This window comes from Oncorhynchus mykiss, chromosome 17 (assembly GCF_013265735.2).
Source record: "Oncorhynchus mykiss isolate Arlee chromosome 17, USDA_OmykA_1.1, whole genome shotgun sequence".
Lineage (NCBI taxonomy): Eukaryota > Metazoa > Chordata > Actinopteri > Salmoniformes > Salmonidae > Oncorhynchus > Oncorhynchus mykiss.
The window spans coordinates 4,783,872-4,928,050 of record NC_048581.1 but is presented as its reverse complement, the minus strand read 5'-3'; the positions used below and the strand labels follow the sequence as shown (position 1 = coordinate 4,928,050).

Below are 144,179 nucleotides of genomic sequence, written 5' to 3'. Positions count from 1 at the left end.
TCTGAATTAATAACTGCTATAGTCTACCCCCATCTGAATGGTTATGGGTCTGAATTAATAACTGCTATAGTCAACCACCATCTGAATGGTTATGGGTCTGAATTAATAACTGCTATAGTCTACCACCATCTGAATGGTTATGGGTCTGAATGGTTATGGGTCTGAATTAATAACTGCTATAGTCTACCACCATCTGAATGGTTATGGGTCTGAATGGTTATGGGTCTGAATGGTTATAGGTCTGAAATAATAACTGCTATAGTCTACCACCATCTGAATGGTTATGGGTCTGAATTAATAACTGCTATAGTCTACGACCATCTGAATGGTTATGGGTCTGAATTAATAACTGCTATAGTCTACCCCCATCTGAATGGTTATGGGTCTGAATTAATAACTGTTATAGTCTACCACCATCTGAATGGTTATGGGTCTGAATTAATAACTGCTATAGTCTACCACCATCTGAATGGTTATGGGTCTGAATTAATAACTGCTATAGTCTACCCCCATCTGAATGGTTATGGGTCTGAATGGTTATGGGTCTGAATTAATAACTGCTATAGTCTACCACCATCTGAATGGTTATGGGTCTGAATTAATAACTGCTATAGTCTACCACCATCTGAATGGTTATGGGTCTGAATTAATAACTGCTATAGCCTACCACCATCTGAATGGTTATGGGTCTGAATTAATAACTGCTATAGCCTACCACCATCTGAATGGTTATGGGTCTGAATGGTTATGGGTCTGAATTAATAACTGCTATAGTCTACCACCACCTGAATGGTTATGGGTCTGAATGGTTATGGGTCTGAATTAATAACTGCTATAGTCTACCACCATCTGAATGTTTATGGGTCTGAATTAATAGCTGCTATAGTCTACCACCATCTGAATGGTTATGGGTCTGAATTAATAACTGCTATAGTCTACCACCATCTGAATGGTTATGGGTCTGAATGGTTATGGGTCTGAATGGTTATGGGTCTGAATTAATAACTGCTATAGTCTACCACCATCTGAATGGTTATGGGTCTGAATGGTTATGGGTCTGAATGGTTATGGGTCTGAATGGTTCTGGGTCTGAATGGTTATGGGTCCTAATTAATAACGGCTATAGTCTACCACCATTGCGCGTTCACTCTTCTTTCAAACTACCCGTGATTTCTACCCGTGATTCTACCCGTGATTTCTACCAGTATTTTCTAACCGTGATTTCTATTCACTGCTGTATTTAACATTCAGCAAACAAGAGCATCCCTCTTCGATTAGTCTATTTGTATAGGAAATGCAACAACAACAACAATATCCAGCAAGCTATTCTTGTCTATCTTTTTCTGAATGGGAATCCAAGCGCTAAGGAACGTAATTGACTGGTTTCTCTTAGTTATTTATCCCGGGAAAAGGGAGTGGTTTTGTGCGTTAATCTCGGTAACTGGTTTATGGCCATTCAACCCTAATAATGAAGCAGCACTCTCTCTACCTCTCTCTCTCTCTCTCGCTACCTCTCTCTCTACCTCTCTCTCTACCTCTCTCTCTCTACCTCTCTATCTCTCTCTCTCTCTACCTCTCTCTCTCTGCCTCTCTACCTCTCTCTCTACCTCTCTCTCTACCTCTCTCTCTCTACCTCTCTACCTCTCTCTCTCGCTCTACCTCTCTCTCTATATATCTCTATCTATCTCTCTCTCCTCTAGATGTTTGGTATCATGAAGCAGCACTCTTCTACCCTGCTGAGTGGAATGAAGAAGCAGGCAGATAAAGACCAGACCATTGAAGTGAAGGAGTGAGTCCTGACCTCTTACCTCTGACATTTCACCTTACACCTCTGAGTCTTTATTGTAATACACATACATACAGTGGCAAGAAAAAGTATGTGAACTCTTTGGAATTACCTGTATTTCTGCATAAATGGTCATCGAATTTGATCTGATCTTCATCTAAGTCACGACAATTCTGTTGTTGATTTACTTCTGTGTTTTGGGTCGTTGTCCTGTTGCATCACCCAACTTCTGTTGACCTTCAATTGGCGGACAGATAGCCTTCCATTCTCCTGCAAAATGTCTTGATAAACTTGGGAATACATTTTTCCGTTGATGACAGCAAGCTGTCTAGGCCCTGAGGCATCAAAGCGGCCCTGAGGCATCAAAGCAGCCCCAAACCATGATGCTCCACCAGACTTTACAGTTGGAAAGAGGTTTTTATGTTGGTGTGCTGTGCCTTTTTTTCCTCCACACATAGTGTTGTGTGTTCCTTCCAATCAACTAAACTTTCTGTCCACAAAATTTTTTGCCGTGGAATTTGTCTTACCGTGGACTGATGAACATCAAGGCTTTTAGAGATACTTTTGTAACCCTTTCCAGCTTTATGCAAGTCAATAATTCTTAATCTTAGGTCTTCTGAGATCTCTTTTGTTCGAGCCATGGTTCACATAAGGCAATGCTTCTTGTGAATAGCAAACTTACATTTTGTGTGTTTTTTATAAGGCAGGGCAGCTCAAAACTACATCCCCAATCTCGTCTCATTGATTGGATTCCAGGTTAGCTGACTCCTGACTCCAATTTGTTTTTCGAGAAGTCATTAACCTAGGGGGGTTCACATACTTTTGAATGTTTAAATTATGTATTCAAAATAGACAAGAAAAATACAATAATTTGTGTTATTAGTTTAAGTTTGTCTATTGTTGTGACTTAGATGAAGATCAGATCAAATTTTATAACTCATTTATGCAGAAATCCAGGTAATTCCAAAGGGTTCACATACTTTGTCTTGCCAATGTAGTTGTGTGGTCAGTAGATGTGTGGTCAGTAGATTTGTGGTCAATAGTTGAGTGGTTGTGGTCAGTAGTTGTGTGGTCAGTAGATGTGTGTTCAGTAGATTTGGGGTCAGTAGTTGTGGTGAATAGTTGTGTGGTTGTGGTCAGTAGTTTTGTGGTTAGTAGTTGTGGTTGGTAGTTGTGGTCAGTAACTGTGTGGTTGTGGTCAATAATTGTGTGGTTGTGGTCAACAGTTGTGTGGCTGTGGTCAGTAGTTGTGTGGTCAGTAACTGTGTGGTTGTGGTCAGTAGTTGTGTGGTTGTGGTCAGTAGTTGTGTGGTCAGTAGTTGTGTAGTCAGTAAATGTGTGATTGTGGTCAGTTGTGTGGTCAGTAGTTGTGTGATTGTGGTCAGTTGTTGTGTGGTCAGTAGTTGTGTGATTGTGGTCAGTAGTTGTGTGATTGTGGTCAGTAGTTGTGTGGTTGTGGTCAGTAACTGTGTGATTGTGGTCAGGAGTTGTGTGGCTGTGGTCAGTAACTGTGTGGTTGTGGTCAATAGTTGTGTGGTTGTGGTCAGTAGTTCTGTGGTCAGTAACTGTTTGGTTGTGGTTAGTAGTTGTGGTCAGTAACTGTGTGGTTGTGGAAAATAGTTGTGTGGTTGTGGTCAGTAGTTGTGTGATTGTGGTCAATAGTTGTGTGGTCTGTAGTTGTGTGGTTGTGGTCAGTAGTTGTGTTGTCAGTAGTTGTGTGGTTGTGTTCAGAGGTTGTGGTCAGTAGTTGTGTTGTGGTCAGTAGTTGGGTGGTCAGTAGTTGTGGTCAGTAGTTGTGGTCAGTAGTTGTGGTCAGTAGTTGGGTGGTCAGTAGTTGTGGTCAGTAGTTATGTTGTTGTGGTCAGTAGTTGGGTGGTCAGTAGTTGTGGTTAGTAGGTGTGATCAGTAGTTGGGTGGTCAGTAGTTGTGTGGTTGTGGTCAGTAGTTGTGTTGGGTGGTCAGTAGTTGTGTGGTTGTGGTCAGTAGTTGTGTTGTTGTGGTCAGTAGTTGGGTGGTCAGTAGGTGTGATCAGTAGTTGTGTGGTGAGTAGTTGTGTGGTTGTGGTCAGTAGTTGTGTGGTTGTGGTCAGTAGTTAGGTGGTCAGTAGTTGGGTGGTCAGTAAGTTGTGTAATAGGTTCTTTGGGCCCTACAGTATGGAAGTGTTCACCAGCACTGCTTTCAGTGTGGACATTATTGTCAGTAATTGTGTGATCAGTAGTTGTGTGGTCAGTAGTTGTGTGGTTGGTGGTCAGTAGTTGTGGTTGTGTTGCAGGTTCTTTGGGCCCTACAGTATGGATGTGGTCACCAGCACAGCTTTCAGTGTGGACATTGACTCTCTGAACAACCCTTCAGACCCCTTTGTCTCCAACGTCAAGAAGATGCTCAAGTTCGACCTGTTCAACCCACTGTTCCTCCTAGTCGGTGAGACCACACACACACGCATGCGCAGACACACATGGACGCAAAGTTTACTTTTTAATCCTATAAAGTTGTATACCTCTGTATGAGAAGGGTATAAAGTCTGACCCTGGGAATTATAGGCCTGTATCTATCCTCTATGCAACATCAAAATCGTGCAGGGAATTGTACATGAGCAAATGTATGAATATGTTAAACCTGTTTGGGAAAGGGGGCAGTATTGTCTCCTCCGGATGAGAAGCGTGCCCAAAGTAAACTGCCTGATACTCAGGCCCAGAAGCTAGAATATGCATATAATTGGTAGATTTAGATAGAAAACACTCTAAAGTTTCTAAAACTGTTAAATGATATGGCAGGCAAAGCCTCGAGGACAAACCATCCCCCCAAAAAGATATTCAGTTTACCACTATTTTCAATGTCTAGTACTATAATTATTAGCCCAAGTCCTCCCAGATTGCAGTTCCTAGGGCTTCCACTAGATGTCAACATTCTTTAGAAAAAGTTTCAGGCTGGTTTTTGGAAGAAGGACACAGAAGTCGTAGTTTTTCCAATGTGGATGTAGTGTTTCCAAGCGTTTGGAAGAAAGCGCGTTCTTTCTTATTTATCGGCCGGTAATGAACATACTATTCTCCCTGTCTTAAATTGTATTATTTATTTGCGTATTAGGGTACCTAAGCTTTTGATTTTAAATGTTGTTTGACTTGTTTGTAAAAGTTTATTAGTAACGTTTGGGATTCATTTCGAATGCGTTTTGATGGAGGGAAACTGGATGGATTATTGACTGAGGCCCGCCAGCTAAACTGAGTTTTTATGGATATAAAGAAGGACATTTGTGATGTAACTGGGGCCTATTGGAGTGCCAACAGAAGAAGATCATCAAAGGTAAGGCATTTTTTATATATCGCTATTTCTGACTTTCGTGTCGCTCTGTTTGAAATGTGTTTTCATGGATATAAAGAAGGACATTATCTAACAAAAGGACCATTTGTGATGTAACTGGGACCTTTTGGAGTGCCAACAGAAGAAGATCATCAAAGGTAAGGCATTTTTTTATATCGCTATTTCTGACTTTCGTGTCGCTCTGGTTGAAAAATGTTTTTCATGTGTTGGTATGCAGGGCGCTGTCCTCAGATAATTGCATGGTTTGCTTTTGCCGTAAAGCCTTCTGGAAATCTGACACGGCGGCTGGATTAGAAGTTAAGCTTTATTTTGATGTATTACACTTGTGATTTTATGAAAGTTAAATAATTATAGTAATTTAATTTGAATTTGGCGCTCTGCAATTTCAGCGGATGTTGTCGAGGTGCTAGCGGCACGGCACGCCTTTCCCAAACAGGTTCTAATGTATGATTTTCAGTCGTGTTTTAGAAAAACACTGATTAATGTCTACTTTACTTGACTGACTTCATCAGGAAAGAGATTGATGAGGGAAATCTGTGTGGAATGGTACTGCTTGACCGACAGAAGGCCTTTGAAACAGTTAACCACTGTCTCCTAATCTCCAAACTGGAGGCACTGGGATTGAGCAGTATCCCTCTAGGCTGGGTAAAGTCCTATTTATCAGGAAGGGAGCAAGTAGTAGAGGTTAATGATTCACTGTCTCAGGCAAAACCAATGAGTTGTGGTGTTCCGCAGGGGAGCGTGCTTGGGCCTCTGCTGTTTTTATTGTATATTAATGATATGAAAGATGCTTGTTCTTGCCGTCTTTTTCTTTATGCGGATGACTACACTTCTGGTGACTCACAAAAGTAAAACTATGTTGGAGAGCGTACTTAGCACAGAGCTTACTAACATTAGAAAATGGCTTGGAAATATTAAGCTATATCTGTACTTAGGGAAAACCTGAAGCAATTATTTTTGTATCCAGACCTAAATTGAGTAGGTCCTCTAAAATCAGAGTGGAGTTAGGGGGGTGAGGTGCTGACTACTCAAACCTCTGTTAGCTACTTGGGATGTATCCTTGATGGAAGCTTGGGAAGTGTGAGCATGGCCAATAAGGTGCTAGGGAAGGTTAATGCCAGGACTAAGTTTTTGGCTAGAAAGTCCAAACTGCTTGATAAGGACTCCATGAAAGTGCTAGCTACTGCTCTCATTCAATGCCATTTTGACTATGCTAGTACTTCCTGGTTTGTGGGCTTACCTACATTTATGAAGGGGAAGCTCCAGATAGCCCAGAATAAGCTGATCAGGGTAGTGTTGAATGTGAGTCCACATACACACTTAGGCAGGAGCTGGTTTCAGGAACTAAACTGGCTGCCTGTGGAGGCTAGGGTTTCCCAGATTAGACTAGGTTTGGTTTACAGAAGTATTTATGGTCCTGGGCCCAGATATCTACTGTGCCTTGTGAAAGTATTCGGCCCCCTTGAACTTTGCGACCTTTTGCCACATTTCAGGCTTCAAACATAAAGATATAAAACTGTATTTTTTTGTGAAGAATCAACAACAAGTGGGACACAATCATGAAGTGGAACGACATTTATTGGATATTTCAAACTTTTTTAACTAATCAAAAACTGAAAAATTGGGCGTGCAAAATTATTCAGCCCCCTTAAGTTAATACTTTGTAGCGCCACCTTTTGCTGCGATTACAGCTGTAAGTCGCTTGGGGTATGTCTCTATCAGTTTTGCACATCGAGAGACTGAAATGTTTTCCCATTCCTCCTTGCAAAACAGCTCGAGCTCAGTGAGGTTGGATGGAGAGCATTTGTGAACAGCAGTTTTCAGTTCTTTCCACAGATTCTCGATTGGATTCAGGTCTGGACTTTGACTTGGCCACTCTAACACCTGGATATGTTTATTTTTGAACCATTCCATTGTAGATTTTGCTTTATGTTTTTGATCATTGTCTTGTTGGAAGACAAATCTCCGTCCCAGTCTCAGGTCTTTTGCAGACTCCATCAGGTTTTCTTCCAGAATGGTCCTGTATTTGGCTCCATCCATCTTCCCATCAATTTTAACCGACTTCCCTGTCCCTGCTGAAGAAAAGCAGGCCCAAACCATGATGCTGCCACCACCATGTTTGACAGTGGGGATGGTGTGTTCAGGGTGATGAGCTGTGTTGCTTTTATGCCAAACATAACGTTTTGCATTGTTGCCAAAAAGTTCAATTTTGGTTTCATCTGACCAGAGCACCTTCTTCCACATGTTTGGTGTGTCTCCCAGGTGGCTTGTGGCAAACTTTAAACGACACTTTTTATGGATATCTTTAAGAAATGGCTTTCTTCTTGCCACTCTTCCATAAAGGCCAGATTTGTGCAATATACGACTGATTGTTGTCCTATGGACAGAGTCTCCCACCTCAGCTGTAGATCTCTGCAGTTCATCCAGAGTGATCATGGGCCTCTTGGCTGCATCTCTGATCAGTCTTCTCCTTGTATGAGCTGAAAGTTTAGAGGGACGGCCAGGTCTTGGTAGATTTGCAGTGGTCTGATACTCCTTCCATTTCAATATTATCGCTTGCACAGTGCTCCTTGGGATGTTTAAAGCTTGGGAAATCTTTTTGTATCCAAATCCGGCTTTAAACTTCTTCACAACAGTATCTCGGACCTGCCTGGTGTGTTCCTTGTTCTTCATGATGCTCTCTGCGCTTTTAACGGACCTCTGAGACTATCACAGTGCAGGTGCATTTATACGGAGACTTGATTACACACAGGTGGATTGTATTTATCATCATTAGTCATTTAGGTCAACATTAGATCATTCAGAGATCCTCACTGAACTTCTGGAGAGAGTTTGCTGCACTGAAAGTAAAGGGGCCGAATAATTTTGCACGCCCAATTTTTCAGTTTTTGATTTGTTAAAAAAGTTTGAAATATCCAATAAATGTCGTTCCACTTCATGATTGTGTCCCACTTGTTGTTGATTCTTCACAAAAAAAGACAGTTTTATATCTTTATGTTTGAAGCCTGAAATGTGGCAAAAGGTCGCAATGTTCAAGGGGGCCGAATACTTTCGCAAGGCACTTTAAGTGACTATTTTCCTCGTGGATGCACAATAGATCAGGTGTTGCTGATGTGTGCTTATACAGGTTCAGGAGTAATGCTGGGAAAGGTACTTTCTTGTATACTGGAGCCTCAGAATGGAATGAGTTGCTTCTGCCTATAAATACAACGTCCTCTTTGGACAGCTTTATAAACAAAGTAAAAATATGTTTGATGTCCTCTGTGCCCATAGGAATAACACCTATGATGTAACTGGAATGATGAGATAGATGTTCTTCTCTGTTTTTGATGAGACAGATGTTCTTCTTCTCTGTTTTTGATGAGATAGATGTTCTTCTTCTCTGTTTTTGATGAGATAGATGTTCTTCTTCTCTGTTTTTGTTTGATTATTTCACAGCCATACCGTGTTGGATCTTGTCTAGTCATCTTGTCTGAAGAGGAACACAATGGAAATAAGTCCCAGACTTTATAGTGTGTTATCCTCCATGATTTAACAATGGAAATAAGTCCCAGACTTTATAGTGTGTTATCCTCCATGATTTAACAATGGAAATAAGTCCTAGAATGTATTGTTTGTTATCCTCCATGATCTAACAATGGAAATAAGTCACAGAATGAATTGTCTGTTATCCTCCATGATTTTACTCATGTGCATGTATGGCTTTTTCAAGTTTTATGTGTGCTTGTTTTTTTAAATGGTCGGATTAATAAACTAAACTAAAACTTTCTGTAAAACGTTCCTCTCCTCCTCTCCCGCCCTCCCCTCCATTCCCCTCCTCTCTTCTTCCCTCCACTCCTCCTCCTTCCCTCCTCTCCTTCTCCAGCTTTGTTTCCCTTCACTGGTCCTATTTTGGAGAAGATGAAGTTTTCTTTCTTCCCGACTGCGGTGACAGACTTCTTTTACGCCTCGCTGGCTAAGATCAAATCTGGACGTGACACTGGGAACTCAACTGTAAACATGTTTTATATATTATATTTGATTATGTTGATATTTTCATCTATACATTTATATTTGTGTTGGAATATTCTGTATTTATTTATTAAGATTAGGAAAACCTACGTAACTAGTAATGGACATCAATATGAAACGTCCATATCGATATGTTGTTGGAATTTAAAAATACTATTATTGGAACCCTAATATCTACATTCATATTAGAATCTGTTTGTGTTGGTTGTGATTGGACCAGATCCATTAGAATCTGTTTGTGTTGGTTGTGATTGGACAGATTTGACCTCATGTCTTTCTGCTTCCAGAATCGGGTGGATTTCTTACAGCTGATGATCGACTCTCAGAAAGGCAGTGACACAAAGACAGGAGAGGAACAGACTAAAGGTACCTGCCGAACAAACACCTGGAAGCTATTGTTACAAACACACACCCGTAATCTACTGTTACAAACACACACCTGTTACAAACACACACCTGTAATCTACTGTTACAAACACACTTTCCTGTAAACTACTGTTACAAACAAACACCTGTAATCTACTGTTACAAACACACACCTGTAAACTATTGTTACAAACACACACCTGTAATCTACTGTTACAAACACACACCTGTAAACTACTGTTACAAACACACACCTGTTACAAACACACACCTGTAAACTACTGTTACAAACACACACCTGTTACAAACATACACCTGTAAACTACTGTTACAAACACACACCTGTAAACTACTGTTACAAACACACACCTGTAAACTACTGTTACAAACACACACCTGTAATCTACTGTTACAAACACACACCTGTAAACTATTGTTACAAACACACACCTGTTACAAACATACACCTGTAAACTACTGTTACAAACACACACCTGTTACAAACATACACCTGTAAACTACTGATACACACACCTGGAATCTCTCTCTCTCTCCTTTCCTCTCTCTCTCTCCTTTCCTCTCTCTCTCTCCTTTCCTCTCTCTCTCTCCTTTCCTCTCTCTCTCTCTCTCTCTCTCTCTCTCTCTCTCTCTCCTTTCCTCTCTCTCTCTCCTTTCCTCTCTCTCTCTCCTTTCCTCTCTCTCTCTCGCTCTCTCTCTCTCTCTCTCCTTTCCTCTCTCTCTCTCCTTTCCTCTCTCTCTCTCCCTCCACAGGACTGACTGATCATGAGATCTTGTCTCAGGCCATGATCTTCATCTTCGCCGGCTACGAGACCAGCAGCAGTACTATGAGTTTCCTGGCCTATAACTTGGCAACCAACCACCATGTCATGACCAAACTGCAGGAGGAGATAGATACTGTGTTCCCCAACAAGGTAACCCCCACACCATGACCAAACTGCAGGAGGAGGTAGATACTGTGTTCTCCAACAAGGTAACCCCCACACCATGACCAAACTGCAGGAGGAGATAGATACTGTGTTCTCCAACAAGGTAACCCCCACACCATGACCAAACTGCAGGAGGAGATAGATAGTGTGGGTGCCAGATGTGGTGAGGTACTGATGTGTGTGTAACCCCGGTGTCAGATGGGGTGAGGTACTGATGTGTGTGTATCCCCGGTGTCAGATGGGGTGAGGTACTGATGTGTGTGTATCCCCGGTGTCATATGGGGTGAGTTACTGATGTGTGTGTAACCCCGGTGCAGGCTCCAATCCAGTACGAAGCTCTGATGCAGATGGACTATTTGGACTGTGTGTTGAACGAGTCTCTGAGACTGTACCCCATCGCCCCGCGACTAGAGAGGGTCGCCAAGAAGACGGTGGAGATCAACGGCATCGTCATCCCCAAAGACTGCATTGTCCTGGTTCCCACGTGGACCCTCCATCGTGACCCAGAGATCTGGTCTGACCCTGAGGAGTTCAAACCAGAGCGGTACTGGACCGCACCGTAACCACAGCACAACCATAACACAACCTTAATACAACCACAGTACAACAATAACACAACCACAAATCAACTACGATACAATGTGTAATGTGTCTGCCCTCCCCCTGTCCAGGTTCAGTAAGGAGAACAAGGAGTCTATTGATCCGTACACATACATGCCATTTGGGGCGGGGCCCAGGAACTGTATCGGGATGCGCTTCGCCCTGATCATGATCAAACTGGCCATGGTCGAGATCCTCCAGAGTTTCACTTTCTCCGTCTGTGACGAGACCGAGGTGAGACGCTCACCTGAGCAGACAGAATATGACATCATCAAACATCAGGATCTGTTTCAGCATGGTCAGCACCTGTTTTAACATGGTCAGCACCTGTTTTAACATGGTCACCACCTGTTTTAGCATGGTCACCACCTGTTTTAACATGGTCACCACCTGTTTTAACATGGTCACCACCTGTTTTAACATGGTCACCACCTGTTTTAACATGGTCACCACCTGTTTTAACATGGTCACCACCTGTTTTACATGGTCACCACCTGTTTTACATGGTCACCAGCTGTTGTAACATGGTCACCACCTGTTTTAACATGGTCACCACCTGTTTAACATGGTCAGCACCTGTTTTAACATGGTCACCACCTGTTTTAACATGGACCTGTTTTAACATGGTCACCACCTGTTTAACATGGTCACCACCTGTTTTAACATGGTCACCAGCTGTTTTAACATGGTCGCCACCTGTTTTAACATGGTCGCCACCTGTTTTACATGGTCACCAGCTGTTTTAACATGGTCACCACCTGTTTTAACATGGTCACCACCTGTTTTACATGGTCACCAGCTGTTTTAACATGGTCGCCACCTGTTTTAACATGGTCACCACCTGGTTTAACATGGACCTGTTTTAACATGGTCACGACCTGTTTTAACATGGTCACCACCTGTTTTAACATGGTCACCAACTGTTTGTACATGGTCACCACCTGTTTTAACATGGTCATCAACTGTTTTAACATGGTCAGCACCTGTTTTAACATGCACCTGTTTTAACATGGTCGGCATCTGTTTTAACATGGTCACCACCTGTTTTAACATGGTCACCACCTGTTTTACATGGTCACCTGATTTAACATGGTCACCACCTGTTTTAACATGGACCTGTTTTACACAGTCACCACCTGTTTCAACATGGTCACCACCTGTTTTAACATGGTCACCACCTGTTTTAAAATGGTCAGCACCTGTTTTAACATGGTCAGCACCTGTTTTAACATGGTCACCACCTGTTTAACATGGCCACCTCCTGTTTAAACATGGTCACCACCTGTTTAACATAATCATTAATGTTTTTACATGGTCACCACCTGTTTTAATATGGACCTGTTTTAACATGGACCTGTTTTAACATGGTCACCACCTGTTTTAACATGGTCACCACCGGTTTTAACATGGTCACCACCTGTTTTAACATGGACCTATTTGAAAATGTCCAGCACCTGTTTTAAGATGGACCTGTTTTAACATGGTCAGCACCTATTTGAAAATGTTCAGCACCTGTTTTAAGATGGACTTGTTTTAACATGGTCAGCACCTATTTGAAAATGTTCAGCACCTGTTTTAACATGTTCACCACCTGTTTAACATGGTCACCACCTGTTTTACATGGTCACCACCTGTTTTACATGGTCACCACCTGTTTAACATGGTCACCACCTATGTTAACATGGTCACCACCTGTTTTAACATGGACCTGTTTTACATGGTCACCACCGGTTTTAACATGGTCACCACCGGTTTTAAGATGGACCTGTTTTAACATGGTCAGCACCTGTTTTAACATGGTCACCACCTGTTTTAACATGGTCACCACCTGTTTTAACATGGTCACCTCCTGTTTTAAAATGGTCAGCACCTGTTTTAAAATGGTCAGCACCTGTTTTAACATGGTCAGCACCTGTTTTAACATGGTCACCACATGTTTTACATGGTCACCACCTGTTTTAACATGGTCACCACCTGTTTTAAAATGGTCACCACCTGTTTTAAAATGGTCAGCACCTGTTTTAAAATGGTCAGCACCTGTTTTAACATGGGTCGCCAACTGTTTTAATATGGTCATCACCTGTTTTAACATGGTCACCATCTGTTTAACATGGTCAGCACCTGTTTTAACATTGTCAGCACCTGTTTTAACATGGACCTGTTTTAACATGGTCACCACCTGTTTTAACATGGTCAGCTCCTGTTTTAACATGGTCACCACATGTTTTACATGGTCACCACCTGTTTTAACATGGTCACCACCTGTTTTAACATGGTCAGCACCTGTTCTAACAATGTAACCACCTTTTCTAACATGGTCAGCAACTGTTTTAACATCATCAGCACCTGTTTTAACATGGTCACCTCCTGTTTTAACATGGACCTATTTTAACATGGTCACCACCTGTTTTAACATGGTCAGCACCTGTTCTAACAATGTAACCACCTTTTCTAACATGGTCAGCAACTGTTTTAACATCATCAGCACCTGTTTTAACATGGTCACCTCCTGTTTTAACATGGACCTATTTTAACATGGTCACCACCTGTTTTAACATGGTCAGCACCTGTTCTAACAATGTAACCACCTTTTCTAACATGGTCAGCAACTGTTTTAACATCATCAGCACCTGTTTTAACATGGTCACCTCCTGTTTTAACATGGACCTATTTTAACATGGTCACCACCTGTTTTAACATGGTCACCACCTGTTTTAACATGGTCAGCACCTGTTTTACATGGTCACCACCTGTGTTAACATGGTCACCACCTGTTTTAACATGGTCAGCACCTGTTTTAACATGGTCAGCACCTGTTTAACATGGTCACAACCTGTTTTAACAGGGTCACCACCTGTTTTAACATGGTCACCACCTATTTTAACATGGTCACCACCTGTTTTAACATGGTCACCACCTGTTTTAACATGGTCAGCACCTGTTTTACATGGTCACCACCTGTGTTAACATGGTCACCACCTGTTTTAACATGGTCACCACCTGTTTTAACATGGTCACCACCTGTTTTAACATGGTCACCACCTGTTTAACATGGTCACCTCCTGTTTTACATGGTCACCTCCTGTTTTAACATGGTCACCTCCTGTTTTAACATGGTCACCTCCTGTTTTAACATGGTCACCACCTGTTTTAACATGGTCACCACCTGTTTAACATGGTCAGCACCTGTTTAACATGGTCACCACCTGTTTTAACATGGTCAGCGCCTGGTTTAACATGGTCTGTTATTCTCTATAGATCCTGTTGGAGATGGACAACCAGGGTTATGTTCTGTTATTTTAATCTCTATAGATCCCTCTGGAGATGGACAACCAGGGTCTGCTGATGCCAAAACGACCAATCAAACTGAGGCTGGAGGCCCGTAGAAACACCCCTAGCAACACCACCGCTACCACTCTGAAGAGTCCAACAACGTGACCAAATGCAGGAGCACCCTACCCTGGAGTACCTCTCTCTCTCTCTCTCTCTCTCTCTCTCTCTCTTCCCTCTCTCTCTCTCTCTCTCTTCCCCCTCTCCCCCCCCCCCCCCCCCCCCCCCCACACAAAAGGGCTTTACTACAGACAGAAAAACTCCTCCGCAAGCCCCCTCACCCCGCTAATGAAAATTTCTGGTATCTTTTATTTCAGCTCATGAAACATTTTTGTTCAACAGCCTCCGTTGGACGTGCTGCCAAATTTTCTATCTATCTATCTATCTATCTATCTATCTATCTATCTATCTATCTATCTGTCTGTCGATCGGCTACTGAATAATCAGTCCTTATCCTGACCCTGCTATGGGCTACTGAATATTCAGTCCTTATCCTAACCCTGCTATGGGCTACTGAATATTCAGTCCTTATCCTAACCCTGCTATGGGCTACTGAATATTCAGTCCTTATCCTAACCCTGCTATGGGCTACTGAATATTCAGTCCTTATCCTAACCCTGCTATGGGCTACTGAATATTCAGTCCTTATCCTAACCCTGCTATGGGCTACTGAATATTCAGTCCTTATCCTAACCCTGCTATGGGCTACTGAATATTCAGTCCTTATCCTAACCCTGCTATGGGCTACTGAATATTCAGTCCTTATCCTGACCCTGCTATAGGTTACTGAATATTCAGTCCTTATCCTAACCCTGCTATGGGCTACTGAATATTCAGTCCTTATCCTAACCCTGCTATGGGCTACTGAATATTCAGTCCTTATCCTAACCCTGCTATGGGCTACTGAATATTCAGTCCTTATCCTGACCCTGCTATGGGCTACTAAATATTCAGTCCTTATCCTAACCCTGCTATAGGCTACTAAATATTCAGTCCTTATCCTAACCCTGCTATGGGCTACTGAATATTCAGTCCTTATCCTGACCCTGCTATGGGCTACTGAATATTCAGTCCTTATCCTAACCCTGCTATGGGCTACTGAATATTCAGTCCTTATCCTAACCCTGCTATGGGCTACTGAATATTCAGTCCTTATCCTAACCCTGCTATGGGCTACTGAATATTCAGTCCTTATCCTGACCCTGCTATGGGCTACTGAATATTCAGTCCTTATCCTAACCCTGCTATGGGCTACTGAATATTCAGTCCTTATCCTAACCCTGCTATGGGCTACTGAATATTCAGTCCTTATCCTAACCCTGCTATGGGCTACTGAATATTCAGTCCTTATCCTAACCCTGCTATGGGCTACTGAATATTCAGTCCTTATCCTAACCCTGCTATGGGCTACTGAATATTCAGTCCTTATCCTAACCCTGCTATGGGTTACTGAATATTCAGTCCTTATCCTAACCCTGCTATGGGCTACTGAATATTCAGTCCTTATCCTAACCCTGCTATGGGCTACTGAATATTCAGTCCTTATCCTAACCCTGCTATGGGCTACTGAATATTCAGTCCTTATCCTAACCCTGCTATGGGCTACTGAATATTCAGGGTGGGATTCAATAGGCTACTTGATATAATATAATATGATTAAAAAATGGTCATTGAAGCCTGGTCTCAGTCTCATGCTTGGTTTGAGTAGGACTCAGAAATCCATTTCCACCAGATAAAAGAGAGATAGTAATACTATGGATGCATTAGAGGTACATGTCTTGTTAAAGTTAGACACCAGGGGGTATTAAATCCATGGCATGATGTCATGTCTGGATCCTGCACCCTACTGGCTGGTGGCTGGAGTTCTCCTAGAATGTAGAACTCTAGCTGGTGTTCTCTAGAACTGTACTCTCATTCTGTTCCTCTGGGTGTTCTGCTGTCCAGTCATTCCAAAATAGAATCTTTACTGTCTGTTGAGATGATCCCTGCAGCTGCTTGGTTTTAACTTTAATCATCACAGACCAATAAAATCCTCACACCAATGAACAAGGTTGTCTGTGTATTCATTAACATTCATAAGACAAAACTTAAGACACAAACACACACAAATATACATGAGAACAATCAATATAGATTGATTTGTGTTATTTATCAAGACATACTGTATTTATAATTTCATTCAGCTAGGCCTAATTGTAGTGTTACGACTTGGTCATCCACACACGTTTCTTTTCAGATCCCTGTGTGGCCGTTGGATGTAAATACACAGCCCAGGTCCCATTACAAACTATTAATCCACTTTCCACATTTTACAGCTCTTGTACTTTCTGCATTTATAAACACAGTGCAGATTATCTCAGGTCGCAAAGTTCAACTCTTTCACACAGAGCAAAGTTCACCACCTCCACATAGAGCAGAGTTCACCTCCTTCACAAAGAGCAAAGTTCACCTCCTTCACACAGAGCAAAGTTCACCTCCTTCACACATAGCAAAGTTCACCTCCTTCACACAGAGCAAAGTTCACCACCTCCACATAGAGCAGAGTTCACCTCCTTCACACAGAGCAAAGTTCACCTCCTTCACATAGAGCAAAGTTCACCTCCTTCACACAGAGCAAAGTTCACCTCCTTCACACAGAGCAAAGTTCACCTCCTTCACATAGAGCAAAGTTCACCTCCTTCACACAGAGCAAAGTTCACCTCCTTCACACAGAGTGAAGTTCACCTTCATATTCCGATACTAAACAAACAGTGATCAGCTCAAATTAAAAACCATTTCTCGTTCTGACCCAGAACCAATGCCATGTGTCACGTACATGCCATCCGGTTCCTGGATCCGAGTATTAGCCCTCTCCCTTCCAAGGGCAGAGTCTGTTCAGTACCTTTTGAGGAAAGAAAGGAATCAGAAAAACATTTTGAATCAGAGATAATTTTGCAGCTCATTGGAACACCAGGATCACATCTTACATCATACTCCTAGTGCCACCTAGTTTAATACATTTTAATGTGATCTATGGCCTTATTTAGGATCCTTGGAGATGGAGAGACATACCTGAGTTTATCCCAGTAGAAACTCTCATTTTGCTCTGTGCTTCCTTTTAGTTCTTAAACGTTAAACTGTTTTCCGTAATGAATCTGCCCCTGCTCTCTCTGTGAATCATTCACCATCCCTCCCTGCTTCACTTTCACCTCTCACACAGTCTCCCTCCTATCTCCTTATTGCGTGTGTGTTGAACAACATTTTTACAACAATAGTAGAATCGGCTGTTCGGGTTCAAAATAAAAGTTGCCCATTGAAACGGATATAAATTGTGGAATCGTGCCACGATTGGACAATATAATCAGTCCCTCCAGGTGTCCAAGATCGCACAATTCAATGCCAAATCAACCAATCAGCGCATATTATGCGAGAGCTCACAATTTTGACCAATCCCCTCACTTTTAGTGCATAAAAGGGTCCAATCAAAAGCAGCTTTTGACCAATTCCTGTTCCACTGTTACCGTGGAAAAATGGCCCAATTGTGTTTTTTGTATTCTGCTTAAAGTAAAACTTTTTATTGTTTTTATATGAAATGAACGTGGTTAAATATATATGTTTTTTTATAAGAAACTTGTGGAATTTCCCACAGATTTCAATTCTAAAGAGTTTACACAAATATTAGCATCATGGCTCTTATTGCAGGACTTTAACTGTGGGAAATCACCTCACAATTCAGCCTATAGTGCCAATTGAACATTCATATTTTAATGTATAGCATTACTTATGGAATTGTGTAGTGATTTCTCAAGGTTAAAGTCCTGAAAAATCCTGCAATAAGAGCTACAACGCTATTATTGTGTAAATTTCATGGACCCAAGATCCAGAGGTAACGCTGTACAGTGAAATAGAAGTCTGCCCCAATGCAATTCTAATACAGCCACAATGGGACTTCAACTATGTTTGTGTGTTAAATTAACTACTTATTGTCTTTTGTTTAATTCATATAACAACATTCCAACCCTGTTCAGCAGTATCTAATCCAACTATGGCTTTATTACCTGATTTGTATCTGTTTGCATCAGTTTCAGTATGGGACTCTTATTTTGAAGTCGAACCGCAAATTCCATTGTGGCTCATCATTATTCTAGCAAGCATCACACATCACACGGGGTAAAAGAGTAACTTCCAACCTGCACGGTCACAAACAGAGAACGGAGAAGAGCAACGGCTCATCCTTATTCTAGCTAGCATCACACAGGTGCTTTTCCGACGGGATACAATAATCGCTTGTAACTTGCACTGTCTCAAACAGAGCCCGGAGAAGAGCAACGGTCGTTAGTCGAGATCTGCCACGTCACAGAAGAACCACACTAGAACTTGAACAGAAAAAACAACTCAAAACCTGTCAGAGAAGTGAACTCGAACGAACCTGAGAGAAAACGGAGCCTTTGTTTTCAGAAGCAGCAGGGAGCCGAACCGGAGGAAAGATGATGAGTTTTCTACCATACTTCTCCGCTGAGACCTGGACCCTCCTGGCCCTCCTCATCACCCTCATTGTAGTGTAAGGACTTACATCAAATCAAATGTTATCACATTTATCGTAGTTAAAAGGTGTAGACTAACAGTGAAATGCTTAGTTAGGGGTCCTTTTCCAACAATGCAAGATAAGATATATATTGTATAATTCTCAAGAACATACTGATAGTTAACGTGTGCGTGTGTGTGCGTGTGTGCGTGTGTGCGCGTGTGCGTGTGCGTGTGCGTGTGTGTGTGTGTGTGTGTGTGTGTGTGTGTGTGTGTGTGTGTGTGTATGTGTACAGGTACGGGTACTGGCCCTATGGTGTATTCACTAAGATGGGTATCCCTGGTCCCAAACCCCTACCTTACTTTGGAACAATGTTGGAGTATAGAAAGGTTAGTACCCATTCAGAATAAATATCTCTCTCATATTTTAAACAACAGTGTTATTTCCCCCCATGTAAAACAATGCATTGAGAAGGAAAAAGAGGACTAGCCGGTTGTTTTAACAATAGATAAATACTAGGTAATATGAGACTTGATCAGTCTAGAAGTTGTGTTATTGACCCTAGGGACCATATAAAATAACAAACCCTCCTCAACTCTCACCTGTTTCAGGTGTGTTCTCTATTCAGGTGTAGGACACACCTACGTGACCTCCTAGGGTATGAATCAGCTGTTTTCTCTCTCTCTCTCTCTCTCTCTCTTTCTCTGTCTCTCCCTCTCCCTCTCTCTCTCTCTCTCTGTCTCTCTCTCTTCCTCTCTCTCTCTCTCTCTCTCTGTCTCTCTCTCTTCCTCCATCTCTCTCTCTCTCTCTCTCTCTCTCTCTCTCTCTCTCTCTCTCTTCCTCCATCTCTCTCTCTCTCTCTCTCTTCCTCTCATTCACTCTCTCCCTCTCCCTCTCTCTCTCTCTCTGTCTCTCTGCAGGGCTTCACTAACTTTGACACAGAGTGCTTTCAGAAGTACGGGAGAATCTGGGGGTGAGTTCAGTTGGCTGTACCGTACTAGGATGACTTACAACTGTACTATGCTTTTTCAATTCATCACCTTCATCACCTCCTTTCTATTCATTCAGTTACTAGTTTTACCTGTCCAACATTACCCCAAACTCAGTACCGTAATCTGATTACAATTCATCACCTGCTGGAGCTGTCATGTGATCGTGAGGAATGATAGAAATAATATCAACAACAACCCGACTAATGTTTTCTTTGTAGTTTTATAAGAGGTGGTTAAATGTGTCGGTTTCCATGGTTACTTTCTAAATGTAATCCGTTACTAGTTTTACCTGTCCAACGTTACCCCAAACTCAGTAACGTAATCTGATTACATTCAGTTACTAGTTTACCTGTCCAACATAACCCCAAACTCAGTAACGTAATCTGATTACATTCAGTTACTAGTTTACCTGTCCAACATTACCCCAAACTCAGTAACGTAATCTGATTACATTCAGTTACTAGTTTACCTGTCCAACATAACCCCAAACTCAGTAACGTAATCTGATTACATTCAGTTACTAGTTTACCTGTCCAACATTACCCCAAACTCAGTACCGTAATCTGATTACATTCAGTTACTAGGTTTACCTGTCCAACATTACAATGTCATTGAGAAAACAAAGAAGTGTCAAAGATATTTTTTTCTCACAAAGGATCTATGATGGGAGGCAGCCTGTTCTGTGTATCATGTCGGTGTATATATATAGTGGTTTAAGCCAGGTGTGTTTCTCCTCTATGAAGGATCTATGATGGGAGGCAGCCTGCTCTGTGTATCATGGACAAAAGCATGATCAAGACCATCCTGATTAAAGAGTGTTACAACATCTTCACCAACCGCAGGGTGAGACACACACACACACACACACACACACACACACACACACACACACACACACACACACACACACACACACACACACACACACATCCCCTAATAATAATCTGAATAATTATAATCCTAACATTATGACTGATATTATTTATTCATTATTTGTGGCATTCATTATTCATACATTTTAAAGTAGTGTGAATATTATGTAAATACGGTTATCATTATTCAATCATATAATTAACACGTGTTATCATTATAACTGTCCTCCATGTTTTAGAACTTACGTCTGAACGGCGAGATGTTTGATTCGTTGTTCGTTGCCGAGGACGATGCATGGAGACGGATCCGCAGTGTCCTCTCACCTTCCTTTACCTCTGGACGACTGAAAGAGGTAGAACCATCCCTCCATCTCTACCTTTCTGCTTTATCAACTTGTTATAAATGCTTTATAGCTTGTTAAAAACGCTTTATTAACTCATTATAACTTGTTATAAACTCTTTAGTGCTTGTTATAAACCCATTATAACTTGTTATAAACTCTTTAGTGCTTGTTATAAACTCTTTAGTGCTTGTTATAAACCCATTATAACTTGTTATAAACTCTTTAGTGCTTGTTATAAACTCTTTAGTGCTTGTTATAAACCCATTATAGCTTGTTATAAACTGTTTACTAAGTCTTTATAGCTTGTTATAAACTCAAACCTAAATCAAATCAAATTGTATTAGTCACAAACACATATTTAGCAGTTATGGGTGTAGTGAAATGTTTCTGTTCCTGGCTCCAACAGTGCAGTAATATCAAACAAGACACAACGATACACACAAGTCTATAAGTAAAATAATGGAATTAAGAAATATATAATTATTAGGATGAGCAACGTCGAAGTCTGCAGTATAAAATTATATATATAAGTATATATTTTTAAAATTGATTTTACCTTTATTTAACTAGGCAAGTTAGTTATGAACAAATTCTTATTTACAATGACGGTGTAGGAACAGTGGGTTAACTGTCTTGTTTTTAGAGGCAGAACAACTGATTTGTACCTTGTCAGCTCGGGGATTCGATCTAGCAACCTTCCGGTTACTAGTCCAACGTCCTAACCACTAGGTTGCCTGCCTCCCCTAATGTGATGTATAGACATTATGGACATTATGTTGATAGAATATATAGCAAATCTGTAGAATACATGGATAGAATTGTATACAGTTGAAGTTGGAAGTTTACATGCACTTAGGTTGGAGTCATGAACATCTCTGGGGGACGTGGGATGGTAGGAGTCCCAGCTGACCAACATCCAGTGAAATTCTCTGTTTTTTTCACCTGCCATATCAGTTATTCTATACTCACAGACATTATGTTTTGGAAACTTTAGCGTGTATTCTATCCAAATCTACCAATTATATGCTTCTGTGCCTGAGTAACAGGCAGTTTACTTTGGCCTCGCTTTGCATGCGGATGTCAAAATACTGCCCCCCAGTGAAGTTAAAACTAGTTTTTCAACCAATCTACAAATTTCTTGTTCACAGACTATAGTTTTCTCAAGTCGGTTAGGACATCTACTTTGTGCATGACACAAGTAATTTTTCCAACAATTGTTTACAGACAGATTATTTCACTTGTAATTCACTGTACCACAATTCCAGTGGGTCAGAACTTCACATTCACTAAGTTGACTGTGCCTTGAAACAGAAAATTCCAGAAAATGATGTCATGTTAATTAAACGTGTTAAACTTAAACACGCAGCCGTCATACCGCTCAGGATGGAGACACGTTCTGTCTCCTAGAGATGATCACAATTTGGTGCAAATCAAGCCTAGAACAACAGCAAAGGACCTTGTGAAGATGCCGGAGGAAACAGGTGCAAAAGTATCTATATCCACAGTAAAAGGTGTGTAAAAATCGACATAACCTGAAAGGCCGCTCAGCAAGGAAGAAGCAACTGCTCCAAAACGGCCATAAAAATGCCAGACCATGGTTTGAAACTGCACATGGGGACAAAGGTTGTACTTTTAGAGAAATATCCTCTGGTCTGATTAAACAAAAATAGAACTGTTTGGCCATAATGACCATCATTATGTTTGAAGGAAAAAGGGGGAGGCTTGCAAGCTGAAGAACACCATCCCAACTGTGAAGCATGGGGGTGGCAGTATCATGTTGTGGGGGTGCTTTGCTGCATGAGGGACTGGTGCACTTCACAAAATCGATGGCACCATGAGGAACAAACATTATGTGGATATATTGAAGCAACATCTCAAGACATCAATCAGAAAGTTAATGCTTGCTATTCCAAATGGACCATGACCCCAAGCATACTTCCATAGTTTCTGACCCACTGGGAATGTATGAAAAAAATAAAAGATGAAATAAAATCATTCTCTCTACTATTATTGTGACATTTCACATTCTTAAAATAAAGTGGTGATCCTAACTGACTGAAGACAGGGAATTTTTACTTGGATTAAATGTCAGGAATTGTGAAAAACTGAGTTTAAATGTATATACAGCAATAACTAGCCTTGAATAGAAACTATATACAGTGCATTCGGAAAGTATTCACTCTCTCTCTCTCTCTCTCTCTGTCTCAAATCTTGCTGCTGTGATGGCATGATGTATTTCATACAGTAGATCAAAATCGTGCTTGTTTTCAAATTATTTGTGTATCTGTGTAATCTAAGGGAAATATGTGTCTTTAATATGGTCATATATTGTGCAGGAGTCTAGGAAGTGCAGCTCGGTATCCACCTCATTTTGTGGGCAGTGAGCACATAGCCTGTCTTCTCTTGAGAGCCAGGTCTGCCTACGACGGCCTTTCTCAATAGCAAGGCTATGCTCACTGAGTCTGTACATAGTCAAAGCCATCCTTAAGTTTGGGGCAGTCACAGTGGTCAGGTATTATGCCACTGTGTAGTCTCTGTTTAGGGCCAAATAGCATTCTAGTTTGCTCTGTTTTATATTAATTCTTTCCATCTCTCTCTCTCTCTCTCTCTACCTCTTTCTCCACCTCTCTATCTCCACCTCTCTCTCTCTCTCTCTCTCTCTACCTCTCTACCTCTACCTCTCTCTACCTCTCTCCCTCTCTACCTCTCTCTCTACCTCCACCCTCTCTCTCTCTTTCTCTCTCTCTCTCTCCCACTCTCTCTCTCTCTCTCTCTCTCTCTCCCCCTCTCTCTCTCTCTCTCCTCTAGATGTTTGGTATCATGAAGCAGCACTCTGCTAACCTGCTGAATGGAATGAAGAAGCAAGCAGATAAAGACCAGACCATCGAAGTGAAGGAGTGAGTCCTGATTCCTAACCTCTGGCTTTTCACCTTACAACTCAGAGTCTTGATTATAACACACACACACACACACACACACACACACACACACACACACACACACACACACACACACACACACACACACACACACACACACACACCTCTGGTTATTCACCTTGTGCCACTTGAGATCCTGGTTCGAGTCCAGGCTCTGTCGTAGCCGCAAGCCATGAGACTGCTGAACAATTAATCAAATTGCCACCCAAACTGTTTACATATTTCTTACTTCAGTTTATTTAGTAAATATTTTCTTAACTCTAGTTCTTGAACTGCATTCTTGGTTAACTTAAGGGCTTGTAAGCATTTCACAGTTGTATCCGGCGGTGACAAATACATTTGATTTCATTTAGTTGTGTGATCAGTAGTTGTGTGATCAGTAGTTGTGTGGTCAGTAGTTGTGTAGTTGTGTGGTCAGTAGTTGTGTGGTCAGTAGATGTGGTTGGTAGTTGTGTGGTCTGTAGTTGTGGTCAGTAGTTTTGTGGTCAATAGTTGTGGTCAATAGTTGTGATCAGTAGTTGTGATCAGTAGTTGTGTGGTCAGTAGTTGTGTGGTCAGTAGTTGTGTAGTCAGTAGTTGTGTGGTCAGTAGGTGTGGTCAGTAGTTGTGTAGTCAGTAGTTGTGTAGTCAGTAGTTGTGTGGTCAGTAGGTGTGGTCATTATGTGTGTGGTTAGTAGGTGTGGCCGGTACATGTGGTCAGTAGTTGGTGGTGACTAGTTGTGGTCTCTAGTTGTGGTCAGTAGTTGGGTGGTCAGTAGTTGGGTGGTCACTAGTTGTGTAATCAGTAGTTTTGTGGTCGGTAGTTTTGTGGTTGTGGTCAGTAGTTGTGGTCCATAGTTGTGGTTGTGGTCAGTAGTTGTGTGGTCAGTAGTTGTGTAATTGTGGTTGTGTGGTCAGTAGTTGTGTGGTCAGTAGTTGTGTAATCAGTAGTTGTGTGGTCAGTAGTTGTGTGGTCAGTAGTTGTGTGGTCAGTAGTTGTGTGGTCAGTAGTTGTGTGGTCAGTAGTTGTATGGTCAGTAGTTGTGTGGTTGTTGTCAGTAGTTGTGTGGTCAGTGGTTGTGTGGTCAGTAGTTGTGTGGTCAGTAGTTGTATGGTCAGTAGTTGTGTGGTCAGTAGTTGGGTGGTCAGTAGTTGTGTGGTTGTGGTCAGTAGTTGGGTGGTCAGTAGTTGGGTGGTCAGTAGTTGTGTGGTCAGTAGTTGTGTGGTCAGTAGTTGTGTGGTCAGTGGTTGTGTTGTCAGTAGTTGGGTGGTCAGTAGTTGGGTGGTCAGTAGTTGTGTGGTCAGTAGTTGTGTGGTCAGTGGTTGTGTTGTCAGTAGTTGTGTGGTCAGTAGTTGTGTGGTCAGTGGTTGTGTGGTCAGTAGTTGTGTGGTCAGTGGTTGTGTTGTCAGTAGTTGTGTGGTCAGTAGTTGTGTGGTCAGTGGTTGTGTGGTCAGTAGTTGTGTGGTCAGTAGTTGTGTGGTCAGTGGTTGTGTGGTCAGTGGTTGTGTGGTCAGTAGTTGTGTGGTCAGTGGTTGTGTGGTCACTAGTTGTATGGTCAGTAGTTGTGTGGTCAGTGGTTGTGTGGTCACTAGTTGTATGGTCAGTAGTTGTGTGGTCAGTAGTTGGGTGGTCAGTAGTTGTGTGGTTGTGGTCAGTAGTTGGGTGGTCAGTAGTTGGGTGGTCAGTAGTTGGGTGGTCAGTAGTTGTGTGGTCAGTAGTTGTGTGGTCAGTAGTTGTGTGGTCAGTGGTTGTGTTGTCAGTAGTTGGGTGGTCAGTAGTTGGGTGGTCAGTAGTTGTGTGGTCAGTAGTTGTGTGGTCAGTGGTTGTGTTGTCAGTAGTTGTGTGGTCAGTAGTTGTGTGGTCAGTGGTTGTGGGGTCAGTAGTTGTGTGGTCAGTAGTTGTGTGGTCAGTGGTTGTGTGGTTAGTGGTTGTGTGGTCAGTAGTTGTGTGGTCAGTGGTTGTGTGGTTAGTGGTTGTGTGGTCAGTAGTTGTGTGGTAGTGGTTGTGTGGTCACTAGTTGTATGGTCAGTAGTTGTGTGGTCAGTGGTTGTGTGGTCACTAGTTGTGTGGTCAGTAGTTGTGTAATTCTGGTTGTGTTGCAGGTTCTTTGGGCCCTACAGTATGGATGTGGTCATTGTGTGTGTGGTTAGTAGGTGTGGCCGGTACATGTGGTCAGTAGTTGGTGGTGACTAGTTGTGGTCTCTAGTTGTGGTCTCTAGTTGTGGTCAGTATTTGTGTGGTCAGTAGTTGTGTGGTTGGTGGTCAGTAGTTGTGTGGTCAGTAGTTGTATGGTCAGTATTTGTGTGGTCAGTAGTTGTGTGGTCAGTAGTTGTATGGTTGGTGGTCAGTAGTTGTGGTTGTGTTGCAGGTTCTTTGGGCCCTACAGTATGGACGTGGTCACCAGCACAGCCTTCAGTGTGGACATTGACTCTCTGAACAACCCTTCAGACCCCTTCGTCTCCAACGTCAAGAAGATGCTCAAGTTTGACCTGTTCAACCCACTGTTCCTACTAGTCTGTGAGACTGTATACGTACATACACACACAGACACAAAGTTGTAATTTTTAATCACATGAAGATGTTTACCTTTCTATAAAACTTTCCTCTCTACCTCTCCTCATCTCCTCTCCCATCATCCTCTCCTCTCCTCTCCTCTCCTCCTCTCTTCTCCTCTCCCATCCTCTTCTCCTCTTCTCCTCTCCTCTCCCGACCTCTACTCCCCTCCTGTTCTCCTCTCTGGTCCTACACTCCTCTCCTCTTCTCCTCTCCCCTCCTCCTCTCCTCTTCTCCTCTCCTGTCCTCTCCTCCTCCCCTCCTCTCCTCTTCTCCTCCCCTCCTCTCCTTCTCCAGTTTTGTTTCCCTTCACTGGTCCTATCTTGGAGAAGATGAAGTTTTCTTTCGTCCCGTCTGCGGTGACAGACTTCTTTTACGCCTCGCTGGCTAAGATCAAATCTGGACGTGACACTGGGAACTCAACTGTAAACATGTTTTATATTTATATTTGATTATGTTGATATTTTCATCTCTACATTTATATTTGTATTGGAATATTCTGTATTTATTTATTAAGATTAGGAAAACCTACGTAACTAGTAATGGACATCAATATGAAACGTCCATATGGATATCTTGTTGGAATTTAAAAAGACTACTATTGGGACCCAAATATCTACATTCATATTAGAATCTGTTTGTGTTGGTTGTGATTGGACGAGATCCATTAGAATCTGTTTGTGTTGGTTGTGATTGGTCCAGATACAGTGGAATCTGTTTGTGTTGGATGTGATTGGACGAATTTGACCTAATTTCATTCTGTTCTCAGAGTCGGGTGGATTTCTTACAGCTGATGATCGACTCTCAGAAAGGCAACGACACAAAGACAGGAGGGGAACAGACTAAAGGTACCTGCCGAACAAACACCTGTAAACTACTGTTACAAACACACACCTGTATAATAATGTAACAAACACACACCTGTTACAAACACACACCTGTAAACTACTGTTAAACACACACCTGTAAACTACTGTTACAAACACACACCTGTATAATAATGTAACAAACACACACCTGTAAACTGCTGTTACAAACACACACCTGTTACAAACACACACCTGTAATCTACTGTTACAAACACACACCTGTAATCTACTGTTACAAACACACACCTGTTACAAACACACACCTGTAAACTACTGTTACAAACACACACCTGTAAACTACTGTTACAAACACACACCTGTAAACTACTAATACAAACACACACCTGTAATCTACTGTTACAAACACACACCTGTAATCTACTGTTACAAACACACACTTGTTACAAACACACACCTGTAATCTACTGTTACAAACACACACCTGTAATCTACTGTTACAAACACACACCTGTTACAAACACACACCTGTAAACTACTGTTACAAAAACACACCTGTAAACTGCTGTTACAAACACACACCTGTTACAAACACACACCTGTTACAAACACACACCTGTAGACTACTGTTACAAACACACACCTGTTACAAACACACACCTGTAAACTACTGTTACAAACACACACCTGTTAACTACTGTTACAAACACACACCTGTAATCTACTGTTACAAACACACACCTGTTACAAACACACACCTGTAAACTACTGTTACAAACACACACCTGTAAACTACTGTTACAAACACAAACCTGTAAACTACTAATACAAACACACACCTGTAATCTACTGTTACAAACACACACCTGTAATCTACTGTTACAAACACACACCTGTTACAAACACACACCTGTTAACTACTGTTACAAACACACACCTGATACAAACACACACCTGATACAAACACACACCTGTAAACTACTGTTACAAACACACACCTGTAATCTACAGTTACAAACACACACATGTTACCAACACACACCTTTATACTGTTGTTACAAACACACACCTGTATACTACTGTTACAAACACACACCTCTTTCAAACACACAGCTGTTACAAACACACACCTGTAAACTACTGTTAGAAACTATTCTCTTGTTCCCTCTCGTTCTTTCTCTCTCTCTCTCTCTCTCTCTCTCTCTCTCTCTCTCTCTCTCTCTCTCTCTCTCTCTCTCCCTCTCTCCCTCCCTCCACAGGACTGACTGATCATGAGATCTTGTCTCAGGCCATGATCTTCATCTTCGCGGGCTACGAGACCAGCAGCAGTTCTATGAGTTTCCTGGCCTATAACCTGGCAACCAATCCCCACACCATGACCAAACTGCAGGAGGAGATAGATACTGTGTTCCCCAACAAGGTAACCGCCACACCATGACCAAACTGCAGGAGGAGATAGATACTGTGTTCCCCAACAAGGTAACCCCCACACCATGACCAAACTGCAGGAGGAGGTAGATACTGTGTTCTCCAACAAGGTAACCCCCACACCATGACCAAACTGCAGGAGGAAATAGATACTGTGTTCCATAACAAGGTAACCCCCACACCATGACCAAACTGCAGGAGGAAATAGATACTATGTTCCCCAACAAGGTAACCCCCACACCATGACCAAACTGCAGGAGGAGATAGATACTGTGTTCCCCAACAAGGTAACCCCCACACCATGACCAAACTGCAGGATGAGATAGATACTGTGTGGGTGCCAGATGTGTTGAGGTACTGATTTGTGTGTAACCCCGGTGTCAGATGGGGTGAGGTACTGATGTGTGTGTATTTCCGGTGTCAGATGGGGTGAGGTACCCTATGTGTGTGTATCCCCGGTGTCAGATGGGGTGAGGTACTGATGTGTGTGTATCCCCGGTGTCAGATGGGGTGAGGTACTGATTTGTATGTAACCACGGTGCAGGCTTCAATCCAGTACGAAGCTCTGATGCAGATGGACTATTAGGACTGTGTGTTGAACGAGTCTCTGAGACTGTACCCCGTCGCCCCGCGACTGGAGAGGGTCGCCAAGAAGACGGTGGAGATTAACGGCATCATCATCCCCAAAGACTGCATTGTCCTGGTTCCCACGTGGACCCTCCACCGTGACCCAGAGATCTGGTCTGACCCTGAGGAGTTCAAACCAGAGAGGTACTGGAACGCACCGTAACCACAATCCAACCACAACACAACCTTAATACCACCATAACACAACCATAACATAACCATAACACAACCACAATACAAAAACAAGATCATTAATACATTTTGCTACAACTTAACTACAGTGCATCATCATATCATCATACAATGTGAAATGTTTCTGAACCACAACCACAAATCAACTACAATACAATGTGTAATGTGTCTGCCCTCCCCCTGTCCAGGTTCAGTAAGGAGAACAAGGAGTCTATTGATCCGTACACGTACATGCCGTTTGGTGCGGGGCCCAGGAACTGTATCGGGATGCGCTTCGCCCTGATCATGATCAAACTGGCCATGGTCGAGATCCTCCAGAGTTTCACTTTCTCCGTCTGCGACGAGACCGAGGTGAGACGCTCCCCTGAGCAGACAGAATATGACATCATCAAACATCAGGATCTGTTTCAGCATGGTCAGCACCTGTTTTACCATGGTCAGCACCTGTTTTAACATGGTCACCACCTGTTTTAACATGGTCAGCACCTGTTTTAACATGGTCACCGCCTGTTTAACATACTCAAAACCTGTTTTAACATGGTCAGCACCTGTCAGTTCTTTTTTAACACGGTCACCGCCTGTTTTAACATGGACCTGTTTTAACATGGTCACCGCCTGTTTTAACATGGTCACCACCCCTTTTAACATGGTCATAAACTGGTTTAACATGGTCAGCGCCTGTTTTAACATGGTCACCAACTGTTTTAACATGGACCTGTTTTAACATGGTCACCACCTCTTTTAATATGGCCACCACCTGTTTAACATGCTCACAACCTCTTTTAATATGGCCACCACCTGTTTAACATGGTCATAGCCTGTTTAAACATGGCCACCACCTGTTTTAACCTGGTCAGCACCTGTTTTAACATGGACCTGTTTAAACATGGTTACCTCCTGTTTTAACATGAACACCACCTGTTTTAACATGGACCTGTTTAAACATGGTTACCTCCTGTTTTAACATGAACACCACCTGTTTTAACATGGACCTGTTTAAACATGGTTACCTCCTGTTTTAACATGAACACCACCTGTTTTAACATGGACCTGTTTAAACATGGTTACCTCCTGTTTTAACATGAACACCACCTGTTTTAACATGGACCTGTTTAAACATGGTTACCTCCTGTTTTAACATGAACACCACCTGTTTTAACATGGACCTGTTTAAACATGGTTACCTCCTGTTTTAACCTGGTCAGCACCTGTTTTAACATGGACCTGTTTAAACATGGTTACCTCCTGTTTTAACATGAACACCACCTGTTTTAACATGGACCTGTTTAAACATGGCCACCACCTGTTTTAACCTGGTCAGCACCTGTTTTAACATGGACCTGTTTAAACATGGTTACCTCCTGTTTTAACATGAACACCACCTGTTTTAACATGGTCAAAACATGTTTTAACATGGTCACTGCTTGTTTAACATGGTCACAACCTGTTTAACATGGTCACAACCTGTTTTAACATGGTCACTGCTTGTTTAAAATGAACACCACCTGTTTTAACATGTTCACAACCTGTTTTAACATGGTCAGCACCTGGTTTTACATGGTCTGTTATTCTCTATAGATCCTGTTGGAGATGGACAACCAGGGTTATGTTCTGTTCTGTTTTTCTCTATAGATCCCATTGGAGATGGACAAGCAGGGTTTGCTGATGCCAAAACGACCAATCAAACTGAGGCTGGAGTCCCGTAGCAACACCTTTAGCAATACCACCACCACCTCTCTGACAAGTCCAACAACATGACCGAATGCAGTAGCACCCCCTCTCTCTCTCTCTCTCTCTCTCCCCACACACAAAAGGGCTTTACTACAGACAGAAATACTTCTCCGCATGCCCCCTCACCCCGCTAATGATCCTGAGCTGGTGTGGTTACATGTGGTCTGCCGTTGTGAGGCCGGTTGGACGTGCTGCCAAATTTTCAATCTATCTATCTATCTATCTATCTATCTATCTATCTATCTATCTGTCGATCGGCTACTGAATATTCAGTCCTTATCCTGACCCTGCTATAGGCTACTGAATATTCAGGCTGGGATTCAATAGGCTACTTAATATAATATGATAATAAGAACTGCATTCATGATAAATGTTACATATGTCAGATCAATCAGAAATGACCTGTAAAATGGCACATAACTGACAAAGCGCTGGGATTGAAGCCTGGTCTCAGTCTCATGCTTGGTTTGAGTAGGACTCAGTAACCCATTTCCACCAGATAAAAGAGAGATAGTAATACTATGGATGCAATAGAGGTACATGTCTTGTTAAAGGTAGACACCAGGGGTATTAAATCCATGGCATGATGTCATGTCTGGATCCTGCACACTACTGGCTGGTGGCTGGAATTCTCCTAGAATGTAGAACTCTAGCTGGTGTTCTCTAGAACTGTACTCTCATTCTGTTCCTCTGGGTGTTCTGCTGTCCAGTCATTCCAAAATAGAATCTTTACTGTCTGTTGAGATGATCCCTGCAGCTGCTTGGTTTTAACTTTAATCATCACAAACCAATAACAAACCAATAAAATCATCACACTAATGAACAAGGTCATCCTTGTATTTATTAACATTCATAAGACAAAACTTAAGACACAAACACACAAATATACATGAGAACAATCAATATAGATTGATTTGTGTTATTTATCAAGACATACTGTATTTATAATTTCATTCAGCTAGGCCTAATTGTGGTGTTACGACTTGGTCATCCACACACGTTTCTTTTCAGATCCCAATTACCGCCCCTGTGTGGCCGTCGGATGTAAATACACAGCTCAGGTCCCGTTACAAACTATTAATCCACTGTCCACATTTTCCAGCTCTTGTAAATAAGAAAAACATTTTGATTCAGAGATAATCTTGCAGCTCATTGGAACACCAGGATCGCATCTTACATCATACTCGTAGTGCCACCTAGTTTAATACATTTTAATGTGATCTATGGCATTATTTAGGATCCTTAAGACCAACTTCTCCTATACTAAATAACACTAATTATTAGAATAACAGTGTGGTTTCACATGAAACTATTTTGGAAATAGTTTGCCTTTTAAACGGAAGCAAACGTAACGAAACATGGAGAGACAAACCTGAATTTATCCCAGTAGAAACTCTAATTTTGCTCTGTTGCTTCCTTTTAGTTCTTAAACGTTAAACTGTTTCTCTAATGAATCTGCCCCTGCTCTCTCTGTGAATCATTCACCATCCCTCCCTGCTTCACTTTCACCTCTCACACAGTCTCCCTCTAATCTCCTTATTGTGTGTGTGTCGTGAACAACATTTGCCTGAGCAACAATAGTAGAATCGGTGGATCGGTTTTCAAAATAAAAGTTACCCATTGAATCGGATGCAAATGGAAATAAATTGTGGAATCATGCAACAATCATTTGACACCAAATAAAATCTGTTAAAATTGCTCTGTGGATGTTTAGTATTCAGGAATGCAAAATACCTTCAACATGAAGCCTTATGGATCTTGGGTTCATGACATATCGTACCAGCCTTATGGGTCTGGGTACATGACATATCATACCAGCCTTTTGGGTCTTGGGTTAATAACATATCGTACCAGCCTTATGGATCCTGGTTTCATGACATATCGTACCAGCCTTATGGGTCTGGGTTCATGACATATCGTACCAGCCTTATGGGTCTGGGTACATGACATATCATACCAGCCTTATGGGTCTTGGGTTAATAACATATCGTACCAGCCTTATGGATCCTGGGTTCATGACATATCGTACCAGCCTTATGGGTCTGGGTTCATGACATATCGTACCAGCCTTATGGGTCTGGGTTCATGACATATCGTACCAGCCTTATGGGTCTGGGTTCATGACATATCGTACCAGCCTTTTGGGTCTTGGGTTCATAACATATCGTACCAGCCTTATGGATCCTGGGTTCATGACATATCGTACCAGCCTTATGGGTCTGGGTTCATGACATATCGTACCAGCCTTATGGATCTTGGGTTCATGACATATCGTACCAGTCTTATGGATCTTGGGTTCATGACATATCGTACCAGCTTTATGGATCCTGGGTTCATGACATATCATACCAGTCTTATGGATCCTGGGTTCATGACATATCGTACCAGCATTATGGGTCTTGGGTTCATGACATATCGTACCAGCATTATGGGTCTTGGGTTCATGACATATCGTACCAGCCATATGGATCTTGGTTTCATGACAGGGGGTACAGCCTTATGGATCTTGGGTTCATGACATATCGTACCAGCATTATGGATCTTGTGTTCATGACATATCGTACCAGCCTTATGGGTCTGGGTTCATGACATATCGTACCAGCATTATGGATCTGGGTTCATGACATATCGTACCAGCATTATGGATCTTGTGTTCATGACATATCGTACCAGCCTTATGGATCTTGTGTTCATGACATATCGTACCAGCCTTATGGGTCCTGGGTTCATGACATATCGTACCAGCCTTATGGGTCTTGGGTTAATGACATATCGTACCAGCCTTATGGGTCTTGGGTTCATGACATATCGTACCAGCCTTATGGATCCTGGGTTCATGACATATCGTACCAGCCTTATGGTTCTTGGGTTAATGACATATCGTACCAGCCTTATGGGTCTTGGGTTCATGACATATCGTACCAGTCTTATGGATCCTGGGTTCATGACATATCGTACCAGCCTTATGGGTCTTGGGTTAATGACATATCGTACCAGCCTTATGGATCTTGGGTTCATGACATATCGTACCAGCCTTATGGGTCTGGGTTCATGACATATCGTACCAGCCTTATGGGTCTTGGGTTCATGACATATCGTACCAGCCTTATGGATCTTGGGTTCATGACATATCGTACCAGCCTTATGGGTCTGGGTTCATGACATATCGTACCAGCCTTATGGGTCTTGGGTTCATGACATATCGTACCAGCCTTATGGGTCTTGGGTTCATGACATATCGTACCAGCCTTATGGGTCTTGGGTTCATGACATATCGTACCAGCCTTATGGGTCTTGGGTTCATGACATATCGTACCAGCCTTATGGGTCTTGGGTTCAGAAAGTATCGTACCAGCCTTATGGATCTTGGGTTAATGACGTATCGTACCAGCCTTATAGGTCTTGGTTTCATGACATATCGTACCAGCCTTATGGGTCTGTGTTCATGACATATCGTACCAGCCTTATGGATCTTGGGTTCATGACAAGGGGTTCCAGCCTTATGCATCTTGGGTTCATGACATTGTGTACCAGCCTTATGGATCCTGGGCTGTAGATGACCTGGAGCCAGTGGGCCTGGCGACTAATATGCAGCGAGGGCCAGCCGACTGGAGCATACAGGTCGCAGTGGTGGGTGGTATAATGTGCTTTAGTAACAATAAGGATGGCACTTTGAAAAACTGCATCCAGTTTGCTGAGCAGAGTATTGGAAGATACTTTAGCCTTACGGAACTTGGGTTCATGACACATCGTACTAGCCTTATGGATCTTGGGTTCATGACATGGGGTACATTCTTACGGATCTTGGGTTTATGACATGGGGTACCAGCCTTGCGGATCTTGGGTTCATGACATGGGGTACCAGCCTTATGGATCTTGGGTTCAAGATTACAATTATAATGAGTTTACACAAATATTGGCATCGCAACTCGTATTGCAGGACTTTAACCTTTCTGATCTCCCCATCCCGGATCCGGGATTGTGAATACAGACTCAAGCTCATTACCATAACGCAACGTTAACTATTCATGAAAATCGCAAATGAAATGAAATAAATATGCTAGCTCTCAAGCTTAGCCTTTTGTTAACAACACTGTCATCTCAGATTTTCAAAATATGCTTCTCAACCATTGCAAAACAAGCATTTGTGTAACAGTATTGATGGCTAACGTAGCATTTAGCATTAGCATTCAGCTGGCAACATTTACACAAAAAAACAGAAAAGCATTCAAATAAAATCATTTACCTTTGAAGAACTTCAGATGTTTTCAATGAGGAGACTCTCAGATAGCAAATGTTCAGTTTTTCCTGAAAGATTATTTGTTTAGGACAAATCGCTCCGTTTTCTGCGTCACGTTTAGCTATGAAAAAACCCCTGTATCCAGGATTGTGTAAATCTATCAGCAAGCTCATTAGCATAACACAACGTTAACTATTTATGAAAATCGCAAATGAAATGAAATAAATATGCCATCTCTCAAGCTTAGCCTTTTGTAAACAACACTGTCATCTCAGATTTTCAAAATATGCTTCTCAACCATAGGAAAACAATCATTTGTGTAAAAGTAGCTAGCTAGCGTTAGCATTTCGCGTTAGCATTTAGCGTTAGCATTAGCGTTAGCATCCAGCACGCAACATTAACAAAAACATAAAAGCCTTCAAATAAAATAATTTACCTTTGAAGAACTTCTGATGTTTTCAATGAGGATACTCTCAGTTAGATAGCAGATGCTCAGTTTTTCCAAAAAGATTCCTTGTGTATTAGAAATAGCTCCGTTTTATACATCACATTTGGCTACCAAAAAAAATCCCCAAATTCAGTCCTCAAAACGCGAACTTTTTTCCAAATTAACTCCATAATATCGACTGAAAACATGGCAAACGTTGTTTAGAATCAATCATCAAGGTGTTTTTCACATATCTCTTCATTGATACATCGTTCTTGGACACATGCTTTCTCCCCTGAATCAAATGGTAAAGTAGAAGCAGCTGGCAATTGCGCACCGAATTCGACGCAGGACACCAGGCGGACACTTGGAAAATGTAGTCTCTTATGGTCAATCTTCCAATGATATGCCTACAAATACGTCACAATGCTGCTAAGACCTTGGGCGAACGACAGAAAGTGTAGGCTCATTCGTTGCGCAATCACAGCCATATAAGGAGAGAATGGAAAACAGAGCTTCAGAAATTCTGCTAATTCCTGGGTGATGCATCATCTTGGTTTTGCCTGTAGAATGAGTTCTGGGGCACTTACAGACAAAATCTTTGCAGATTCTGAAACTTCAGAGTGTTTTCTTTATGAATATGCATAGTCGAGCATCTTTTCGTGACAAAATATCGCGCTTAAAACGGGAACGTTTTTTATCCAAAAATGAAATAGCGCCCCTAGAGCTCTAACAGGTTACCTGTGGGAAATCACCTCACAATTCTGCATATTGAACATATATATTTTAATGTAGAGCCTTACTTATGGAATTGTGAGGTGATTTCCATAGTTAAACTCCTGCAATAAGAGCTAAGATGCTAATATTTGTGAAAACTCTTCACATTTCATGGACCCAAGATCCAGAGGTAACGCTGTACAGTGCAATAGAAGTCTGCCTCAATGCATTTCTAATACAGCCACAGTGGGACTTCAACTATTTTTTGTGTGTCAAATGAACTACTTATTGTCTTTTGTTTAATCCATATAACAACATTTCAACCTTTTTTTAGCATTATCTTGTCCAAATATGGCATTATATCCACTATTTGTATCTCTTTGCATCAGTTTCAATATTGGACTCTTATTTTGAAGGCAAAATGCAAATTCCATTATTTCTCAACCTTATTCTAGCAAGCATCACACAGGTGCTTTTCCGACAGGATACAATAATAACTTCTAACCTGCACGGTCTCACACAGAGCACGGAGAAGAGCAGCGGTCGGTCGGTAGTCGACATCGGAGAAGTGAACGAAGCCTTTGTTTTCAGAAGCAGCAGGAATCCGAAACTGGGGAAAAAGATGATGATGAGTTTTCTGCCAAACTTCTCCACTGAGACCTGGACCCTCCTGGCCCTCCTCATCACCCTCATTGTAGTGTAAGGACTTACATCAAATCAAATGTTATTTGTCACATGCATCGTAGTTTATGTCGTGGAAATATTCAGTCAATTATTTTTCACAAATTCCGGAGCCTGTGAGTTCAAATAGACTTGTATTAAGACATGATAAAAGCCGAGCGAGCTGGTTCATGAAAACAACAACTTTTCCAGTCTTGGCAAACACTTCATATACAGCTGTCCTCCTTACGTGACCCCCATAGCAACTCCTCTAAATGACTCGTCACCTCTGGCATTTAACCACCGTTATCTTATTGTCTTGCACTATTAATCATCCAAAAGGAGAAGGCAAGTGAATGGTCGTGGACAGGCAAAAGGTCAAAACCAGATCAGAGTCCCGGAGGTACAGAGTGGCAGACAGGCTCGAGGTCAAGGCAGGCAAAAGGTCAAAACCAGATCAGAGTCCCGGAGGTACAGAGTGGCAGACAGGCTCGAGGTCAAGGCAGGCAAAAGGTCAAAACCAGATCAGAGTCCCGGAGGTACAGAGTGGCAGACAGGCTCGAGGTCAAGGCAGGCAGAATGGTCAGGCAGGCGGGTACAGAGTCCAGAAACAGGCAAGTGTCAAAATCGGGAGGACTAGAAAAAGGAGAAATAGCTTGGACATACAAGACGAACTGGCACAGAGAGACAAGAAACACATGGATAAATACACTGGTAGAGACAATAACAGGTGAACAGACCAGGGACACAATGATAACAGCTCTATAAACATAATAGCATGGTTATTTACAGAATAGCATGGCTATATACAGAATAACATGGTTATTTACAGAACAACATGGCTATATACAGAATAACATGGCTATATACAGAGTAACATGGCTATATACAGACTAACATGGTTATTTACAGAACAACATGGCTATATACAGAGTAACATGGCTATATACAGAGTAACATGGCTATATACAGATTAACATGACAAAATACAGAATAACATGGTTATATACAGAATTACATGGTTATATACAGACTAACATGGTTAAATACAGAATAACATGGTTATATACAGAATAACATGGTTATGTACAGAATAACATGACAATATACAGAATTAACATGGGTATATACAGAATATCATGACAATATACAGAATAACATGGTAATATACAGAATAACATTGCTATGTACAGAATTACATGGTTATATACAGAATAACATGGTTATATACTTAATAACATGGTTATATACAGAATAACATGGTTATATACAGAATGACATGGTTATATACGTAATAACATGGTTATATACAGAATGACATGGTTATGTACAGTTTAACATGGTTATATACTGAATGACATGGTTATATACAGAATGACATGGTTATGTACAGTTTAACATGGTTATATATACTGAATGACATGGTTATATACAGAATAACATGGTTATATACAGAATAACATGGTTATATACAGAATAACATGGTTATATACAGAATAACATGGCTATATACAGAATGACATGGTTATATACAGAATAACATGGTTATATACAGAATAACATGGTTATATACTGAATGACATGGTTATATACAGAATAACATGGTTATATACAGAATAACATGGTTATATACTGAATGACATGGTTATATACAGAATAACATGGTTATATACAGAATAACATGGTTATATACAGAATGACATGGTTATGTACAGTTTAACATGGTTATATACTGAATGACATGGTTATGTACAGTTTAACATGGTTATATACTGAATGACATGGTTATATACAGAATAACATGGTTATATACAGAATGACATGGTTATGTACAGTTTAACATGGTTATATACAGAATAACATGGTTATATACTGAATGACATGGTTATATACAGAATAACATGGTTATGTACAGTTTAACATGGTTATATACTGAATGACATGGTTATGTACAGTTTAACATGGTTATATACTGAATGACATGGTTATATACTGAATAACATGGTTATATACAGAATAACATGGTTATATACAGAATGACATGGTTATATACAGAATAACATGGTTATATACAGAATAACATGGTTATATACTGAATAACATGGTTATATACAGAATAACATGGCTATATACAGAATAACATGGTTATATACAGAATAACATGGCTATATACAGAATAACATGGTTATATACAGAATAACATGGCTATATACAGAATAACATGGTTATATACTGAATGACATGGTTATATACGTAATAACATGGTTATATACAGAATAACATGGTTATATACAGAATAACATGGTTATATACAGAATAACATGGCTATATACAGAATAACATGGTTATATACTGAATGACATGGTTATATACGTAATAACATGGTTATATACAGAATAACATGGTTATATACGTAATAACATGGTTATATACAGAATAACATGGTTATATACAGAATAACATGGCTATATACAGAATAACATGGTTATATACTGAATGACATGGTTATATACGTAATAACATGGTTATATACAGAATAACATGGTTATATACGTAATAACATGGTTATATACAGAATAACATGGTTATATACGTAATAACATGGTTATATACAGAATAACATGGTTATATACAGAATAACATGGTTATATACAGAATAACATGGCTATATACAGAATAACATGGTTATATACTGAATGACATGGTTATATACGTAATAACATGGTTATATACAGAATAACATGGTTATATACGTAATAACATGGTTATATACAGAATAACATGGTTATATACGTAATAACATGGTTATATACAGAATGACATGGTTATATACAGAATAACATGGTTATATACAGAATAACATGGTTATATACAGAATGACATGGTTATATACAGAATAACATGGTTATATACGTAATAACATGGTTATATACAGAATGACATGGTTATATACAGAATAACATGGTTATATACAGAATAACATGGCTATATACAGAATAACATGGTTATATACTGAATGACATGGTTATATACGTAATAACATGGTTATATACAGAATAACATGGTTATATACAGAATAACATGGTTATATACAGTTCACTTAATCTAACTTCTCTTGAACTTTTGACTAGTTACTGTGTGTGTGTGTGTGTGTGTGTGTGTGTGTGCGTGTGCGTGTGCGTGTGCGTGCGTGCGTGCATGCGTGCGTGCGTGCGTGTGTGTACGTACAGGTACGGGTACTGGCCCTATGGTGTATTCACTAAAATTGGTATCCCTGGTCCCAAACCCCTACCTTACTTTGGCACAATGATGGAGTATAGAAAGGTTAGTACCCATTCAGAATAAATATCTCTCTCATATTTTAAACAACAGTGTTATTTCCCCCATGTAAAAAAATACATGGAGAATGAAAAAGAGGACTAGCCGGTTGTTTTAACAAGAGATAAATACAAGGTAAGACATGATCAGTCTTGTGTTATCGACCCTGTGGACCATCTCTCTCTCTCTCTCTTCCTCCATCTCTCTCTCTCACTCTCTGTCTCTCCCTCTCTCTACCTCTTTCTCTCTCTCTCTCTCTCTCTCTCTCTCTCTCACTCTCTCTCTCTCTCTCTCTCTGTCTCTCTGCAGGGCTTCACTAACTTTGACACAGAGTGCTTTCAGAAGTACGGGAGAATCTGGGGGTGAGTTCAGTTGGCTGTGCCGTACTAGGATGACTTACAACTGTACTATGCTTTTTCAATTCATCACCTGCTGGAGCTGTTATGTGACCATGAGGAATAGTATTAATAATATCAACCAGAATGTTTTCTTTGTAGTTTTATATGAGGTGGTTAAATGTGTGCCTGAGTTTCTCCTCTGTGAAGGTTCTATGATGGGAGGACGTCTGTTCTGTGTATCATGTAGGATTGTAGGTGTATCCAGACCTTCACTTTTTCCACATTTTGTTACATTACAGCCTTATTCTAAAGTGGATTCAATCTACTCACACAATACCCCATAATGACAAAGCAAAAACTGTTTTTTATAATTTTTTACAAATGTATAAAAACAAAACAAATTAAATATCACATTTACATAAATATTCAGTCCCTTTACTCAGTACTTTTACAATTACAGCCTCGCGTCTTCTTCAATTCTTCTCTGCAGATCCGGTCTCTGGCCGGGCCACTCAAGGACATTCAGTGACTTGTCCCAAAGCCACTCCTGTATTGTCTTGGCTGTGTGCTTAGGGTTGTTGTCCTGTTGGAAGGTGAACCTTCACCTCAGTCTGAGGTCCTGAGTGCTCTCGAGCAGGTTTTCATCAAGGATCTCTCTGTACTTTGCTCTGTTCATCTTTCCCTCAATCCTGACTAGTCTCCCAGTCCCTGCCGCTGAAAAACATCCCACATCATGATGCTGCCTCCACCATGCTTCACCGGAGGGATGGTGCCAGGTTTCCTCCAGATGTGACACTTGGCACTCAGACCAAAGAGTTTAATCTTGGTTTCATCAGACCAGAGAATCTTGATTGGATTTAGGTTCCTTTTGGCAAACTCCAAGCGGGCTGTCATGTGCGTTTTACTGAGGTGTGGGTTCCGTCTGGCCACTATACCATAAAGGCCTGATTGGTGGAGTGCTGCTGAGATGCCTGTCCTCCTGGAAGGTTCTCCCATCTCCACAGAGGAACTCTGGAGCTCTGTCAGAGTGACCATAAGGTTCTTGTTCATCTCCCTGACCAAGGCCCTTCTCCCCCGATTTCTCAGTTTGGCCGGGCAGCCAACTCTAGGAAGAGTCTTGGGGGCTCCAGATTTCTCCCATTAAAGAATGATGGAGGCCACTGTGTTCTTGGGGACATCAATGCTGCAGAAATGTTCCCAAAATCTGTGCCTCGACACAATCCTGTCTCGGAGCTCTATGGACCGTTCTTTTGACCTAATGGCTTGGTTTTTGCTCTGACATGCTCTGTCAACTGTGGGACCTTATATAGACAGGTGTGTGCCTTTCCAAATAATGTCCAATTAATGGAATTTACCACAGGTGGACTCTAATCAAGTTGTAGAAACATATCAACCATGATCATTGGAAACAGGACGCACCTGAGCTCAATTTGGAGTCTCATAGCAAAGGGTCTGAATACTTATGTATATAAGGTATTTCTGTTTTTTGATTATTGTTATGGGGTATTGTGTTTATGAGTTTTAAAAATGTATTTAAGTCAATTTTAGAATAAGGCTGTAACCCAACGAAATGCCATAGTGTAAGATGTGCAATTAGAGGCAGTCTGTTCTGTGTACCACGTAGTTGTGTATATAGTGGTTAAAGCCAGCTGTGTTTCTCATCTGTGAAGGATCTATGATGGGAGGCAGTCTGTACCATGTAGGTGTATATATATAGTGGTTAAAGCCAGGTGTGTTACTCCTCTGTGAAGGATCTATGATGGGAGGCAGTCTGTTCTGTGTACCATAAAGCCAGGTGTGTGTTTCTCCTCTGTGAAGGATCTATGATGGGAGGCAGCCTGTTCTGTGTATCATGGACAAAAGCATAATCAAGACTGTCCTGATTAAAGAGTGTTACAACATCTTCACCAACCGCAGGGTGAGACACACACACACACACACACACACACACACACACACACACACACACACACACACACACACACACACACACACACACACACACACACACACATACACACACATACACACACACACACACACCTAATAATAATCTGAAAAATAATAATCTTAAAAATATTACTGAAATTATTATCACCATTTTTGTGGCATTTTGTCATTTTAAAGTAGTGTGAATATTATGCAAATACTGTGATCAATATTAAATCATATAATTAATGTCTGTAAATTATAAAATTGCTGTAGAAATTCATTCTGAGCGGTGAGCTGTTTGATGCGTTGTCCGTTGCCGAGGACGATACATGGAGACGGATCCGCAGTGTCCTCTCACCTTCCTTTACCTCTGGACGACTAAAACAGGTAGAACCATCCCTCCATCTCTCCCTTTCTATGTTTATCAACTTGTTATAAACTCATTATAGCTTGTTATAACTCTTCATTAACTCATTATAGCTTGTTATAAACTCTATAAACTCATTATAGCTCTTTATAAACACTTTATAACTTATTATAAACTCTATAAACTCCTTTTAGCTTGTTATAAACTAATTATAGCTTGTTATAAACTCTTTACTAACTAATTATAGCTTGTTATAAACTCTTTACTAACTAATTATAGCTTGTTATAAACTCTTTAAATCATTCTAGCTTGTTTTAAATTCTATAAACGAATTATAGCTTGTTAGAAACTAATTATAGCTTGTTATATACTCTATAAACTAATTATAGCTTGTTATAAACTCTATAAATCATTATAGCTTGTTATAAACTAATTATAGCTTGTTATAAACTCTATAAACTAATTATAGCTTGTTATAAACTCTATAAATCATTATAGCTTGTTATAAACTAATTATAGCTTGTTATAAACTCTTTAAATCATTATAGCTTGTTATAAACTAATTATAGCTTGTTATAAACTCTATAAACTAATTATAGCTTGTTATAAACTAATTATAGCTTGTTATAAACTCTATAAACTAATTATAGCTTGTTATAAACTAATTATAGCTTGTTATAAACTCAATATAGCTTGTTATAAACTCTTTAAATCATTATAGCTTGTTATAAACTCTTTAACTCATTATAGCTTGTTGTAAACTCTTTACTAACTCATTATAGCTTGTTATAAACTATTAACTCATTATAGCTTGTTATAAACTCTATAAACTAATTATAGCTTGTTATAAACTCTATAAACTAATTATAGCTTGTTATAAACTCTTTAAATCATTATAGCTTGTTGTAAACTCTTTACTAACTCATTATAGCCTGTTATAAACTATTAACTCATTATAGCTTGTTCTAAACTCTTTAACTCATTATAGCTTGTTATAAACTCTTTATAAACTCATTATAGCTTGTTGTAAACTCTTTACTAACTCATTATAGCCTGTTATAAACTATTAACTCATTATAGCTTGTTATAAACTCTTTACCATTTCATTATAGCCTGTTATAAACTATTAACTCATTATAGCTTGTTATAAACTCTTTACCATTTCATTATAGCTTGTTATAAACTATTAACTCATTATAGCTTGTTATAAACTAATTATAGCTTGTTATAAACTCTTAAATCATTATAGCTTGTTATAAACTAATTATAGCTTGTTATAAACTCTATAATCATTATAGCTTGTTATAAACTCTTTAATCATTATAGCTTGTTATAAACTCTTTAATCATTATAGCTTGTTATAAACTCTTTAATCATTATAGCTTGTTATAAACTCTTTAATCATTATAGCTTGTTATAAACTCATCATAGCTTGTTATAAACTCTATACTAACTCATTATAGCTTGTTATAAACTCTTTAATCATTATAGCTTGTTATAAACTCTTTAATCATTATAGCTTGTTATAAACTCTTTAATCATTATAGCTTGTTATAAACTCATCATAGCTTGTTATAAACTCTACACTAACTCATTATAGCTTTTTAGAAACTCTTTACTAACTCATTATAGCTTGTTATAAACTCTTCATAAACTCATTATAGCCTGTTATAAACTCTATACTAACTCAATATAGCTTGATATAAACTCTTTACTAACTCATTATTGCTTGTTATAAACTCTATAAACTAATTATAGCTTGTTATAAACTCTTTAATCATTATAGCTTGTTAAACTCTTTACTAACTCATTATAGCTTGTCATAAACTCTTTATAAACTAATTATAGCTTGATTATAAACTAATTATACCTTGATTATAAACTAATTATAGCTTGATATAAACTAATTATAGCTTGATTATAAACTAATTATAGCTTGATATAAACTAATTATAGCTTGATTATAAACTAATTATAGCTTGATATAAACTAATTATAGCTTGATATAAACTAATTATAGCTTGATATAAACTAATTATAGCTTGATTATAAACTAATTATAGCTTGATATAAACTAATTATAGCTTGATATAAACTAATTATAGCTTGATATAAACTAATTATAGCTTGATATAAACTAATTATAGCTTGATATAAACTAATTATAGCTTGATATAAACTAATTATAGCTTGATATAAACTAATTATAGCTTGATATAAACTAATTATAGCTTGATATAAACTCATTATAGCTTGTTATAAACTAATTATAGCTTGTTATAAACTAATTATAGCTTGATTATAAACTAATTATAGCTTGATATAAACTAATTATAGCTTGATTATAAACTAATTATAGCTTGATATAAACTAATTATAGCTTGATATAAACTAATTATAGCTTGATATAAACTAATTATAGCTTGATATAAACTAATTATAGCTTGATATAAACTCTTTAAATCATTCTAGCTTGTTTTAAATTCTATAAACGAATTATAGCTTGTTAGAAACTAATTATAGCTTGTTATATACTCTATAAACTAATTATAGCTTGTTATAAACTCTATAAACTCATTATAGCTCTTTATAAACACTTTATAACTTATTATAAACTCTATAAACTCCTTTTAGCTTGTTATAAACTAATTATAGCTTGTTATAAACTCTTTACTAACTAATTATAGCTTGTTATAAACTCTTTACTAACTAATTATAGCTTGTTATAAACTCTTTAAATCATTCTAGCTTGTTTTAAATTCTATAAACGAATTATAGCTTGTTAGAAACTAATTATAGCTTGTTATATACTCTATAAACTAATTATAGCTTGTTATAAACTCTATAAATCATTATAGCTTGTTATAAACTAATTATAGCTTGTTATAAACTCTTTAATAATTATAGCTTGTTAAACTCTTTACTAACTCATTATAGCTTGTCATAAACTCTATAAACTAATTATAGCTTGTTATAAACTCTATAAACTAATTATAGCTTGTTAGAAACTAATTATAGCTTGTTATAAACTCTTTAATAATTATAGCTTGTTAAACTCTTTACTAACTCATTATAGCTTGTCATAAACTCTATAAACTAATTATAGCTTGTTATAAACTCTTTAAATCATTATAGCTTGTTATAAACTCTATAAACTAATTATAGCTTGTTATAAACTCTTTAATAATTATAGCTTGTTAAACTCTTTACTAACTCATTATAGCTTGTCATAAACTCTTTATAAACTAATTATAGCTTGATTATAAACTAATTATAGCTTGATATAAACTAATTATAGCTTGATATAAACTAATTATAGCTTGATATAAACTAATTATAGCTTGATATAAACTAATTATAGCTTGATATAAACTAATTATAGCTTGTTATAAACTCATTATAGCTTGTTATAAACTCATTATAGCTTGTTATAAACTCATTATAGCTTGTTATAAACTAATTATAGCTTGTTTTGAACTCATTATAGCTTGTTATAAACTCATTATAGCTTGTTATAAACTCATTATAGCTTGTTATAAACTAATTATAGCTTGTTATGAACTCATTATAGCTTGTTATAAACTCATTATAGCTTGTTATAAACTCATTATAGCTTGTTATGAACTCATTATAGCTTGTTATAAACTCAAACCCAAATCAAATCAAATTGTATTAGTCACAAACACATATTAAGACTTAATGGTTTAACGCTAAGGAGCTTTTTTTAAGGAGAAGTCATGCTGTTCATTTAAATAATTTACCGGTTTCTCTGTTATTTATCCTGGGAAAATTGAGTGGTTTTGGCGGTGAGTCTAGGTATCCGGGTTATTGGCATTCAACCCTAATCATGAAGCTAACCACTCTCTCTGTCTCTCTCTCTCGCTCTCTCTCTCTCTCTCTCTCTGTCTCACTCTCTCTCTGTCTCCCTCTCTCTCGCTCTCTCTCGCTGTCTCTCTCTCTCCCTCTCTCTCTCTCGCTCTCTCACTGTCTCTCAAATCTTGCTGCTGTGATGGCACACTGTGGTATTTCACCCAGTAAATATGGGAGTTGTTTTCAAATTCTTTGTGGATCTGTGTAATCTGAGGGAAATATGTGTTTCTAACATGGTCATACATTGGGCAGGAGGTTAGGAAGTGCAGCTCAGTTTCCACCTAATTTTGTGTGCAGTGAGCACATAGCCTGTCTTCTCTTGAGAGCCATGTCTGCCTACGGCGGCCTTTCTCAATAGCAAGGCTATGCTCACTGAGTCTGAACATAGTCAAAGCTTTCCTTAAGTTTGGATCAGTCACAGTGGTCAGGTATTCAGCCACTGTGTACTCTCTGTTTAGGGCCAAATAGCGTTCTAGTTTGCTACATTTTTTATTAAATTCTTTCCATATCTACTTCTTTACCTCTCTCTGTGCCTCTCTCTCTGTCTCTCTACCTCTCTACCTCTACCTCTCTCTCTCTCTATCGCTCTCTCTGTCTCTACCTCTTTAACTCTCTACATCTCTCTCTGTCTCTCTACCTCTCTACCATCCAATGGCATCTACCTCTCCATCTCTCTACCTCTCTCTACCGTTCTCTCTCTCTCTCTCTCTCTCTCTCTCTCTCTCTCTCTCTCTCTCTGTCTCTCTCTCTCTCTCTCTCTCTCTCTCTACCTCTCTCTCTCTCTCTCTCTCTCCCTCTCTCTCTCTCTCTCTCTCTCTCTCTCTCTCTCTCTCTCTCTCTCTCTCTCTCTCTCTCTCTCTCTCTCTCTCTCTCTCATCCCCCCTCTCTCTCTCTCTCTCTCTCTCTCTCTCTCTCTCTCTCTCTCTCTCTCTCTCTCTCTCTCTCTCTCTCCTCTAGATGTTTGGTATCATGAAGCAGCACTCTGCTAACCTGCTGAATGGAATGAAGAGGCAGGCAGATAAAGACCAGACCATCGAAGTGAAGGAGTGAGTCCTGATTCCTAACCTCTGGCTTTTCACCTTACAACTCTGAGTCTTGATATAGCCACCATTTGCCTTGATGACAGCTTCACACACTCTTGGCCTGAGGTAGAATACCTCATGATAAGCTGTAGACCAAACTATAACTTCTTGATGCACCCATCCCGTTAGCGGGATCATTTTCATCAACCACCGCTGAATTGCAGAGCGCCAAATTCAAATCACAAGTGCAATATAGCAAAACACAGTTTAGCTTGTTGTTAATCCACCTGGCGTGTCAGCTTAGCTTAGACCCACCCAGCCTAAAGGAGGACATGGAGACCCACCTACCCTGCAGGCTTAGCTTGTTGTTAATCCACCTGGCGTGTCAGCTTAGCTTAGACCCACCCAGCCTAAAGGAGGACATGGAGACCCACCTACCCTGCAGGCTTAGCTTGTTGTTAATCCACCTGGTGTTTCAGATTTCAATAAAGCTTTTCGGCGAAAGCATAACAAGCGTTTATGTAAGAACATCTCTCTCAGTAGACAAAACATTACAAACAGCTAGCAGCCAAGTAGATTGGTCACGAAAGTCAGAAAAGCAATAAATTAAATTGCTTACCTTTGATGATTTTCGGATGTTTGCACTCAAGAGACTCCCAGTTACACAATAAATTCTCCTTTTGTTCCATAAAGATTATTTTTATTTTTTTATATCCAAAATATCCAAAATAAAATACCTCCAATTGGTTGGCGCGTTCAGAAATCAGCGACATCGGATACGTTTTTCATCCAAAACATCCAAACATCAAAATACTGCCGCCTCAAGAGGATTAAAAAAAAAAAGCCAACAAGAAAATGCTTCCCAGAAGCGATGTTCCTAGTGGCCGGAGACTTTCATGCAGGGAAACTAACTTACAAGCAAAAACTAAAACAGGAAGTGCCAGTGATTCGCTCAATATGGAAGTGGTCAGAAGACGCAAATGCTACGCTACAGGACTGTTTTGCTAGCACAGACTGGAAAATGTTCAGGGATTCATCCAATGGCATTGAAGAGTTTACCACCTGAGTCACCAGCTTCATCAATAAGTGCATCGACGACGTCGTTCCCACAGTGACTGTATGTCCCAACCAGAAGCCATTGATTACAGGCAACATCCACACCGAGCTAAAGGTACACTTCTAAGAAATCCTGCTATGCCCTCAGAAAACCATCAAACAGGCAAAGTATCAATACACGACTAAGATTTAATTCTACTTCACCGGCTCCACTGACACTGGTTGGATGTGTCAGGTCTTGCAAACTATTACAGACTACAAAGGGAAGCACAGCCACGAGTTGCCCAGTAACACGAGCCTACCAGATGGGCTAAATGCCTTTCATGCTCACTTCGAGGCAAGCATCACTGAAGCATGCATGAGAGCACCAGCTGTTCCGGTTGACTGTGTGATCATGCTCTCCGTAGCCGATGTGAAAAAGGCCTTTAAACAGGTCAACATTCACAAGGCTGCGGGACAGATTACTAATAGCATGCGCGGACCAACTGGCAAATGTCTTCACTGACATTTTCATCCTCTCCCTGACCGAGTCTGTAATACCTACATGTTTCAAGCAGACCACCATAGTCCCTAAACCCAAGAAAGAGAAGGAAACCTACCTAAATGACTAGTATACCGCCCGAACAGATCCACAGATGATGCAATCTCTATTGCACTCCACACTGTCCTTTCCCACCTGACGGGCCGCCCCCAGGTCTGCCACGCTGATCCTCAACACGGGGGACACTCAGGGGTGCATGTTCAGTCCCCTCCTGTACTCCCTGATCACCCACGACTGCATGGCCAAGCACGACACCAACACCATCATTGAGTTTGCTGTGGTCGGTAGTTGTGTGGTCAGTAGTTATGGTCTGCAGTTGAAGTCAGTAGTTGTGTAGTTTTGGTCAGTAGTTGTGTGGTCAGTAGCTGTGATCAGAAGTTGTGGTCAGCAGTTGTGGTCACTAGTTGTGGTCAGTAGGTGTGGTCAATAGTTGTGGTCAATAGTTGTGGTCACTAGTTGTGGTCAGTAGTTGGATGATCAGTAGTTGTGTGGTCAGTGGTTGTGTGGTCAGTAGTTGTGTGGTCATTAGTTGTGTGGTCAGTGGTTGTGTGGTCAGTAGTTGTGTGGTCATTAGTTGTGTGGTCAGTGGTTGTGTGGTCAGTAGTTGTGTGGTCAGTAGTTGTGTAGTTGTGGTCAGTAGTTGTGTGGTCAGTAGTTGTGTGGTCAGTAGCTGTGTGGTGACTAGTTGTGGTCAGTAGTTGTGTAGTCACTAGTTGTATGGTCAGTAGTTGTGTAATTGTGGTCAGTAGTTGTGTAGTCACTAGTTGGTGGTCAGTAGTTGTATGGTCAGTAGTTGTGTGGTCAGTAGTTGTGTGGTCAGTAGCTGTGTGGTGTGTAATTGTGGTTGTGTTGCAGGTTCTTTGGGCCCTACAGTATGGACGTGGTCACCAGCACAGCCTTCAGTGTGGACATTGACTCTCTGAACAACCCTTCAGACCCCTTCGTCTCCAACGTCAAGAAGATTCTCAAATTTGACCTGTTCAACCCACTGTTCCTTCTAATCTGTGAGACTGTACACGTACATACACACACAGACACACAGGTGCAAAGTTGTACTTTTAAATCGTATGAAGTTGTTCACCTTTCTATAACACTTTCCTCTCCACCTCTCCTCTCCTCTCTACTTCTCCTGTCCTGTACTGTCCTCTCCTCTCCTCTCCTCTCCTCTCCTCTCCTCGTCTCCTGTCCTCCCCTCCTCTTCTCCTCTCCTCCCCTACTCTAATCCTTCTTTCCCTTTCTCCTCTCCTCTCCTCTCCTCTCCTCTTCTCTCCTCTCCTCTCCTCTCCTCTTCTCTCCTCTCCTCTCCCTTCCACCTCTCTCCTCTTCTCCTCTCACATCCTCCCTTCCTCTCCTCTTCTCCTCTTCTCTCCTGTCCTCTCCTCTCCTCCTCTTCCTTCCTCCACTCCTCTCCTCCTGTCCTCTCCCCTCACATTCTCCTCACCCATCCTCCTTTCCTCTACTCTTCTCCTCTCCGGTCCTCCCTTACTCTCCTCTTCTCCTCTCCCGTCCTCCCCTCCTCTCCTTCTCCAGTGTTGTTTCCCTTCACTGGTCCTATCTTGGAGAAGATGAAGTATACTATCGTCCCGACTGCGGTGTTGGACTTCTTTTACGCCTCGCTGGCTAAGATCAAATCTGGACGTGACACTGGGAACTCAACTGTAAACATGTTTTATATTTATATTTGATTATGTTGATATTTTCATCTGTACATTTATATTTGTACTGTAATATTCTGTATTTACTTATTATATAACTATGTAACTATGAAATGTAACTATTATTGGGACCCAAAAATCTACAGTCATATTAGAATATGTTTGTGTTGGTTGTGATTGGACGAGATCCAGTTGAATCTATTTGTCTTGGTTGTGATTGGACGAGATCCATTAGAATCTGATTGTCTTGGTTGTGATTGGACCAGATCCATTAGAATCTGATTGTCTTGGTTGTGATTGGACCAGATCCAGTGGAATCTGTTTGTGTTGGTTGTGATTGGACCAGATCCATTAGAATCTGTTTGTGTTGGTTGTGATTGGACGAGATCCATTAGAATCTGATTGTCTTGGTTGTGATTGGACCAGATCCATTAGAATCTGTTTGTGTTGGTTGTGATTGGTCCAGATACAGTGGAATCTGTTTGTGTTGGTTGTGATTGGATGGATTTGACCTCATGTCTTTCTGCTTCCAGAATCGGGTGGATTTCTTACAGTTGATGATCGACTCTCAGAAAGGCAGCGACACAAAGACAGGAGAGGAACAGACTAAAGGTACCTGCCGAACAAACACCTGGAAACTATTGTTACCAACACACACCTGTAAACGACTGTTACAAATACACACCTGTAAACTACTGTTACAAACACACACCTGTAAACGACTGTTACAAATACACACCTGTTACAAACACACACCTGTAAACGACTGTTACAAATACACACCTGTAAACTACTGTTACAAACACACACCTGTAAACTACTGCTACAAACACACACCTAGAAACTACTGTTACAAACACACACCTGTAAATTACTGTTACAAACACACACCTGTAAACTACTGTTACAAACACACACCTGTAAATTACTATTACAAACACACACCTCTAAACTACTGTTACAAACCCACACCTGTAAATTACTGTTACAAACACACACCTGTAAACCACTGTTACAAACACACAACTGTAAACTACTGTTACCAAACACACACCTGTAAACTATTGTTACAAACACACACCTGTAATCTACTCTTACAAACACACCTGTTACAAACACACACCTGTAAACTACTGTTACAAACACACACCTGTAATCTACTGTTACAAACACACACCTGTAAACTACTGTTACAAACACACAACTGTTACAAACACACACCTGTAATCTACTGTTACAAACACACCTGTTACAAACACACACCTGTAAACTACTGTTACAAACACACACCTGTAAACTACTGTTACAAACACACACCTGTAAACTACTGTTACAAACACACACCTGTAATCTACTGTTACAAACACATACCTGTTACAAACACACACCTGTTACAAACACACACCTGGAAACTACTGTTACAAACACACAACTGCAAACTACTGTTTGAAAGACACACCTGGAAACTACTGTTACAAACATACACCTGGAAACTACTGTTACAAACACACATCTGTTACAAACACACACCTGTAAATTACTGTTTGAAACACACACCTGTTAACTACTGTTACAAACACACACCTGTAATCTACTGTTACAAACACACACCTGTTACAAACACACACCTGTAAACTACTGTTACAAACACACACCTGTAAACTACTGTTACAAACACAAACCTGTAAACTACTTTTACAAACACACACCTGTAAACTACTGTTACAAACACACACCTGTAATCTACTGTTACAAACACACACCTGTTACAAACACACACCTGGAAACTACTGTTACAAACACACACCTGTTACAAACTCACACCTATAAACTACTGTTACAAACACACACCTGTAAATTACTGTTTCAAAAACACACCTGGAAACTACTGTTACAAACACACACCTGTAAACTACTGTTACAAACACACACCTTTAACAAACACACTTCTTTAAACTACTGTTACAAACTCACAAATGTAAACTACTGTTACACACACACACCTGTAAACTACTGTTACAAACACACACCTGTTAACTACTGTTACAAACACCCACCTGTAAACTTGTATTGGTTGTGATTGCACCTGTAAACTACTTTTACAAACATATACCTGGAAACTACTGTTACAAACACACACCTGTTACAAACACACACCTGTAAACTACTGTTACAAACACACACCTGTAAACTAATGTTAAATATACACACCTGTAAACTACTGTTACAAACACACACCTGTAATCTACTGTTACAAACACTCGTGTTACAAACACACACCTGTAAACTACTGTTACAAACACACACCTGTTAACTACTGTTACAAACACACACCTGTTAACTACTGTTACAAACACACACCTGTTATCTACTGTTACAAACACACACCTGTAATCTACTGTTACAAACACACACCTGTAAACTACTGTTACAAACACACACCTGTAATCTACTGTTACAAACACACACCTGTTAACTACTGTTACGAACACACACCTGTAAACTACTGTTACAAACACACACCTGTAATCTACTGTTACAAACACACACCTGTAATCTACTGTTACAAACACACACCTGTTAACTACTGTTACAAACACACACATGTAAACTACTGTTACAAACACACACCTGTTACAAACACACACCTATAAACTACTGTTACAAACACACACCTGTAAACTAATGTTACAAACACACACCTGTTAACTACTGTTACAAACACACACATGTAAACTACTGTTAGAAACACACACCTGTAATCTACTGTTACAAACACACACCTGTTAACTACTGTTACGAACACACACCTGTAAACTACTGTTACAAACACACACCTGTAATCTACTGTTACAAACACACACCTGTAATCTACTGTTACAAACACACACCTGTTAACTACTGTTACAAACACACACATGTAAACTACTGTTACAAACACACACCTGTTACAAACACACACCTATAAACTACTGTTACAAACACACACCTGTAAACTAATGTTACAAACACACACCTGTTAACTACTGTTACAAACACACACATGTAAACTACTGTTACAAACACACACCTGTAAACTTGTATTGGTTGTGATTGCACCTGTAAACTATTGTTACAAACACACACCTGGAAACTATTGTTACAAACACACACCTGTAAACTACTGTTACAAACATACACCTATAAACTACTGTTACAAACACACACCTGGAAACTACTGTTACAAACACACACCTATAAACTACTGTTACAAACACACACCTGTAAACTACTGTTACAAACACACACCTGTAAACTACTGTTACAAACACACACCTGTTACAAACATACACATGTTACAAGCACACACCTGTAAACTACTGTTACAAACACACACCTGTAAACTACTGTTACAAACACACACCTGTTACAAACACACACCTGTAAACTACTGTTACAAACACACACCTGTAAACTACTGTTACAAACACACACCTGTAAACTACTGTCACAAACACAAACCTGTTACAAACACACACCTGTAAACTACTGTCACAAACACAAACCTGTTACAAACACATACCTGTAAAATAATTTGACCAACACCTACAGTTGAAGTCGTAAGTTAGCCAAATACATTTAAACTCAGTTTTTAACAATTCCTGACATTTAATCCAAGTAAAAATTTCCTGACTTAGGTCAGTTCGGATCACCACTTTATTTTAAGAATGTGAAATGTCAGAATAATAGTAGAGATAAGGATTTATTTCAGTTTTTGTTTCTTTCATCACATTCCCAGTGGGTTAGAAGTTTACATACACTAAATTAGTATTTGGTAGCATTGCCTTTAAATTGTTTAACTTGAGCCAAGTTGGGGCTTTGTGATTGCCACTCCAATAGCTTGACTTTGTTGTCCTTAAGCCATTTTGCCACAACTTTGGAAGTATGCTTGGGGTCATTATCCATTTGTAAGATCCATTTGCGACCAAGCTTTAACTTCCTGACTGATGCCTTGAGATGTTGCTTCAATATAGCCACATCATTTTCCATCCTCATGATGCCATCTATTTTGTGAAGTGCACCAGTCCCTCATGCAGCAAAGCACTCCCACAACATGATGCTGCTACCGCCGTGCTTCATGGTGGGATGGTGTTCTTCGGCTTGCAAGCCTCCCCATTTATCCTCCAAACATAACGATGGTCTTTATGGCCAAATAGTTATATTTTTGTTTCATCAGACCAGAGGATATTTCTCCAAAAAGTATGACCTTTGTCCCCAGTTGCAAACCATAGTCTGGCTTTTCTTTTACGGTTTTGGAGCCGAGGCTTCTTCCTTGCTGAGCGGCCTTTCAGGATATGTCGATATAGGACTCTCTTTTGTTTTACTATGGATTTTGTCACGACCTGACCTTAGAGCTTGTTATGTCTCTATTTTGGTTTGGTCAGGGTGTGATTGGGTGGGCATTCTATATTATTTTTTCTATGTTTTTGTATTTCTTTGTTTTGGCCAGGTATGGTTCTCAATCAGGGACTGTCTATCGTTGTCTCTGATTGGGAACCATACTTAGGTAGCTTTTTCCCACATGGTGTTTTGTGGGTAGTTGTTTTCTGTTTAGTGTTTTGCACCTTACAGGACTGTTTCAGTTTCGGATATTCTCTTTGTTATTAGTGTTCAGTTAAAATAAAAAGCATGATCACCTTTGATCCGATGATTCCTCTTCCTCTTCTTCAGACGAAAACTCAGATAAAGATACTTTTGTACCTGTTTCCTCCAGCATCTTCCAGCATCTTCCAGCATCTTCACAAGGTCCTTTGTTGTTGTTCTTGAATTGATTTGCACTTTTCACAACAAAGTACGTTCATCTCTAGGAGACAGAACGCATCGCCTTCCTGAGTGGTATGATGGCTGTGTGGTCCCATGGTGTTTATTCTTGCGTACTATTGTTTGTACAGATGAACATGGTACCTTCAGGCGTTTGGAAATTGCTCCCAAGGATGAACGAGACTTGTGGAGGTCTACAATTTTTTCTGAGGTCTTGGCGGATTTCTTTTGATTTTCCCATGGTCAAGCAAAGAGGCACTGGGTTTGAAGGTAGGCCTTGAAATACATCCACGGGTACACCTCCAATTGACTCAAATGATGTCAGTTAGCCTATCATATGCTTCTAAAGCCATGACATAATTTTCTGTCATTTTCTAAGCTGTTTAAAGGCACAGTCAACTTAGTGTATGTAAACTTCTGACCCACTGGAATTGTTATACAGTGAATTATAAGTTAAATAATATGTATGTAAACAATTGTTTATTTGGCGTTCAACGTCACTGGTCTTCTAGCCATCGCCGCTCCACCTTTCATTTTCTATTTGTTTTGTCTTGTTTTCCCTGGTTGACATCCCCTCATTACTCTACATGTATATTATCCACTTTCTGATTAAAGTGTGCCTGTTCACTCATCTCTGCTCTCCTGCACTTGTCTTCCTTCGACAAGATGCGTACACTTTGACACATCTCCTCTTCTCTCCTTTCTCTCCCTCTCTCCCGCCACAGGACTGACTGATCATGAGATCTTGTCTCAGGCCATGATCTTCATCTTCGCAGGCTATGAGACCAGCAGCAGTACTATGAGTTTCCTGGCCTATAACCTGGCAACCAATCCCCATGTCATGACCAAACTGCAGGAGGAGATAGATACTGTGTTCCCCAACAAGGTAACCCCTACAGCATGACTAAACTGCAGGAGGAGATAGATACTGTGTTCCACAACAAGGTAACCCCCACACCATGACCAAACTGCAGGAGGAGATAGATATTGTGATTTGTGTGTTACCCCGGTGCCAGATGTGGTGAGGTACTGATTTGTATGTAACCACGGTGCAGGCTCCAATCCAGTACGAAGCTCTGATGCAGATGGACTATTTGGACTGTGTGTTGAACGAGTCTCTGAGACTGTACCCCATCGCCCCGCGACTGGAGAGGGTCGCCAAGAAGACGGTGGAGATCAACGGCATCATCATCCCAAAAGACTGCGTTGTCCTGGTTCCCACGTGGACCCTCCACCGTGACCCAGAGATCTGGTCTGACCCTGAGGAGTTCAAACCAGAGAGGTACTGGACCGCACCGTAACCACAATCCAACCACAACACAACCTTAATACAACCATAACACAACCATAACATAACCATAACACAACCACAATACAAACACAAGATCATTAATACATTTTGCTACAACGTAACAGCACAGCACAACCACAAATGAACTACAATGCCATGTGTAATGTGTCTGCCCTCCCCCTGTCCAGGTTCAGTAAGGAGAACAAGGAGCCTATTGATCCGTACACGTACATGCCGTTTGGGGCGGGGCCCAGGAACTGTATCGGGATGCGCTTCGCCCTGATCATGATCAAACTGGCCATGGTCGAGATCCTCCAGAGTTTCACTTTCTCCGTCTGCGACGAGACCGAGGTGAGACGCTCACCTGAGCAGACAGAATATGACATCAACAAACATCAGTATCTGTTTCAGCATGGTCAGCACCTGTTTTAACATGGTCAGCACCTGTTTTAACATGGTCACCACCTGTTTTAACATGGTCACCACCTGATTTAAAATGGTCACCACCTGTTTTAACACTGTCACAAGCTGTTTTAACATGGTCACCGCCTGTTTAACATGGACCTGTTTTAACATGGTCACCACCTGATTTAAAATGGTCACCACCTGTTTTAACACTGTCACAAGCTGTTTTAACATGGTCACAACCTGTTTAACATGGACCTGTTTTAACATGGTCACCACCTGTTTTAACATGGTCACCATATGTTTTAACATGGACCTGTTTTAACATGGTCACCACCTGTTTTAACATGGTCACCACCTGTTTTAACATGGATCTGTTTTAAAATGGTCAACACCTGATTTAGCATGGTCACCACCTGTTTTAACATGGTCACCACCTGTTTAACATGGTCACCACCTGTTTTAAGATGGTCACCACCTGTTTTAACATGGACCTGTTTTAAAATGGTCAACACCTGTTTTAACATGGTCACCACCTGTTTTAACATGGTCACCACCTGTTTTAACATGGTCACCACCTGTTTTTACATGGTCACCACCTGTTTTAACATGGTCACCACCTGTTTTAACATGGTCACCACCTGTTTAACATGGTCACCACCTGTTTAACATGGTCACCACCTGTTTTAACATGGTCACCACCTGTTTTAACATCCACCTGTTTTAACATGGACCTGTTTTAACATGGTCACCTCCTGTTTAAACATGGTCTCCACCTGTTTTAACATGGTCACCACCTGTTTTAACATGGACCTGTTTTAACATGGTCACCACCTGTTTTAACATGGTCACCACCTGATTTAACATGGTCACCACCTGATTTAACATAGTCACCACCTGTTTTAACATGGACCTGTTTTAACATGGTCACCACCTGTTTTAACATGGTCACCACCTGTTTAACATGGTCACCACCTGTTTAACATGGTCACCACCTGTTTTAACATGGTCACCACCTGTTTAACATGGTCACCACCTGTTTTATCATCGACCTGTTTTAACATGGACCTGTTTTAACATGGTCACCTCCTGTTTAAACATGGTCACCACCTGTTTTAACATGGACCTGTTTTAACATGGTCACCACCTGTTTTAACATGGTCACCACCTGTTTTAACATGGTCACCACCTGTTTTAACATGGACCTGTTTTAACATGGTCACCACCTGTTTTAACATGGTCACCACCTGATTTAACTTGGTCACCACCTGATTTAACATAGTCACCACCTGTTTTAACATGGACCTGTTTTAACATGGTCACCACCTGTTTTAACTTGGTCACCACCTGTTTTAACATGGTCACCAACTGTTTTTAGATCTACCTGTTTTAACATGGTCACCACCTGTTTTAAAATGGTCAACACCTGTTTTAACATGGTCACCACCTGTTTTAACATGGTCACCACCTGTTTTAACATGGACCTGTTTTAACATGGTCAACACCTGTTTTAACATGGTCACCACCTGTTTAACATGGTCACCACCTGTTTTAACATGGTCACCACCTGTTTAACATGGTCACCACCTGTTTTAACATCGACCTGTTTTAACATGGACCTGTTTTAACATGGTCACCTCCTGTTTAAACATGGTCACCACCTGTTTTAACATGGACCTGTTTTAACATGGTCACCACCTGTTTTAACATGGTCACCACCTGTTTTAACATGGTCACCACCTGTTTTAACATGGTCACCACCTGTTTTAACATTGACCTGTTTTAACTTGGTCACCACCTGTTTTAACATGGTCACCACCTGTTTAACATGGTCGCCACCTGTTTTAACATGGTCACCACCTGTTTTTACATGGTCACCACCTGTTTTAACATGGATCTGTTTTAACATGGTCACCACCTGTTTTAACATGGACCTGTTTTAACTTCGTCACCACCTGTTTTAACATGGACCTGTTTTAACATGGTCACCACCTGTTTTAACATGGTCACCACCTGTTTAAACATGGGCCTTTTTTTCACATGGTCACCACCTGTTTTAACATGGTCACACCTGTTTTAGCATGGACCTATTGTAACATGGTCACCACCTGTTTTAACATGGACCTGTTTTAACATGGTCACCTCCTGTTTAAACATGGTCACCACCTGTTTTAACATGGACCTGTTTTAACATGGTCACCACCTGTTTTAACATGGTCACCACCTGTTTTAACATGGTCACCACCTGTTTTAACATTGACCTGTTTTAACTTGGTCACCACCTGTTTTAACATGGTCACCACCAGTTTAACATGGTCGCCACCTGTTTTAACATGGTCACCACCTGTTTTTACATGGTCACCACCTGTTTTAACATGGATCTGTTTTAACATGGTCACCACCTGTTTTAACATGGACCTGTTTTAACTTCGTCACCACCTGTTTTAACATGGTCACCACCTGTTTAAACATGGGCCTTTTTTTCACATGGTCACCACCTGTTTTAACATGGTCACACCTGTTTTAGCATGGACCTATTGTAACATGGTCACCACCTGTTTTAACATGGACCTGTTTTAACATGGTCACCACCTGTTTTAACATGGTCACCACCTGTTTAACATGGACCTGTTTTAACATGGTCACCACCTGTTTTAATATGGTCAGCACCTGTTTTAACATGGGCCTTTTTTTCACATGGTCACCACCTGTTTTAGCATGGTCACCACCTCTTTTAACATGGTCACCACCTGTTTTCACATGGTCACCACCTGTTTTAACATCGTCAGCACCTGTTTTAACATCGTCACCACCTGTTTCAACATGGTCACAACCTGTTTTAACATGGACCTGTTTTAACATGGTCACCACCTGTTTTAACATGGTCACCACCTGTTTTAACATGGACCTGTTTTAACATGGTCACCACCTGTTTTAACATGGTCACCTCCTGTTTTAACATGGTCACCACCTGTTTTAACATGGACCTGTTTTAACATGGTCACCACCTATTTTAACATGGTCACCTCCTGTTTTAACATGGTCACCACCTGTTTTAACATGGAGGCTGGTGAGGGTTATGCAACAGGAGTTTTGAAATTGTACCTGACCTGACAGAAAGTCCAAAGATCACCCCAATTCAACACACACACACACACACACACACACACACACACACACACACACACACACACACACACACACACACACACACACACACACACACACACACACACACACACACACACACACACTGAATAATAATAACCCTAAATGTATTGCTGATATTATTTATACATTATTTGTGGCATCAGTTTACAACCAGCTAGTTGGAGATCATTTCACATATGGGTGGTCCCTGGAATCAAACCCACTACACTGGCATTACAAGCTCCATGCTCCCGAGTGGCGCAGCGGTCTAAGGCACTGAATTTCAGCGTCACTACAGACACCCTGGGTTGAATCCAAGGTTGTTTCACAATTGACCGAGATTGTCAGTCCCGTAGGGCGGTGCACAATTGGCCCAGCGTTGTCCGGGTTTGACCGTAATTGTAAATGAGAATTTGTTCTTAAATGTAGGTTACATTTAAAAATACCAACTGAGCTACAAAGGACCACAAAATTAAATCTAGTCCTGGAAAAAAACACCCTTACAATGGACATTACCCATAATGCAAGTTGAGTCCAGGGCCCGTGTTCACAAAGCGTCTGATAGTTGGAGACATCCAGTGTTATTTCATTTATTATGTTTATTTGAACAGGGACAATATAAAATCAAATCAAAGTTTATTTGTCACGGGCACCGAATACAACAGGTGTAGTAGACCTCACAGTGAAATGCTGAATACAACAGGTGTAGTAGACCTTACAATGAAATGCTGAATACAACAGGTGTAGTAGACCTCACAGTAAAATGCTGAATACAACAGGTGTAGTAGACCTCACAGTGAAATGCTGAATACAACAGGTGTAGTAGACCTTATAGTGAAATGCTGAATACAACAGGTGTAGTAGACCTTACAGTGAAATGCTGAATACAACAGGTGTAGTAGACCTTACAGTGAAATGCTGAATACAACAGGTGTAGTAGAACCATACAGTGAAATTCTGATTACAACAGGTGTAGTAGAACCATACAGTGAAATTCTGAATACAACAGGTGTAGTAGACCTTACAGTGAAATGCTGAATACAACAGGTGTAGTAGACCTTACTGTGAAATGCTGAATACAACAGGTGTAGTAGACATTACAGTGAAATGCTGAATACAACAGGTGTAGTAGACCTTACAGTGAAATGCTGAATACAACAGGTGTAGTAGAACCATACAGTGAAATTCTGAATACAACAGGTGTAGTAGACCTTACAGTGAAATGCTGAATACAACAGGTGTAGTAGACCTCACAGTGAAATGCTGAATACAACAGGTGTAGTAGACCTTACAGTGAAATGCCGAATACTACAGGTGTAAACATTACAGTGAAATGCTGAATACAACAGGTGTAGTAGACCTCACAGTGAAATGCTAACTACAACAGGTGTAGTAGACCTCACAGTGAAATGCTGACTACAACAGGTGTAGTAGACCTTACAGTGAAATGCTGAATACAACAGGTATAGTAGACCTTACAGTGAAATGCTGAATACAACAGGTGTAGTAGACCTCACAGTGAAATGCTGAATACGACAGGTGTAGTAGACCTCACAGTGAAATGCTGAATACAACAGGTGTAGTAGACCTCAAAGTGAAATGATGAATACAACAGGTGTAGTAGACCTCACAGTGAAATGCTGAATACAACAGGTGTAGTAGACCTCACAGTGAAATGCTGAATACAACAGGTGTAGTAGACCTCACAGTGAAATGCTGAATACAACAGGTGTAGTAGACCTCACAGTGAAATGCTGAATACAACAGGTGTAGTAGACCTCACAGTGAAATGCTGAATACAACAGGTGTAGTAGACCTTACAGTGAAATGCTGAATACAACAGGTGTAGTAGACCTCACAGTGAAATGCTGAATACAACAGGTGTAGTAGACCTCACAGTGAAATGCTGAATACAACAGGTGTAGTAGACCTCACAGTGAAATGCTGAATACAACAGGTGTAGTAGACCTCACAGTGAAATGCTGACTACAACAGGTGTAGTAGACCTCACAGTGAAATGCTGAATACAACAGGTGTAGTAGACCTTACAGTGAAATGCTGACTACAACAGGTGTAGTAGACCTTACAGTGAAATTATGAATACAACAGGTGTAGTAGACCTCACAGTGAAATGCTGAATACAACAGGTGTAGTAGACCTCACAGTGAAATGCTGAATACAACAGGTGTAGTAGACCTCACAGTGAAATTCTGAATACAACAGGTGTAGTAGACCTTACAGTGAAATGCTGACTACAACAGGTGTAGTAGACCTTACAGTGAAATGATGAATACAACAGGTGTAGTAGACCTCACAGTGAAATGCTGAATACAACAGGTGTAGTAGACCTCACAGTGAAATGCTGAATACAACAGGTGTAGTAGACCTCACAGTGAAATGCTGAATACAACAGGTGTAGTAGACCTCACAGTGAAATGCTGGAACCTGTTGGAGATGGACAACCAGGGTTATGTTCTGTTCTGTTATTCCCTATAGAACCTGTTGGAGATGGACAACCAGGGTTATGTTCTGTTCTGTTATTCCCTATAGAACCTGTTGGAGATGGACAACCAGGGTTATGTTCTGTTCTGTTATTCCCTATAGAACCTGTTGGAGATGTACAACCAGGGTTATGTTCTGTTCTGTTATTCTCTATAGATCCTGTTGGAGATGGACATCCAGGGTTATGTTCTGTTCTGTTATTCCCTATAGAACCTGTTGGAGATGGACAACCAGGGTTATGTTCTGTTCTGTTATTCCCTATAGATCCTGTTGGAGATGGACGACCAGGGTTATGTTCTGTTCTGTTATTCCCTATAGATCCTGTTGGAGATGGACAACCAGGGTTATGTTCTGTTCTGTTATTCTCTATAGATCCTGTTGGAGATGGACATCCAGGGTTATGTTCTGTTCTGTTATTCTCTATAGATCCTGTTGGAGATGGACATCCAGGGTTCTGTTCTGTTATTCTCTATAGATCCTGTTGGAGATGGACGACCAGGGTTATGTTCTGTTCTGTTATTCCCTATAGATCCTGTTGGAGATGGACATCCAGGGTTATGTTCTGTTCTGTTATTCCCTATAGAACCTGTTGGAGATGGACAACCAGGGTTATGTTCTGTTCTGTTATTCTCTATAGATCCTGTTGTAGATGGACAACCAGGGTTATGTTCTGTTCTGTTATTCCCTATAGATCCTGTTGGAGATGGACATCCAGGGTTATGTTCTGTTCTGTTATTCCCTATAGAACCTGTTGGAGATGGACAACCAGGGTTATGTTCTGTTCTGTTATTCCCTATAGATCCTGTTGGAGATGGACAACCAGGGTTATGTTCTGTTCTGTTATTCCCTATAGATCCTGTTGGAGATGGACAACCAGGGTTATGTTCTGTTCTGTTATTCTCTATAGAACCTGTTGGAGATGGACAACCAGGGTTATGTTCTGTTCTGTTATTCCCTATAGATCCTGTTGGAGATGGACAACCAGGGTTATGTTTTGTTCTGTTATTCCCTATAGAACCTGTTGGAGATGGACATCCAGGGTTATGTTCTGTTCTGTTATTCTCTATAGAACCTGTTGGAGATGGACGACCAGGGTTATGTTCTGTTCTGTTATTCTCTACAGATCCTGTTGGAGATGGACAACCAGGGTTATGTTCTGTTCTGTTATTCCCTATAGATCCTGTTGGAGATGGACAACCAGGGTTATGTTCTGTTCTGTTATTCCCTATAGATCCTGTTGGAGATGGACAACCAGGGTTATGTTCTGTTCTGTTATTCTCTATAGAACCTGTTGGAGATGGACAACCAGGGTTATGTTCTGTTCTGTTATTCCCTATAGATCCTGTTGGAGATGGACAACCAGGGTTATGTTTTGTTCTGTTATTCCCTATAGAACCTGTTGGAGATGGACATCCAGGGTTATGTTCTGTTCTGTTATTCTCTATAGAACCTGTTGGAGATGGACGACCAGGGTTATGTTCTGTTCTGTTATTCTCTACAGATCCTGTTGGAGATGGACAACCAGGGTTATGTTCTGTTCTGAAATTCCCTATAGATCCTGTTGGAGATGGACAACCAGGGTTATGTTCTGTTCTGTTATTCCCTATAGAACCTGTTGGAGATGGACAACCAGGGTTATGTTCTGTTCTGTTATTCTCTATAGAACCTGTTGGAGATGGACGACCAGGGTTATGTTCTGTTCTGTTATTCTCTATAGAACCTGTTGGAGATGGACAACCAGGGTTATGTTCTGTTCTGTTATTCTCTATAGAACCTGTTGGAGATGGACAACCAGGGTTATGTTCTGTTCTGTTATTCCCTATAGATCCTGTTGGAGATGGACAACCAGGGTTATGTTCTGTTCTGTTATTCCCTATAGATCCTGTTGGAGATGGACAACCAGGGTTATGTTCTGTTCTGTTATTCCCTATAGATCCTGTTGGAGATGGACAACCAGGGTTATGTTCTGTTCTGTTATTCTCTATAGAACCTGTTGGAGATGGACAACCAGGGTTATGTTCTGTTCTGTTATTCCCTATAGATCCTGTTGGAGATGGACAACCAGGGTTATGTTCTGTTCTGTTATTCCCTATAGATCCTGTTGGAGATGGACAACCAGGGTTATGTTCTGTTCTGTTATTCCCTATAGAACCTGTTGGAGATGGACAACCAGGGTTATGTTCTGTTCTGTTATTCCCTATAGAACCTGTTGGAGATGGACAACCAGGGTTATGTTCTGTTCTGTTATTCCCTATAGATCCTGTTGGAGATGGACAACCAGGGTTATGTTCTGTTCTGTTATTCCCTATAGAACCTGTTGGAGATGGACAACCAGGGTTATGTTCTGTTCTGTTATTCTCTATAGAACCTGTTGGAGATGGACAACCAGGGTTATGTTCTGTTCTGTTATTCCCTATAGATCCTGTTGGAGATGGACAACCAGGGTTATGTTCTGTTCTGTTATTCCCTATAGATCCTGTTGGAGATGGACAACCAGGGTTATGTTCTGTTCTGTTATTCCCTATAGATCCTGTTGGAGATGGACAACCAGGGTTATGTTCTGTTCTGTTATTCTCTATAGAACCTGTTGGAGATGGACAACCAGGGTTTTGTTCTGTTCTGTTATTCCCTATAGATCCTGTTGGAGATGGACAACCAGGGTTATGTTCTGTTCTGTTATTCCCTATAGATCCTGTTGGAGATGGACAACCAGGGTTATGTTCTGTTCTGTTATTCCCTATAGAACCTGTTGGAGATGGACAACCAGGGTTATGTTCTGTTCTGTTATTCCCTATAGAACCTGTTGGAGATGGACAACCAGGGTTATGTTCTGTTCTGTTATTCCCTATAGATCCTGTTGGAGATGGACGACCAGGGTTATGTTCTGTTCTGTTATTCCCTATAGAACCTGTTGGAGATGGACAACCAGGGTTATGTTCTGTTCTGTTATTCCCTATAGATCCTGTTGGAGATGGACAACCAGGGTTATGTTCTGTTCTGTTATTCCCTATAGAACCTGTTGGAGATGGACAACCAGGGTTATGTTCTGTTCTGTTATTCCCTATAGATCCTGTTGGAGATGGACAACCAGGGTTATGTTTTGTTCTGTTATTCCCTATAGAACCTGTTGGAGATGGACATCCAGGGTTATGTTCTGTTCTGTTATTCTCTATAGAACCTGTTGGAGATGGACGACCAGGGTTATGTTCTGTTCTGTTATTCTCTACAGATCCTGTTGGAGATGGACAACCAGGGTTATGTTCTGTTCTGTTATTCCCTATAGATCCTGTTGGAGATGGACAACCAGGGTTATGTTCTGTTCTGTTATTCCCTATAGAACCTGTTGGAGATGGACAACCAGGGTTATGTTCTGTTCTGTTATTCTCTATAGAACCTGTTGGAGATGGACGACCAGGGTTATGTTCTGTTCTGTTATTCTCTATAGAACCTGTTGGAGATGGACAACCAGGGTTATGTTCTGTTCTGTTATTCTCTATAGAACCTGTTGGAGATGGACAACCAGGGTTATGTTCTGTTCTGTTATTCCCTATAGATCCTGTTGGAGATGGACAACCAGGGTTATGTTCTGTTCTGTTATTCCCTATAGATCCTGTTGGAGATGGACAACCAGGGTTATGTTCTGTTCTGTTATTCCCTATAGATCCTGTTGGAGATGGACAACCAGGGTTATGTTCTGTTCTGTTATTCTCTATAGAACCTGTTGGAGATGGACAACCAGGGTTATGTTCTGTTCTGTTATTCCCTATAGATCCTGTTGGAGATGGACAACCAGGGTTATGTTCTGTTCTGTTATTCCCTATAGATCCTGTTGGAGATGGACAACCAGGGTTATGTTCTGTTCTGTTATTCCCTATAGAACCTGTTGGAGATGGACAACCAGGGTTATGTTCTGTTCTGTTATTCCCTATAGAACCTGTTGGAGATGGACAACCAGGGTTATGTTCTGTTCTGTTATTCCCTATAGATCCTGTTGGAGATGGACAACCAGGGTTATGTTCTGTTCTGTTATTCCCTATAGAACCTGTTGGAGATGGACAACCAGGGTTATGTTCTGTTCTGTTATTCTCTATAGAACCTGTTGGAGATGGACAACCAGGGTTATGTTCTGTTCTGTTATTCCCTATAGATCCTGTTGGAGATGGACAACCAGGGTTATGTTCTGTTCTGTTATTCCCTATAGATCCTGTTGGAGATGGACAACCAGGGTTATGTTCTGTTCTGTTATTCCCTATAGATCCTGTTGGAGATGGACAACCAGGGTTATGTTCTGTTCTGTTATTCTCTATAGAACCTGTTGGAGATGGACAACCAGGGTTTTGTTCTGTTCTGTTATTCCCTATAGATCCTGTTGGAGATGGACAACCAGGGTTATGTTCTGTTCTGTTATTCCCTATAGATCCTGTTGGAGATGGACAACCAGGGTTATGTTCTGTTCTGTTATTCCCTATAGAACCTGTTGGAGATGGACAACCAGGGTTATGTTCTGTTCTGTTATTCCCTATAGAACCTGTTGGAGATGGACAACCAGGGTTATGTTCTGTTCTGTTATTCCCTATAGATCCTGTTGGAGATGGACGACCAGGGTTATGTTCTGTTCTGTTATTCCCTATAGAACCTGTTGGAGATGGACAACCAGGGTTATGTTCTGTTCTGTTATTCCCTATAGATCCTGTTGGAGATGGACAACCAGGGTTATGTTCTGTTCTGTTATTCCCTATAGAACCTGTTGGAGATGGACAACCAGGGTTATGTTCTGTTCTGTTATTCTCTATAGAACCTGTTGGAGATGGACGACCAGGGTTATGTTCTGTTCTGTTATTCTCTATAGATCCTGTTGGAGATGGACGACCAGGGTTATGTTCTGTTCTGTTATTCCCTATAGATCCTGTTGGAGATGTACAACCAGGGTTATGTTCTGTTCTGTTATTCTCTATAGAACCTGTTGGAGATGGACATCCAGGGTTATGTTCTGTTCTGTTATTCTCTATAGAACCTGTTGGAGATGGACAACCAGGGTTATGTTCTGTTCTGTTATTCTCTATAGAACCTGTTGGAGATGGACAACCAGGGTTATGTTCTGTTCTGTTATTCCCTATAGAACCTGTTGGAGATGGACAACCAGGGTTATGTTCTGTTCTGTTATTCCCTATAGAACCTGTTGGAGATGGACATCCAGGGTTATGTTCTGTTCTGTTATTCGCTATAGAACCTGTTGGAGATGGACATCCAGGGTTATGTTCTGTTCTGTTATTCCCTATAGATCCTGTTGGAGATGGACAACCAGGGTTATGTTCTGTTCTGTTATTCCCTATAGATCCTGTTGGAGATGGACAACCAGGGTTATGTTCTGTTCTGTTATTCCCTATAGATCCTGTTGGAGATGGACAACCAGGGTTATGTTCTGTTCTGTTATTCTCTATAGAACCTGTTGGAGATGGACAACCAGGGTTTTGTTCTGTTCTGTTATTCCCTATAGATCCTGTTGGAGATGGACAACCAGATAATGTTCTGTTCTGTTATTCCCTATAGATCCTGTTGGAGATGGACAACCAGGGTTATGTTCTGTTCTGTTATTCCCTATAGAACCTGTTGGAGATGGACAACCAGGGTTATGTTCTGTTCTGTTATTCCCTATAGATCCTGTTGGAGATGGACAACCAGGGTTATGTTCTGTTCTGTTATTCCCTATAGATCCTGTTGGAGATGGACGACCAGGGTTATGTTCTGTTCTGTTATTCCCTATAGAACCTGTTGGAGATGGACAACCAGGGTTATGTTCTGTTCTGTTATTCCCTATAGATCCTGTTGGAGATGGACAACCAGGGTTATGTTCTGTTCTGTTATTCCCTATAGAACCTGTTGGAGATGGACAACCAGGGTTATGTTCTGTTCTGTTATTCTCTATAGAACCTGTTGGAGATGGATGACCAGGGTTATGTTCTGTTCTGTTATTCTCTATAGATCCTGTTGGAGATGGACGACCAGGGTTATGTTCTGTTCTGTTATTCCCTATAGATCCTGTTGGAGATGGACAACCAGGGTTATGTTCTGTTCTGTTATTCTCTATAGAACCTGTTGGAGATGGACAACCAGGGTTATGTTCTGTTCTGTTATTCCCTATAGATCCTGTTGGAGATGGACAACCAGGGTTATGTTTTGTTCTGTTATTCCCTATAGAACCTGTTGGAGATGGACATCCAGGGTTATGTTCTGTTCTGTTATTCTCTATAGAACCTGTTGGAGATGGACGACCAGGGTTATGTTCTGTTCTGTTATTCTCTACAGATCCTGTTGGAGATGGACAACCAGGGTTATGTTCTGTTCTGTTATTCCCTATAGATCCTGTTGGAGATGGACAACCAGGGTTATGTTCTGTTCTGTTATTCCCTATAGATCCTGTTGGAGATGGACAACCAGGGTTATGTTCTGTTCTGTTATTCTCTATAGAACCTGTTGGAGATGGACAACCAGGGTTATGTTCTGTTCTGTTATTCCCTATAGATCCTGTTGGAGATGGACAACCAGGGTTATGTTTTGTTCTGTTATTCCCTATAGAACCTGTTGGAGATGGACATCCAGGGTTATGTTCTGTTCTGTTATTCTCTATAGAACCTGTTGGAGATGGACGACCAGGGTTATGTTCTGTTCTGTTATTCTCTACAGATCCTGTTGGAGATGGACAACCAGGGTTATGTTCTGTTCTGTTATTCCCTATAGATCCTGTTGGAGATGGACAACCAGGGTTATGTTCTGTTCTGTTATTCCCTATAGAACCTGTTGGAGATGGACAACCAGGGTTATGTTCTGTTCTGTTATTCTCTATAGAACCTGTTGGAGATGGACGACCAGGGTTATGTTCTGTTCTGTTATTCTCTATAGAACATGTTGGAGATGGACAACCAGGGTTATGTTCTGTTCTGTTATTCTCTATAGAACCTGTTGGAGATGGACAACCAGGGTTATGTTCTGTTCTGTTATTCCCTATAGATCCTGTTGGAGATGGACAACCAGGGTTATGTTCTGTTCTGTTATTCCCTATAGATCCTGTTGGAGATGGACAACCAGGGTTATGTTCTGTTCTGTTATTCCCTATAGATCCTGTTGGAGATGGACAACCAGGGTTATGTTCTGTTCTGTTATTCTCTATAGAACCTGTTGGAGATGGACAACCAGGGTTATGTTCTGTTCTGTTATTCCCTATAGATCCTGTTGGAGATGGACAACCAGGGTTATGTTCTGTTCTGTTATTCCCTATAGATCCTGTTGGAGATGGACAACCAGGGTTATGTTCTGTTCTGTTATTCCCTATAGAACCTGTTGGAGATGGACAACCAGGGTTATGTTCTGTTCTGTTATTCCCTATAGAACCTGTTGGAGATGGACAACCAGGGTTATGTTCTGTTCTGTTATTCCCTATAGATCCTGTTGGAGATGGACAACCAGGGTTATGTTCTGTTCTGTTATTCCCTATAGAACCTGTTGGAGATGGACAACCAGGGTTATGTTCTGTTCTGTTATTCTCTATAGAACCTGTTGGAGATGGACAACCAGGGTTATGTTCTGTTCTGTTATTCCCTATAGATCCTGTTGGAGATGGACAACCAGGGTTATGTTCTGTTCTGTTATTCCCTATAGATCCTGTTGGAGATGGACAACCAGGGTTATGTTCTGTTCTGTTATTTCCTATAGATCCTGTTGGAGATGGACAACCAGGGTTATGTTCTGTTCTGTTATTCTCTATAGAACCTGTTGGAGATGGACAACCAGGGTTTTGTTCTGTTCTGTTATTCCCTATAGATCCTGTTGGAGATGGACAACCAGGGTTATGTTCTGTTCTGTTATTCCCTATAGATCCTGTTGGAGATGGACAACCAGGGTTATGTTCTGTTCTGTTATTCCCTATAGAACCTGTTGGAGATGGACAACCAGGGTTATGTTCTGTTCTGTTATTCCCTATAGAACCTGTTGGAGATGGACAACCAGGGTTATGTTCTGTTCTGTTATTCCCTATAGATCCTGTTGGAGATGGACGACCAGGGTTATGTTCTGTTCTGTTATTCCCTATAGAACCTGTTGGAGATGGACAACCAGGGTTATGTTCTGTTCTGTTATTCCCTATAGATCCTGTTGGAGATGGACAACCAGGGTTATGTTCTGTTCTGTTATTCCCTATAGAACCTGTTGGAGATGGACAACCAGGGTTATGTTCTGTTCTGTTATTCTCTATAGAACCTGTTGGAGATGGACGACCAGGGTTATGTTCTGTTCTGTTATTCTCTATAGATCCTGTTGGAGATGGACGACCAGGGTTATGTTCTGTTCTGTTATTCCCTATAGATCCTGTTGGAGATGTACAACCAGGGTTATGTTCTGTTCTGTTATTCTCTATAGAACCTGTTGGAGATGGACATCCAGGGTTATGTTCTGTTCTGTTATTCTCTATAGAACCTGTTGGAGATGGACAACCAGGGTTATGTTCTGTTCTGTTATTCTCTATAGAACCTGTTGGAGATGGACAACCAGGGTTATGTTCTGTTCTGTTATTCCCTATAGAACCTGTTGGAGATGGACAACCAGGGTTATGTTCTGTTCTGTTATTCCCTATAGAACCTGTTGGAGATGGACATCCAGGGTTATGTTCTGTTCTGTTATTCGCTATAGAACCTGTTGGAGATGGACATCCAGGGTTATGTTCTGTTCTGTTATTCCCTATAGATCCTGTTGGAGATGGACAACCAGGGTTATGTTCTGTTCTGTTATTCCCTATAGATCCTGTTGGAGATGGACAACCAGGGTTATGTTCTGTTCTGTTATTCCCTATAGATCCTGTTGGAGATGGACAACCAGGGTTATGTTCTGTTCTGTTATTCTCTATAGAACCTGTTGGAGATGGACAACCAGGGTTTTGTTCTGTTCTGTTATTCCCTATAGATCCTGTTGGAGATGGACAACCAGATAATGTTCTGTTCTGTTATTCCCTATAGATCCTGTTGGAGATGGACAACCAGGGTTATGTTCTGTTCTGTTATTCCCTATAGAACCTGTTGGAGATGGACAACCAGGGTTATGTTCTGTTCTGTTATTCCCTATAGATCCTGTTGGAGATGGACAACCAGGGTTATGTTCTGTTCTGTTATTCCCTATAGATCCTGTTGGAGATGGACGACCAGGGTTATGTTCTGTTCTGTTATTCCCTATAGAACCTGTTGGAGATGGACAACCAGGGTTATGTTCTGTTCTGTTATTCCCTATAGATCCTGTTGGAGATGGACAACCAGGGTTATGTTCTGTTCTGTTATTCCCTATAGAACCTGTTGGAGATGGACAACCAGGGTTATGTTCTGTTCTGTTATTCTCTATAGAACCTGTTGGAGATGGACGACCAGGGTTATGTTCTGTTCTGTTATTCTCTATAGATCCTGTTGGAGATGGACGACCAGGGTTATGTTCTGTTCTGTTATTCCCTATAGATCCTGTTGGAGATGTACAACCAGGGTTATGTTCTGTTCTGTTATTCTCTATAGAACCTGTTGGAGATGGACATCCAGGGTTATGTTCTGTTCTGTTATTCTCTATAGAACCTGTTGGAGATGGACAACCAGGGTTATGTTCTGTTCTGTTATTCTCTATAGAACCTGTTGGAGATGGACAACCAGGGTTATGTTCTGTTCTGTTATTCCCTATAGAACCTGTTGGAGATGGACAACCAGGGTTATGTTCTGTTCTGTTATTCCCTATAGAACCTGTTGGAGATGGACAACCAGGGTTATGTTCTGTTCTGTTATTCGCTATAGAACCTGTTGGAGATGGACATCCAGGGTTATGTTCTGTTCTGTTATTCCCTATAGATCCTGTTGGAGATGGACAACCAAGGTTATGTTTTGTTCTGTTATTCCATATAGATCCTGTTGGAGATGGACAACCAAGGTTATGTTTTGTTCTGTTATTCGCTATAGAACCTGTTGGAGATGGACAACCAGGGTTATGTTCTGTTCTGTTATTCCCTATAGAACCTGTTGGAGATGGACAACCTGGGTTATGTTCTGTTCTGTTATTCCCTATAGATCCTGTTGGAGATGGACATCCAGGGTTATGTTTTGTTCTGTTATTCTCTATAGAACCTGTTGGAGATGGACAACCAGGGTTATGTTCTGTTCTGTTATTCCCTATAGAACCTGTTGGAGATGGACAACCAGGGTTATGTTCTGTTCTGTTATTCTCTATAGAACCCATTGGAGATGGACGACCAGGGTTATGTTCTGTTCTGTTATTCTCTATAGGTCCTGTTGGAGATGGACGACCAGGGTTATGTTCTGTTCTGTTATTCCCTATAGATCCTGTTTGAGATGGACGACCAGGGTTATGTTCTGTTCTGTTATTCCCTATAGATCCTGTTGGAGATGGACGACCAGGGTTATGTTCTGTTCTGTTATTCCCTATAGAACCTGTTGGAGATGGACATCCAGGGTTATGTTCTGTTCTGTTATTCCCTATAGAACCTGTTGGAGATGGACAACCTGGGTTATGTTCTGTTCTGTTATTCCCTATAGATCCTGTTGGAGATGGACAACCAGGGTTATGTTCTGTTCTGTTATTCCCTATAGAACCTGTTGGAGATGGACAACCAGGGTTATGTTCTGTTCTGTTATTCCCTATAGAACCTGTTGGAGATGGACAACCAGGGTTATGTTCTGTTCTGTTATTCCCTATAGATCCTGTTGGAGATGGACGACCAGGGTTATGTTCTGTTCTGTTGTTCCCTATAGAACCTGTTGGAGATGGACAACCAGGGTTATGTTCTGTTCTGTTATTCCCTATAGATCCTGTTGGAGATGGACAACCAGGGTTATGTTCTGTTCTGTTATTCCCTATAGAACCTGTTGGAGATGGACAACCAGGGTTATGTTCTGTTCTGTTATTCTCTATAGAACCTGTTGGAGATGGACAACCAGGGTTATGTTCTGTTCTGTTATTCCCTATAGATCCTGTTGGAGATGGACAACCAGGGTTATGTTCTGTTCTGTTATTCCCTATAGATCCTGTTGGAGATGGACAACCAGGGTTATGTTCTGTTCTGTTATTCCCTATAGATCCTGTTGGAGATGGACAACCAGGGTTATGTTCTGTTCTGTTATTCCCTATAGATCCTGTTGGAGATGGACATCCAGGGTTATGTTTTGTTCTGTTATTCTCTATAGAACCTGTTGGAGATGGACAACCAGGGTTATGTTCTGTTCTGTTATTCCCTATAGAACCTGTTGGAGATGGACAACCAGGGTTATGTTCTGTTCTGTTATTCTCTATAGAACCCATTGGAGATGGACGACCAGGGTTATGTTCTGTTCTGTTATTCTCTATAGGTCCTGTTGGAGATGGACGACCAGGGTTATGTTCTGTTCTGTTATTCCCTATAGATCCTGTTGGAGATGGACAACCAGGGTTATGTTCTGTTCTGTTATTCCCTATAGATCCTGTTGGAGATGGACAACCAGGGTTATGTTCTGTTCTGTTATTCTCTATAGAACCTGTTGGAGATGGACAACCAGGGTTATGTTCTGTTCTGTTATTCCCTATAGATCCTGTTGGAGATGGACAACCAGGGTTATGTTTTGTTCTGTTATTCCCTATAGAACCTGTTGGAGATGGACATCCAGGGTTATGTTCTGTTCTGTTATTCTCTATAGAACCTGTTGGAGATGGACGACCAGGGTTATGTTCTGTTCTGTTATTCTCTACAGATCCTGTTGGAGATGGACAACCAGGGTTATGTTCTGTTCTGTTATTCCCTATAGATCCTGTTGGAGATGGACAACCAGGGTTATGTTCTGTTCTGTTATTCCCTATAGAACCTGTTGGAGATGGACAACCAGGGTTATGTTCTGTTCTGTTATTCTCTATAGAACCTGTTGGAGATGGACGACCAGGGTTATGTTCTGTTCTGTTATTCTCTATAGAACCTGTTGGAGATGGACAACCAGGGTTATGTTCTGTTCTGTTATTCTCTATAGAACCTGTTGGAGATGGACAACCAGGGTTATGTTCTGTTCTGTTATTCCCTATAGATCCTGTTGGAGATGGACAACCAGGGTTATGTTCTGTTCTGTTATTCCCTATAGATCCTGTTGGAGATGGACAACCAGGGTTATGTTCTGTTCTGTTATTCCCTATAGATCCTGTTGGAGATGGACAACCAGGGTTATGTTCTGTTCTGTTATTCTCTATAGAACCTGTTGGAGATGGACAACCAGGGTTATGTTCTGTTCTGTTATTCCCTATAGATCCTGTTGGAGATGGACAACCAGGGTTATGTTCTGTTCTGTTATTCCCTATAGATCCTGTTGGAGATGGACAACCAGGGTTATGTTCTGTTCTGTTATTCCCTATAGAACCTGTTGGAGATGGACAACCAGGGTTATGTTCTGTTCTGTTATTCCCTATAGAACCTGTTGGAGATGGACAACCAGGGTTATGTTCTGTTCTGTTATTCCCTATAGATCCTGTTGGAGATGGACAACCAGGGTTATGTTCTGTTCTGTTATTCCCTATAGAACCTGTTGGAGATGGACAACCAGGGTTATGTTCTGTTCTGTTATTCTCTATAGAACCTGTTGGAGATGGACAACCAGGGTTATGTTCTGTTCTGTTATTCCCTATAGATCCTGTTGGAGATGGACAACCAGGGTTATGTTCTGTTCTGTTATTCCCTATAGATCCTGTTGGAGATGGACAACCAGGGTTATGTTCTGTTCTGTTATTCCCTATAGATCCTGTTGGAGATGGACAACCAGGGTTATGTTCTGTTCTGTTATTCTCTATAGAACCTGTTGGAGATGGACAACCAGGGTTTTGTTCTGTTCTGTTATTCCCTATAGATCCTGTTGGAGATGGACAACCAGGGTTATGTTCTGTTCTGTTATTCCCTATAGATCCTGTTGGAGATGGACAACCAGGGTTATGTTCTGTTCTGTTATTCCCTATAGAACCTGTTGGAGATGGACAACCAGGGTTATGTTCTGTTCTGTTATTCCCTATAGAACCTGTTGGAGATGGACAACCAGGGTTATGTTCTGTTCTGTTATTCCCTATAGATCCTGTTGGAGATGGACGACCAGGGTTATGTTCTGTTCTGTTATTCCCTATAGAACCTGTTGGAGATGGACAACCAGGGTTATGTTCTGTTCTGTTATTCCCTATAGATCCTGTTGGAGATGGACAACCAGGGTTATGTTCTGTTCTGTTATTCCCTATAGAACCTGTTGGAGATGGACAACCAGGGTTATGTTCTGTTCTGTTATTCTCTATAGAACCTGTTGGAGATGGACGACCAGGGTTATGTTCTGTTCTGTTATTCTCTATAGATCCTGTTGGAGATGGACGACCAGGGTTATGTTCTGTTCTGTTATTCCCTATAGATCCTGTTGGAGATGTACAACCAGGGTTATGTTCTGTTCTGTTATTCTCTATAGAACCTGTTGGAGATGGACATCCAGGGTTATGTTCTGTTCTGTTATTCTCTATAGAACCTGTTGGAGATGGACAACCAGGGTTATGTTCTGTTCTGTTATTCTCTATAGAACCTGTTGGAGATGGACAACCAGGGTTATGTTCTGTTCTGTTATTCCCTATAGAACCTGTTGGAGATGGACAACCAGGGTTATGTTCTGTTCTGTTATTCCCTATAGAACCTGTTGGAGATGGACATCCAGGGTTATGTTCTGTTCTGTTATTCGCTATAGAACCTGTTGGAGAAGGACATCCAGGGTTATGTTCTGTTCTGTTATTCCCTATAGATCCTGTTGGAGATGGACAACCAGGGTTATGTTCTGTTCTGTTATTCCCTATAGATCCTGTTGGAGATGGACAACCAGGGTTATGTTCTGTTCTGTTATTCCCTATAGATCCTGTTGGAGATGGACAACCAGGGTTATGTTCTGTTCTGTTATTCTCTATAGAACCTGTTGGAGATGGACAACCAGGGTTTTGTTCTGTTCTGTTATTCCCTATAGATCCTGTTGGAGATGGACAACCAGATAATGTTCTGTTCTGTTATTCCCTATAGATCCTGTTGGAGATGGACAACCAGGGTTATGTTCTGTTCTGTTATTCCCTATAGAACCTGTTGGAGATGGACAACCAGGGTTATGTTCTGTTCTGTTATTCCCTATAGATCCTGTTGGAGATGGACAACCAGGGTTATGTTCTGTTCTGTTATTCCCTATAGATCCTGTTGGAGATGGACGACCAGGGTTATGTTCTGTTCTGTTATTCCCTATAGAACCTGTTGGAGATGGACAACCAGGGTTATGTTCTGTTCTGTTATTCCCTATAGATCCTGTTGGAGATGGACAACCAGGGTTATGTTCTGTTCTGTTATTCCCTATAGAACCTGTTGGAGATGGACAACCAGGGTTATGTTCTGTTCTGTTATTCTCTATAGAACCTGTTGGAGATGGACGACCAGGGTTATGTTCTGTTCTGTTATTCTCTATAGATCCTGTTGGAGATGGACGACCAGGGTTATGTTCTGTTCTGTTATTCCCTATAGATCCTGTTGGAGATGTACAACCAGGGTTATGTTCTGTTCTGTTATTCTCTATAGAACCTGTTGGAGATGGACATCCAGGGTTAAGTTCTGTTCTGTTATTCTCTATAGAACCTGTTGGAGATGGACAACCAGGGTTATGTTCTGTTCTGTTATTCTCTATAGAACCTGTTGGAGATGGACAACCAGGGTTATGTTCTGTTCTGTTATTCCCTATAGAACCTGTTGGAGATGGACAACCAGGGTTATGTTCTGTTCTGTTATTCCCTATAGAACCTGTTGGAGATGGACAACCAGGGTTATGTTCTGTTCTGTTATTCGCTATAGAACCTGTTGGAGATGGACATCCAGGGTTATGTTCTGTTCTGTTATTCCCTATAGATCCTGTTGGAGATGGACAACCAAGGTTATGTTTTGTTCTGTTATTCCATATAGATCCTGTTGGAGATGGACAACCAAGGTTATGTTTTGTTCTGTTATTCGCTATAGAACCTGTTGGAGATGGACAACCAGGGTTATGTTCTGTTCTGTTATTCCCTATAGAACCTGTTGGAGATGGACAACCTGGGTTATGTTCTGTTCTGTTATTCCCTATAGATCCTGTTGGAGATGGACATCCAGGGTTATGTTTTGTTCTGTTATTCTCTATAGAACCTGTTGGAGATGGACAACCAGGGTTATGTTCTGTTCTGTTATTCCCTATAGAACCTGTTGGAGTCGGACAACCAGGGTTATGTTCTGTTCTGTTATTCTCTATAGAACCCATTGGAGATGGACGACCAGGGTTATGTTCTGTTCTGTTATTCTCTATAGGTCCTGTTGGAGATGGACGACCAGGGTTATGTTCTGTTCTGTTATTCCCTATAGATCCTGTTTGAGATGGACGACCAGGGTTATGTTCTGTTCTGTTATTCTCTATAGAACCTGTTGGAGATGGACGACCAGGGTTATGTTCTGTTCTGTTATTCTCTATAGAACCTGTTGGAGATGGACGACCAGGGTTATGTTCTGTTCTGTTATTCTCTATAGATCCTGTTGGAGATGGACGACCAGGGTTATGTTCTGTTCTGTTATTCCCTATAGATCCTGTTGGAGATGTACAACCAGGGTTATGTTCTGTTCTGTTATTCTCTATAGAACCTGTTGGAGATGGACATCCAGGGTTATGTTCTGTTCTGTTATTCTCTATAGAACCTGTTGGAGATGGACAACCAGGGTTATGTTTTGTTCTGTTATTCTCTATAGAACCTGTTGGAGATGGACAACCAGGGTTATGTTCTGTTCTGTTATTCCCTATAGAACCTGTTGGAGATGGACAACCAGGGTTATGTTCTGTTCTGTTATTCCCTATAGAACCTGTTGGAGATGGACAACCAGGGTTATGTTCTGTTCTGTTATTCGCTATAGAACCTGTTGGAGATGGACATCCAGGGTTATGTTCTGTTCTGTTATTCCCTATAGATCCTGTTGGAGATGGACAACCAAGGTTATGTTTTGTTCTGTTATTCCCTATAGATCCTGTTGGAGATGGACAACCAAGGTTATGTTTTGTTCTGTTATTCGCTATAGAACCTGTTGGAGATGGACAACCAGGGTTATGTTCTGTTCTGTTATTCCCTATAGAACCTGTTGGAGATGGACAACCTGGGTTATGTTCTGTTCTGTTATTCCCTATAGATCCTGTTGGAGATGGACAACCAGGGTTATGTTCTGTTCTGTTATTCCCTATAGAATCTGTTGGAGATGGACAACCAGGGTTATGTTCTGTTCTGTTATTCTCTATAGAACCCATTGGAGATGGACGACCAGGGTTATGTTCTGTTCTGTTATTCTCTATAGGTCCTGTTGGAGATGGACGACCAGGGTTATGTTCTGTTCTGTTATTCCCTATAGATCCTGTTGGAGATGGACGACCAGGGTTATGTTCTGTTCTGTTATTCCTTATAGATCCTGTTGGAGATGGACGACCAGGGTTATGTTCTGTTCTGTTATTCCCTATAGAACCTGTTGGAGATGGACATCCAGGGTTATGTTCTGTTCTGTTATTCCCTATAGAACCTGTTGGAGATGGACAACCAGGGTTATGTTCTGTTCTGTTATTCTCTATAGAACCTGTTGGAGATGGACAACCAGGGTTATGTTCTGTTCTGTTATTCTCTATAGATCCTGTTGGAGATGGACAACCAGGGTTATGTTCTGTTCTGTTATTCCCTATAGGTCCCATTGGAGATGGACAACCAGGGTTATGTTTTGTTCTGTTATTCCCTATAGAACCTGTTGGAGATGGACAACCAGGGTTATGTTCTGTTCTGTTATTCCCTATAGAACCTGTTGGAGATGGACGACCAGGGTTATGTTCTGTTCTGTTATTCCCTATAGAACCTGTTGGAGATGGACATCCAGGGTTATGTTTTGTTCTGTTATTCCCTATAGAACCTGTTGGAGATGGACAACCAGAGTTATGTTCTGTTCTGTTATTCCCTATAGAACCTGTTGGAGATGGACGACCAGGGTTATGTTCTGTTCTGTTATTCCCTATAGAACCTGTTGGAGATGGACGACCAGGGTTATGTTCTGTTCTGTTATTCTCTATAGAACCTGTTGGAGATGGACGACCAGGGTTATGTTCTGTTCTGTTATTCCCTATAGAACCTGTTGGAGATGGACGACCAGGGTTATGTTTTGTTCTGTTATTCCCTATAGAACCTGTTGGAGATGGACGACCAGGGTTATGTTTTGTTCTGTTATTCCCTATAGAACCTGTTGGAGATGGACAACCAGGGTTATGTTTTGTTCTGTTATTCCCTATAGAACCTGTTGGAGATGGACAACCAGGGTTATGTTTTGTTCTGTTATTCCCTATAGAACCTGTTGGAGATGGACAACCAGGGTTATGTTCTGTTCTGTTATTCTCTATAGAACCCTCTGGAGATGGACAACCAGGGTTATGTTCTGTTCTGTTATTCTCTATAGAACCTGTTGGAGATGGAACACCAGGGTTATGTTCTGTTCTGTTATTCCCTATAGAACCTGTTGGAGATGGACAACCAAGGTTCTGTTCTGTCATTCCCTATAGATCCTGTTGGAGATGTACAACCAGGGTTATGTTCTGTTCTGTTATTCTCTATAGAACCTGTTGGAGATGGACGACCAGGGTTATGTTCTGTTCTGTTATTCCCTATAGATCCTGTTGGAGATGGACAACCAGGGTTATGTTCTGTTCTGTTATTCCCTATAGATCCTGTTGGAGATGGTCAACCAGGGTTATGTTCTGTTCTGTTATTCCCTATAGAACCTGTTGGAGATGGACGACCAGGGTTATGTTCTGTTCTGTTATTCCCTATAGATCCTGTTGGAGATGTACAACCAGGGTTATGTTCTGTTCTGTTATTCCCTATAGATCCTGTTGGAGATGTACAACCAGGGTTATGTTCTGTTCTGTTATTTTAATCTCTATAGATCCCATTGGAGATGGACAACCAGGGCATGCTGATGCCAAAACGACCAATCAAACTCAGGCTGGAGCCCCGTAGCAACACCCCTAGCAACACCACCAACACCACCTCTCTGAATAGTCCAACAAAGTGAACAAATGCAAGGGAACTCTACCCTACCCTACCCTAGAGAACCCTACCCTACCCTAGAGAACCCTACCCTTCCCTGGAACACCCTACCCTGCCCTAGAGCACCCTACCCTAGAGAACCCTACCCTAGAGCACCCTACCATACCGTAGAGTACACTACAATACCCTAAAGCACCATACCCTACCCTAGAGGACCCTACCCTGGAGCACCCTACCCTACCCTGGAGCACCCTACCCTAACCTAGAGGACCCTACCCTAGAGCACCCTACCCTACCCTAAAGTACCCTACCCTGGAGTACCCTACCTACACTAGAGCACCCTGCCCTGGAGTACCCTACATACACTAGAGTACCCTACCCTGGAGTAGCCTACCTACACTAGAGCACCCTACCTACACTAGAGCACCCGACCCTACCCTTGAGCACCCTACCCTGGAGTACCCTACCTACACTAGAGTACCCTACCTACACTAGAGAACCCTACCCTACCCTAGAGTACCCTACCCTGGAGCACCCTACTCTACACTAGAGCACCCTACCCTACCATAGAGCACTAAACCCTACCCTGGAACACCCTACCCTACCCTAGAAGACCCTACCCCACCCTAGACAACCCTACTGTAGAGCACCCTACTCTAGAGTATCCTACCTTGGAGAAGCCTACCTTTCAATCAAACACCCTACCTTACCCTACAGTACCCTACAATAGAGCACCCTACCCTACCTTAGAACACACTACTCTACCCTAGAGTACCCTAACCTACAGTACCCTACCCTAGAGGATCCTACCTTGGAGAAGCCTACCTTTTAGTAGAAGACCCTACCCTACCCTAGAGAAACCTACACTACCCTATAGTACCCTACCAATAGAGAACCGTAACCTACACTAGAAAACTATACCCTACCCTAGAGTACCCTAGCCTACAGTACCGTACCCTCGAGTACCCTGTCATAGAGTTCCCTACCCTACTCTTGAGCACCCTCTCCAACCCTAGTGTACTCTACCCTACCCTAGAGTTACCTAACCCCCCTAGAGTACTCTACCCTTCCATAGAGTACCCTACCCCACCATAGAGTACACTACCCCACCATAGAGTCCATAGAGTACCCTACCCTAGAGTACCCTACCCCACCGTAAGGTACCCTACCCTCGAGAACCCTAATCTACCCTAGAGCACCCAACCCTTCCCTAGAGTACCCTACCCTATAGCACCCTACCCTGGAGAACCCTACCCTTCTCTGGAGCTGCCCTTGAGTACCCTACCCTAAACTAGAGAACCCCACCCTACCCTAGAGTACCCTACCCCAGAGTACACTACCCTAGAGGCACGTACCTACCCTTCAGGACTCTACCCTACCCTAGAACACACTACCCTACCCTGGAGCACCCTACGCTAGAGTACCCTACCCTAGAGAACCCTACCCTTCCCTAGAGAACCCTATCCTAGAGTAGAATAACCTGGAGTACCCTACACTACTCTACAGTACCCTTCCCTCCCCTGGAGTAACCTACACTACCCTGGAGTACCCTTCCCTGGAGTACCCTACCCTATCCTAGAGTACCCCACCCTACCCTAGAGTACCCTACACTACCCTAGAGTACCCTACCCTAGAGTACCCTACACTACCCTGGAGTACCCTTCCCTGGAGTTCACTACCCTTGTTTGACTGTTTGAGGTTGTGGACAGGTGTCTTTTATACTGATAACAAGTTCAAACAGGTGCCATTAATACAGGTCTAGAGTGGAGGACAGAGGAGCCTCTTAAAGAAGAAGTTACAGGTCTGTGAGAGCCAGAAATCTTGCTTGTTTGTAGGTGACCAAATACTTATTTTCCACCATAATTTGCAAATAAATTCATAAAAAATCCTACAATGTGATTTTCTGGATTTGTTTTCTAATTTTGTCTGTCATAGTTGAAGTGTACCTATGATGAAAATTACAGGCCTCTCTCATCTTTTTAAGTGGGAGAACTTGCACAATTGTTGGCTGACTAAATACTTTTTTGCGCCACTGTATGAGTCTATATACCTATCTATACTGAACCAAAACATAAACACAACAAGGAGCAATTTAAAAAATTTTGCTGTGTTACATTTCATATAAGGAAATCAATGAATTGAAATGAATAAATTAGGCCCTAATCTATGGATTTCACATGACTGGGGAGGGGCGCAGCCATGGCTGGGAGGGCATATACCTACCCACTTGGGAGCCAGGTCGAACCCACTGGAGAGCTAGGAGCAGCCAATCACAATGGGTTTTTCCTTAAAAAAGGGCTAGATATATGGACAGAAATACTCCTCTGCACGTCCCATCCCCCCTCTGATGATCCCCTAGGTGAGGAAGCCAGATGTGGAGATCCTGGACTAGAGTGGTTACGCGTGGTCTGGGAGCCAGGTCGAACCCACTGGAGAGCTAGGAGCAGCCAATCAGAATGGGTTTTTCAGATGATCCCCTAGGTGAGGAAGCCAGATGTGGAGATCCTGGACTAGTGGTTACGCGTGGTCTGCGTTTGTGAGGCCGGTTGGACGTACTGCCAAATTCTCTAAAATGACGTTGGAGGCGGCTTGTGGTAGAGAAATTAACATTCGATTCAGCACTGGTGGACATTCCTGCAGTGAGCATGCCAATTGCTGACTGTGGCATTGTGTTGTGTGACAAAACTGCACATTTTAGAGTGGCCTTTTATTGTCCCCAAGCACAAGGTGCACCTGTATAATGATCATGCTGTTTAATCAGCTTCTTGGTATGCCACACCTCTCAGGTGGATGGACTATCTTGACAAAGGATTCAATGATCTTTTATTTCAGGTCATGAAACATTTTTGTTAAGTATATCACAATCTATCGGCTACTGGATATTCAGGCCTTACCCTGACCCTGCTATAGGCTACTGGATATTCAGGCCTTACCCTGACCCTGCTACAGGCTTCTGAAAATTCAGGCTGGGATTCAATAGGCTACGTAATATAATATGATAACAAGAACTGCATTCACGATGAATTTTCAGTTCAGTCAGTTCAATCAGAAATTACATTTAAAATGGCACATAGCTTACAAAGCGCTGGGATTGAAGCCTGGTCTCAGTCTCATGCTTGGTTTGATTAGGACTCAGTAACCCATTTCCACCAGATAAAAGAGAGATAGTAATACTATGGATGCATTAGAGGTACATGTCTTGTTAAAGTTAGACACCAGGGGGTATTAAATCCATGGCATGATGTCATGTCTGGATCCTGCACACTACTGGCTGGTGGCTGGAATTCTCCTAGAATGTAGAACTCTAGCTGGTGTTCTCTAGAACTGTACTCTCATTCTGTTCCTCTGGGTGTTCTGCTGTCCAGTCATTCCAAAATATAATCTTTACTGTCTGTTGAGATGATCCCTGCAGCTGCTTGGTTTTAACTTTAATCATCACAAACCAATAAAATCATCACACTAATGAACAAGGTTGTCTGTGTATTCATTAACATTCATAAGACAAAACTTAAGACACAAACACACACAAATATACATGAGAACAATCAATATAGATTGATTTGTGTTATTTATCAAGACATACTGTATTTATAATTTCATTCAGCTAGGCCTAATTGTAGTGTTACGACTTGGTCATCCACACACACGTTTCTTATCAGATCTCAATACCGCCCCTGTGTGGTCGTTGGATGTAAATACACAGCCCAGGTCCCATTACAAACTATTAATCCACTGTCCACATTTTCCAGTTCTTGTAAATAAGAAAAACATTTTGATTCAGAGATAATCTTGCAGCTCATTGGAACACCAGGATCGCATCTTACATCATACTCCTAGTGCCACCTAGTTTAATACATTTTTTAAAGTAATCTATGGCCTTATTTAGGATCCTTAAGACGAACTTCTACTATACTAAATAACACTAATTATTAGAATAACAGTGTGGCTTCACATGAAACTATTGTGGAAATAGTTTGACTTTAAACGGAAGCAAACGTAACGAAACATGGAGAGACAAACCTGAATTTATCCCAGTAGAAACTCTAATTTTGCTCTGTTGCTTCCTTTTAGTTCTTAAACGTTAAACTGTTTCTCTAATGAATCTGCCCCTGCTCTCTCTGTGAATCATTCACCATCCCTCCCTGCTTCGCTTTTCACCTCTCACACAGTCTCCCTCCTATCTCCTTATTGTGTTTATGTCGTGAACAACATTTGCCTGAGCATCAATAGTAGGATCGGTGGTTCGCTTTTCAAAATAAAAGTTACCCATTGAATCAGATGCAAACGGATATAAATTGTGGAATCATGCAACAATCCTGGAGGGCCTTTATGTTGCTAAACCTATATAATACATTCAGCAAAATACAATAATTAGTTCATTTGATACCAAATAAAATCTGTTAAAATTACACTACATTTGGACGAGATAATTCGAAACAAGGTTGAAATACTGCTATATACATTTTTAAAAAGACAATAATTTGTTTAATTTGATGCCTCCCCCCAAAAATTGTTTATATTGCACTGTGGATGTATAGTCTTCAGGACTGAAACACACCTTCAATGTACAGCCTTATGGGTCTGGGTTCATGACATATCGTACCAGCCTTATGGGTCTGGGTTCATGACATATCGTACCAGCCTTATGGGTCTGGGTTCATGACATATCGTACCAGCCTTATGGGTCCTGGGTTCATGACAGGGGGTACCAGCCTTATGGATCCTGGGTTCATGACATATCGTACCAGCCTTATGGGTCTGGGTTCATGACATATCGTACCAGCCTTATGGGTCTTGGGTTCATGACATATCATACCAGCCTTATGGGTCTGGGTTCATGACATATCGTACCAGCCTTATGGGTCTGGGTTCATGACATATCGTACCAGCCTTATGGGTCCTGGGTTCATGACATATCGTACCAGCCTTATGGGTCTGGGGTTCATGACATATCGTACCAGCCTTATGGGTCTTGGGTTCATGACATATCGTACCAGCCTTATGGATCCTGGGTTCATGACATATCGTACCAGCCTTATGGATCTTGGGTTCATGACATATCGTACCAGCCTTATGGATCTTGGGTTCATGACATATCGTACCAGCCTTATGGTTCCTGGGTTCGTGACATATCGTACCAGCCTTATGGGTCTGGTTTCATGACATATCGTACCAGCCTTATGGGTCTTGGGTTCATGACATATCGTACCAGCCTTATTTGTCTGGGTTCATGACATATCGTACCAGCCTTATGGGTCTTGGGTTCATGACATATCGTATCAGCCTTATGGGTCTGGGTTCATGACATATCATACCAGCCTTATGGGTCTTGGGTTCATGACATATCGTACCAGCCTTATGGGTCTGGGTTCATGACATATCGTACCAGCCTTATGGGTCTGGGTTCATGACATATCGTACCAGCCTTATGGGTCTGGGTTCATGACATATCGTACCTGCCTTATGGGTCTGGGTTCATGACATATCGTACTAGCCTTGTGGGTCTTGGGTTCATGACATATCGTACCAGCCTTATGGGTCTGGGTTCATGACATATCGTACCAGCCTTATGGGTCTGGGTTCATGACATATCGTACCAGCCTTATGGGTCTTGGGTTCATGACATATCGTACCAGCCTTATGGGTCTGGGTTCATGACATATCGTACCAGCCTTATGGGTCTTGGGTTCATGACATATCGTACCAGCCTTATGGGTCTGGGTTCATGACATATCGTACCAGCCTTATGGATCTTGGGTTCATGACATATCGTACCAGCCTTATGGGTCTGGGTTCATGACATATCGTACCAGCCTTATGGGTCTGGGTTCATGACATATCGTACCAGCCTTATGGGTCTGGGTTCATGACATATCGTACCAGCCTTATGGATCTTGGGTTCATGACATATCGTACCAGCCTTATGGGTCTGGGTTCATGACATATCGTACCAGCCTTATGGATCTTGGGTTCATGACAGGGGGTACCAGCCTTATGGATCTTGGGTTCATGACATATTGTACCAGCCTTATGGATCCTGGGTTCATGACATATCGTACCAGCCTTATGGATCCTGGGTTCATGACATATCGTACCAGCCTTATGGATCTTGGGTTCATGACATATCGTACCAGCCTTATACATCTTGGGTTCATGACATATCGTACCAGCCTTATGGATTTAATGTACAGCCTTACCTATGTACTTGTGAGGGGATTTCCCACATTTAGTCCTGCAATAAGAGCTATGACACACTTGTTTGCATAATCTCTTCACATTTCATGGACCCAAGATCCAGAGGTAACGCTGTACAGTGCAATAGAAGTCTGCCCCAATGCATTTCTAATAAAGCCACAGTGGGACTTCAACTATTTTTTATGTGTCAAATGAACTACTTACTGTCTTTAGTTGAATTAATATAACAACATTCAAACCTTGTTTAGCACTAATCCAAATATGGCATTATATCCACCATTTTAATATTTTTGCATCCGTTTCAATATTGGACCCTTATTTTGAAGGCGAACTGCAAATTCCATTGTGGCTCATCCTTATTCTAGCTAGCATCACACAGGTGCTTTTCCGAAGGGATACAATAACAACTTGTAACCTGCACGGTCTCAAACAGAGTACGGAGAAGAGCAGCGGTCGGTATTCGAGATCTGCCGCGTCACAGAAGAACCACACTAGAACCGGACAGAAAAAACAACTCAAAACCTGTCAGACCATCGGAGAAGTGAATTCGAACGAGCCTGAGAGAAAACGGAGCCTTTGTTTTCAGAAGCAGCAGGGAGCCGAACCGGAGGAAAGATGATGAGTTTTCTACCATACTTCTCCGCTGAGACCTGGACCCTCCTGGCCCTCCTCATCACCTTCATTGTAGTGTAAGGACTTATATCAAATCAAATGTTATTTGTCACATGCATCGTAGTTTATGTCGTGGAAATAATCAGTCAATAATATTTCACAAATAAAATAAAAGCCGAGCTGGTTCATGAAAACAACAACTTTTCCAGTCTTGGCAAACACTTCTTATACAGCTGTCCTCCTTACGTGACCCCCATAGTAACTCCTCTAAATGACTCGTCACCTCTGGCATTTAACCACCGTTATCTTATTGTCTTGCACTAAGTTTAGGGTATGGAAACTTTAGAGCCACAGCAATAGTTCAACAATACAGACTAGGACCATAGCAACAGTCCATAGAAATAACCAGTACATGTCATCCTGCTAACTCCTCTGAAAGGAACACTCATGTTCTGGTAAAATCCCAAGAGGTGTAACCATAGCAACAGTCCATAGAAATAACCAGTACATGTCATCCTGCTAACTCCTCTGAAAGGAACACTCATGTTCTGGTAAAATCCCAAGAGGTGTAACCATAGCAACAGTCCATAGAAATAACCAGTACATGTCATCCTGCTAACTCCTCTGAAAGGAACACTCATGTTCTGGTAAAATCCCAAGAGGTGTAACCATAGCAACAGTCCATAGAAATAACCAGTACATGTCATCCTGCTAACTCCTCTGAAAGGAACACTCATGTTCTGATAAAATCCCAAGAGGTCTAACCATAGCAACAGTCCATATAAATAACCAGTACATGTCATCCTGCTAACTCCTCTGAAAGGAACACTCGTGTTCTGGTAAAATCCCAAGAGGTGTAACCGTAGCAACAGTATATATTAGACCATGCCACTGATACCAAAATAAACAGCCATGTCCACTCCCCAGACAGGTGCATGTCTAATGGTGTCTGATGACCCAAACCCACATAAAGAGGGCACTTATCTTGCAGACCTTCCTGAAATGTATCATGGCCACACATGTTCTGGAAAAGGCTCAATGTTAACCGGTGTAGACTAACAGTGAAATGCTTACTTACGGGTCATTTTCCAACAATGTATCATAACTCAAGAAGAGACCTAGATGGGGTCACAGGAGGAAGATGGTAGGAGTCTTAGATGTTTAATCATCCAAAAGGAGGAAAGTGAATGGTCGTGGACAGGCAAAAGGTCAAAACCAGATCAGAGTCCCGGAGGTACAGAGTGGCAGACAGGCTCGAGGTCAAGGCAGGCAGAATGGTCAGGCAGGCGGGTACAGAGTCCAGGAGGTACAGAGTGGCAGACAGGTTCGAGGTCAAGGCAGGCAGAATGGTCATGCAGGCGGGTACAGAGTCCAGGAGGTACAGAGTGGCAGACAGGCTCAAGGTCAAGGCAGGCAGAATGGTCAGGCAGGCGGGTACAGAGTCCAGGAGGTACAGAGTGGCAGACAGGCTCGAGGTCAAGGCAGGCAGAATGGTCAGGCAGGCGGGTACAGAATCCAGGAGGTACAGAGTGGCAGACAGGCTCGAGGTCAAGGCAGGCAGAATGGTCAGGCAGGCGGGTACAGAGTCCAGGAGGTACAGAGTGGCAGACAGGCTCGAGGTCAAGGCAGGCAGAATGGTCAGGCAGGCGGGTACAAAGTCCAGGAGGTACAGAGTGGCAGACAGGCTCGAGGTCAAGGCAGGCAGAATGGTCAGGCAGGCGGGTACAGAGTCCAGGAGGTACAGAGTGGCAGACAGGTTCGAGGTCAAGGCAGGCAGAATGGTCAGGCAGGCGGGTACAGAATCCAGGAGGTACAGAGTGGCAGACAGGCTCGAGGTCAAGGCAGGCAGAATGGTCAGGCAGGCGGGTACAGAGTCCAGGAGGTACAGAGTGGCAGACAGGCTCGAGGTCAAGGCAGGCAGAATGGTCAGGCAGGCGGGTACAGAGTCCAGGAGGTACAGAGTGGCAGACAGGCTCGAGGTCAAGGCAGGCAGAATGGTCAGGCAGGCGGGTACAGAGTCCAGAAACAGGCATGGGTCAAAATCAGGAGGACTAGAAAAAGGAGAAAGAGCAAAAGCAGGAGAATAGGAAAAAAACGCTTGTTGACTTGGACATACAAGACGAACTGGTACAGAGAGACAGGAAACACAGGGATAAATACACTGGTACAGAGAGACAGGAAACACAGGGATAAATACACTGGTAGAGAGAGACAGGAAACACAGGGATAAATACACTGGCACAGAGAGACAGGAAACACAGGGATAAATACACTGGTAGAGAGAGACAGGAAACACAGGGATAAATACACTGGCACAGAGAGACAGGAAACACAGGGATAAATACACTGGTAGAGAGAGACAGGAAACACAGGGATAAATACACTGGGGAAAACAAGCAACACCTGGAGGGAGGTGGGGGAAATTACAAGGACAGGTGAAACAGATCAGGGTGTGACACAATGATAACATGGTTATTTGCAGAACAACATGGCTATATACAGAATAACATGGCTATATACAGAACAACATGGCTATATACAGAATAACATGGCTATATACAGAATAACATGGCTATATACAGAATAACATGGCTATATACAGAATAACATGGCTATATACAGAATAACATGGCTATATACAGAATAACATGGCTATAGACAGAACAACATGGTTATGTACAGAATAACATGGCTATATACAGAATAACATGGCTATATACAGAATAACATGGCTAGATACAGAATAACATGGTTATATACAGAACAACATGGTTATGTACAGAATAACATGGCTATATACAGAATAACATGGCTAGATACAGAATAACATGGCTATATACAGAACAACATGGTTATGTACAGAATAACATGGCTATATACATAATAACATGGCTATATACAGAATAACATGGCTAGATACAGAATAACATGGCTATATACAGAATAACATGGTTAAATACAGAATAACATGGTTATATACAGAATAACATGGCTAGATACAGAATAACATGGTTATATACAGAATAACATGGTTATATACAGGGATACTATACTTAACATAACTTCTCTATAACATATTACTATTTACTGTGTGTGTGTGTGTGTGTGTGTGTGTGTGTGTGTGTGTGTGTGTGTGTGTGTGTGTGTGTGCGCATGTGTGTGTGTGTGTGTGTGTACAGGTACGGGTACTGGCCCTATGGTGTATTCACTAAGATGGGTATCCCTGGTCCCAAACCCCTACCTTACTTTGGCACAATGTTGGAGTATAGAAAGGTTAGTACCCATTCAGAATAAACATCTCTCTCATATTTTAAACAACAGTGTTATTTCCCCCCATGTAAAACAATGCATTGAGAAGGAGAAAGAGGACTAGCCGGTTGTTTTAACAATAGATAAATACAAGGTAATATGAGACTTGATCAGTCTAGAAGTTGTGTTATTGACCCTGGGGACCATAGAAAATAACAAACCCTCCTCAACCCTCACCTATTTCAGGTGTGTTCTCTGTTCAGCTGTAGGACACACCTACGTGACCTCCTAGGGCATGTTTTTTTTTCTCACTCGCTCTCATTCCATCTCTCTCTCTCTCTCTCTCTCTCTCTCTCTCTCTCTCTCTCTCTCTCTCTCTCTCTCTCTCTCTCTCTCTCTCTCTCTCTCTCTCTCTCTCTCTCTCTCTCTCTCTCTCTCTCTCTCTCTCTCTCTCTCTCTCTCTCTCTCTCTCTCTCTCTCTCTCTCTCTCTCTCTCTCTCTCTCTCTCTCTCTGCAGGGCTTCACTAACTTTGACACAGAGTGCTTTCAGAAGTATGGGAGAATCTGGGGGTGAGTTCAGTTGGCTGTACCATACTAGGATGACTCACAACTGTACTATGCTTTTTCAATTCATCACCTGCTGGAGCTGTCATGTGATAATGAGGAATGATAGTAATAATATCAACAACAACCCGACTAATGTTTTGTTACATTACAGCCTTATTCTGAAATGGATTCAATTGTTTTTTCCACTCATCAATCTACTCACACAATACCCCATTATGACATCACAATACCCCATAATGACATCACAATACCCCATAATGACATCGCAATACCCCATAATGACAAAAACAAAACCTGTTTGTTTTTTAAAGTTTTGCAAATGTATAAAAACAAAACAAATTAAATATCACATTTACTCAGTACTTTGCTGAAGCACTTTTGGCAGCGATTACAGCCTCGCGTCTTCTTGGGTATGATGCTACTAGCTTGGCACACCTATATTTGGGGAGTTTTTCCAATTCTTCTCTGCAGATCTGGTCTCTGGCTGGGCCACTCAATGACATTCAGAGAACTGTCCTAAAGCCACTCCTGTGTTGTCTTGGCTGTGTGCTTAGGGTTGTTGTCCTGTTGGAAGGTGAACCTGAGCGCTCTTAAGCAGGTTTTCATCAAGAATCTCTGTACTTTTCTCCGTTCATCTTTCCCTCGATCCTGACTAGTCTCCCAGTCCCTGCCGCTGAAAAACCTCCCCACAGCATGATGCTGCCACCACCATGCTTCACTGTAGGGATGATGCCAGGTTTCCTCCAGACGTGACACTTTTCATTCAGGCCAAAGAGTTTCATCTTGGTTTCATCATCAGACCAGAGAATCTTGTTTCTCATGGTCTGAGTGTCACGACTTCCTCCGAAGTTGGTCCCTCTCCTTGTTGACGTCACTGGCCTTCTGGCCGTCGCCGATCTACTTTTCATTTTCCATTTGTTTTGTCTTTGTCTTTTTCACACCTGGTTTCAATTCCCCAATTACTTGTTCATTATTTAACCCTCTGTTCCCCCATGTTTGTTTGTGAGTAATTGTTTGTATGTTATGCGGTCCGTTATGTGCTTTATTGTATTGTATTTTCCCATCTTGAGTAAATTCCGTTTATTTACTCATATCTGCTGTCCTGCGCCTGACTCCTTTACACAGGCTACACAAAGACCTCATTACACTGAGAGTCTTTAGGTACCTTTTGACAAACTCCAAGCAGGCTGTCATGTGCCTTTTACTGAGGAGTGGCTTCTATCTGGCCACTCTACCATAAAGGCCTGATTGGTGGAGTGCTGCTGAGATGCTTGTCCTCCTGGAAGGTTCTCCCATCTCCACAGAGGAACTGTGGAGCTCTGTCAGAGTGACCATCAGGTTATCTCCTTGACCCAGGCCCTTTTCCCCCGATTGTTCAGTTTGGACAGGCGGCCAGCTCTAGGAAGAGTCTTGGTAGTTATTTGATTAAAGAATGATGGAGGCCACTCTGTTTTGGGGGACCTTCAATGCTGCAGAAATGTTTCCCAGATCTGTGGCTCAACACAATCCTGTCTCGGAGCTCTACGGACAATTCTTTCGACCTCATGGCTTGGTTTTTGCTCTGACATGCACTGTCAACTGTGGACCTTTATATAGACAGGTGTGTGCCTTTCCAAATCATGTGCAATGAATGGAATTTACCACAGATGGGTATTTCTGTTTTCGGTTTCTCGTTATGGGGTATTGTGATGTTGTTATAGGGTATTGTGATGTTGTTATAGGGTATTGTGATGTTGTTATGGGGTATTGTGATGTTGTTATGGGGTATTGTGATGTTGTTATGGGGTATTGTGATGTCATTATGGGGTATTGTGATGTCATTATGGTGTATTGTGATGTCATTATGGTGTATTTTTTTCACCTTTATTTAACCAGGTAGGCTAGTTGAGAACAAGTTCTCATTTGCAACCTGGCCAAGATAAAGCGTAGCAATTCGACACATACAACAACACAGAGTTAGACATGGAATAAACAAAACATACAGTCAATAATACAGTAGAACAAAATAAAACAAAAAATCTATATACAGTGAGTGTGAATGAGGTAAGTTAAGGAAATAAATAGGCCATGGTGGCGAAGTAATTACAATATAGCAATTAAACACTGGAATGGTAGATGTGCAGAAGATGAATGTGCAGGTAGAGATACTGGGGTGCAAAGGAGCTAGATAAATAACTAAATAAATAAATACATACAGTATGGGGATGAGGTATATAGATGGGCTGTTTACAGATGGGCTATGTACAGGTGCAGTGATCTGTGAGCTGCTCTGACAGCTGGTGCTTAAAGCTAGTGAGGGAGATATGAGTCTCCAGCTTCAGAGATTTTTGCAGTTCGTTCCAGTCATGGGCAGCAGAGAACTGGGAGGAAAGTAGACCAAAGGAGGAATTGGCTTTGGGGGTGACCAGTGAGATATACCTGCTGGAGCATGTGCTACGAGTGGGTGCTGCTATGGTGGCCAGGTAGCTGAGATAAGGTGGGGCTTTACCTAGCAGAGACTTGTAGATAACCTGTAGCCAGTGGGTTTGGCGACGAGTATGAAGTGAGGGCCAACCAACGAGAGCGTACAGGTCGCAATGGAAGGTAGTGTATGGGGCTTTGGTGACAAAACGGATGGCACTGTGATAGACTGCATCCAGTTTGTTGAGTAGAGTGTTGGAGGCTATTTTATAGATGACATCACCAAAGTCGAGGTTTGGTAGGATGGTCAGTTTTATGAGGGTATGTTTGGCAGCATGAGTGAAGGATGCTTTGTTGCGATATAGGAAGCCGATTCTAGATTTAATTTTGGATTGGAGATGCTTAATGTGAGTTTGGAAAGAGAGTTTACAGTCTAACCAGACACCCAGGTATTTGTAGTTGTCCACGTATTCTAAGTCAGAGCCGTCCAGAGTAGTGATGCTGGACGGGCGAGCAGGTGCGGGAAGTGATCGATTGAATAGCATGCATTTAGTTTTACTTGCGTTTAAGAGCAGTTGGAGGCCACGGAAGGAGAGTTGTATGGCATTGAAGCTCGTCTGGAGGTTAGTCAACACAGTGTCCAAAGAGGGGCCAGAAGTATACAGAATGGTGTCGTCTGCGTAGAGGTGGATCGGCGACACACCAGCAGCAAGAGTAACATCATCGATGTATACAGAGAAGAGAGTCGGCCCGAGAATTGAACCCTGTGGCACACCCATAGAGACTGTCAGAGGTACGGACAACAGGCCCTCCGATTTGACACACTGAACTCTATCAGAGAAGTAGTTGGTAAACCAGGCGAGGCAATCATTTGAGAAACCAAGGCTGTCGAGTCTGCCTAGAAGAATGTTGTGATTGACAAAGTCGAAAGTCTTCGAAAGAATACGGCCGCACAGTAATGTCTCTTATCGATGGCGGTTATGATGCCGTTTAGGACCTTGAGCGTGGCTGAGGTGCACCCATGACCAGCTCTGAAACCAGATTGCATAGCGTATTGTGTGTAGATTTATGAGGGGTTTTGTATTTATCCATTGTAGAATAAGGCCGTAACTTAACAGAATGCCATAGATGTACGATGAGAGGCAGTGTCACGCCCTGACCTTAGTTCTCTTTGTTGTCTTTATTATTTGGTTAGGTCAGGGTGGTGTGTTGAGTTTTTTTTATTGTACAGGGGTTTATCTAGTCTAGGTGTTTATATGTCTATGGTTGCCGAGATTGGTTCTCAATCAGCTGTTTATCGTTGTCTCTGATTGGGGACCATATTTAGGTAGCCATGTTCCTTGGAGAGTTTTGTGGGTTGTTATTCTATGTTTTGCTTACGACGCTGCCTCTTTATGACGACCAGTCTCCTCGACGAAATGCCTCTGTGATCTATGATGGGAGGCAGTCTGTACCATTTAGGTGTATATATATAGTGGTTAAAGCCAGGTGTGTTTCTCCTCTGTGAAGGATCTATGATGGGAGGCAGCCTGTTCTGTGTATCATGTAGGTGTATATATATAGTGGTTAAAGCCAGGTGTGTTTCTCCTCTGTGAAGGATCTATGATGGGAGGCAGCCTGTTCTGTGTGTCATGGACAAAAGCATAATCAAGACCGTCCTGATTAAAGAGTGTTACAACATCTTCACCAACCGCAGGGTGAGACACACACACACACGCACACGCACACGCACACACGCACACACACACACACACACACACACACACACACATCAACTGAATAATAATAACCCTGATTAATACAACTGTCCTCCATGTTTTAGAACTTTGCATTTCTGAATGGGGAGATGTTTGACGCGGTGTCCGTTGCCGAGGACGATACATGGAGACGGATCCGCAGTGTCCTCTCACCTTCCTTTACCTCTGGACGACTGAAAGAGGTAGAACCATCCCTCCATCTCTACCTTTCTGTTTTATCAACTTGTTGTAAACTCATTATAGCTTGTTATAAACTCTTTAAAAACTCATTATAGCTTGTTATAAACTCTTTATTAACTCATTATAGCATTGTTATAAACTCTTAATAAACTCTATAGCTTGTTATAATTCTTTATTAACTTATTATAGCTTGTTATAAACTCTATATAAACTCATTATAGCTTGTTATAAACTCAGAACTTGTTATAAACTCTTCAACTCATTATAGCTTGTTATAAACTCATTATAGCTTGTTATAAACTCATAACTTGTTATAAACGCTATATAAACTCATTATAGCTTGTTATAAACTCATCATAGCTTGTTATAAACTCATAACTTGTTATAAACTCTTCAGCTCATTAAAGCTTGTTATAAATTCTATATAAACTCATTGTAGCTTGTAATTAACTTTATCACATCACAAATACATTTAAACTGAGCCAAATTTCCCTGTCTTGGGTCAGTTAGGATCACCACTTAATTTTAAGAATGTGAAATGTCAGAATAATAGTAGAGAGAATGATTTATTTCAGCTTTATTTCTTTCATCACATTCCCAGTGGGTCAGAAGTTTACATACACTCAATTAGTATTTGGTAGCATTGCCTTTAAATTGTTTAACATGGGTCAAATGTTGTGGGTAGCGTTCCACAAGCTTTCCACAATAAGTTGGGTGAATTTTGGCCCATTCCTCCTGACAGAGCTGGTGTAACTGAGTCCGGTTTGTAGGCCTCCTTGCCCGCACCCTCACAACATGATGCTGCCACCCCCATGCTTCACGGTGGGATCGTGTTCTTCGGCTTGCAAGCCTCCCCCTTTTTCCTCCAAACATAACGATGGCCATTATGGCCAAACAGTTCTATTTTTGTTTCATCAGACCAGAGGACATTTCTCCCAAAAAGTACAATATTTTTCTCCATGTGCAGTTGCAAACCGTAGGCTTTTTTATGTCAGCTTTGCAGCAGTGGCTTCTTCCTTGCTGAGCGGCCTTTCAGATTATGTCGATATAGGACTCGTTTTACTGTGGATATAGATACTTTTGTACCTGTTTCCTCCAGCATCTTCACAAGGTCCTTTGCTGTTGTTCTGGGATTAATTTGCTCTTTTTGCACCAAAGTGCGTTTATCTCTAGGAGACAGAACGAGTCTCCTTCCTGAGCGGTATGACGGCTGCTCTTGTTTGTACAGATGAACGTGGTACCTTCAGACATTTGGAAATTGCTAGGACAATGCCTCAGGACTACCTGGCCTGATTACTCCTTGCTGTCTCCAGTCCACCTGGCCATGCTGCTGCTCCAGTTTCAACTGATCTGCCTGCGGCTACGGAATCCTGACTTGTTCACCGGACGTGCTACCTGTCCCAGACCTGCTGTTTTCAACTCTCTAGAGACAGCAGGAGTGGTAGAGATACTCTGAATGTTCCGCTATGAAAAGCCAACTGATATTTACTCCTGAGGTGCTGACCTGTTGCACCCTCGACAACCACTGTGATTATTATTATTTGACCCTGCTGGTCATCTATGAACATTTGAACATCTTGGCCATGTTCTGTTATAATCTCCACCCGGCATAGCCAGAAGAGGACTGACCACCGTACATATCCTGGTTCCTCTCTAGGTTTCTTCCTAGGTTTTGGCCTTTCTAGGGAGTTTTTCCTAGCCACCGTGCTTCTACACCTGCATTGCTTGCTGTTTGGGGTTTTAGGCTGGGTTTCTGTACAGCACTTTGAGATATCAGCTGATGTACGAAGGGCTCTATAAATAAATTTGATTTGATTTTGATTTGCTCCCAAGGATGAACCAGACTTGTGGAGGTCTACAATGTTTTTTTCTGAGGTCTTGGCTGATTTATTTAGTTTTTCCCCATGATGTCAAGCAAAGAGGCACTGAGTTTGAAGGTAGGCCTTGAAATTCATCCACAGATACAACTCCATTTGAATCAAATTATGTCAATTAGCCTATCAGAAGCTTCTAAAGCCATAACATAATTTTCTGGAATTTTCAAAGCTGTTTAAAGGTACAGTCAACTTATTGTATGTGAACTTCTGACCCACTGGAATTGTGATACAGTGAATTATAAGTGAAATAATCTGTCTGTAAACAATTGTTGGAACAATTACTTGTGTCATGCACAAAGTAGACTGACAACCAGAGTCAGCTTGCAGGCGCCCGGCTCTGTCACAAGGAGTTGCTAGTGTACGGTAAGCCAAGGTCCTGGATGGCGCTAGCCCAATTATGTGCCATCCCTATGGGGTTCACGGTCACGATCGGTTGTGACACAGCCTGGGATCGAACACCAGGCGGTCCAGGGGAGGAGTTACCGGTTTCTCTCTGTTATTTATCCTGGGAAAGGGGAGGAGTTACCGGTTTCTCTCTGTTATTTATCCTGGGAAAGGGGAGGAGTTACCGGTTTCTCTCTGTTATTTATCCTGGGAAAGGGGAGGAGTTACCTGTTTCTCTCTGTAATTTATCCTGGGAAAGGGGAGGAGTTACCGGTTTCTCTCTGTTATTTATCCTGGGAAAGTTATTGGCGTAAATCTGGGTAACTGGGTTATTGCCATTCCACCCTAATCATTAGGCAGCACTCTGCTAACCACTCTCTCTGTCTCTCTGTCTCTCTCTACCTCTCTCTCTCTACCCCTCTCTCTCTCTCTACCTCTACCTCTCTCTCTACCTCTCTCTAACTCTACCCCCCCCTCTCTCTCTCTCTCTCTCTCTCTCTCTCTCTCTCTATCTCTCTCTCTCTAGATGTTTGGTATCATGAAGCAGCACTCTGCTAACCTGCTGAATGGAATGAAGAAGCAAGCAGATAAAGACCAGACCATCGAAGTGAAGGAGTGAGTCCTGATTCCTAACCTCTGGCTTTTCACCTTACAACTCTGAGTCTTGATTATAATACACACACACACACACACACACACACACACACACACACACACACACACACACACACACACACACACACACACACACACACACAGCCACCCATTGCCTTGATAACAGCTTTGCACACTCTTGGCCTGAGGTAGAGCACCTCATCATAAGCTGTAGACACTATCTACCAAGATTTCATCTATAGACATCTATAGACATATATATATATATATATAGACGTCATTGAACCACCAACAGATCCATAGCACTCACGTTGGTATCCATGAAGTGTTTTGAAAGGCTGGTCGTGGCTCACATCAACACCATCATCTCGGAAACACTACACCCACTCCAATTCACATAACGCCCCAACTGATCCACAGATGATGCAATCTTTATTGCACTCCACACTGCCCTTTCCCACCTGGACAAAAGGAACACCTACGTGAGAATGCTGTTCATTGACTACAGCTCAACGTTCAACACCATAGTGCCCACAAAGCTCATCACTAAGTTAAGAACCCTGGGACTAAACACCTCCCTCTGCAACTGGATCCTGGACAGCCAATAGGGAGGAGGTCAGAGACCTGGCTGTGCGGTTGCCAAGACAACAACCTCTCCTCTCAATGTTTTGCAAGACAAAGTAGCTGATCGTGGACTACAGGAAAAGGAGGACTGAACACGCCCCCATTCACATCGACAGGGGCTGTAGTGAAGTGTGTCGAGAGTTTCAAGTTCCTTGGCGTCCACATCACCAACAAACTAACATGGTCCAAACACACCAAGACAGTCGTGAAGAGGGCACGACAACGCCTTTTTTTTTTTACCTAAGGAGACTGAAAAGATTTGGCATGGGTCCCCAGATCCTCAAAAGGTTCTACAGCTGCACCATCGAGAGCATCCTGACCGGTTGCATCACCGCCTGGTATGGCAACTGCTCGTTATCTGACAGTAAGGAGCTACAGAGCGCAGTGCATACGGCCTAGTACATCACTGGTGCCAAGCCTCCTGCCATCCAGGACCTATGTACTAGGCGGTGTCATTTTAGTTAGTTTATTTAGGAAATGTTTTCTTAACTCTGTTTCTTGAATTGCTTTCTCAGTTAAGGGCTTGTAAGTAAGCATTTCACGGTTCTACACCTGTCGTATTCTGCGCATGTGACAAATACATTTCATTTGATTTAGTTGTGGTCGGTAGTTGTGTGGTCAGTAGTTGTGTGGTCAGTAGTTGTGTGGTCAGTAGTTGTGTGGTCAGTAGTTGTGTAGTTGTGATCAGTAGTTGTTGTCAGTAGTTGTGTGGTCAGTAGTTGTGTGGTCAGTTGTTGTAGTCAGTAGTTGTGTGGTCAGTAGTTGTGTGGTCAGTAGTTGTGTGGTCAGTAGTTGTGTGGTCAGTAGTTGTGTGGTCAGTAGTTGTGTGGTCAGTGGTTGTGTGGTCAGTAGTTGTGTGGTCAGTAGTTGTGTGATCAGTAGTTGTGTGGTCAGTAGTTGTGTGGTCGGTAGTTGTGTGGTCAGTAGTTGTGGGGTCGGTAGTTGTTTGGTCGGTAGTTGTGTGGTCAGTAGTTGGTGGTCAGTAGTTGAGTGGTCAGTAGTTGTGGTCAGTGGTTGTTGCCAGTAGTTGTGTGGTCAGTAGTTGTGTGGTTGTGGTCAGTAGTTGTGTAGTTGTGGTCAGTAGGTGTGTGTTCAGCGGTTGTAGTCAATAGGTGTGTTGTCAGTAGTTGTGGTCAGTAGTTGTGTGGTTGTGGTCAGTAGGTGTGGTCGGTAGTTGTGTGGTCGGTAGTTGTGTGGTCAGTAGTTGGTGATCAGTAGTTGTGTGGATAGTAGGTGTGGTCAGTAGGTGTGTGGTCAATAGGTGTCAATAGTTGTGTGGTCAGTAGGTTTGGTCAATAGTTGTGTGGTCAGTAGGTGTGGTCAATAGTTGTGTGGTCAGTAGGTGTGGTCAAATAGTTGTGTGCCCAGTAGGTGTCAATAGTTGTGTGGTCAGTAGTTGTGTGGTAAGTAGTTGTGTGTTTGTGGTTGTGGTCAGTAGTTGTGGTCAGTAGTTGTGTGGTTGGTAGTTGGTGGTCAGTAGTTATGGTCAGTAGTTGTGGTCAGCAGTTGTGTGGTCAGTAGTTGTGGTCAATAGTTGTGTGGTTGGTAGTTGGTGTTCAGTAGTTGTGTGTTTGTGGTCAGTAGTTGTGTGGTCAGTAGTTGTGTGGTTGTGGTCAGTAGTTGTGTGGTTGTGGTCAGTAGTTGTGTGGTTGTGGTCAGTTGTTGTGTGGTCAGTAGTTGTGTGGTCAGTAGTTGTGTGGTTGTGGTCAGTTGATGTGTGGTCAGTAGATGTGTGGTTGTGGTCAGTAGCTGTGGTCAGTAGTTGTGTGGTTGATAGTTGGGGGTCAGTAGTTGTGGTCAGTAGTTGTGTGGTTGGTAGTTGGTGGTCAGTAGTTGTGTGGTCAGTAGTTGTGGTCAGTGGTTGTGTGGTTGGTAGTTGGTGGTCAGTAGTTGTGTGGTCAGTGGTTGTGTGGTTGGTAGTTGGTGGTCAGTAGTTGTGTGGTTGTGGTCAGTGGTTGTGTGGTTGTGTTCAGTAGTTGTGGTCAGTAGTTGTGTGGTTGTGGTCTGTAGTTGTGTGGTTGTGGTCAGTAGTTGTGTGGTTGTGGTCAGTGGATGTGGTCAGTAGTTGTGGTCAGTAGTTGTGTGGTTGTGGTCAGTAGTTGTGTGGTTGTGGTCAGTAGGTGTGTGGTTGTGGTCAGTAGTTCTGTGGTTGTGGTCAGCAGTTGTGTGGTTGTGGTCAGTAGGTATGTGGTTGTGGTCAGTAGTTGTGTGGTTGTGGTCAGCAGTTGTGTGGTTGTGGTCAGTAGTTGGGGGTCAGTATGTGTTTATTTTTATTTAAGCTTCATTTTTTTCAACAGTTAAGAACAAATGACAGCCTAGGAACAGTGGGTTAACTGCCTTGTTCCGGGGCAAAACAAGATATTTTTAACTTGTAATCTTGGGGATTCGATCTAGAAACCTTTCGATTCCTGGCCCAATGCTCTACCACTAGGCTACCTTCCGCCGCGGTGTGGTCAGTAGTTGTGGTCAGTAGTTGTGTGGTCAGTAGTTGTGTGGTTGTGGTCAGTATTTGTGTGGTTGTGGTCAGTATTTGTGGTCATTGTGTGTGTGGTCAGTAGGTGTGGTCATTATGTGTGTGGTTAGTAGGTGTGGCCGGTACATGTTGTCAGTAGTTGGTGGTGACTAGTTGTGGTCTCTAGTTGTGGTCTCTAGTTGTGGTCAGTATTTGTGTGGTCAGTAGTTGTGTGGTTGGTGGTCAGTAGTTGTGGTTGTGTTGCAGGTTCTTTGGGCCCTACAGTATGGATGTGGTCACCAGCACAGCTTTCAGTGTGGACATTGACTCTCTGAACAACCCTTCAGACCCCTTCGTCTCCAACGTCAAGAAGATGACCAAGTTCGACCTGTTCAACCCACTGTTGCTCCTATTCGGTGAGACCACACACAGACACACGGACACAAAGTTGAACTTTTCAATCATATGCAGTTGTACACCTTTCTATAAAACGTTCCTCTCCACCTCACTTCTGCTCTTCGCCTCTCCTGTCCTCCCCTGCTCTCCTCTTCTCCCATCCTCCCCTCCTCTCCCCTCCTCCTCATCTCCTCTCCTCATCTCCTCTCCTATTCTCCTCTCCCCTCCCTTTCTCCTCTCATACTCCTCTCCTCTCCTCATCTCCTCTCCTATTCTCCTCTCCTCTCCTATTCTCCTATTCTCCTCTCCTCTCCCGTCCTCCTCTCATACTCCTCTCCTCTCCTTCTCCAGTTTTGTTTCCCTTCATAGGTCCTATCTTGGAGAAGATGAAGTTTTCTTTCTTCCCAGCTGCGGTGACAGACTTCTTTTACGCCTCGCTGGCTAAGATCAAATCTGGACGTGACACTGGGAACTCAACTGTAAACTTGTTTTATATTTATATTTGTATATGATTGTTGTATTGATATTTTCATCTGTACATTTGTATTTGTACTGTAATATTCTGTATTTACTTATTATATAACTATGAAACTATGAAATGTAACTATTATTGGGACCCAAAAATCTACAGTCATATTAGAATCTGTTTGTGTTGGTTGTGATTGGACGAGATCCAGTAGAATCTGTTTGTCTTGGTTGTGATTGGACGAGATCCATTAGAATCTGATGGTCTTGGTTGTGATTGGACCAGATCCATTAGAATCTGATTGTCTTGGTTGTGACTGGACCAGATCCATTACAATCTGATGGTCTTGGTTGTGATCGGACCAGATCCATTAGAATCTGATTGTCTTGGTTGTGACTGGACCAGATCCATTAGAATCTGATGGTCTTGGTTGTGATTGGACCAGATCCATTAGAATCTGATTGTCTTGGTTGTGACTGGACCAGATCCATTAGAATCTGTTGGTCTTGGTTGTGATCGGACCAGATCCATTAGAATCTGATTGTCTTGGTTGTGACTTCACCAGATCCATTAGAATCTGATGGTCTTGGTTGTGATTGGACCAGATCCATTAGAATCTGATTGTCTTGGTTGTGACTGGACCAGATCCATTAGAATCTGTTGGTCTTGGTTGTGATCGGACCAGATCCATTAGAATCTGATTGTCTTGGTTGTGACTTCACCAGATCCATTAGAATCTGATGGTCTTGGTTGTGATTGGACCAGATCCATTAGAATCTGATTGTCTTGGTTGTGACTGGACCAGATCCATTAGAATCTGTTGGTCTTGGTTGTGATCGGACCAGATCCATTAGAATCTGATTGTCTTGGTTGTGACTTCACCAGATCCATTAGAATCTGATGGTCTTGGTTGTGATTGGACCAGAACCATTAGAACCTGATGGTCTTGGTTGAGATTGGACCAGAACCATTAGAATCTGATTGTCTTGGTTGTGATTGGACCAGATCCATTAGAATCTGATGGTCTTGGTTGTGATTGGACCAGAACCATTAGAACCTGATGGTCTTGGTTGTGATTGGACCAGATCCATTAGAATCTGATTGTCTTGGTTGTGATTGGACCAGATCCATTAGAATCTGATTGTTTTTTGCATGTTTTTGTATTTTCTATATTATTAAGATCCCCATGGGGAGGCAGGTAGCCTAGTAGTTGTTGGACTAGAAACTAGAGTGTTGGACTAGAAACCGAAAGGTTGCAAGATCGAGTCCCCGAGCTGACAAGGTAAAAATCTATCCTTTTCCACCTGAACAAGGCAGTTAACCCACTGTTCCCTGGTAGGCCGTCATTGAAAATTAGAATTTGGTCTTGGTTGTGATCGGACCAGATCCATTAGAATCTGATTGTCTTGGTTGTGACTTCACCAGATCCATTAGAATCTGATGGTCTTGGTTGTGATTGGACCAGAACCATTAGAACCTGATGGTCTTGGTTGTGATTGGACGAGATCCAGTAGAATCTGTTTGTCTTGGTTGTGATTGGACGAGATCCAGTAGAATCTGTTTGTCTTGGTTGTGATTGGACCAGATCCATTAGAATCTGTTTGTCTTGGTTGTGATTGGACGAGATCCAGTAGAATCTGTTTGTCTTGGTTGTGATTGGACCAGATCCATTAGAATCTGTTTGTCTTGGTTGTGATTGGACGAGATCCAGTAGAATCTGTTTGTCTTGGTTGTGATTGGACGAGATCCAGTAGAATCTGTTTGTCTTGGTTGTGATTGGACGAGATCCAGTAGAATCTGTTTGTCTTGGTTGTGATTGGACGAGATCCAGTAGAATCTGTTTGTCTTGGTTGTGATTGGACGAGATCCAGTAGAATCTGATTGTCTTGGTTGTGATTGGACGAGATCCAGTAGAATCTGATTGTCTTGGTTGTGATTGGACTGCCTAGTTAAATAAAACAATTAGAATTTGTAAAAGCAGCAGCTTCTCTTCCTGGGGTTCCACACGAAACAGAACATTATGAGGCAAGGACAGAACTACAGACATTTTGTAAAAGCAGCAGCTTCTCTTCCTGGGGTTCCACACGAAACAGAACATTATGAGGCAAGGACAGAACTACAGACATTTTGTAAAAGCAGCAGCTACTCTTCCTGGGGTTCCACACGAAACAGAACATTATGAGGCAAGGACAGAACTACAGACATTTTGTAAAAGCAGCAGCTACTCTTCCTGGGGTTCCACACGAAACAGAACATTATGAGGCAAGGACAGAACTACAGACATTTTGTAAAAGCAGCAGCTACTCTTCCTGGGGTTCCACACGAAACAGAACATTATGAGGCAAGGACAGAACTACAGACATTTTGTAAAAGCAGCAGCTTCTCTTCCTGGGGTTCCACACGAAACAGAACATTATGAGGCAAGGACAGAACTACAGACATTTTGTAAAAGCAGCAGCTACTCTTCCTGGGGTTCCACACGAAACAGAACATTATGAGGCAAGGACAGAACTACAGACATTTTGTAAAAGCAGCAGCTACTCTTCCTGGGGTTCCACACGAAACAGAACATTATGAGGCAAGGACAGAACTACAGACATTTTGTAAAAGCAGCAGCTACTCTTCCTGGGGTTCCACACGAAACAGAACATTATGAGGCAAGGACAGAACTACAGACATTTTGTAAAAGCAGCAGCTACTCTTCCTGGGGTTCCACACGAAACAGAACATTATGAGGCAAGGACAGAACTACAGACATTTTGTAAAAGCAGCAGCTACTCTTCCTGGGGTTCCACACGAAACAGAACATTATGAGGCAAGGACAGAACTACAGACATTTTGTAAAAGCAGCAGCTTCTCTTCCTGGGTTCCACACGAAACAGAACATTATGAGGCAAGGACAGAACTACAGACATTTTGTAAAAGCAGCAGCTACTCTTCCTGGGGTTCCACACGAAACAGAACATTATGAGGCAAGGACAGAACTACAGACATTTTGTAAAAGCAGCAGCTACTCTTCCTGGGGTTCCACACGAAACAGAACATTATGAGGCAAGGACAGAACTACAGACATTTTGTAAAAGCAGCAGCTTCTCTTCCTGGGTTCCACACGAAACAGAACATTATGAGGCAAGGACAGAACTACAGACATTTTGTAAAAGCAGCAGCTACTCTTCCTGGGGTTCCACACGAAACAGAACATTATGAGGCAAGGACAGAACTACAGACATTTTGTAAAAGCAGCAGCTTCTCTTCCTGGGTTCCACACGAAACAGAACATTATGAGGCAAGGACAGAACTACAGACATTTTGTAAAAGCAGCAGCTACTCTTCCTGGGGTTCCACACGAAACAGAACATTATGAGGCAAGGACAGAACTACAGACATTTTGTAAAAGCAGCAGCTACTCTTCCTGGGGTTCCACACGAAACAGAACATTATGAGGCAAGGACAGAACTACAGACATTTTGTAAAAGCAGCAGCTTCTCTTCCTGGGGTTCCACACGAAACAGAACATTATGAGGCCAAGGACAGAACTACAGACATTTTGTAAAAGCAGCAGCTTCTCTTCCTGGGGTTCCACACGAAACAGAACATTATGAGGCAAGGACAGAACTACAGACATTTTAAAAAAGGCACACGTAGTCTACATATCAATGCATACACACAAACTGTCTAGGTCAAATAGGGGGAGAGGCGTTGTGCCGTGAGGTGTTGCTTTATCTGTTTTTTTTTGAAACCAGGTTTGCTGTTTATTTGAGCAATATGAGATGGAAGGAAGTTCCATGCAACAAGGGCTCTATGTAATTCTGTAAATTTTCTTGAATTTGTTCTGGATTTGGGGACGATGAAAAGATCCCCTGGTGGCATGTCTGGTGGGACAAGTGTGTTTGTCAGAGCTCTGTGTAAGTTGACTATGCAAACAATTTGGGATTTTTAACACATTGTTTCTTATCAAAAGTGATGCAGTCAGTCTCTCCTCAACTCTTAGCCAAGAGAGACTAGCAGCATAGTATTTATATCAGCCTTCTGATTACAATTAAGACCAAAACGTGCCGCTCTGTTCTGGACCAGCTGCAGCTTAACTAGGTCTTTCCTTGCAGCACTAGACCACAGATTAGACAAAACTAGAACCTGCAGAACTTGCTTTTTGGGTGTCAAAAAAGCGGAGCATCTCTTTATTATGGCGCGACCTCTCCCCATCTTTTTAAAAATGTTTTTTATTTCACCTTTATTTAACCAGGTAGGCCAGTTGAGAACAATTCTCATTTACAACTGCAAACTGGCCAAGATAAAGCAAAGCAGTGCGACACAAAAAACAACACAGAGTTACATATTGAATAAACAAGTGTACAGTCAATAACACAATAGAAAAAGAGAAAGTCTATATACAGTGTGTGCAAATGGCGTGAGGAGGTAAGGCAATAAATAGGCCACAGTAGCGAAGTAGAGGTAGGTAGATTGGGTGGGTTATTTACAGATGGACTATGTACAGCTGCAGCGATCGGTTAGCTGCTCAGATTGCTGATGTTTAAAGTTAGTGAGGAAAATGTAAGTCTCCAGCTTCAGCGATTTTTGCAATTCGTTCCAGTCACTGGCAGCAGAGAACTGGAAGGAAAGGCGGCCAAAGTTGGTGTTGGCTTTGGGGATGACGAGAGAGATATACCTGCTGGAGCGCGTGCTACGAGTGGGTGTTGTTATCGTGACCAGTGAGCTGAGATAAGGCGGAGCTTTACCTAGCATAGAATTATAGATAACCTGGAACCAGTGGGTCTGGCGACGAATATGTAGAGAGGGCCAGCCTACTAATCAAATCAAATCAAATCAAATCAAATTTTATTTGTCACATACACATGGTTAGCAGATGTTAATGCGAGTGTAGCGAAATGCTTGTGCTTCTAGTTCCGACAATGCAGTAATAACAAGTAATCTAACTAACAATTCCAAAACTACTGTCTTGTACACAGTGTAAGGGGATAAAGAATATGTACATAAGGATATATGAATGAGTGATGGTACAGAGCAGCATAGGCAAGATACAGTAGATGGTATCGGGTACAGTATGTACAAATGAGATGAGTATGTAAACAAAGTGGCATAGTATAGTATAAAGTGGCTAGTGATACATGTATTACATAAGGATATCGTCGATGATATAGAGTACAGTATATACGTATGCATATGAGATGAATAATGTAGGGTAAGTAACATTTATATAAGGTAGCATTGTTTAAAGTGGCTAGTGATATATTTACATCATTTCCCATCAATTCCCATTATTATAGTGGCTGGAGTTGAGTCAGTGTCAGTGTGTTGGCAGCAGCCACTCAGTGTTAGTGGTGGCTGTTTAACAGTCTGATGGCCTTGAGATAGAAGCTGTTTTTCAGTCTCTCGGTCCCAGCTTTGATGCACCTGTACTGACCTCGCCTTCTGGATGATAGCGGGGTGAACAGGCAGTGGCTCGGGTGGTTGATGTCCTTGATGATCTTTATGGCCTTCCTGTGACATCGGGTGGTGTAGGTGTCCTGGAGGGCAGGTAGTTTGCCCCCGGTGATGCGTTGTGCAGACCTCACTACCCTCTGGAGAGCCTTACGGTTGAGGGCGGTGCAGTTGCCATACCAGGCGGTGATACAGCCCGCCAGGATGCTCTCGATTGTGCATCTGTAGAAGTTTGTGAGTGCTTTTGGTGACAAGCCGAATTTCTTCAGCCTCCTGAGGTTGAAGAGGCGCTGCTGCGCCTTCTTCACGATGCTGTCTGTGTGAGTGGACCAATTCAGTTTGTCTGTGATGTGTATGCCGAGGAACTTAAAACTTGCTACCCTCTCCACTACTGTTCCATCGATGTGGATAGGGGGGTGTTCCCTCTGCTGTTTCCTGAAGTCCACAATCATCTCCTTAGTTTTGTTGACGTTGAGTGTGAGGTTGTTTTCCTGACACCACACTCCGAGGGCCCTCACCTCCTCCCTGTAGGCCGTCTCATCGTTGTTGGTAATCAAGCCTACCACTGTTGTGTCGTCCGCAAACTTGGTGATTGAGTTGGAGGCGTGCGTGGCCACGCAGTCGTGGGTGAACAGGGAGTACAGGAGAGGGCTCAGAACGCAACCTTGTGGGGCCCCAGTGTTGAGGATCAGCGGGGAGGAGATGTTGTTGCCTACCCTCACCACCTGGGGGCGGCCCGTCAGGAAGTCCAGTACCCAGTTGCACAGGGCGGGGTCGAGACCCAGGGTCTCGAGCTTGATGACGAGCTTGGAGGGTACTATGGTGTTGAATGCCGAGCTGTAGTCGATGAACAGCATTCTCACATAGGTATTCCTCTTGTCCAGATGGGTTAGGGCAGTGTGCAGTGTGGTTGAGATTGCATCGTCTGTGGACCTATTTGGGCGGTAAGCAAATTGGAGTGGGTCTAGGGTGTCAGGTAGGGTGGAGGTGATATGGTCCTTGACTAGTCTCTCAAAGCACTTCATGATGACGGATGTGAGTGCTACGGGGCGGTAGTCATTTAGCTCAGTTACCTTAGCTTTCTTGGGAACAGGAACAATGGTGGCCCTCTTGAAGCATGTGGGAACAGCAGACTGGTATAGGGATTGATTGAATATGTCCGTAAACACACCGGCCAGCTGGTCTGCGCATGCTCTGAGGGCGCGGCTGGGGATGCCATCTGGGCCTGCAGCCTTGCGAGGGTTAACACGTTTAAATGTCTTACTCACCTCGGCTGCAGTGAAGGAGAGACCGCATGTTTTCGTTGCAGGCCGTGTCAGTGGCACTGTATTGTCCTCAAAGCGGGCAAAAAAGTTATTTAGTCTGCCTGGGAGCAAGACATCCTGGTCCGTGACTGGGCTGGGTTTCTTCCTGTAGTCCGTGATTGACTGTAGACCCTGCCACATGCCTCTTGTGTCTGAGCCGTTGAATTGAGATTCTACTTTGTCTCTGTACTGGCGCTTAGCTTGTTTGATAGCCTTGCGGAGGGAATAGCTGCACTGTTTGTATTCGGTCATGTTACCAGACACCTTGCCCTGATTAAAAGCAGTGGTTCGCGCTTTCAGTTTCACACGAATGCTGCCATCAATCCACGGTTTCTGGTTAGGGAATGTTTTAATCGTTGCTATGGGAACGACATCTTCAACGCACGTTCTAATGAACTCGCACACCGAATCAGCGTATTCGTCAATGTTGTTATCTGACGCAATACGAAACATCTCCCAGTCCACGTGATGGAAGCAGTCTTGGAGTGTGGAGTCAGCTTGGTCGGACCAGCGTTGGACAGACCTCAGCGTGGGAGCCTCTTGTTTTAGTTTCTGTCTGTAGGCAGGGATCAACAAAATGGAGTCGTGGTCAGCTTTTCCGAAAGGGGGGGCGGGGCAGGGCCTTATATGCATCGCGGAAGTTAGAGTAACAATGGTCCAAGGTCTTTCCTCCCCTGGTTGCGCAATCGATATGCTGATAAAATTTGGGGAGTCTTGTTTTCAGATTAGCCTTGTTAGAGCATACAGGTCGAAGTGGTGGGTGGTATAAGGGGCTATGGTAACAAAACGGATGGCACTGTGATAGACTACATCCAATTAGCTGAGTAGAGTATTGGAAGCTATTTTGTAGATGGCATCACCGAAGTCGAGGATCGGTAGGATAATCAGTTTTACGAGGGTAAGTTTGGCAGCGTGAATGAAGGAGGCTTTGTTGCGAAATAGGAAGCTGATTCTAGATTTGATTTTGGATTGGAGATGTTTGATTTGAGTCTGGAAGGAGAGTTTGCAGTCTAGCCAGACACCTTGGTATTTGTCGTTGTCCAAGTATTCTAGGTAGGAACCGTACAGAGTAGTGATGCTAGTCAGGCAGGCGTGTGCGGGCAGCGAACGGTTAAAAAGCATGCATTTGGTTTTACTAGCGTTTAAGAGCAGTTGGAGGCCAAGGAAGGAGTGTTGTATGGCATTGAAGCTCGTTTGGAGGTTAGTTAACACACTGTCCAAAGAAGGGCCAGATGTATACAGAATGGTGTCGTCTGCATAGAGGTGGATCAGGGAATAACCCGCAGCAAGAGCGACATCGTTGATATATACAGAGAAAAGAGTTGGCCAAAGAATTGAACCCTGTGGTACCCCCATAGATACTGCCAGAGGAAAGGACAACAGGCCCTCCGATTTGACACACTGAACTCTGTCTGTGAAGTAGTCGGTGAACCAACTATCTGTTGGTTGTGATTGGACCAGATCCAGTAGAATCTGTTTGTGTTGGCTGGGATTGGACCAGATCCAGTAAAATCTGTTTGTGTTGGCTGTGATTGGACATATTTGACCTAAATTCATTCTGCTCGCAGAGTCGGGTGGATTTCTTACAACTGATGATCGACTCTCAGAAAGGCAATGACACGAAGACAGGAGGGGAACCGACTAAAGGTACCTGCCGAACAAACACCTGTTAACTACTGTTGCAAACACACACCTGTAAACTAATGTTAAGAACACACACCTGTTACAAACACACACCTGTAAACTACTGTTACAAACAAACACCTGTAAACTACTGTTACAAACACACACCTGTAAACTACTGTTAAGAACACACACCTGTAAACTAATGTTACAAACACACACCTGTAAACTACTGTTACAAACACACACCTGTAACTACTGTTAAGAACACACACCTGTAAACTAATGTTACAAACACACACCTGTAAACTACTGTTACAAACACACACCTGTAACTACTGTTACAAACAAACACCTGTAAACTATTGTTACAAACACACACCTGCAAACTACTGTTACAAACACACACATGTAAACTAATGTTAAGAACACACACCTGTAACTACTGTTACACACACCTGGAAAGACAGGACAATACAGTGGCCTAGAAATGTTTCATGTACGAGACTGAGAGCGCGCCTTTCTTGTTTACCTTTTATATTGACGACGTTATTGTCCGGTTGAAATATTATAGATTATTTAGGCAAAAAAAAACAACCTGAGGATTGATTTTAAACATTGTTTGTACGAACTTTACGGATACTATTTGGATTTTTTGTCTGCCTGTTGTGACTGCGTTTGAGCCTGTGGATTACTGAACAACACGTGCAAGCAAAACTGAGGTTTTTGGATATAAAGAGAGACTTTATCGAACAAAACAAACATTTATTGAGTAAAATAATGTCTTCTGCGTGCAACCATATGAAGATCATCAAAGGTAAGTGATTCATTTTATCTCTATTTCTGACTTGTGTAACTCTTCTACTTGGCTGGTTACTGTTTGTTATGATTTGTCAGCTGGGCGCTCTTCTCAGATAATCGCATGGTATGCTTTAGCCATAAAGCCTTTTTGAAATCTGACATCGTGGTTGGACTAACAAGAAGTTAATCCTTAAACCTATGTATAACACTTGTATGTTTTATGAATTTTTATATTGGGTATTTCTGTTTTTGAATTTGGCGCTCTGCAATTTCACTGGACGTTGGCCAGGTGGGACGCTAGCGTCCCACTTGCCCTAGTGAGGTTTTAAACTACTGATACAAACACACACCTGTTACAAACACACACCTGTTAAAAACACACACCTGGTACAAACACACACCTGTTACAACCACACACCTGTTACAAACACACACCTGTAAACTACAGCTACAAACACACACCTGTTACAAACACACACCTGTTACAACCACACACCTGTTACAAACACACACCTACAAACTACTGTTACAAACACACACCTGTTACAAACACACACATGTTACAAACACATACCTGTTACAAACACACACCTGTAAACTTCAATTACCAACACACACCTGTAAACTACTGTTACAAACACACACCTGTTACAAAAATGTCACGTAGAGTAGAGCTAGAAGTCTAAATTGAAAAACCTGACCTCTATCAAATATAATGATGGCGGAGCCGCAAAAGGTCTTCTGGGTGTTTATTTACAGAGTGATTCCGGAAGAAAAACAACAGTAGTCATCCAAAGTATCCTTTATGGGGGCAGCTTAACCTCTCTTGGGTAGGGGGCCTCCGGATGAAAAGGGAGCCCAAAGTAAACTCCCTGTTACTCAGGCCCATAAGCTGGGATATGCATAACATAAGTAGATTTGGATTAAAAAAAACACTCTAAAGTTTCTACAACTGTTAAAATAATGTCTGTGGGTATAACAGAACTGAAATGGTAACCCCAAGGATGAACCAACCCCCCTCCCCCCTCAAACAAATTCTACCACTATTTTCAAGGACTGTCACTTTTATTATAAGGCCAAATCCTCCCAGATTGCAGTTCCTAGGACTTCCACTAGATGTCAACAGTCTTTAGAAAGAGTTTCAGGCTGTTTTTTGTAATTTGGCTAGATGAGGTAACAGTAGTAGTGGGTCCCGTTTTGGCTGTAGTGTTACCATGCGCATGGACGAGAGCGCGTTCTTTCTGTTTATCTCCGGTAAAGATAATAACGATTCTCCGTCTTAAAATGTATCATTTTTTTTACGTATTAGGGTACCTAAGGTTGGATTATAAACATTGTTTGACTTGTTTAGATACGTTTATTAGTAACGTTTGGGATTCATTTTGAAGGAGGGAAACCGGTGGATGGTTGGTTGTGATTGGACCAGATCCATTAGAACCTGATTGTCTTGGTTGTGACTGGACCAGATCCATTAGAATCTGATGGTCTTGGTTGTGATCGGACCAGATCCATTAGAATCTGATTGTCTTGGTTGTGATTGGACCAGATCCATTAGAACCTGATGGTCTTGGTTGTGATTGGACCAGATCCATTAGAATCTGATTGTCTTGGTTGTGATTGGACCAGATCCATTAGAATCTGATTGTCTTGGTTGTGATTGGACCAGTGCGCCAGCCAAACTGAGTTTTTATGGATATAAAAAATAACTTTATGAAACAAAAGGACCATTTGTGATGTGACCGGGACCTTTTGGAGTGCAAACAGAAGAAGATCTTCAAAGGTAAGGCATTTATTATATCTATTTCTGACTTTCATGTCATGTCTATTTCTGACTTTCATGCATTTGTATGCTGGTGAGCTTTCGCCGTAAAGCCTTTTTGAAATCTGACACAGCGGCTGGATTAACAAGAAGTTAAGCTTTATTCTGATGTATTGCACTTATATTTTAATGGATGTTAGATATTTATAATACTGTAGTTTGTATTTCAATTGTATTTTAATGAATGTTGAATATGAATGATATTTAAAATACTGTAGTTTGAATTTCGCGCTCTGGAATTTCACAGGATGTTGTCGAGGCGCCCCGCACGTCTAACCGTAACATTACACACCTGTTACAAACACAAACACACACCTTTAAACTACTGTTACAACCACAAACCTGTTAATGTAACTAATGTTACAAACACACACCTTTAAACTACTGTTACAACCACACACCTGTTAATTTAACTAATGTTACAAACACACACCTGTTACAAACACACACACGTTAATTTAACTACTGTTACAAAATCACACCTGTTACAAAACACACACCTGCTACAAACACACACCTTTAAACTAGTGTTACAACCACACACCTGTTAATTTAACTAATGTTACAAACACACACCTGTTACAAACACACACATAAACTACAGCTACAAACACACAACTGTTACAAACACACACCTGTAATCTACTGTTACGAATACACACCTATAAACTACTGTAACAAATACACACCTGTTACAAACTATTCCCTCCTCTCTGCTCCCTCTCTCCCTCCACAGGACTGACTGATCATGAGATCTTGTCTCAAGCCATGATCTTCATCTTCGCCGGCTACGAGACCAGCAGCAGTACTATGAGTTTCCTGGCCTATAACCTGGCAACAAATCCCCACACCATGACCAAACTGCAGGAGGAGATTGATACTGTGTTCCCCAACAAGGTAACCCCCACACCATGACCAAACTGCAGGAGGAGGTAGATACTGTGGTCCCCAACAAGGTAACCCCCACACCATGACCAAACTGCAGGAGGAGGTAGATACTGTGGTCCCCAACAAGGTAACCCCCACACCATGACCAAACTGCAGGAGGAGATAGATACTGTGTTCTCCAACAAGGTAACCCCCACACCATGACCAAACTGCAGGAGGAGATAGATACTGTGTGGGTGCCAGATGTGGTGAGGTACTGATGTGTGTGTGTATCCCCGGTGTCAGATGGGGTGAGGTAGTGATGTGTGTGTAACCACGGTGCAGGCTCCAATCCAGTACGAAGCTCTGATGCAGATGGACTATTTGGACTGTGTGTTGAACGAGTCTCTGAGACTGTACCCTGTCATGCTGCGACTGGAGAGGGTCGCCAAGAAGACGGTGGAGATCAACGGCATCGTCATCCCCAAAGACTGCATTGTCCTGGTTCCCACGTGGACGCTCCACCGTGACCCAGAGATCTGGTCCGACCCTGAGGAGTTCAAACCAGAGAGGTACTGGACCGCACCGTAACCACAATCCAACCATAACACAACCATAACATAACCATAATACAACCACAATACAAACACAAGATCATTAATACATTTTGCTACAACTTAACTACAGTGCATCATTATATCATCATACAATGTGAAATGTTTCTGAACCACAACCACAAATCAACTACAATACAATGTGTAATGTGTCTGCCCTCCCCCTGTCCAGGTTCAGTAAGGAGAACAAGGAGTCTATTGATCCGTACACGTACATGCCATTTGGGGCGGGGCCCAGGAACTGTATCGGGATGCGCTTCGCCCTGATCATGATCAAACTGGCCATGGTCGAGATCCTCCAGAGTTTCACTTTCTCCGTCTGCGACGAGACCGAGGTGAGACGCTCACATGAGCAGACAGAATATGACATCAACAAACATCAGTATCTGTTTCAGCATGGTCACCACCTGTTTTAACATGGACCTGTTTTAACATGGACCTGTTTTAACATGGTCACCACCTGTTTTAACATGGTCAACACCTGTTTTAACATGTTCACCACCTGTTTTAACATGGTCAGCACCTGTTTTAACATGGTCAACACCTGTTTTAACATGGTCAGCACCTGTTTTAACATGGTCAACACCTGTTTTAACATGGTCAGCACCTGTTTTAACATGGTCAACACCTGTTTTAACATGGTCAACACCTGTTTTAACATGGTCAGCACCTGTTTTAACATGGTCAACACCTGTTTTAACATGGTCAGCACCTGTTTTAACATGGTCACCACCTGTTTTAACATGGTCACCACCTGTTTTAACATGGACCTGTTTTAACATGGTCACCATCTGTTTTAACATGGTCAACACCTGTTTTAACATGGTCAGCACCTGTTTTAACATGGTCAACACCTGTTTTAACATGGTCAGCACCTGTTTTAACATGGTCAGCACCTGTTTTAACATGGTCAACACCTGTTTTAACATGGTCAGCACCTGTTTTAACATGGTCACCACCTGTTTTAACATGGACCTGTTTTAACATGGTCACCACCTGTTTTAACATGGTCACCACCTGTTTTAACATGGTCAGCACCTGTTTTAACATGGTCAACACCTGTTTTAACATGGTCAACACCTGTTTTAACATGGTCAGCACCTGTTTTAACATGGTCAACACCTGTTTTAACATGGTCAGCACCTGTTTTAACATGGTCACCACCTGTTTTAACATGGTCACCACCTGTTTTAACATGGACCTGTTTTAACATGGTCACCATCTGTTTTAACATGGTCAACACCTGTTTTAACATGGTCAGCACCTGTTTTAACATGGTCAACACCTGTTTTAACATGGTCAGCACCTGTTTTAACATGGTCACCACCTGTTTTAACATGGACCTGTTTTAACATGGTCACCACCTGTTTTAACATGGTCACCACCTGTTTTAACATGGTCACCACCTGCTTTAACATGGTCGCCACCTGTTTTAACATGGTCAGCACCTGTTTTTAACATGGTCAACACCTGTTTTAACATGCTCAGCACCTGTTTTAACATGGTCACCACCTGTTTTAACATGGACCTGTTTTAACATGGTCACCACCTGTTTTAACATGGACCTGTTTTAACATGGTCACCACCTGTTTTAACATGGTCACCACCTGTTTTAACATGGACCAGTTTTAACATGGTTCACACCTGTTTTAGCATGGTCACCACCTGTTTTAACATGGTCACCACCTGTTTTAGCACGGTCACCACCTGTTTTAACATAGTCACCGCCTGTTTTAGCATGGTCACCACCTGTTTTAACATGGTCACATCCTGTTTTAATATGGTCACCACCTGTTTTTTACATGGACCCGTTTTATCATGGTCACCACCTGTTTTAACATTGTCACCACTGTTTTAACATGGTCACCACCTGTTTTAACATGGACCTGTTTTAACATGGTCACCACCTGTTTTAACATGGACCTGTTTTAACATGGTCACCACCTGTTTTAACATGGTCACCACCTGTTTTAACATGGACCAGTTTTAACATGGTTCACACCTGTTTTAGCATGGTCACCACCTGTTTTAACATGGTCACCACCTGTTTTAGCACGGTCACCACCTGTTTTAACATAGTCACCGCCTGTTTTAGCATGGTCACCACCTGTTTTAACATGGTCACATCCTGTTTTAATATGGTCACCACCTGTTTTTTACATGGACCCGTTTTATCATGGTCACCACCTGTTTTAACATTGTCACCACTGTTTTAACATGGTCACCACTTGTTTTAGCATGGACCTGTTTTATCATGGTCACCACCTGTTTTAACATGGTCACCACTTGTTTTAACATGGTCACCACCTGTTTTAACATGGTCACCACCTGTTTTAACATGGTCACCACCTGTTTTAACACAGTCACCACCTGTTTTAACACGGTCACCACCTGTTTTAGCACAGTCACCAACTGTTTTAACATGGTCACCACCTGTTTTAACATGGTCACCATCTGTTTTAACATGGTCAACACCTGTTTTAACATGGTCAGCACCTGTTTTAACATGGTCAACACCTGTTTTAACATGGTCAGCACCTGTTTTAACATGGTCACCACCTGTTTTAACATGGACCTGTTTTAACATGGTCACCACCTGTTTTAACATGGTCAACACCTGTTTTAACATGGTCAGCACCTGTTTTAACATGGTCAACACCTGTTTTAACATGGTCAGCACCTGTTTTAACATGGTCACCACCTGTTTTAACATGGACCTGTTTTAACATGGTCACCACCTGTTTTAACATGGTCACCACCTGTTTTAACATGGTCACCACCTGCTTTAACATGGTCGCCACCTGTTTTAACATGGTCAGCACCTGTTTTTAACATGGTCAACACCTGTTTTAACATGCTCAGCACCTGTTTTAACATGGTCACCACCTGTTTTAACATGGACCTGTTTTAACATGGTCACCACCTGTTTTAACATGGACCTGTTTTAACATGGTCACCACCTGTTTTAACATGGTCACCACCTGTTTTAACATGGACCAGTTTTAACATGGTTCACACCTGTTTTAGCATGGTCACCACCTGTTTTAACATGGTCACCACCTGTTTTAGCACGGTCACCACCTGTTTTAACATAGTCACCGCCTGTTTTAGCATGGTCACCACCTGTTTTAACATGGTCACATCCTGTTTTAATATGGTCACCACCTGTTTTTTACATGGACCCGTTTTATCATGGTCACCACCTGTTTTAACATTGTCACCACTGTTTTAACATGGTCACCACTTGTTTTAGCATGGACCTGTTTTATCATGGTCACCACCTGTTTTAACATGGTCACCACTTGTTTTAACATGGTCACCACCTGTTTTAACATGGTCACCACCTGTTTTAACATGGTCACCACCTGTTTTAACATGGTCAGAACCTGTTTTAACATGGTCACCGCCTGTTTTAACATTGTCACCACCTGTTTTAACATGGTCAGACCCTGTTTTACATGGTCAACACCTGTTTTAACATGGTCACCACTGTTTTAACATGGTCACCACTTGTTTTAGCATGGACCTGTTTTAACATGGTCACACTGTTTTTACATGGTCACCACCTGTTTTAACATGGTCACCGCCTGTTTTAACATGTTCACCACCTGTTTTAACATGGTCAGAACCTGTTTTAACATGGTCACCGCCTGTTTTAACATTGTCACCACCTGTTTTAACATGGTCACCACCTGTTTTAACATGTTCACCACCTGTTTTAACATGGTCAGAACCTGTTTTAACATGGTCACCGCCTGTTTTAACATTGTCACCACCTGTTTTAACATGGTCAGACCCTGTTTTACATGGTCACCACCTGTTTTAACATGGTCACCACTGTTTTAACATGGTCACCACTTGTTTTAGCATGGACCTGTTTTAACATGGTCACACTGTTTTTACATGGTCACCACCTGTTTTAACATGGTCACCGCCTGTTTTAACATGGTCACCGCCTGTTTTCACCTGGTCACCACCTGTTTTAGCATGGTCAGCTCCTGTTTTAACATGGACCTGTTTTAACATGGTCACCACCTGTTTTAACATGGTCACCACCTGTTTTAACACAGTCACCACCTGTTTTAACATGGTCACCACCTGTTTTAGCACAGTCACCAACTGTTTTAACATGGTCACCACTGTTTTAACATGGTCACCAATGTTTTAGCACGGTCACCACCTGTTTTAACATAGTCACCGCCTGTTTTAGCATGGTCACCACCTGTTTTAACATGGTCACATCCTGTTTTAATATGGTCACCACCTGTTTTTTACATGGACCCGTTTTATCATGGTCACCACCTGTTTTAACATTGTCACCACTGTTTTAACATGGTCACCACTTGTTTTAGCATGGACCTGTTTTATCATGGTCACCACCTGTTTTAACATGGTCACCACTTGTTTTAACATGGTCACCACCTGTTTTAACATGGTCACCACCTGTTTTAACATGGTCACCACCTGTTTTAACACAGTCACCACCTGTTTTAACATGGTCACCACCTGTTTTAGCACAGTCACCAACTGTTTTAACATGGTCACCACTGTTTTAACATGGTCACCAATGTTTTAACATGATCACCATCTGTTTTAACATGGTCACCACCTGTTTTAAGATGGTCAGCTCCTATTTTAACATGTTCACCACCTGTTTTAACATGGTCAGAACCTGTTTTAACATGGTCACCGCCTGTTTTAACATTGTCACCACCTGTTTTAACATGGTCAGACCCTGTTTTACATGGTCACCACCTGTTTTAACATGGTCACCACTGTTTTAACATGGTCCCCACTTGTTTTAGCATGGACCTGTTTTAACATGGTCACACTGTTTTTACATGGTCACCACCTGTTTTAACATGGTCACCGCCTGTTTTAACATGGTCACCGCCTGTTTTCACCTGGTCACCACCTGTTTTAGCATGGTCAGCTCCTGTTTTAACATGGACCTGTTTTAACATGGTCACCACCTGTTTTAACATGGTCACCACCTGTTTTAACACAGTCACCACCTGTTTTAACATGGTCACCACCTGTTTTAGCACAGTCACCAACTGTTTTAACATGGTCACCACTGTTTTAACATGGTCACCAATGTTTTAACATGATCACCATCTGTTTTAACATGGTCACCGCCTGTTTTAACATGGTCAGCTCCTGTTTTAATATGGACCTGTTTTAACATGGTCACCACCTGTTTTAACATGGTCACCACCTGTTTAAACATGGTCAGAACCTGTTTGAACATGGTCAGTTCTTGTTTAACATGGTTACCACCTGTTTTAACATGGTCACCACCTGTTTTAACATGGTCAGAAAGTGTTTGAACATGGTCAGAACCTTTTATAACATGGTCAGTTCTTGTTTAACATGGTCAGAGCCTGTTTAACATGGTCACCTCCTGTTTTAACATGGTCACCACCTGTTTTAACATGGTCACTACCTGTTTTAACATGGACCTGTTTTAAAATGGTCACCATCTGTTTTAACATGGTCACCACCTGTTTTAACATGGTCACCACCTGTTTTAACATTGTCACCACCTGTTTTAACATGGTCACCACCTGTTTAAACATGGTCAGAACCTGTTTGAACATGGTCAGTTCTTGTTTAACATTGTTACCACCTGTTTTAAAATGGTCACCATCTGTTTTAACATGGTCACCACCTGTTTTAACATGGTCACCACCTGTTTTAACATGGTCAGCTCCTGTTTTAACACGGTCACCGCCTGTTTTAACATGGTCAGCACCTGTTTTAACATGGATCTGTTTTAACAAGGTCACCACCTGTTTTAACATGGTCACCACTTGTTTTAGCATGGACCTGTTTTAACATGGTCACACTGTTTTTACATGGTCACCACCTGTTTTAACATGGTCACACTGTTTTAACGTGGTCACCGCCTGTTTTTAACATGGTCACCACCTGTTTTAACATGGTCACCGCCTGTTTAACATGGTCACCACCTGTTATAACATGGTCACCACTGTTTTAACATGGTTACCACCTGTTATAACATGGTCACCACCTGTTTTACATGGTCACCACCTGTTTTACATGGTCATCGCCTGTTTTAACATGGTCAGCTCCTGTTTTAATATGGACCTGTTTTAACATGGTCACCACCTGTTTTAACATGGTCACCACCTGTTTAAACATGGTCAGAACCTGTTTGAACATGGTCAGTTCTTGTTTATCATGGTCACCACCTGTTTTAACATTGTCACCACTGTTTTAACATGGTCAGCTCCTGTTTTAACATGGTCACCGCCTGTTTTAACATGGTCAGCTCCTGTTTTAATATGGACCTGTTTTAACATGGTCACCACCTGTTTTAACATGGTCACCACCTGTTTAAACATGGTCAGAACCTGTTTGAACATGGTCAGTTCTTGTTTATCATGGTCACCACCTGTTTTAACATTGTCACCACTGTTTTAACATGGTCACCACTTGTTTTAGCATGGACCTGTTTTATCATGGTCACCACCTGTTTTAACATGGTCACCACTTGTTTTAACATGGTCACCACCTGTTTTAACATGGTCACCACCTGTTTTAACATGGTCACCACCTGTTTTAACACAGTCACCACCTGTTTTAACATGGTCACCACCTGTTTTAGCACAGTCACCAACTGTTTTAACATGGTCACCACTGTTTTAACATGGTCACCAATGTTTTAACATGATCACCATCTGTTTTAACATGGTCACCACCTGTTTTAAGATGGTCAGCTCCTATTTTAACATGTTCACCACCTGTTTTAACATGGTCAGAACCTGTTTTAACATGGTCACCGCCTGTTTTAACATTGTCACCACCTGTTTTAACATGGTCAGACCCTGTTTTACATGGTCTCCACCTGTTTTAACATGGTCACCACTGTTTTAACATGGTCACCACTTGTTTTAGCATGGACCTGTTTTAACATGGTCACACTGTTTTTACATGGTCACCACCTGTTTTAACATGGTCACCGCCTGTTTTAACATGGTCACCGCCTGTTTTCACCTGGTCACCACCTGTTTTAGCATGGTCAGCTCCTGTTTTAACATGGACCTGTTTTAACATAGTCACCACCTGTTTTAACATGGACCTGTTTTAACATGGTCACCACCTGTTTCAACATGGTCAGCTCCTGTTTTATTATGGTCACCGCCTGTTTTAACATGGTCAGCTCCTGTTTTAATATGGACCTGTTTTAACATGGTCACCACCTGTTTTAACATGGTCACCACCTGTTTAAACATGGTCAGAACCTGTTTGAACATGGTCAGTTCTTGTTTAACATGGTTACCACCTGTTTTAACATGGTCACCACCTGTTTTAACATGGTCAGAAAGTGTTTGAACATGGTCAGAACCTTTTATAACATGGTCAGTTCTTGTTTAACATGGTCAGAGCCTGTTTAACATGGTCACCTCCTGTTTTAACATGGTCACCACCTGTTTTAACATGGTCACTACCTGTTTTAACATGGACCTGTTTTAAAATGGTCACCATCTGTTTTAACATGGTCACCACCTGTTTTAACATGGTCACCACCTGTTTTAACATTGTCACCACCTGTTTTAACATGGTCACCACCTGTTTAAACATGGTCAGAAACTGTTTGAACATGGTCAGTTCTTGTTTAACATTGTTACCACCTGTTTTAAAATGGTCACCATCTGTTTTAACATGGTCACCACCTGTTTTAACATGGTCACCACCTGTTTTAACATGGTCAGCTCCTGTTTTAACACGGTCACCGCCTGTTTTAACATGGTCAGCACCTGTTTTAACATGGACCTGTTTTAACATGGTCACCACCTGTTTTAACATGGTCACCACTTGTTTTAGCATGGACCTGTTTTAACATGGTCACACTGTTTTTACATGGTCACCACCTGTTTTAACATGGTCACACTGTTTTAACGTGGTCACCACCTGTTTTTAACATGGTCACCACCTGTTTTAACATGGTCACCGCCTGTTTAACATGGTCACCACCTGTTTTAACATGGTTACCACCTGTTATAACATGGTCACCACCTGTTTTAACATGGTTACCACCTGTTATAACATGGTCACCACCTGTTTTACATGGTCACCGCCTGTTTTAACATGGTCACCACCTGTTTTAACATGGTCACCACCTGTTTTAACATGGACCTGTTTTAACATGGACCTGTTTTAACATGGACCTGTTTTAACATGGACCTGTTTTAACATGGACCTGTTTTAACATGTTCACCACCTGTTTTAACATGGACCTGTTTTAACATGGTCACCACCTGTTTTAACATGGTCACCACCTGTTTTAACATGGTCACCGCCTGTTTTAACATGGTCACCGCCTGTTTTAACCTGGTCACCACCTGTTTTAGCATGGTCAGCTCCTGTTTTAACATGGACCTGTTTTAACATGGTCACCACCTGTTTTAACATGGACCTGTTTTAACATGGTCACCACCTGTTTCAACATGGTCAGCTCCTGTTTTAACATGGTCACCGCCTGTTTTAACATGGTCAGCTCCTGTTTTAATATGGACCTGTTTTAACATGGTCACCACCTGTTTTAACATGGTCACCACCTGTTTAAACATGGTCAGAACCTGTTTGAACATGGTCAGTTCTTGTTTAACATGGTTACCACCTGTTTTAACATGGTCACCACCTGTTTTAACATGGTCAGAAAGTGTTTGAACATGGTCAGAACCTTTTTTAACATGGTCAGTTCTTGTTTAACATGGTCAGAGCCTGTTTAACATGGTCACCTCCTGTTTTAACATGGTCACCACCTGTTTTAACAAGGTCACTACCTGTTTTAACATGGACCTGTTTTAAAATGGTCACCATCTGTTTTAACATGGTCACCACCTGTTTTAACATGGTCACCACCTGTTTTAACATGGTCACCACCTGTTTTAACATGGTCACCACCTGTTTAAACGTGGTCAGAACCTGTTTGAACATGGTCAGTTCTTGTTTAACATTGTTACCACCTGTTTTAACATGGTCACCACCTGTTTTAACATGGTCACCACCTGTTTTAACATGGTCAGCTCCTGTTTTAACACGGTCACCGCCTGTTTTAACATGGTCAGCACCTGTTTTAACATGGACCTGTTTTAACATGGTCACCACCTGTTTTAACATGGTCACTACCTGTTTTAAAATGGTCACCACCTGTTTTAACATGGTCAGCTCCTGTTTTAACATGGACCTGTTTTAACATGGTCACCACCTGTTTTAACATGGACCTGTTTTAACATGGTCACCGCCTGTTTTAACATGGTCACCACCTGTTTTAACATGGTCACCTCCTGTATTAACATGGTCACCACCTGTTTTAACATGGTCACCACCTTTTTTAACATGGTCAGCTCCTGTTTTAACATGGGCCTGTTTTAACATGGTCACCACCTGTTTTAACATGGACCTGTTTTAACTTCTTGACTATACTTGAGACGCAGATGTCTCAAGTAGACACCTGGAAATGCAAATGCGCTACGCTAAATGCTAAATGTACTCGTTACAACTCAAACCTTGATCAAAATTCACAAGCAGGGTATTGAATTAAAGCTACACTCGTTGTGAACCTAGCCAACAAGTCAGATTTTTAAAATGCTTTTCGGCGAAAGCATGAGAAGGTATTATCTGATAGCATGCACCACCTGAAAATGCCTGAATGCGACGTAAACAAAGACTCTGCTTATCCGACGCAGCACAAAACGCAGAAATAAAATATAAAACATTCATTACCTTTGACGAGCTTCTTTCTTGGCACTCCTATATGCCCCATAAACATCACTATTACTGTCTTTTTTTCGTTTAAATCGGTCCATATATACCCAAAATAGCTTTGTATGGAAGCTGTGTCATTCAGAAAAAAACATCGTTTTTAAACGCTGCGTAATTTTTTTAAATTAAAAAAGTCGACGATAAACTTTCACAAAACACTTCGAAATCCTTTTGTAATCCAACTTTAGGTATTAGTAAACGTTTATAATCTATCAAAATGATTACAGGGCGATGTATATTCAATAGCTCCTCGTTTGCAAATCAATGGCTGCCCATGTCCACATTAACAACATCCGGGTGAAGACTGGAAGAAACGGATGCCAGATAGATGGATTTTCCAACAATTAATTCAATTGAAAATGACGACAATGGCGACATCGTGTGGAATTTGTATGAATTGCATGCAGGTCGATATTACATTTTGCCCTCTTTTAACAACTCATGGAAGTGACTTATGGAAATTATTTTAAGCTTTCAGAGAGCAGTTTTTCTTGCGTTTTTCAATGAAACACACGATCTGTTATAGTCACAGCCGTGATTTAACCAGTTTTAGAAACTTCAGAGTGTTTTCTATCTACACATACTAATCATATGCATATACTATATTCCTGGCATGAGTAGCAGGACGCTGAAAAGTTGCGCGATTTTTAACAGAATGTTCGAAAAAGGAAGGGGTAGACTTAAGAGGTACATGGTCACCACCTGTTTTAACATGGACCTGTTTTAACATGGTCACCACCTGTTTCAACATGGTCACCACCTGTTTCAACATGGTCAGCTCCTGTTTTAACATGGACCTGTTTTAACATGGTCACCACCTGTTTTAACATGGTCACCACATGTTTAAACATGGTCAGAACCTGTTTGAACACGGTCAGTTCTAGTTTAACATGGTCACCACCTGTTTTAACATGGTCACCACCTGTTTGAACATGGTCAGAACCTTTTTTAACATGGTCATTTCTTGTTTAACATGGTCAGAGCCTGTTTTAACTTGGTCACCACCTGTTTTAACATGGTCACTACCTGTTTTAACATGGACCTGTTTTAAAATGGTCACCATCTGTTTTAACATGGTCACCACCTGTTTTAACATGGTCACCACCTGTTTTAACATGGTCACCACCTGTTTTAACATGGTCACCACCTGTTTTAACATGGTGAGCTCCTTTTTTAACATGGACCTGTTTTAACATGGTCACCACCTGTTTTAACATGGTCACCACCTGTTTAAACATGGCCAGCTCCTGTTTTAACATGGTCACCACCTGTTTTAACATGGTGATCTCCTGTTTTAACATGGACCTGTTTTAACATGGTCACCACCTGTTTTACATGGTCACCACCTGTTTTAACATGGTCACTACCTATTTAACATGGTCAGCACCTGTTTAACATGGTCAGCACCTGGTTTTACATGGTCTCTTATTCTCTATAGGTCCTGTTGGAGATGTACAACCAGGGTTATGTTCTGTTCTGTTTTTCCCTATAGATCCCATTGGAGATGGACAAGCAGGGTTTGCTGATGCCCAAACGACCAATCAAACTGAGGCTGGAGTCCCGTATCAACACCCTTAGCAATACCACCGCCACCTCTCTGACAAGTCCAACAACATGACCGAATGCAGTACCCCCCCCTCTCTCTCTCTCTCTCTCTCTCTCTTTCCCCACACAAAAGGGCTTTACTACAGACAGAAATTCTTCTCTGCACGCCCCCTCACCCCGCTAATGATCCTGAGCTGGTGTGGTTACATGTGGTCTGCCGTTGTGAGGCCGGTTGGACGTGCTGCCAAATTTTCAATCTATCTATCTATCTATCTATCTATCTATCTATCTATTGGCTACTGAATATTCGGTCCTTATCCTGACCCTGCTATAGGCTACTGAATATTCAGTCCTTATCCTGACCCTGCTATAGGCTACTGAATATTCAGGCTGGGATTCAATAGGCTACTTAATATAACATGATAATAAGAACTGCATTCACGATAAATGTTGCATATGTCAGTTCAATCAGAAATGACCTTTAAAATGGCGCATAGCTTACAAAGCGCTGGGATTGAATGCTGGTCTCAGTCTCATGCTTGGTTTGATTAGGACTCAGAAACCCATTTCCACCAGAAAAAAGAGAGATAGTAATACTATGGATGCATTAGAGGTACATATCTTGTTAAAGTTAGACCATGGCATGATGTCATGTCTGGATCCTGCACACTACTGGCTGGTGGCTGGAATTCTCCTAGAATGTAGAACTCTAGCTGGTGTTCTCTAGAACTGTACTCTCATTCTGTTCCTCTGGGTGTTCTGCTGTCCAGTCATTCCAAAATATAATCTTTACTGTCTGTTGAGATGATCCCTGCAGCTGCTTGGTTTTAACTTTAATCATCACAAACCAATAAAATCATCACACTAATGAACAAGGTCGTCTGTGTATTTATTCATAAGACAAAACTTAAGACACAAACACACACAAATATACATGAGAACAATCAATATAGATTGATTTGTGTTAGTTATCAAGACATACTGTATTTATAATTTCATTCAGCTAGGCCTAATTGTAGTGTTACGACTTGGTCATCCACACACGTTTCTTTTCAGATCCCAATACCGCCCCTGTGTGGCCGTTGGATGTAAATACACAACCCAGGTCCCATTACAAACTATTAATCCACTTTCCACATTTTACAGCTCTTGTACTTTCTGCATTCATAAACACAGTGTAGAGAATAGAGCAAAGTTCACATAGAGCTACTATCTACCATTACTGCATCGTGAGGTGACTTCCTCCCAGTTCACATAGAGCTACTATCTATCATTACTGCATCGTGAGGTGACTTCCTCCCAGTTCACATAGAGCTAATATCTACCATTACTGCATCGTGAGGTGACTTCCTCCCAGTTCAGCCTATAGTGCCTATTGACCATTCATATTTTAATGTACATTCTTACCTATGTACTTGTGAGGTGATTTCCCACAGTTAAAGTCCTGCAATATGAGCTATGACACAATTATTTGTGTAAACTCTTCACATTTCATGGACCCAAGATACAGAGGTAATGCTGTAAAGTGCAGTAGAAGTCTGCCTCAATGCAATTCTAATACAGCCACAGTGGGACTTCAACTATTTTTTTGTGTGTCAAATGAACTACTTATTATCTTTGTTTTAATTCTTATAACAACATTCCAACCTTGTTTAGTATTATCTCATCCAAATATGGCATTTTTACATGATTTGTATCTGTTTGCATCCGTTTCAATATTGGACTCTTATTTTGAAGGCAAAACGCAAATTCCACTGTTGCTCAACCTTATTCTAGCTAGCATCACACAGGTGCTTTTCCGACAGGATATAATAATCACTTGCAACCTGCACGGTCTCAAACAGAGCACGGAGAAGAGCAGCGGTCGGTAGTCGACATCGGAGAAGTGAACGAAGCTGAGAGGAAACGGAGCCTTTGTTTTCAGAAGCAGCAGGGAGCCGAAACGGGGGAAAAGATGATGAGTTTTCTGCCATACTTCTCCGCTGAGACCTGGACCCTCCTGGCCCTCCTCATCACCCTCATTTTAGTGTAAGGACTTACATCAAATCAAATGTTATTTGTCACATGCATCGTAGTTTATGTCGTGGAAATAATCAGTCAATAATATTTCACAAATTCCGGAGCCTGTGAGTTCAAATAGACTTGTATTAAGACATGATAAAAGCCGAGCGAGCTGGTTCATTGAAAACAACAACTTTTCCAGTCTTGGCAAACACTTCTTATACAGCTGTCCTCCATCTGGCATTTAACCACCGTTATCTTATTGCCTTGCACTAAGTTTAGTTTGGTTTCACTTTAGGGCTTGGAAACTTTAGAGCCACAGCAATAGTTCAACAATACAGACGTGTTCTCGACTAGGACAGGTGAATGTAGGAACATAGCAACAGTCCATATAAATAACCAGTACATGTCATCCTGCTAACTCCTCTGAAAGGAACACTCATGTTCTGGTAAAATCCCAAGAGGTGTAACCATAGCAACAGTCCATAGAAATAACCAGTACATGTCATCCTGCTAACTCCTCTGAAAGGAACACTCATGTTCTGGTAAAATCCCAAGAGGTGTAACCGTAGCAACAGTATATATTAGACCATACCACTGCTACCAAAATAAACAGCCATGTCCACTCCCCAGACAGGTGCATGTCTAATGGTGTCTGATGACCCAAAACCACATAAAGAGGGCACTCATCTTGCGGACCTTCCTGAAATGTATCATGGCCACACATGTTCTGGAAAAGGCTCAATGTTAACCGATGTAGACTAATAGTGAAATGCTTACTTACGGGTCATTTTCCAACAGAATAGGATGGTTATTTAGAGATTAACATGGTTATATACAGAATAACATGGTTATGTACAGTTTAACATGGTTATGATGACTCCTTGCTGTCCCCAGTCCACCTGACTGTGCTGCTGCTCCAGTTTCAACTGTTCTGCCTTACTATTATTCGACCATGCTGGTCATCTATGAACATTTGAACATCTTGGCCATGTTCTGTTATAATCTCCACCCGGCACAGCCAGAAGAGGACTGGCCACCCCACATAGCCTGGTTCCTCTCTAGGTTTCTTCCTAGGTTTTGGCCTTTCTAGGGAGTTTTTCCTAGCCACCGTGCTTCTACACCTGCATTGCTTGCTGTTTGGGGTTTTAGGCTGGGTTTCTGTACAGCACTTTGAGATATCAGCTGATGTACGAAGGGCTATATAAATACATTTGATTTGATTTGATATACAGAATAACATGGTTAAAAACAGAATAACATGGCTATATACATAATAACCTGGCTATATACAGAGTAACATGGCTATATACAGAATAAAATAGGTATGCACAGAATAACATGGTTATGTACAGAATAACATGGTTATACACTGAATAACATGGTTATATACAGAATAACATGGTTATATACAGAATAACATGGTTATATACAGAATAACATGGTTATATACAGAATAACATGGTTATATACAGAATAACATGGCTATATACAGAAACACTTGGTTATTTACAGATATTTTACTTAATCTGACTTCTCTAGAACATATTACTATTTACAGTGTGTGTGTGTGTGTGTGTGTGTGTGTGTGTGTGTGTGTGTGTGTGTGTGTGTGTGTGTGTGTGTACAGGTATGGGTACTGGCCCTATGGTGTATTCACTAAGATGGGTATCCCTGGTCCCAAACCCTTACCTTACTTTGGTACAATGATGGGGTATAGAAAGGTTAGTACACATTCAGAATAAACATCTCTCTCATATTTTAAACAACAGTGTTATTGTTCTCCCATGTAAAACAATGTATTGAGAAGGAAAAAGAGGACTAGCTGGTTGTTTTAACAATAGATAAATACAAGGTAATACGAGACTTGATCAGTCTAGAAGTTGTATTATTGACCCTGGGGACCATATAAAATAACAAACCCTCCTCAACCCTCACCTATTTCAGGTGTGTTCTCTGTTCAGCTGTAGGACACACCTACACGACCTCCTAGGGCATGAATCAGCTGTTTCTTCTCTCTCTCGCTCTCTCTATATCTCTCTCTCTCTCTCTCTCTCTCTCTCTCTCTCTCTCTCTCTCTCTCTCTCTCTCTCTCTCTCTCTCTCTCTCTCTCTCTCTCTCTCTCTCTCTCTCTCTCTCTCTCTCTCTCTCTCTCTCTCTCTCTCTCTCTCTCTCTCTCTCTCTCTCTCTCTCTCTCCAGGGCATCAATAACTTTGACACAGAGTGCTATCAGAAGTACGGGAGAATCTGGGGGTGAGTTCAGTCGGCTGTACCGTACTAGGATGACTCACAACTGTACTATGCTCTTTCAATTCATCACCTGCTGGAGCTGTCATGTGACCATGAGGAATGATAGTAATAATATCAACCAGAATGTTTTCTTTGTAGTTTTATATGAGGCGGTTAAATGTGTGTCTGTGTTTCTCCTCTGTGAAGGTTCTATGATGGGAGGACGTCTGTTCTGTGTATCATGTAGGATTGTAGGTGTATCCAGACCCCTTCACTTTTTTCCACATTTTGTTACATTTCAGCCTTATTCTAAAATTGATTTAATTGTTTTTTTCCCTCATCAATCTACTCATACAATACCCCATAATGACAAAGCAAAACCTGTTTGTTTTCACTCCAGTCTGAGGTCTTGAGCAGATTTTCATCATGGATCTCTCTGTACTTTGCTCTGTTCATCTTTCCCTCAATCCTGACTAGTTTGCCAGTCCCTGCCGCTGAAAAACATCCCCACATAATGATGCTGCCACCACCTTGCTTCACTGTAGGGATGGTGCCACCACCATGCTTCACCGTAGCGATGGTGCCACCACCATGCTTCACCGTAGGGATGGTGCCACCACCATGCTTCACCGTAGGGATGGTGCCATGTTTCATCCAGACGTGACCCTTGGCATTCAGGCCAAAGAGTTTCATCTTGATTTCATCTGACCAGAGAATCTTGTTTCTCATTGTCTGAGAGTCTTTAGTTACCTTTTGACAAACTCCAAGCGGGCTGTCATGTGCCTTTTTACTGAGGAGTGGCTTCCGTCTGGCCACTCTACCATAAAGGCCTGATTGGTGGAGTGCTGTAGATATGGTTCTCCTCCTGGAAGGTTCTGCCATCTTCGACCTCATGGCTTGGCGTTTGCTCTGACATGCTCTGTCAACTGTGGAACCTTAAAAAGACAGGTGTTTGCCTTTCCAAATCATGTCCAATCAATGGAATTTACCACAGGTGTACTCCAATCAAGTTGGAGAAACATCTCGAGCATGACGGCAACATGATCAATACAAACAAAATGCACCTTGGAGTCTCTCAGCAAACGGTCTGAATACTTATTTAACTAAGGTATTTCTGTTTTTCTCTTCTCGTTATGGGGTATTGTGATGTCATTATGGGGTATTGTGATGTCATTATGGGGTATTGTGATGTCATTATGGGGTATTGTGTGGTATTTATGATTTTTTTATTTTATTTAATCCATTTTAGAATAAGGCTGTAACTTAATGAAATTCCTCTGTGAAGGATTTATGACGGGAGGATCTGTGAAGCATCTATGATGGGAGGCAGTCTGTTCTGTGTACCATAAAGCCAGGTGTGTGTTTCTCCTCTGTGAAGGATCTATGATGGGAGGCAGCCTGTTCTGTGTGTCATGGACAAAAGCATGATCAAGACCGTCCTGATTAAAGAGTGTTACAACATCTTTACCAACCGCAGGGTGAGACACACACACACACACACACACACACACACACACACACACACACACACACACACACGCACACGCATACACACACATACACACACCCCTAATAATAATCTGAATGGTTATAATCCGAACATTATGACTGATATTATTTATTCATTATTTGTGGCATTCATTATTCATACATTTTAAAGTAGTGTGAATATTATGTAAATACTGTGATCATTATTAAATCATATCATTAATACAACTGTTGTTTAAGAACATCATTCTGAACGGTGAGCTGTTTGACGCGGTGTCCATTGCCGAGGACGATACATGGAGACGGATCCGCAGTGTCCTCTCACCTTCCTTTACCTCTGGACGACTGAAAGAGGTAGAACCATCCCTCCATCTCTCCCTTTCTATGTTTTATCAACTTGTTATAAACTCATTATAGCTTGTTATAACTCTTCATTAACTCATTATAGCTCGTTATAAACTCTTTAACTCAATTTAGCTTGTAATAAACTCTCTATTAACTCATTATAGCTTGTTATAAACTCTCTAACTCATTATAGCTCGTTATAAACTCTTTATAGCTTGTTATAAACTCTTTACTAACTCATTATAGCTTGTTATAAACTATTAACTAATTACAGCTTGTTATAAACTATTAACTCATTATAGCTCATTATAAACTCTTTAGTAACTAATTATAGCTTGTTATAAACTCTTTATAGCTTGTTATAAACTCTTTACTAACTCATTGTAGCTTGTTATAAACTAACTCATTATAGCTTGTTATAAACTAACTCATTATAGCTTGTTATAAACTAACTCATTATAGCTTGTTATAAACTAACTCATTATAACTTGTTATAAACTAACTCATTATAGCTTGTTATAAACTAACTCATTATAGCTTGTTATAAACTAACTCATTATAGCTTGTTATAAACTCTTTCTAAACTCATTATAGCTTGTTATAAACTCTTTACTAACTCATTCTAGCTTGTTATAAACTAACTCATTATAGCTTGTTATAAACTAACTCATTATAGCTTGTAATAAACTAACTCATTATAGCTCAATATAAACTCTTTATAAACTCATTATAGCTTGTTATAAACTCTTTAGTAACTAATTATAGCTTGTTATAAACTCATTATAGCTTGTTATAAACTCTTTACTAACTCATTATAACTTGTTATAAACTAACTCATTATAGCTCCTTATAAACTCTTTACTAACTCATTATAACTTGTTATAAACTAACTCATTATAGCTCCTTATAAACTCTTTCTAAACTCATTATAGCTTGTTATAAACTAACTCATTATAGCTTGTTATAAACTAACTCATTATAGCTTGTTATAAACTCTTTCTAAACTCATTATAGCTTGTTATAAACTCTTTTTTGAGTATGTAAACAAAGTGGCATAGTTTAAAGTGGCTAGTGATACATATATTACATAAGGATACAGTCGATGATATAGAGTACAGTATATACGTATACATATGAGATGAGTAATGTAGGGTATGTAAACATTATATTAGGTAGCATTGTTTAAAGTGGCTAGTGATATATTTTACATCATTTCCCATCAATTCCCATTATTAAAGTGACTGGAGTTGAGTCAGTGTGTTGGCAGCAGCCCCTCAATGTTAGTGGTGGCTGTTTAACAGTCTGATGGCCTTGAGATAGAAGCTGTTTTTCAGTCTCTCGGTCCCTGCTTTGATGCACCTGTACTGACCTCGCCTTCTGGATGATAGCGGGGTGAACAGGCAGTGGCTCGGGTGGTTGTTGTCCTTGATGATCTTTATGGCCTTCCTGTGACATCGGGTGGTGTAGGTGTCCTGGAGGGCAGGTAGTTTGCCCCCGGTGATGCGTTGTGCAGACCTCACTACCCTCTGGAGAGCCTTACGGTTGTGGGCGGAGCAGTTGCCGTACCAGGCGGTGATACAGCCCGACAGGATGCTCTCGATTGTGCATCTGTAGACAGATTATTTCACTTATAATTCACTGTATCACAATTCCAGTGGGTCAGAAGTTTACACACACTAAGTTGACTGTGCCTTTAAGTTTGGAATATTCCAGAAAATGATGTCATGGCTTTAGAAAGCTTCTGATAGGCTAATTGACATCATTTGAGTAAATTGGTGGTGTACCTGTGGATGTATTTCAAGGCCTTCCTTCAAACTCAGTGTCTCTTTGCTTGACATCATGGGAAAATCAAAGGAAATCAGCCAAGACCTCAGAAAAAAACATGTAGCCCTCCAAAAGTCTGGTTCATCCTTGGAAGCAATTTCCAAACGGTCGGTCGGTCAGTCAATCCGTCGGTCGGTCTGTCTGCAGTATATACACGAAATCAACAAAAGTGTGTGGACACCTGCTCGTCAAACATCTCAATCCAAAATCATTGGCATTTGCATGGAATCTAGTTTGCTCTGTTTTTAATTATATATTTCCATCTCTCTCTACCTCTCTCTCTGTCTACCTCTCTACTGCTGTCTCTCTACCTCTCTCTATCTCTCTCTCTACCTCTCTACTGCTGTCTCTCTACCTCTCTCTCTCTCTCTGTCTACCTCTCTACTGCTGTCTCTCTACCTCTCTCTCTCTCTCTCTCTCTACCTCTCTACTGCTCTCTACTGCTGTCTCTCTACCTCTCTCTCTGTCTACCTCTCTACTGCTCTCTACTGATGTCTCTCTACCTCTCTCTCTGTCTACCTCTCTACTGCTCTCTACTGATGTCTCTCTACCTCTACCTCTCTCTGTCTACCTCTCTACTGCTCTCTACTGATGTCTCTCTACCTCTACCTCTCTCTGTCTACCTCTCTACTGCTCTCTACTGCTGTATCTCTACCTCTACCTCTCTCTCTCTGTCTACCTCTCTACTGCTCTCTACTGATGTCTCTCTACCTCTCTCTCTACCTCTCTCTCTGTCTACCTCTCTACTGCTCTCTACTGCTGTATCTCTACCTCTACCTCTCTCTCTGTCTCTCTCTCTACTGCTCTCTACTGATGTCTCTCTACCTCTCTCTCTCTACCTCTCTACTGCTCTCTACTGCTGTATCTCTACCTCTACCTCTCTCTCTCTCTCTACCTCTCTACTGCTCTCTACTGCTGTCTCTCTACCTCTCTCTCTCTCTCCCTCTCTCTCTACCTCGCTAACTCTCTACTGCTGTCTCTCTACCTCTCTCTACCTCTCTACTGCTCTCTACTGCTGTCTCTACCTCTCTCTCTCTCTCTCTCTCTCTCTCTCTACCTCTACTGCTGTCTCTCTACCTCTCTCTCTCTCTCTCTCTCTACCTCTCTACTGCTCTCTACTGCTGTCTCTCTACCTCTCTCTCTCTCTCTCTCTCTACCTCTCTACTGCTGTCTCTACCTCTCTCTCTCTCTCTACCTCTCTACTGCTCTCTACTGCTGTCTCTCTCTCTACCTCTCTCTCTCTACCTCTCTACTGCTCTCTACTGCTGTATCTCTACCTATCTCTCTCTCTACCTCTCTACTGCTCTCTACTGCTGTCTCTCTACCTCTCTCTCTCTCTCCCTCTCTCTCTACCTTTCTAACTCTCTACTGCTGTCTCTCTACCTCTCTACTGCTCTCTACTGCTGTCTCTCCTCTCTCTCTACCTCTCTACTGCTGTCTCTCTACCTCTCTCTCTCTCTCTCTCTACCTCTCTACTGCTCTCTACTGCTGTCTCTCCTCTCTCTCTCTCTACTGCTGTCTCTCTACCTCTCTCTCTCTCTCTCTCTACCTCTCTACTGCTCTCTACTGCTGTCTCTCTACCTCTCTCTCTCTCTCTCTCTCTCTCTCTCCTCTAGATGTTTGGTATCATGAAGCAGCACTCTGCTAACCTGCTGAATGGAATGAAGAAGCAGGCAGATAAAGACCAGACCATCGAAGTGAAGGAGTGAGTCCTGATTCCTAACCTCTGGCTTTTCACCTTACAACTCTGAGTCTTGATTATAATACACACACACACACACACACACACACACACACACACACACAGCCACCCATTGCCTTGATAACAGCTTTGCACACTCTTGGCCTGAGGTAGAGCACCTCATGATAAGCTGTAGACCACACTATCTACCAAGATTTCATCAATAGTATCGTAGCCTTCTATTTACCACCACAACCCGACGCCCCCGACCAATAGTATCGTAGCCATTTATTATCTATTTACCACCACAACCCGATGCCCCCGACCAATCAATCAATCAAATTTATTTTATATAGCCCTTCGTACATCAGCTGATATCTCAAAGTGCTGTACAGAAACCCAGCCTAAAACCCCAAACAGCAAGCAATGCAGGTGAAGAAGCACGGTGGCTAGGAAAAACTCCCTAGAAAGGCCAAAACCTAGGAAGAAACCTAGAGAGGAACCAGGCTATGTGGGGTGGCCAGTCCTCTTCTGGCTGTGCCGGGTGGAGATTATAACAAAACATGGTCAAGATGTTCAAATGTTCATAAATGACCAGCATGGTCGAATAATAATAAGGCAGAATAGTTGAAACTGGAGCAGCAGCACAGTCAGGTGGACTGGGGACAGCAAGGAGTCATCATGTCAGGTATTCCTGGGGCATGGTCCTAGGGCTCAGGTCCTCCGAGAGAGAGAAAGAAAGAGAGAATTAGAGAGAGCATATGTGGGATGGCCAGTCCTCTTCTGGCTGTGCCGGGTGGAGATTATAACAGAACATGGCCAAGATGTTCAAATGTTCATAAATGATCAGCATGGTCGAATAATAATAAGGCAGAACAGTTGAAACTGGAGCAGCAGCACAGCCAGGTGGACAGCAAGGAGTCATCATGTCAGGTAGTCCTGGGGCATGGTCCTAGGGCTCAGGTCCTCCGAGAGAGAGAAAGAGAGAAGGAGAGAATTAGAGAACGCACACTTAGATTCACACAGGACACCGAATAGGACAGGAGAAGTACTCCAGATATAACAAACTGACCCTAGCCCCCCGACACATAAACTACTGCAGCATAAATACTGGAGGCTGAGACAGGAGGGGTCAGGAGACACTGTGGCCCACTCCGAGGACACCCCCGGACAGGGCCAAACAGGAAGGATATAACCCCACCCACTTTGCCAAAGCACAGCCCCCACACCACTAGAGGGATATCTTCAACCACCAACTTACCATCCTGAGACAAGGCTGAGTATAGCCCACAAAGACCTCCGCCACGGCACAACTTAAGGGGGGGGGGCCAACCCAGACAGGATGACCACATCAGTGACTCAACCCACTCAGGTGACGCACCTCCTCCAGGGACGGCATGAGAGAGCCCCAGTAAAGCCAGTGACTCAGCCCCTGTAATAGGGTTAGAGGCAGAGAATCCCAGTGGAAAGAGGGGAACCGGCCAGGCAGAGACAGCAAGGGTGGTTCGTTGCTCCAGAGCCTTTCCGTTCACCCTCCCACTCCTGGGCCAGACTACACTCAATCATATGACCCACTGAAGAGATGAGTCTTCAGTAGAGACGTAAAGGTTGAGACCGAGTTTGCGTCTCTGACATGGGTAGGCAGACCGTTCCATAAAAATGGAGCTCTATAGGAGAAAGCCCTGCCTCCAGCTGTTTGCTTAAAAATTCTAGGGACAATTAGGAGGCCTGCGTCTTGTGACCGTAGCGTACGTGTAGGTATGTACGGCAGGACCAAATCAGAGAGATAGATAGGAGCAAGCCCATGTAATGCTTTGTAGGTTAGCAGTAAAACCTTGAAATCAGCCCTTGCTTTGACAGGAAGCCAGTGTAGAGAGGCTAGCACTGGAGTAATATGATCAAATTTTTTGGTTCTAGTCAGGATTCTAGCAGCCGTATTTAGCACTAACTGAAGTTTATTTAGTGCTTTATCCGGGTAGCCGGAAAGTAGAGCATTGCAGTAGTCTAACCTGGAAGTGACAAAAGCATGGATTAATTTTTCTGCATCATTTTTGGACAGAAAGTTCCTGATTTTTGCAATGTTACGTAGATGGAAAAAAGCTGTCCTTGAAATGGTCTTGATATGTTCTTCAAAAGAGAGATCAGGGTCCAGAGTAACGCCGAGGTCCTTCACAGTTTTATTTGAGACGACTGTACAACCATTAAGATTAATTGTCAGATTCAACAGAAGATCTCTTTGTTTCTTGGGACCTAGAACAAGCATCTCTGTTTTGTCCGAGTTTAAAAGTAGAAAGTTTGCAGCCATCCACTTCCTTATGTCTGAAACACATTCTTCTAGCAAGGGCAATTTTGGGGCTTCACCATGTTTAATTGAAATGTACAGCTGTGTGTCATCTGCATAGCAGTGAAAGTTAACATTATGTTTTCGAATAACATCCCCAAGAGGTAAAATATATAGTGAAAACAATAGTGGTCCTAAAACGGAACCTTGAGGAACACCGAAATTTACAGTTGATTTGTCAGAGGACAGACCATTCACAGAGACAAACTGATATCTTTCCGACAGATAAGATCTAAACCAGGCCAGAACTTGTCCGTGTAGACCAATTTGGGTTTCCAATCTCTCCAAAAGAATGTGGTGATCGATGGTATCAAAAGCAGCACTAAGGTCTAGGAGCACGAGGACAGATGCAGAGCCTCGGTCCGATGCCATTAAAATGTCATTTACCACCTTCACAAGTGCCGTCTCAGTGCTATGATGGGGTCTAAAACCAGACTGAAGCATTTCGTATACATTGTTTGTCTTCAGGAAGGCAGTGAGTTGTTGCGCAACAGCCTTTTCTAAAATTTTTGAGAGGAATGGAAGATTCGATATAGGCCGATAGTTTTTTATATTTTCTGGGTCAAGGTTTGGCTTTTTCAAGAGAGGCTTTATTACTGCCACTTTTAGTGAGTTTGGTACACATCCGGTGGATAGAGAGCCGTTTATTATGTTCAACATAGGAGGGCCAAGCACAGGAAGCAGCTCTTTCAGTAGTTTAGTTGGAATAGGGTCCAGTATGCAGCTTGAAGGTTTAGAGGCCATGATTATTTTCATCATTGTGTCAAGAGATATAGTACTAAAACACTTGAGTGTCTCTCTTGATCCTAGGTCCTGGCAGAGTTGTGCAGACTCAGGACAACTGAGCTTTGAAGGAATACGCAGATTTAAGGAAGAGTCCGTAATTTGCTTTCTAATAATCATAATCTTTTCCTCAAAGAAGTTCATGAATTTATCACTGCTAAAGTGAAAGTCATCCTCTCTTGGGGAATGCTGCTTTTTAGTTAGCTTTGCGACAGTATCAAAAAGGAATTTCGGATTGTTCTTATTTTCCTCAATTAAGTTAGAAAAATAGGATGATCGAGCAGCAGTAAGGGCTCTTCGGTACTGCACAGTACTGTCTTTCCAAGCTAGTCGGAAGACTTCCAGTTTGGTGTGGCGCCATTTCCGTTCCAATTTTCTGGAAGCTTGCTTCAGAGCTCGGGTATTTTCTGTGTACCAGGGAGCTAGTTTCTTATGAGAAATGTTTTTAGTTTTTAGGGGTGCAACTGCATCTAGGGTATTGCGCAAGGTTAAGTTGAGTTCCTCAGTTAGGTGGTTAACTGATTTTTGTCCTCTGGCGTCCTTGGGTAGGCAGAAGGAGTCTGGAAGGACATCAAGGAATCTTTGTGTTGTCTGTGAATTTATAGCACGACTTTTGATGATCCTTGGTTGGGGTCTGAGCAGATTATTTGTTGCAATTGCAAACGTAATAAAATGGTGGTCCGATAGTCCAGGATTATGAGGAAAAACATTAAGATCCACAACATTTATTCCATGGGACAAAACTAGGTCCAGCGTATGACTGTGACAGTGAGTGGGTCCAGAGACATGTTGGACAAAACCCACTGAGTCGATGATGGCTCCGAAAGCCTTTTGGAGTGGGTCTGTGGACTTTTCCATGTGAATATTAAAGTCACCAAAGATTAGAATATTATCCGCTATGACTACAAGGTCCGATAGGAATTCAGGGAACTCAGTGAGGAACGCTGTATATGGCCCAGGAGGCCTGTAAACAGTAGCTATAAAAAGTGATTGAGTAGGCTGCATAGATTTCATGACTAGAAGCTCAAAAGACGAAAACGTCATTTTTTTTTTTGTAAATTGAAATTTGCTATCGTAAATGTTAGCAACACCTCCGCCTTTGCGGGATGCACGGGGGATATGGTCACTAGTGTAGCCAGGAGGTGAGGCCTCATTTAACACAGTAAATTCATCAGGCTTAAGCCATGTTTCAGTCAGGCCAATCACATCAAGATTATGATCAGTGATTAGTTCATTGACTATAATTGCCTTTGAAGTAAGGGATCTAACATTAAGTAGCCCTATTTTGAGATGTGAGGTATCATGATCTCTTTCAATAATGACAGGAATGGAGGTGGTCTTTATCCTAGTGAGATTGCTAAGGCGAACACCGCCATGTTTAGTTTTGCCCAACCTAGGTCGAGGCACAGACACGGTCTCAATGGTGATAGCTGAGCTGACTACACTGACTGTGCTAGTGGCAGACTCCACTATGCTGGCAGGCTGGCTAACAGCCTGCTGCCTGGCCTGCACCCTATTTCATTGTGGAGCTAGAGGAGTTAGAGCCCTGTCTATGTTGGTAGATAAAATGAGAGCACCCCTCCAGCTAGGATGGAGTCCGTCACTCCTCAGCAGGTCAGGCTTGGTCCTGTTTGTGGGCGAGTCCCAGAAAGAGGGCCAATTATCTACAAATTCTATCTTTTGGGAGGGGCAGAAAACAGTTTTCAACCAGCGATTGAGTTGTGAGACTCTGCTGTAGAGCTCATCACTCCCCCTAACTGGGAGGGGGCCAGAGACAATTACTCGATGCCGACACATCTTTCTAGCTGATTTACACGCAGAAGCTATGTTGCGCTTGGTGATCTCTGACTGTTTCATCCTAACATCGTTGGTGCCGACGTGGATAACAATATCTCTATACTCTCTACACTCGCCAGTTTTAGCTTTAGCCAGCACCATCTTCAGATTAGCCTTAACGTCGGTAGCCCTGCCCCCCGGTAAACAGTGTATGATCGCTGGATGATTCTCAAGTCTAATACTGCGGGTAATGGAGTCGCCAATGACTAGAGTTTTCAATTTGTCAGAGCTAATGGTGGGAAGCTTCGGTGTCTCAGACCCCGTAACGGGAGGAGTAGAGACCAGAGAAGACTCGGCCTCTGACTCCGACCCGCTGCTTAATGGGGAAAACCGGTTGAAAGTTTCTGTCGGCTGAATGAGCGACACCGGTTGAGCGTTCCTACAGCATTTCCTTCCAGAAACCGTGAGAAAGTTGTCCGGCTGCGGGGACTGTGCCAGGGGATTTATACTACTATCTGTACTTACTGGTGGCACAGACGCTGTTTCATCCTTTCCTACACTGAAATTACCCTTGCCTAGCGATTGCGTCTGAAGCTGGGCTTGTAGCACAGCTATCCTCGCCGTAAGGCGAGTACAGCGACTACAATTAGAAGGCATCATGTTAATGTTACTACTTAGCTTCGGCTGTTGGAGGTCCTGACGAATCGTGTCCAGATAAAGCGTCCGGAGTGAAAAAGTTGAGTAGGAAAAAACAAAAATATAAACGGTAATTAAAAAGTAAAAACCGTAAATTTGTCAGGTAGCAAAACAGGTTGGCAACAAAACGCACAGCAACTCAAAAACAAGTCTGCAAGTCGTGACCGGAAATCTATAGTATCGTAGCCATTTATGATCTATTTACCACCACAACCCGATGCCCCCGACCACACATTTATAGTATCGTAGCCATTTATTATCTATTTACTACCACAACCCGACGCCCCCGACCGATGCACCTCTATAGTATCGTAGCCATTTATTATCTATTTACCACCACAACCCGATGCCCCCGACCACACATCTATAGTATAATAGCCATTTATGATCTATTTACCACCACAACCCGATGCCCCCCGACCACACATCTATAGTATCGTAGCCATTTATTATCTATTTACCACCACAACCCGACGCCCCCGACCACACTCTTGGCCTGAGGTAGAGCACCTCATGATAAGCTGTATAAGGGACAGTATCATTGAAAATAAAAATGTAATCTTAACTGCCTTGCCTAGTTAAAGGTCAAATAAAAATGTAATCTTAACTGACTTGCCTAGTGAATTAAAGGTCAAATAAAAATGTTAAAAAATAAGGCCATGAGCGGCGCTCCAAGTGGGACTTTAACTTAAATCCGTTTGATCTAATATCTACCAGCATGTCACATGTGCAACCGCAGGGCAGGACGGATTACCAGGATGTGTAATCAGAGCATGTGCTGACCAACTGGCAAGTGTCTTCACTGACATTTTCAACCTCTCCCTGTCCGAGTCTGTAATGCCTACATGTTTCAAGCAGACCGCCATAGTCCCTGTGCCCATGAAAACGAACGTAACCTGCCTACATGACTAGCATACCGTGCCAACAGATCCATAGCACTCACGTTGGTAACCATGAAGTGCTTTGAAAGGCTGGTCGTGGCTCACATCAACAACATCATCTCGGAAACACTACACCCACTCCAATTCACATAACGCCCCAACTGATCCACAGATGATGCAATCTCGATTGCACTCCACACTGCCCTTTCCCACATGGACAAAAGGAACACCTATGTGAGAATGCTGTTCATTGACTACTGCTCAACGTTCAACACCATAGTGCCCACAAAGCTCATCACTAAGCCAAGAACCCTGGGACTAAACACCTCCCTCTGCAACTAGATCCTGGACTTCCTGATGGGCCGCCCCCAGGTGGTAAGGGTAGGTAACAACACATCCGCCACGCTGATCCTCTCCACGGGGGCCCCTTATGGGTTTGTGCTTAGACCCATCCTGTACTCCCTGTTCACCCACGACTGCATGGCCAAGCACGACTCCAACACCATCATTAAGTTTGCTGATGAGAAAACAGTGGTATGCCTGATCAGTGACAACGATGAGACAGCTTATAGGGAGGAAGTCAGAGACCTGGCTGTGCGGTGCCAAGACAACAACCTCTCCCTTAATGTGAGCAAGACAAAGTAGCTGATCTACAGGACTACAGGAAAAGGAGGACCGAACACGTTCCCATTCACATCGACGGGGCTGTAGTGAAGTGGGTTGAGAGTTTCAAATTCCTTGGTGTCCACATCACCAACAAACTAACATGGTCCAAACACACCAAGACAG

General features: G+C 41.9%; 4 protein-coding genes and 1 pseudogene across 5 annotated transcripts in view; all 5 read left to right on the top strand.

The window, feature by feature from the left end:
• Window positions 1-16,401, top strand: part of LOC110514797 (cytochrome P450 3A27-like) — a 23,837-nt gene extending 7,436 nt beyond the window's left edge. The window contains exons 6-13 of the mRNA XM_036948688.1: window positions 1,701-1,789; window positions 4,059-4,207; window positions 8,970-9,097; window positions 9,403-9,481; window positions 10,253-10,413; window positions 10,746-10,972; window positions 11,100-11,262; window positions 14,341-16,401. Coding sequence (XP_036804583.1) covers window positions 1,701-1,789; window positions 4,059-4,207; window positions 8,970-9,097; window positions 9,403-9,481; window positions 10,253-10,413; window positions 10,746-10,972; window positions 11,100-11,262; window positions 14,341-14,466 — 1,122 coding nt within the window. The 3' untranslated portion in view covers window positions 14,467-16,401. The remainder of the gene's footprint in view (window positions 1-1,700; window positions 1,790-4,058; window positions 4,208-8,969; window positions 9,098-9,402; window positions 9,482-10,252; window positions 10,414-10,745; window positions 10,973-11,099; window positions 11,263-14,340) is intronic.
• Window positions 16,402-18,492: 2,091 nt separating this feature from the next.
• On the top strand, window positions 18,493-32,050 carry LOC118940218 (annotated as a pseudogene).
• A 4,984-nt stretch (window positions 32,051-37,034) lies between these two features.
• Window positions 37,035-84,383, top strand: LOC118940217 (cytochrome P450 3A27-like). Of its 2 annotated transcripts, none has more exons than XM_036948686.1 (13): window positions 37,035-37,430; window positions 40,622-40,715; window positions 41,019-41,071; window positions 42,866-42,965; window positions 43,253-43,366; window positions 48,174-48,262; window positions 50,691-50,839; window positions 51,366-51,493; window positions 52,024-52,102; window positions 57,016-57,176; window positions 57,346-57,572; window positions 57,770-57,932; window positions 84,124-84,383. In XM_036948686.1, exons 1-13 carry the CDS (start codon window positions 37,153-37,155, stop codon window positions 84,154-84,156), a joined length of 1,668 nt encoding a protein of 555 aa, XP_036804581.1. In that variant the 5' UTR covers window positions 37,035-37,152; the 3' UTR covers window positions 84,157-84,383. The 2 variants fall into 2 exon arrangements, with proteins under 2 accessions (XP_036804581.1, XP_036804580.1); XM_036948685.1 differs by lacking the exon at window positions 84,124-84,383 and adding an exon at window positions 81,661-82,574.
• A 3,946-nt stretch (window positions 84,384-88,329) lies between these two features.
• Window positions 88,330-128,217, top strand: LOC110514644 (cytochrome P450 3A27-like). The gene is made up of 13 exons (XM_036948687.1): window positions 88,330-88,648; window positions 91,751-91,844; window positions 92,338-92,390; window positions 96,385-96,484; window positions 96,610-96,726; window positions 99,512-99,600; window positions 102,944-103,092; window positions 103,424-103,551; window positions 111,850-111,928; window positions 115,261-115,421; window positions 115,737-115,963; window positions 116,178-116,340; window positions 127,293-128,217. Exons 1-13 carry the CDS (start codon window positions 88,575-88,577, stop codon window positions 127,416-127,418), a joined length of 1,560 nt encoding a protein of 519 aa, XP_036804582.1. The 5' UTR covers window positions 88,330-88,574; the 3' UTR covers window positions 127,419-128,217.
• A 926-nt stretch (window positions 128,218-129,143) lies between these two features.
• The window catches only part of LOC110514645 (cytochrome P450 3A27-like), a 22,720-nt gene continuing 7,684 nt past the window's right edge, over window positions 129,144-144,179 (top strand). The window contains exons 1-6 of the mRNA XM_036948689.1: window positions 129,144-129,373; window positions 130,977-131,070; window positions 131,547-131,599; window positions 132,954-133,053; window positions 133,304-133,417; window positions 136,849-136,937. Coding sequence (XP_036804584.1) covers window positions 129,300-129,373; window positions 130,977-131,070; window positions 131,547-131,599; window positions 132,954-133,053; window positions 133,304-133,417; window positions 136,849-136,937 — 524 coding nt within the window. The 5' untranslated portion in view covers window positions 129,144-129,299. The remainder of the gene's footprint in view (window positions 129,374-130,976; window positions 131,071-131,546; window positions 131,600-132,953; window positions 133,054-133,303; window positions 133,418-136,848; window positions 136,938-144,179) is intronic.

What these genes read in the sequence shown, in the direction of transcription:
- LOC118940217 (XM_036948685.1), top strand. Translation starts at nt 37,153, where the DNA reads ATGCAAATTCCATTATTTCTCAACCTTATTCTAGCAAGCATCACACAG. An exon ending in AAGTACGGGAGAATCTGGGG is followed by an intron (nt 41,072 to 42,865) that starts GTGAGTTCAGTT and finishes TCCTCTGTGAAG; the next exon opens with GATCTATGATGGGAGGCAGC. An exon ending in GAGGAGTTCAAACCAGAGAG is followed by an intron (nt 57,573 to 57,769) that starts GTACTGGACCGC and finishes CCCCCTGTCCAG; the next exon opens with GTTCAGTAAGGAGAACAAGG.
- LOC110514644 (XM_036948687.1), top strand. Translation starts at nt 88,575, where the DNA reads ATGATGAGTTTTCTACCATACTTCTCCGCTGAGACCTGGACCCTCCTG. An exon ending in CAATGTTGGAGTATAGAAAG is followed by an intron (nt 91,845 to 92,337) that starts GTTAGTACCCAT and finishes CTCTCTCTGCAG; the next exon opens with GGCTTCACTAACTTTGACAC. An exon ending in GAGGAGTTCAAACCAGAGAG is followed by an intron (nt 115,964 to 116,177) that starts GTACTGGACCGC and finishes CCCCCTGTCCAG; the next exon opens with GTTCAGTAAGGAGAACAAGG.